Source organism: Hevea brasiliensis, chromosome 12, assembly GCF_030052815.1.
Source record: "Hevea brasiliensis isolate MT/VB/25A 57/8 chromosome 12, ASM3005281v1, whole genome shotgun sequence".
Classification (NCBI taxonomy): Eukaryota; Viridiplantae; Streptophyta; class Magnoliopsida; order Malpighiales; family Euphorbiaceae; genus Hevea; species Hevea brasiliensis.
In genome coordinates, this window is record NC_079504.1 from 83,647,396 (window position 1) to 83,791,574 (window position 144,179).

The window sequence follows — 144,179 nt, forward strand, 5'->3', positions numbered from 1 at the left end:
CTGTCCGGACAACACTGGTCACCGGAGCAGTAGAACGCACTACCGAACATAGGGGTGTTACATATTGCACCATAACTAGTCGGATTGCCTTTACCCAGAATTTCTGGGCAATTTTTGGTTCTGCCAGATTTGGTAGTCCAAATTTTGCTAGCAATTTCCATTGATATAAATTTCAGGTCAATTGGACCTTTCTACAAAGAGTTATGACCAAATGAATGAACACTGTTCATTTGGTCATTTTGCCCAGGTAGAATGTGTGTTACCCGGATTTGGTTAATTTTTAAGGCATCCTAAGTTTAGTTTCTGGACAGAGTTCCTTCATCAAAGTTCTGCCATTATGTGTCTACTTTCTTGTCCAATTGGCCTTGCACTAATTAAACCTACATAACTCAAGTTATAGCTGCCCAAAAATTCTTGACTTACATCCAGACCTGCAGGGCACTCAAGGTAGAACATCAAGTTCCATCAGGTTTGCTATGGCCCATACGCATACCTAAATGGAAATGGGATTGGGTCACCATAGATTTTGTAAGTGGTCTACCTCTCACCCAGAAGAAGCATGACGCAGTATGGGTGATAGTGGATAGATTGACGAAGTCAGCACACTTTCTGCTAGTTAGGACTGACTACTCACTGGAGAAGTTAGCAGAATTGTATATCAGTGAGATAGTTAGATTACATGGAATTCCACTTTTTATAATATCTCATCGAGACCCAAGGTTTACATCTAGATTTTGGAAGAAGTTGCATGAATCCTTGGGTACACAACTCCACTTTAGCACAGCTTTTCATCCTCAGACGGATGGGCAATCAGAAAGAGTAATCCAGGTAAACATTAAAACCAATTGAATTAATACAAATATTGAATTGAAATGATAATAATAACATGAAATATATGGTAGGTCCTTAAGGATATGCTGAGGAGTTATGTCATCAAGTTTGAGAGAAGTTGGGTCCACTGGCAGAATTTGCATACAATAATAGCTACCAAGCTAACATCCAAATGGCCCCGTATGAAGCACTGTATGGGAGGAAATGTAGAACCCCAGTGTGTTGGACTGAATTGGGCGAAGATAAACTGGTAGGGCCAAACCTGGTGAAACAGACTGAGGAGAAAGTAAAGTTAATCAAAGCTAATTTGAAGGTTGCCTCTGATAGACAGAAATCCGATGCCTATCTGAAGAGAAAAGAAATTGACTATGCAGTTGGCGGCAAAGTGTTCCTCAAGGTGTCACCGTGGAAGAAGGTACTAAGGTTTGGAAGAAAAGGTAAGTTAAGTGCTAGGTTCATTGGCCCAAATGAAGTCATTGAACGTGTGGGTCCAGTGGCCTACAAACTAGCTTTACCACCAAAGCTGGATAAGATTCACAATGTGTTTCATGTATCCATGCTAAGAACATACCACTCAGATCCTTCACATGTCATTTCCATGGAAGAAATTGAAGTACAACCGGACTTGACATGTAACATCCTCACTTTAGCTAGTCCGTACAGTCAGTTATTCCGATAACCAATGTCGGTCTGGGTAGCTAGAATGTTTGAAGTTATAAATAGACTATAGTGAGGAGTTATAATGAAACTAAATAATGCTCATAAAAATCAAGAAAAAATTTTAGAAACCAAATACACTAAGGTTAAACGAGCCGAAACTCCAGGGATGAGTAACCTGGAGGGGAAGTGACAGTGAAGGCCGTTAGCAACCCTAGACCCAAGAGAAAAATTATAAAATAATTATTGGGACTCTAGAGAGGGGTTATTGAGGTTCTTATGGCATTAGAATGCCAAAAAAATGTTTAGAAAATTTTTTAAATCGGTACAAACAATTTTGGCTCGTTAAGCCAAATGAAGAGCATTTTGGTCATTTCATCTTCAGAGATGATTTTTGGCCAACTTGTCCAGTTAAATAAATAATTTATATAACATAAAATATGAATAAATGTTGTTAAAAATTTAATTGCAATTAAATAGGCAAGAAAAGGAAAGAAAATGAAAGAAAATGGCATTATGACATCATAAAGATGTCATTAAAATTTTCCCAACCAATCCAATCTTGACACATGGCATAAACTTATATAAAAGAGACTAAATGGGCTGGAGATGAAAAAAAAATCAGAACTCTCTTCATCTTCCTTCTCTTTGCCATCACCCATTCCACCATAACCACCATTAGCAAGCTTTCAAAGCTTGATTTTCCCTAGCTTTTACCCACCAAAACTCTAACCCAGCAACACAAAAAAGTGTTCTTACACCTTGGAGAGTCTTTTCGGAGCAAAAAGAAAAGGAAAACAAGAACCCTAGCAAGTGGGAGACTTCACTCCATTAGAGGTTTGTGACCTAACCTTGGTTTATACTTCAAATTCATGTTTATGGACTATAAATGAGTGCAAATGACCAAGAAAATTGTTGAATATTATTGGTATGCTAACCTTAGATTTCGGCAGCCTTGGTTAGGGTATGCTTGTGATGAATTTTATGGAGCTAACATGCTATTATGGCTGCCCTTAATATGCATATTGTAAGTGGATTGAAGAAATGCAATGATAGTGCATGAATTGTAATGTGTGAGTTAGGGTTTGGGGTGGAAAATGAGACTTTGATCATGTAATGGTGAAAGAAAGTTTTAATGGTCAATTAGTGACCACTTGGTTATGTGTAAACAAGAAATGAAGTGGTTTGTGTAGTGGGAATTGAGGTTAGTGTGGCTGCCCTTGGTGACCTGCAGGACTAGGCATGAGTCCAGTAGGTTTGGGCAGCAATAGCTGGAATTGTAGAGGTTCAATTGGTGCAAATCTAATTGGACATGAAACTAGACACATAATGGCACAACTTTGGTGAAGAAACCATGCCCAGAAAACCAAACCAAGTTGACCTAAAGATTGCCCTAATATGATTGACCTGCATTCTTGCTGGGCAAAATGACCAAATGAACAGTGTTTAGTCATTTGGTCATAACTCAGTGTAGAAAGGTCCAATTGACCTGAAATTTTACCAGCAACAAGCTGAGATGTAGACCTTCAACTTTCATGAAGAAAACTAACCCAAATTATGGCCATAATATATTCAAAAAGTGACTTGTAATCACCACTCAGAATGCTATAGATTTGGTCAGTCCAGAAATTCTGGAAAAATTATAATCCGGCCAGTTGTGGTTTTTTGGCCATAACTTTAGCTACAAAATTCCAAATGGAGTGATCCAAAAAAGGAAATGTAACTAGACAAAATAAGGAACAACTTTCATGTTGATCATTTTGCCAAATTCCCACTGTAAGAATGACTAATGGAACAGTAAACACAAAGCTTAAAATCTGAAAATTTTAAACAATTAACATTAGGCTTAGAAATGGTATTGGCAACCAATACCAACAATTTTAGGATGCAAAATGTGGTATGTTGAGAGTATTAAAACCAATGTACCTATTGTCCATGTAAAAGTCAACATTTTGTTGACTAATGAATTGAATAGTAACACCAAAACTTGAATTTCAAGAATTGTGAAACTTAAAAGTGTAATATGCCCTAGTATACCTAGCAAGATTAGTTTGGATAGGTTGGCATGCCAATAGGGTTCTGTTAGCAGTACTACATATGGCTTCATGTCATTCTGTATTTCATGGCCTCCCATGCCATTCTGTGATAAAATAGCGTTTGGCTATGGTAATTGAGTTATTATACTTGAATTATCTCCTTGATGATTATTACAGCTTGTTAGTTGTTCTGTTGCACACCGGGAGACAAAATGTGACCGATGGTGTGATGGTCCAAGGTACTTAGTACCCAGTGCCAGTTTACCTGTTTATCCAGTCCAGTCGACTAGTATGGGTTACTCGGGCAACGATAATGAATTTTACAAAGTTTTAATCAATTTATACTACAATAAATGCCAGAAATTAAGTCTATCTAAAATGTAAACATACATTTTGCATATTTATATTATTTTAGTTATTTTATTTTATATTGTCACCACTAAGCAGAATTGCTTAGCGCGTCACTTTTGCCATGCGCAGGTACTGGAGACCTAGCTGGGGAGTCCAGCAGACCTCATACTGGGTGAGCTTTCAGATCTGCACATAGAGTTCAGAGTCACCTCACATTGCAATGCATTTGGTAGGACATTAGGCCACTTTTGATATTTTGATATTTTGTATTTTGTAAACTTCTGTAATGTATATTATAAATTCATGTAATTATGCTTTTGATGTAATTATCTATGAACTATGTTCAATAATAAGTGTGAGCATTTCTCATTGAGTTGACTGTGATATGAATTGAATTTAATTTTGAGATACTGAAGTCAATTGAGAATTTACTGAGAATATATTGGTGGTTGACTGAGAATGATGTGATGATTTTATTGGAAGTATTTTTAACAGATTTAGAAGAATCGTTTTTCCAATTTACTGCCGGCACTCTGCCGGATTTTCTATAAAATTTGTGAAAAAAATTAGATTAATAAAAAATTGTAAATAAATAAGTAAAAAGGGTAAATTGAATTGAAATATGATTTGGTGTTCCGACACACTGTGTGGCATATCTTGCTCGGCTACACTGTAGATGGGTAAGGGTGTCACATTTAGTGGTATCAGAGCATCGGTTTAGGCTTTTCAAGGCCTAGATAGAGTGCATACCATTGCATTGCATTTGTAAGTGTTGAGGTGACACTGATGCAAATCTATTTGTTTTCTTATTTTGAATAGGATATGGATCCTACTTCGCAAAGAGCACTTGATGAAGAGGTGGAGAGTCGTGCTCCACCTAGGGCTGAATCTGGGGGCAGGAGAGCATCTGCTCCACCAATAGCTGAGGCACCTGCCCAACCACAGTTTGCTCTATTTCAGCAAATGACTGAATTCTACCGGTAAATGATGGGGGCAATTCCACTACCACAACCACAGCCACAACCTCCACCAGCACCACAGAAGTCCCATCTGGAGAAACTACGAAAACATGGGGCTGTGGATTTCTTTGGGAAGAAGGAGGATGATCCCATGACAGTGGAAAACTGGTTGGATAGAATAATCAGAGTGCTGAAACAACTTAATTGTGCCCCCTAGCAGAACCTGGAGGGTGTTGTGTCCCTACTTCAAGATGATGGGACACAGTAACCAGTGAGGTGCAACTGGAATGGATTACCTGGGATTACTTCCTAACAGAGTTCAGGAAGAAATATGTCAGTAAAGTATATTTAGAAGAGAGAAGAAGAGAATTTATCAGTCTGAGACAGAGGCAAATATCAGTGGTAGAGTATGAGCGAGAATTTTTCAGACTAAGCAGATATGGGAGGGAGATAGTCCCTATAGAGGCAGAGAGGTGCAGAAGGTTTGAAGAAGGACTCAATGACAATATCAAAGTCATGATAATAGCATTGGAGATTACTGATTTTGCTAAGCTAGTAGATGCTGCATCAAAAGTGGAAAGGGTTCGAATAAATGAACAAAATAGAAGGGAAAGACAGCAGAAGAGGGGTCTGGGTCAGTCCAGTACATTTTCTGCTCCCAGTAAGAAGAGTAAGGTTCCTCCTACTCAAAGTTTAGGACCACCACAGGGTCAGGGTCAGTCTCAGGGGCCCAGACCACAGTTCACACCTAGGAGAGGCCAGTCCACACCATCAGTGGGCAGCTCTCCAGGGACGGTGTTTAGGGGACCAGCCCCAGCATCTTCTGCCTGTCAGTACTGTCAGAAGTGGCATAAGGGGGATTGTTGGCGAGTGACTGGTGCATGCTTATGGTGTGGATCTACAGAACATCAGATCAAGAATTGTCCAAAGAGGACTACTACAGTTGCTCCAACACAAGCTGATAGACTTGTTCCTGCACCACAAAGGGGTAGGAAGCCCGGTAAATTTGAGGCAGCTGGTCCATCACTGAGGCCTGCATCCAAGTCAGCTGAGAGGCCAGACACTAGAGTACCTGCCAGGGCCTATGCCATCAGAGCTCAGGAGGAGCAAGATGCCCTGGATGTCATCAGGGGTACGTTTTCCCTCTACAACACTCTTGTGCATGCATTGGTGGATCACTTATTCTGACATTTGCATCAAACTACCCATAGAGAGGGGAGTTCTAGTAGAGGAGAGTGATCAAGACATTCTGGTCACAAATCCACCAGGCCACAGTGTGGTAATAAATAAGATGTATAAAGGTTGTCCGTTGATGATTCAGGGGTGTGAATTCTTGGCAAACCTAATTGAATTGCCCTTCCACAAGTTTGACGTGATTTTGGGAATGGACAGGTTGTCACGTCATTAGGCAATAGTTGATTGCAAATTGAAGAGGATTTCTCTGAAAACTTTTGAGGGTAATGAGATTACTATTATGGGTGAAAAGACAGATTTCCTGTCCAATGTTATCTCAGCCACAGTTGCAAGAAGATTGATAAGAAAAGTTTGTCAAGCTTACCTAGCACACGTGGTTGATACTAGGCAGGCTAAGCCAAACCTGGGTGATATACCCACAGTAAGAGACTTCCTAGATGTATTTCCTGAAGAGTTGCCTGGTTTACCACCAGAAAGGGAAGTCGAGTTTGTTATTGAGGTAATGCCGGGTACAACACCCATTTCAATTGCTCTTTATAGGATGGCACCCACTGAATTGAAGGAGTTGAAAATTCAGTTGCAGGAGTTACTCGATAAGGGGTTCATACGCCCCAGTGTGTCACCATGGGGAGCTCCGATGCTATTTGTGAAGAAAAAGGATGGAACTTTGAGATTGTGTATTGATTACTGGCAATTGAACAAGGTAACTATGAAGAATAAATATACATTACCCAGAATTGATGATCTGTTTGATCAATTGAAGGGACCGGTGTATTTTCAAATATTGATCTCAGATCAGAGTATCATCAGTTGAGGGTAAAGGATGCAAATGTGTCAAAAACTGCATTCAGAACCCGGTATGGGCATTATGAATTTTTAGTGATGCCATTTGAGTTAACAAATGCACCAGCAGCATTTATGGACTTTATGAACCGTATCTTCCATCCATACTTAGATCGGTTTGTAGTGGTCTTTATTGATGATATTCTGGTGTATTCTAAGGCCAAGGAAGAACATGATGAACATTTGAGGATTGTTCTGCAAACCCTGCGGGAAAAGAAGCTATATGCTAAGCTATCCAAGTGTGACTTCTGGATGAGTGAAATCTCTTTTCTTGGACACATAGTATCAGCTGAGGGGATTAGAGTGGATCCCAAAAGGATAAAAGCAGTGATGGAATGGAAGCCTCCCAGAAATACAACTGAGGTCAGAAGTTTCTTGGGGCTAACTGGGTATTATAGAAGATTTGTGAAGGGGTTTTCTCTTATAGCTGCTCCAATGACCAAGTTGTTGCACAAGAATGTGAAATTTGGCTGGAACGACAAGTGCCAAGCCAGTTTTGAGAGGCTAAAGGCTATGTTGATAGAAGCACTAGTGTTAACACAGCCAGTGTCGGGAAAAGACTTTGTGGTCTACAGTGATGCCTCGCATAATGGGTTAGGGTGTGTATTGATACAAGAGGGGAAAGTGGTCGCCTATGCTTCCAAGCAGTTAAGGCCACATTAACAGAACTACCCTACTCATGATTTGGAGTTAGCAGCAATTATCTTCGCACTGAAGATATGGAGGCATTATTTATATGGTGAAAAATGTTACATCTATACGGACCACAAGGGTTTAAAATATTTGCCAACCCAGAAGGAGCTCAATCTTAGACAGAGGCGATGGATTGAGTTCCTAAAGGACTATGATTGTGTGACAGATTATCATCCTGGGAAGGCAAATGTAGTTGCTGATGCTTTAAGCAGGAAATCCATCACAGCTTTAAGATCACTAAATGCCTGTCTGTCCTTAGCTCAAGATGGAGCTATTTTGGCTGAGTTACAAGTGAGGCCAACCCTGCTACAACAGATACAAGATAGGCAGAGGGCAGATAAAAAATTAATGGCCATTGCGGGTAAAATTCCAGAGGGAAAGGAAACTGAATATGAGGTGAAAGCAGATGGGTGTTTGTACTACAGAGGAAGAGTGTGTGTACCAGATGATGGGGAATTGAAGACTAGTACTCTGAAAGAAGCACACACTAGTGTTTATGCTATGCACCCGGGAAGCACAAAAATGTATAATGATTTGAAGCCTCATTATTGGTGGGCTAGTATGAAGAAGGATATAGCTGACTATGTGACTAAGTGTTTGACATGTCAGCAAGTTAAAGCAGAACATCAAGTTCCATCAGCATTGCTACAGCTTATAAGCATACCTGAATGGAAATGGGACCGGGTCACTATGGATTTTGTTAGTAGTCTACCTCTCACCCAAAAGAAGCATGATGCAGTATGGGTGATAGTGGATAGATTGACGAAGTCAGCACATTTTCTGCCAGTTAGGACTGACTACTCCCTAGAGAAGCTAGCAGAATTGTATATTAGTGAGATAGCTAAACTGCATGGAATCCCACTTTCCATCATATCTGATCGAGACCCAAGGTTTACATCGAGATTCTGGAAAAAGTTGCAAGAAGCCTTGGGCACACAACTCCGTTTTAGCACGGCTTTTCATCCCCAGACGGATGGACAGTCAGAACGAGTAATCTAGGTAAACTTAAGAATTAATTGAATTTTCATAGTTAATAAATTGAAATGATAGTAACAATGTGAATTATGTGATAGATCCTGGAGGATATGCTGAGGAGTTGTGTCATTGAGTTTGAGGGGAGTTGGGATAGATACCTCCCGCTGGCAGAATTCACATATAATAGTAGCTACCAAGCTAGCATTCAAATGGCTCCATATGAAGCACTGTATGGGAGGAAATGTAGAACCCCAGTGTGTTAGACTGAATGGGGTGAAGATAAGCTGGTAGGACCGGACCTGGTGAAACAGACTGAGGAGAAAGTGAAGATAATCAAAACCAACTTGAAGGTTGCCTCAGATAGATAGAAATCTTATTCCGACTTGAAGAGAAAAGAGATAGAGTATGCAGTTGGCGATAAAGTGTTTCTCAAAGTCTCACCGTGGAAAAAAGTACTAAGGTTTGGAAGAAAGGGTAAGTTAAGCCCTAGGTTCATTGGCCCATATGAAATCATTTAATGTGTGGGACCAGTGGCCTATCGGCTAGCTTTACCACTAGAATTGGATAAAATCCATAATGCATTCCATGTTTCTATGTTAAGAAGATATCGCTCAGACCCTTCACATGTCATCTCCATGGAAGATATTGAAATCCAACCGGACTTGACATATACAGAAGAACCTATGCAAATCCTAGCTCAGGAAGTGAAGAAACTGCGAAATAAAGAAATTTCACTGGTGAAAGTGCTTTGGAGGCACCACAGTGAAGAGACAATGAGGCAATAGTTCCCTCAACTGTTTGCGTCAGGTAAATTTCGAGGATGAAATTTTTATTAGAGGGTAAGAGTTGTAACATCCTCACTTTAGCTAGTCCGTACAGTCTACTGTTTCGGTAAACAATGTCGGTTTGGGCAGCTAGAATGTTTGAAATTATAAATAGACTATAGTGAGGAGTTATAATGAAACTAAATAATGCTCATAAAAATCAAGAAAAAATTTTAGAAACCAAATACACTAAGGTTAAACGAGACGAAACCCTAGGGATGAGTAACCCGAAGGCGAAGTGACAGTGAAGGCTGTTAGCAACCCTAGACCCAGGGGAAAAATTATAAAATAATTATTGAGACTTCAGAAAAGGGTTATTGAGGTTCTTATGGCATTAGAATGCCAAGAAAATGTTTAGAAAATTTTTCAATCGGTACGGACAATTTTGGCTCGTTAAGCCAAACGAAGGGCATTTTGGTCATTTCGTCTTCAGAGATAATTTTTGGCCAACTTGTCCAGTTAAATAAATATTTTATATAATATAAAATATGATTAAATGTTGTTAAAAATTTAATTGCAATTAAATAAGCAAGAAAAGGAAAGAAAATGAAAGAAAATGGCATTATGACATCATAAGGATGTCATTAAAATCTTCCCAAACAATCCAATCTTGACACATGGCATAAACTTATATAAAAGAGACTAAATGGGCTAGAAATGAAAAAAAAAAAAATCAGAACTCTCTTCTTCTTCCTTCTCTTTGCCGTCACCCATTCCACCATAACCACCATTAGCAAGCTTTCAAAGCTTGATTTTCCCTAGCTTTTACCCACCAAAACCCTAACTCAGCAACATAAAAAAGTGTTCTTACACCTTGGAGAGTCTTTTGGGAGTAAAAAGAAAAGGAAAACAAGAACCCTAACAAGTGGGAGACTTCACTCCATTAGAGGTTTGTGACCTAACCTTGGTTTTTACTTCAAATTCATGTTTATGGACTATAAATGAGTGCAAATGACAAAGAAAATTGTTGAATACCATTGGTATGCTAACCCTAGATTTCGGCAGCCTTGGTTGGGGTATGCTTGTGATGAATTTTATGGAGATAACATGCTATTATGGCTGCCCTTAATATGCATCTTGTAAGTGGATTGAAGAAATGCAATGATAATGCATGAATTGTAATGTGTGAGTTAGGGTTTGGGGTGGAAAATGAGACTTTGATCATGTAATGGTGAAAGTAAGTTTTAATGGTCAATTAGTGACCATTTGGTTATGTGTAAACAAGTAATGAAGTGGTGTGCGTAGTGGGAATTGAGGTTAGTGTGGCTGCCCTTGGTGACCAACAGGACTGGGCATGAGTCCAGTAGGTTTGGGCAGCAATATATGGAATTGTAGAGGTTCAATTGGTGCAAAGCCAATTGGAAATGAAACTAGACACATAGTGGCACAACTTTGGTGAAGAAACCATGCCCAGAAAACCAAACCAAGTTGACCTAAAGATTGCCCTAATCCGGGTGACCTGCATTCTGCCTGGGCAAAATGACCAAATGAACAGTGTTTAGTCATTTGGTCATAACTCAGTGTAGAAAGGTCCAATTCACCTGACATTTTACCAGCAACAAGCTGAGATATAGACCTACAATTTTTGTGAAGAAACCTAACCCAAATTGTGACTACAACATATTAAAAAAGTGACTTGTAGTCACTGCTCAGAATACTATAGATTTGGTCAGTCCAGAAATTCTGGAAAAATTATAATCCGGCCAGTTGTGGCTTTTGGGCCATAACTTGAGCTACAAAACTCCAAATGGAGTGATTGAAAAATGAAATGTAACTAGACAAAATAAGGAACAACCTTCATGTTGATCATTTTGCCAAATTCCCACTGCAAGAATGACTAATGGAATAGTAAACACAAAGCTTAAAATCTGAAAATTTTGAACAATTAACATTAAGCTTAGAAATGGTATTGGCAACCAATACTAACAACTTTAGAATGCAAAATATGGTATGTTGGGAGTATTAAAACCAATGTACCTATTGTCCATGTAAAAGTCAACATTTTCTTGACTAATGAATTGAATAGTAACACTCTCACACCTTACCCCTCTGTAGGGCATAACATGATCCCGTAGAATACCTAATGAACTACCAAACTTCACCTACCAATAACTCATTAAGTACCCTACAAGGGATTTTAAAACAATTTTCTTACTTTTGTTAAGTGGTGAACATTTTCTAATAGGTGTTTAAAATATTTAATTGAAATTAAAAACTAGTTAAAACTTTTTGCCCAATTTATTTTTCTGCAAATTTTATAAAAATTTTGACAGAGTTTTGTTTATATTTTGAGAAAACAGTTCTTCAAATACCTGTAAAAAGTACTTTCCAAAATTTTCTCAACCACTACTTCAATTTCATAATCAATCTCAACAATTTCTCAAATCTCAAAATTCAACAGTCAACATTTCTCAATTTCCAAAGTTCAATCATCAGTAAAATAATATCTATCAATCTCATTCAAATTAGAATAAAACATTTCCATTCATTAAAGACAACAAACTATATATATACATCATACCAAAATCTACAGTATGAAAATTCAGACTAAATTTTAATACAACTTTATACAAAATTTGTATAAACTACTCAAGACCGATTTACATGTCCATACATTTCTGTGCAATACATACATCAAAAGAAATATTTACAAGCAGGGTATAAATTATACCCGATAACTTCAAGCTGATAAATCCTCAATCCTCAGCAGCTCAGTCTGCTGCTCCTCTAGTCTCTATATCTTCGACAGCAATAAAAGCTATCGCTGAGTACTAGGACTCAGTGGTGCACAACATACTAAAATAATCTTTATGCAGAACTTAAATCACATTTATTTGAAAATTTGACTGAATATGAAAATTAAATACAAATCATGCATTATGAGATTTTAATCCCGAACAATTTCATTTTGATGTATCAAATCACATTTCATAAAACCCACTGTTAGATCATGCCATTCGAAACAAATAGAATCTCAATAGCCAGAGGCTAAAAAGAAATCACATCACAAGGCTAGCTAGCTCAAATATATGGATATCCATTCACATCCTCTTCTATTGGCACACCTCAACACTTCTCCAGAGAAGGAATCAAAATTCGAAACTAATTAGCCCCACTAGTCGTGCTAGTGACGTGTTCAAATATATGGTCATGACATTGTGATTTCAAAACTTATCTTAACAATTTGCTAAACATTGTCATTTGAAATATACACAGTAACTTTCACAATTTAAATCAAAACATCATAAATAAGGTCACAATACTTTCAACAATTCAAAATAAAAGTAAAATGCATATTTCATTCACTTAATCAATGAATTTTAAAGCATAGTGATGTTGTGCACAAACTTCAAGAGAGTCACCTCTTGGCCTTGACTCGGCTGCTCGGGTTCTTTCTAGGTATTCTTTTCAACTGAAACACACAATTTTACAGTGTTTCAGTACCATAACTTAGCATAAATCTGAAAATAAATTTAACTTCACTTTTACCTAGCTCTAACATGCTAAACTTTATGTTCTTGAAATTTTATGTTTCGGGGTTACTATTCACTATACTATTCAAGTCAAATTGTGGACTTTCTAAGGCTTAATAGGTATGGGAATTCCAAATTCACCCACATACCACATTTTGGCCACTAAATTTGTTGGTTTTGGTTGTTAATTCAAATTCTAAGTTTTTTTAGGCAAATTTGATAATTTTCAGTTTTGGAGTCTAAGGTTGCACTATTCCATTGGTCATTTTACTGCTGGAATTTGGCAAACCTTTCTTCAATAAAATGTTTCCTATTGTCTTAAGTTTATTCTCCTTTTTGAATCACTCCAATTGGAGTTTTTTAGCTCAAGTTATAGCCATTTGAACCATGGCTGCCGGATTGGACACAAACCAGAATTCTGGGCAATTTTTGGTGCTAGCAGTTTTGGGTCACCAAATTGGGGTTGCCAAATGACTTGGTTAATGGCAAAATTTGGGTTTGTGTTCTTCATGAAAGTTTTAGGGCTATATCTCATCTAACAACTGGTAAAATTTCAGGTCATTTTGACATGTCTAGCTCAAGTTATGGCCAAATGAACAAACACTGTTCATTTGGTCAGTTTGTACAGAGGCAGACTGTGATTTTTTAACTTTGGTCAATTTGTTCACTAGGTTTTGGTCACTTTTTGGGCATGCTTCCTAAATGAAAATTGTGTCATTTAGTGTCTATTTACATTCCCAATTGGTCTCATACCAATTGGACTTTTAAATTTTCATTTTCGGTCCTTCAAAGTTGACTTGGTCATGCTGCCAGTAGCATGAGCACACTCAATCCGAATTTAGCCTTAACTCCAACCATTCCTACATACTTCATTTGGTCACAAATGACCATTTTTCACTTCACATTAGGTCAAAGATATCATTTACCACTTCCTCACATTTTTTATCTCTAAACCCTAATGTTCAAACCCTAATTCACAACTCATGCATTTAGCTACTTTCAAAGCCTTTAATCTTAACCATTCAACTAATTAAAGTTCCTATACCCATTCAAACCATTCAAATCATGCAAATCACCCTTCCCTTCATGCTGCTGAATTTCAGCTTAGTCCCTCAACAATTTGTTTCATTTCATTTTAAGTTTATTTATAAGTAATTCAAGCTAAAAACACAACAAATAAATCTCAAACTTTTAAATTGATGTGCTTACCTCACTTGAATTTGAATTCTCTAATTTCCCTCTTCGATGACCAAGCTTCTTCTCAAGTGACTAAAACAAGCTCTAATGAGGTTTTTATATAACTGATTAAGGTTTAATGAAGGATTGTAAGCTTGAGAGCAAGCTTTAATGGAGGACTTTTCATGGAGGAGTGAGGGTGATGGGAGACGGCTTGGAAGGGAAGACCAAATGATACAATTTTTTTTTTCTTTTCTTTTCTTTTAAGTATTTTTTCTTTAGGAAGACCAAAAATCTAATTAATTAAATATATTAATTTTATTTTTATGGCGTCATGCATGATGTCATGCATGATGTCATCACCTTTTTAACTTTTTCATTTTTTTTTCTATTTATTTTTCTATTAGTTCTTTAATTTAATTCTCGATTCTGAAAATTTCTTTTTTTTGATTTTGTTTGACAGTTAGGTCAAGAGTCAGCTCTCGGGGTCAATTAACCAAAATTGCCCCTCACCGGTTCATCCCGGTTTGCAAATAATTCAATATTTCTTCCGGCTCCCTGACCTAATTATTTGACTGACTTAACAGTTCTTTTTTGTGATTTTCTCTTTTTCACTGTGTTTATAATAGTCCTAAGAACCGCAGCGTCACATTTTATGGTTCGAAATTTGAGTTTAAAATGACTTCGTAGTCCTTCCCGAGAAGGTCACCCATCGCTTTGACTCTCAGCTCGTTTTACTTCTTATGTTCTGTTTTTCTTATTTATACTTAACTAATTAGCAATTACTAATTATTTGGGTTTAAGGCTTATCTAGTTTTCTTAAGTGTGGTTCTAATCTCCTTAATTGTCCGGACAGACACCGGTCACCGGAATAGTGAAATATACCAGGCTATACAAATAGGGGTGTCACAATTCTCCCCCCCTTAAAATAAATTTCGTCTCGAAATTTTACCTGGTATCAATCTTTGAATAGCTGTGGGTGCTGTCTCCTCATGTCCTCCTCTCGTTCCTAAGTAGCCTCCTGGCCCGAATGATGGTTCCACAACACTTTTACCAACGGTATTTGCTTGTTCCGTAGCTGCTTCACCTCATAAGCTAGAATCTCTATGGGTTCTTCCTCATATGTGAGGTCTGGATTCACTTCAATTTCTTCCATCGGTAGTATATGAGATGGGTCTGATCGATACCTCCTCAACATAGACACATGGAAGACATTATGTATCTTCTCTAACTCTGGAGGTAGTGCCAAATGATATGGCAAAGGACCCACTCTTTCCAGAACCTCATATGGCCCAATGAAATGAGGACTCAGTTTCCCCTTTCTATCAAATCTCATAATTCTCTTCCAAGGAGAAACCTTGAGGAAAACTTTCTCACCCACTGCATACTCAATATCTCTTCTTTTCAAATCAATGTAGGACTTCTGCCGATCTGATGCAGTCTTAAGTCGATCTCTGATCACCCTGATCTTCTCCTCAGTTTGCTGAACAATTTTGGGTCTAATCACTTTTCTTTCACCCACGTCATCCCAACACAACGGGGTTCTATATTTTTTGCCATACAAAGCTTCATATGGAGGCATCCCAATGCTTGATTGATAGTTGTTGTTGTAAGCAAACTCAATCAAAGGCAAGTGTGTGTCCCAACTGCCCTCAAACTCAATCACACAAGCCCATAGCATGTCCTCTAAGATCTGAATTACCCTCTCAGATTGGCCATCTGTCTGTGGGTGGAATGCAGTACTGAAGTTCAATCTAGTTCCTAGGGCTCTCTGAAGATTACCCCAGAATCTAGAAGTGAACCTAGGATCTCTGTCTGATACAATGGATACTGGCACTCCATGCAGTCTCACAATCTCATCAATGTACAACTTGGCCAATCTTTCTAAACTGTAGTCCATCCAGACTGGCAGAAAATGAGCCGACTTGGTCAGTCTATCAACAATGACCTAAACTGCATCATGACTCTTCTGTGTCCTTGGAAGTCCCATAACAAAATCCATCGTTATTCTCTCCCATTTCCATTCTGGTACTAGTAGTCGATGTAACAACTCGGCGGGTACTTGATGCTGTGCCTTCACTTGTTGACAAGTTAGGCATTTGGATACAAACTCTACCACATTCCTTTTCATACCCATCCACCAGTAATGCTCCTTTAGCCCTCTATATATTTTTGTGCCACCAGGGTGCATGGCAAAAGGAGACTCATGTGCTTCCTTCAAAATGATCTGCCTCAAATCAACATCATTAGGAACACACATTCTGTCCTGGTGTAGCAATAGACCATCATCTCTTATTGAGAATTCTGGTTTCTTGCCCTGTCGGACTTCTTCCATCAACTTCTGATACTTCTGATCATTCTGAGCATCCATTCTAATTTGATCAATCAACATTGGCTGTACATGCCATGCAATTGCTGTCTGCCCATCATCATTAATCTCTAAGCTGGCATGCAATGATCTTAACTCATGTACCAAAGACAAAGGAGTAACCCGTATACTCGCCATAGTCTTGCGACTTAAGGCGTCAGCCACAACATTAGCTTTCCCTGTCTGATAGTCTATCAGAAAATCATAGTCTTTTATCAACTCTAACCATCTCCTCTATCTCAAATTCTACTCCTTCTGAGTGCCCAAATACTTCAAACTCTTATGATCTACGTAGATGTAACACTTCTCCCAATACAAATAGTGTCTCCAGATCTTAAGAGCAAACACAATAGCTGCAAGCTCCAAATCATGTGTTGGATAGACAATGACATTTCGATCTTGCATCAATACACAGCCTAACCCATTGTGAGAAGCATCACTGTAAACTGTATATTCTTTACCTTAGGACTGGAGCTTCAGTCAAACATCTTTTCAATTCATCAAAACTCTGTTGGCATTTATCCGTCCACTGAAATTTTACATCTTTTCGAAGTAGCTTAGTCAATGGAGATGCCAACATGGAAAATCCCTTTACAAATCTACAGTAGTATCCAGCTAAACCCAGAAAACTGTGAATCTCTGTGATATTTCTGGGTGGCCTCCAATTAATGACAGCTTCAATCTTACTTGGATCTACCTTGATTCCCTCTTTTGATACTACATGCCCCAAGAAAGATACTTCCTTTAGCCAAAATTCACACTTCGACAATTTGGCGTATAGCTATTTCTCCCTCAAAGTCTGTAGTACAATCCGCAGATGTCTATCATGCTCTTCTGCATTCCTCGAATAGACCAATATATCATCAATGAATACCACAACAAACTAGTCGAGGTATGGTCTGAAGATAATGTTCATCAGATCCATAAAAGCAGCCGGAGCATTAGTTAACCCGAATGGCATAACCAAAGACTCATAATGGCCATAACGGGTTCTGAAGGCTTAGGAATACTCTGCTCTTATACTTTCAGTTGATAATAACCTGATCTCAGGTCAATTTTGGAGAACACAGCTGCACCCCTCAACTGATCAAACAAGTCAGCAATGGATATCTATTCTTTATTATCACCTTATTCAACTGTCGATAATTAATACACAAACGGAGAGTGCCATCTTTCTTCTTAATAAGCAACACTGGCGCTTCCTAAGGAAACACACTAGGGCAGATAAAACCCTTGTTAAGCAATTCTTACAATTGCACTTTTAACTCTTTCAATTCTGCAAGTGCCATTCTATATGGCGTTATAGAGATTGGATCCACACCAGGCATAACATCAATCTCAAATTGCACCTCTTTCTAGAGGTAATCCTGGCAATTCATCAGGAAATACATCCGGGAAATCACATACAGTAGGGATGTCCCTTAGTGCTGAACTCCCCACTTGGGTGTCTATCACATGTGCCAAGTATGCTTCACACCCCTTTCTGATCATCCTTCTGGCTAGTGTAGCCACAATGATGTTTAATGGCAGTAAATGCCTCTCCCCATGTATTACCACATCACCGAACAAAGGGAGACCAAAAGTGACTGTCTTCAATCTACAGTCAATCATGGTATGATGCCTGGCTAACCAATCCATGCCCAAGATGATATCATACTCTCTGAAGGGCATTTCAATCAAGTCTGATAGGAAAACATGTCCTTGGATCACCAAAGGACAGTCTCTATAAATTCTGTTGACCCGGACCTCTTGTCCTAACGGACTAGTTACTAGCACTTCAAAACCCATTTAGACACATGGAACAGCAAGTGAACTGACTATGCTAGCACTAACATATGAATGGGTTGAACCCAGATCAAATAATACAAATACTTATTGATCAGAGATAGAGAATGTACCAGCTACCACATCGGAAGTCTCAGCCTCTTCTCGCTGTCTCATCGTGCAAACTCTGGCTGAAGCACTTCCTTGTACTAATTGACCAATTGTGCCCTGACTGCCTGAAGCAGTGCCTCTACCTCTGCCTCTAAAGGGTCCATTGTACCCTTAAATTCTGTAGCCCCATACTTCAATAATTTATCATACTGTCTGGCTGGAGGCAGTGGTTGTGCCACAGATGTCTAGGGTGGAGCTTGAGCAGGCATATCCCCAGCCATTTGTTGAAACATCGCAGCCATCTGCTATGCGAACTGTGCAGGAAACTACAACATTTGCGGGGCTGATGCTACAGATCCACTAACATTCTGCAAAGCTGGGGCTTCCCCTTGTGCCTCAGCTTCAACAGATTGCTCAACTGAGTGATCCCCTTCTTCCATTTCAGTATGAAGTTAGGGTATCTCCTGAACAAGTAACACAAGGAGATTTCCCTCCGTTAGTTCATATTCATGATGTAATGCACTGTATGTAATAATTATGGACATTGAGCAGTTATACTTAATAAGAAAGAAACAAATTCTCAAGTTAAAACATACTTCAAAAATTTTGCTCTGATACCACAAAAACATGCTACACCTTACCCCTCCTCCGTAAGGCATAACATGATCCCGTAGAATACCTGATGAACTACCAAACTTCACCTACCGATAACTCATTAAGTATCCTACAAGGGATTTTAAAACAATTTTCTTACTTTTGTTAACTGGTAAGCATTTTCTAATAAGTGTTTAAAACATTTAATTGAAATTAAAAACTAGTTAAAACTTTTGGCCCATTTTATTTTTCCACAAATTTTATAAAAATTTTGACAGAGTTCCATTTATATTTTGAGAAAACAGTTCTTCAAATACCTGTAAAAAGCACTTCCAAAAATTTTTTCAACCACTACTTCAATTTCACAATCAATGTCAACAATTTCTCAAATCTCAAAATTCAACAGTCAACATTTCTCAATTTCCAAAGTTCAATCATCAGTAAAATAATATCTATCAATCTCATTCAAATTAGAATAAAACATTTCCATTCATTAAAGACAACAAACTATATATATACATCATACAAAAATCTATAGTATGAAAATTTAGACTAAATTTTCTTACAACTTTATACAAACTTTGTACAAACTGCTCAAGACCGATTTACATGTCCATACATTTATGTGCAATACATGCATCAAAAGAAATATTTACAAGCAGGGTATAAATTATACCCGATAACTTCAAGCTGATAAATCCTCAATCCTCAAGGCTACTTGTCGCTTCCTCTAGTCTCTATATCTGCGACAGCAATAAAAGCTATCGCTGAGTATTAGGACTTAGCGGTGCACAACATACTAAAATAATCTTTATGCAGAACTTAAATCACATTTATTTGAAAATTTAACTGAACATGAAAATTAAATACAAATCATGCATTATGAGATTTTAATCCCAAAAAATTTCATTTTGAAGTATCCAATCATATTTCATAAAACCCACAGTTAGATCAAGCCATTCGAAACAAATAGAATCTCAATAGCCAGAGGCTAAAGAGAAATCACATCACAAGGCTAGCTAGCTCTAATATATGGATATCCATTCACATCCTCTTCTACTGGCACACCTCAACACTTCTCCAGAGAAGGAATCAAAATTCGAAACTAATTACCCCCATTAGTCGTGCTAGTAAGGTGTTCAAATATATGGTCGTGACACAGTGGTTTCAAAACTTATCTTAACAAATTTGCTAAACATTGTCATTTCAAATATAGACAGTAACTTTCACAATTTAAATCAAAACATCATAAATAAGGTCACAATACTTTCAACAATTCAAAGCAAAAGTAAAATGCATATTTCATTCACTTAATCAATGAATTTTAAAGCATAGTGATGTTGGGCACAAACCTCAAGCGAGTCGCCTCTTGGCCTTGACTCGGTTCCTCGGGTTCTTTCCCGGTATTCTTTTCAACTGAAACACATAATTTTATAGTGTTTCAGTACCATAACTTAGCATAAATCCGAAAATAAATTTAACTTCACTTTTACCTAGCTCTAACGTGCTAAACTCGACGTTCTTGAAATTTTGTGTTTCGGGGTTACTATTCACTATACTATTCAAGTCAAATTGTTGACTTTCTAAGGCTTACTAGGTATGGGAATTCCAACTTCACCCACACACCACATTTTGGTCACTAAATTTGTTGGTTTTGGTTGTTTATTCAAATTCTGAAACTTTTTAGGCAAATTTGATAATTTTTAGTTTTGGAGTCTAAGGTTGCACTGTTCCATTGGTCATTTTACTGTTGGAATTTGGCAAACCTTTCTGCATTAAAAATGTTTCCTATTGTCTTAAGTTTATTCTCCTTTTTGAATCACTCCAATTGGAGTTTTTTAGCTCAAGTTATAGCCATTTGAACCATGGCTGCCGGATTGGACACAAACCAGAATTCTGGGAAATTTTTGGTGCTGGCAGTTTTGGGTCACCAAATTGGGGTGGCCAAATGACTTGGTTAATGGCATAATTTGGGTTTGTGTTCTTCATGAAAGTTTTAGGGCTATATCTCATCTAACAACTGGTAAAATTTCAGGTCATTTTGACATGTCTAGCTCAAGTTATGGCCAAATGAACAAACACTATTCATTTGGTCAGTTTGTACAGAGGCAGACTGTGATTTTTCAACTTTGGTCAATTTGTTCACTAGGTTTTGGTCACTTTTTGGACATACTTCCGAAATGAAAATTGTGTCATTTAGTGTCTATTTTCATTCCTAATTGGTCTCATACCAATTGGACTTGCAAATTTTCATTTTTGGTCCTTCAAAGTTAACTTGGTCATGCTACCAGCAGCATGACCACACTCAATCCGAATTTGGCCTTAACTCCAACCATTCCTACACACTTCATTTGGTCACAAATGACCATTTTTCACTTCACATTAGGTCAAAGACATCATTTACCACTTCCTCACATTTTCGGTCTCTAAACCCTAATGTTCAAACCCTAATTCACAACTCATGCATTTAGCTACTTTCAAAGTCTTTAATCCTAACTTTTCAACTAATTAAAGTTCCTATACCCATTCAAACCATTCAAATCATGCAAATGACCCTTCCCTTCATGCTGGCCAAATTTCAGGTTAGTCCCTCAACAATTTGTTTCATTTCATTTTAAGTTTATTTACAAGTAATTCAAGCTAAAAACACAACAAATAAATCTCAAACTTTCAAATTGATGTGCTTACCTCACTTGAATTTGAATTCTCTAATTTCCCTCTTCTTTTCTTCTTTCTTTGATGACCAAGCTTCTTCTCAAGTGACTAAAACAAGCTCTAATGAGGTTTTTATGGAAGTGATTAAGGTTTAATGAAGGATTATAAACTTGAGAGAGCAAGCTTTAATGGAGGACTTTTCATGGAGGAGTGAGGGTGATGGGAGACAGCTTGGAAGGGAAGACCAAATGATACTTTTTTTTTTCTTTTCTTTTCTTTTAAGTATTTTGTCTTTAGGAAGACCAAAAATCTAATTAATTAAATATATTAATTTTACTTTTATGGCATCATGCATGATGTCATGTATGATGTCATTACCTTTTTAACTTTTTCATTTTCTTTTTTTTTTCTATTTATTTTTCTGTTAGTTCTTTAATTTAATTCTCAATTTTGAAATTTTCTTTTTTTTTTATTTTATTTGACAGTTAGGTCAGGAGTCAGCTCTCGAGGTCAATTGACCAAATTGCCCCTCGCCTGTTCATCCCGGTTTGTAAATAATTCAATATTTCTTCCGGCTCACTGACCTAATTATTTGACTGACTTAACAATTCTTTTTCGTGATTTTCTCTTTTCCACTGTGTTTATAATAGTCCTAAGGACCGCAGCGTCACATTTTACGGTTCGAAATTTGAGTTTAAAATGACTTCGCAGTCCTTCCCGAAAAGGTCACCCATCGTTGTGACTCTCGGCTCGTTTAACTTCTTATGTTCTGTTTTTCTTATTTATACTTAACGAATTGGCAATTACTAATTATTTGGGTTTAAAGCTTATCTAGTTGTCTTAAGTGTGGTTCTAATCCTCTTAATTGTCCGGACCGACACCGATCACCGGAACAGTGAAATATACCAGGCTATACAAATAGGGGTGTTACAAACACCAAAACTTGAATTTCAAGAATTATGAAACTTAAAAGTGTAATATGCCCTGGTATACCTAGCAAGATTGGTTTGGATAGGTTGGCATGCCAATAGGGTTACATAGCGACCGCGCATATGGCTTCATGCCATTCTGTGTTTCATGGCCTCCCATGCCATTCTGTGATAAAATAGCCTTTGGCTATGGTAATTGAGTTATTATAGTTGAATTATATCCTTGATGATTATTACAGCTTATTAGCTGTTCTGTTGCACACTGGGAGACACAATGCGACCGATGGTGTCATGGTCCGAGGTACTTAGTACCCAGTGCCAGTTTACCTGTTTATCCAGTCCAGTCGACTAGTATGGGTTACTCGGGCAATGATAATGCCAAAAATTAATTTATACTGCAATAAATGCCAAAAATTAAGTCTATCTAAAATGTAAACATACATTCTGCATATTTATATTATTTTAGTTATTTTATTTTATATTATCACCACTAAGCAGAATTCTTTAACGCGTCGCTTTTGCCACGCGCAGGTACTGGAGACCTAGCTGGGGAGTCCAGCAGACCTCATACTGGGTGAGCTTTCATATTACACACAGAGTTCAGAGTCACCTCACATTGCAGTGCATTTGGTAGGACATTAGGCCACTTTTGATATTTTGATATTTTGTATTTTGTAAACTTCTGTAATGTATATTATAAATTCATGCAATTATGCTTTTGATGTAATTATCTATGAACTATGTTCAGTAATAAATGTGAGCATTTCTCATTGAGTTGACTGTAATATGAATTGAATTTAATTTTGAGATACTTAAGTCAATTGAGAAATTGCTGAGAATATATTAGTGGTTGACTGAGAATGATGTGATGATTTTATTGGAAGTGTTTTTAACAGATTCAGAAGAACTATTTTTCCAATTTACAGCCGGCACTCTGCAGGATTTTCTATAAAATTTGTGAAAAAATTTAGATTAACCAAAAATTGTAAATAAATAAGTAAAAAGGGTAAATTGAATTGAAATATGATTTGGTGCTCTGGCACACTGTGTGGCATATCTTGCTCGGCTACACTGTAAACGGGTGAGGGTGTCACATGATATATGAAGAAGAACCCATGCAGATTCTGGCTCGGGAAGTGAAGGAGTTGAGGAACAAGCAAATTCCACTAGTGAAAGTGCTTTGGAGGCACCACAACACCGAGGAAGCAACTTGGGACTGTGAAGAGATGAGGCAACAGTTCCCTTAACTATTTGCATCAGGTAAATTTTGGGGACGAAATTTAAATTATAGGGGAAGAGTTGTAACACCCTCACTGTAATAATTCCATACATTCTACTGTTCATGTGACCAGTGTCGGTCCGGACAGCTAGAACATTTGGAAAAATATTTAGACTAACTCCATTTTCCATTTTCAATCTTCTTTTCTTCACTCATTTTTAATTTAATTTTTAAGTAATATTTTATGCATATTTTATGTATTATATTTTATTTACTTAATTGAATAAGTTGATAAAAAATCATTTTTGAAGACGAAATGACTAAAATGCCCTTCGTTTGGCTTAAGAAGCCAAAACTGTTTGTACCGATCTTAAAAATTCTCCTAACATTTTCTCGGCATTCTAGTGCTACTTAGGGGGCCGTAACTCTTCTCTGGCATCCCAAAAATTATTTCACAGGGTTTCACTTAGATTTAGGGCTTTAGCGGCGAAGACCGCAACTTCCCACTAGGTTACCCATCACTAGGGCACCGGCTCATTTAACTTGGTTGTATTTTATTTCTAAAATTTTTTCTACATTTTTCTTGTTAATATTTAAGTTAATTATAGCCCCTCACTTTACTCTAAATATTTTTCTGAACGTTCTAGCTGTTCAAGACCGACACTAGTCACCTGAACAGTAGAATGTACAGAATTGTTACAATGAGGGTGTTACAACAAATGCATCATTTCCAAGCACATATAGCTAATAATACAAGTATTTAAAATTTCTTAAAATAATTACCTAAATGGAGGGGTATGATATAATTGCCATAATGATACCATTTCTAACTTAATCATTTGTTTGGAAGATTTTATAGTCGGCTTAATTACTATTATGGTCTTACTTTGCACATTATCCAATTAGTATGCATATATCATATACTTTCATACATTTATACAAATCTCATGCATACATGGATAAACAAATAATATGGCATGATCATAGACTTTCTAAGGGATTCAATTCTGAGCCACCAAGAATTGAATCAGAACACTCCTAGGTGTATTTCATTCATTCATTCATTTTACAAGAGTTGCTGAAGGAGTACATAATCAACCCTCGATCTTGATTTCCTCCCACTGGTCCCACCAATGCTCTTGACCTCCTTGTTCTCCTTACAATCTAATTACATTGTAACCCTTGGCATACCAAGGTGAATATACAAGAATATGGACTTTAAAGTCCTTAAATAAAAGAAATTACATCCTAAGTTATCATAACATTTATGATATATGCCACTAAAATAAATTAATTATTTTACATCCCAAAGAAAAATTATAATAAATAAATAAATCTAATCACATTGGTCTTTTATTGTTCATAATCATCCATCATGCATATTTAAAATTTAACAATTAAATAAAATATAAATGCTTAAAAATTAAATTAAATATCATATATTCAATAAAAATTCAAATTAGAATCTTATTCAAATAAATTTAAATTTAGAAACTTTTTCCAAATTTAATTCCATGAAAACAATTTTCATAAATTAATTTTGAGATTAAAATTCCTAATTAAACCATTTAATTATGTTTGGGCTTAATTATAGGCCTTAAATTACACAACACATGCATAATGGGCCCAAAAAATCAAGCCCAACACGCCCCTAAACGAAGAACATGGCCCGTGCAACATTTACACGGCCTGAGGCACGCAAAAACATGGCCACCTTGTGTAAACACTGTCTTCGGCCTAGGGTGACGCGTGCGAGGGACATGGCTCATGTCATTGAGCGACATGCCCCTGGGCGTGCGTCAACATGCCTGTGTATGCTAAAACACGCCCTGGGCCGTGTAAAAACCCAGAACACAGTCTAGGCTCTGTTTCTTGCAACAGTTTGGCAATTTTAGGGTTTTCTTGATCCGAACTAACTTCAAATCAACCCAAACTCAACCCAATCACACAATTAAGCCTCATAATCAATCTAAATGGCAAATATAGTGGCTCTGATACCAATTGAAGGCATGGAAGCATGGGAATTAGGGCATTTAAGCATTGAAATTTAAAACTTTAATCTTGAGTTACATGAAACATACCATATGTTTTATGTGCCTAATGAATTTCAATGCTCATAAGCATACCAAAACACATTTTAGCATGCATTAAAATCTTCATTTGCCATTTAAGATTGTGAATTAACAAATTAATTCATTAATCCCTAATTAAAAGGAGGGATTTTGAGTACTAACCTCTTGATACACAATTGACGCAATTCTCACTCTTAGGATGCTCTTAGGACCCTAAATGTTGCCCTTCTAGCTTGTCCACCACAAGAACACCAATGGTGGCCAATAATAGAATTAGTTTTAGAAAATTTTGCTAGTGAAAGACATCTCCTAGAATACGATAAATTATATAACTAATTAGTGTGCCTGTTTAGTGGAAGGCAAGAGGACCTAAAGGTGAGTTATAATAATATAGTTGTCATAGATAAGGACAAAGATATTACTACTGATAGATGTCAGTGGATACCATAATCAGAATAAGCTTAAGATATTAGTGGACTCGAGAAGGATAAAATATATGGAAGTGTGATTTATTGGGATGTATCTTAGTAACTATGCAACATTCTTGATGTTTGTGCTGTAAGCTGTAGATTACAATACTGACTTGGGATTTATTATGTATAGCTACGTACTATCCAATAGTGCACCAACATAAGAATAGTTGTGAATTGCTTCTGCTTTAGTATAGTTATGCCAGAATGAAATTCTATTACTGGAAATGAGTTTGAAAATCCTGATCCAGGATTTGAAGCTCTACAACTAGAATATCGAAGTGTCACAGTTGCAAAGTAGCGAGATTCAATGACTCAGTTACCCTAGCACGAGTTACAATACATCAGGAATTGCTATAAGACTAGAGATTTCAGTATGGTCAAAATTTAAAGATAACACCTATAGGTCTAAGTCATCCAGTCTTTGATACGTACTATCCAATAGTGCACCAATATAAGAATAGTTGCGAATTGCTTATGCTTTGGTATAGTTATGCCAGAATGAAATTCTATTATTGGAAATAAGTTTAAAAATCCTGATCCATGATTTAAAGCTCTACAATTAGAATATCAAAGTGTCACAGTTTCTAAGTAGCGAGAGTCAATGACTCAGTTACCCTAGCACGAGTTACAGTACATCAGGAATTGCTATAAGACTAGAGATTTCAGTATGGTTAAAATTTAAAGATAACACCTATAGAACTAAGTCATCCAGTCTTTGATATGGGGTTTATAGTTGTTTTGGTATTGCAATGGTTTTGCCCAAAGTTTAGTAAAAAGCAGTATTCTCTTTGTGTAGCAGCAAGACACAAGGTATGATTTTATTCCCCTAAAAGAGACAGGATGCTATGGATGATAATCATAACTTATAAATTGATTGTGAAATGATGTTCTAATTGGGATAGTAATCATGAAAAACACAAGTTTATATCATTGAATTCAAAAATTTTCACCTAGGGTCACATGCATCATGCAAAATTTATTTTTATCTATTTGATTTCAATGATAAACAACAAATTAAAACTCTTTTAATATGTTTTTGGATCTGTATTTGCCATTTAAGATTTTAGAATTAATCATATTAATTTTAGAATCCTAGATTAAATCAAGAATAAATACACTAACCTCTTGATGCACTACAGTGTATTTGTACCTTTGGGATACGTCTTTAAGACACTAGATGTTGTCCCTCTAGCTTGTCCACACCAAGATCACCTATGGCAGCCCTTGAATAGCTTCTAAAGCTTTTTCTATTAATTAGAAAATTAAGTTTTTCCTTTTAAGAGATTAAAGATGTAAACAGGACACTAGAAACAATTTCTAGTATTTTTAATTCAAGAGATTGATGGCTAATCTCTTTGAATTGATGAGAGATGAAGAAGAAGAGAAAATGGGAGCCTCAAGGGTGGCGGCACAAAGGAGGCAGCAGCTGGTTGTATTTTTTTTCTTTTCATAACAACACTTATATAGCTAGGTCACCACTTAAAACCCTTACCACATGTCACCTTCTGATTAGCTCTATGTTTAATTAACCCAATCACATTGTGCCAAATGTTAAACCTATATTTAATCTTGACTTTATTCATCTTACATGATTAAAAGACATTTGGCAAGCTTATGTGTAGTGCCATGTGTCACCATCTCATGGTGCCACATGTCACCCTGTGAAATGACCCAAATACCCCTGTGTCTTAATTTTGAGTTCTCAACCCAAAATAATTATTTCTCTTCTTCTAATCAATTTATATCAATATAAATCAATTAATTAATTTCTTATTAATTAAATTTATATTTAAATACTTTAAATATAAATTTAACTTATACTATACATCAAATAACCTAGATTTGGTTTCAAGTTATGCTAGGGACTTTGCAATCTAATTGCAAACCAAACCTATTTAATTAATCAATTAAAATCTTTAATTAATTAATTAAATCATATTTAATTTGGTGATTACTTGTGTATGTATGTGACTTACTAGGCTCATCCCTAATTGGCAATGAGATATGATATCAACTCTTAATATCATCAGAACTCTTTCTTACCATAAATGATTTCTCTAAATCATTTTATGCACCTCATAGACCATGGTTAATACCTAGCATAGCATGCCATGGCCACCCAATCAGTAATAAGGTTTATCTTAAATGAACCTATAATCATATGTTACCATGCACTAGAATCTCTTTGTTACAAAATCCCAACTCTAGCTGGAATCATGGTTTATGTCAAACCCCACTTGCTATGAATATTATGTTCTCTTTTAATTCCAGTTCTTGATTAAAAGATTTTCTCATCAGAAACTCTTTTCTGATTAAATCTTTCTATCCTAACCAGGAACTTGAAACGTTAAGAATAATTAAATGAACATAGGATTTTATCCCTATTTACTTAGAGGGACAGATTCCATCTTGATCAACACCTACCTCCATATATAACTAGTAGGAGCCAACATATGCCCATATACCCATACATAGTACAAGTATGAAAGCAGTATCAAACTCAAACCACCTATATACAAGATAAGGTCTAAAGATTATATGCACTGATATGATTTATGACAATGCATTGACAAGAGTAAACTCCATGTACTTGTCATAAGTGTCACTGGTTCGGCCTACTTATCATGTATAAGTGCCTATCATGTTTGTTATATGGTATGAGACTCACCATTCCATCTTATTTATATCTCATATAAATAACTTGGGAACAAACATGAATATAATCTTTCTGGGTAAGTCATGTCCTTATTAAGAAGTATCCTCGATTGTGAACCTATTTATGATACTTTGTACTAGAAATAGTATCACTCATATTCTTAACAACTTAAAAATAGAATTTCTAACAAAATATGAATGGGCCTTTTCTATTACACATAAATATATTATGTAAACGGAAAAGTGAAAATGCCTTTTATTAATAAAAGATGTACAAGATACATACTAAATGATATGCTCTAGGGCATACTACTAACAGTAATATGATAGGAAATAATTGGTCAGGTATTCCTTAGGAAGAGCACAATTTTATTATGCGGATCATAAGGATTAGATTATGATTAGTGTAAAACTTTTGAATAACATGAGAAAAAAAAGAGTCCTGTAGACTCCCTTCTTAAGGTTAAAGGATTGTTAATAGTTCAGTAGAAGAGGAAGTAATGATTACAAAATGGTGAAAAATAAGCTATAGGATATCGGTAGATAAAACAAAATATAGAAGTGAAAAATTGAATAGTTAGTTTAAACGTGATAAAGAGATATCACGAATATTGGAAGTATTGGCCAAAATGGTCAGAGGACCAATTCATAGTAACATTAAAGTGTAGAGGATTTATTAGAAATAATAAAGAGTACTAGCTCTTGACCTGACAGTCGAGTCAAAAAAGAGAATAATGTTGAATTGTAAGGGGAGATAAGGGACTTAATTAAGGAACAAATTAAAAAGCCCATATTCGGATAAGATTGGGAAAACAAAGTAAGCAAAAATTTTAAAATGTGTAATGATATTCCGAATTGTCTTATCAGGTAAGGGAGTGAATTAGGAAATAGTAAGTTAAATAAAAGTGAACAAGATGGTAGAAAGTGACACATAAGCCTAGGTCATAAATAAAGATGAAAGATAAAGGTTATAGACCTATGGCCAATGATGAGATAAGCATTTCTCATATGATCGATGGAATTTCTTTATAAGGAAACATGAATCGAAATATTAGATAGAACAATAGTAAGAGAAGATTTGAATTATACAAACAAATTAAAAGTTGCATTAGATTGTTAGAAGTCTTACATAAACTCAAAGAAAAGAGTTATTGGAGATAAAGTGAGTAGCAAGATGTTTTTAAAGATTTCTTCTAGAAATAGATCATAAGATTTGATAAGAAAAGGAAACTAAGTTCTTGTTTCATAGGACCGTATGAGATTCTAGGAAAAGTGGGTCCATTAGTACATAGACTTGCTCTACCTAGAGAATTGAAGTAATTCAAACTTAACTTATTATGAGGAACTCATAAGAATTTTAGAACATGGGGTGAAGCCATTAAGAAACAAACGCATACCATTGGTTAAAGTGTTATGGACCATCAGTCAGACTATGAAGCCACATGGAAATGTGAGAAAGACATGAGAAGACAACACCCACAATTATTTAGAGACTGACATTAGCCAAATTTCGAGGATGAAATTCTTTTAAGGAGGGGAGAATTGTATCACCCTCACATTGAACTGTTCAATATATTCTACTGTTCCGGCGACTAGTGTCTGTTCGGATAGTTAGGATGTTTAGAGCCATATTTAAGCCATCTAGAAAATCCATATATAAAAATTAATAGAAATTATATGAAGGTAAAATGGAAATAAGAGAAACAAAGCATAATCAGTTAAATAGAGCTGAGGTCCCGGTGATGGGTGACCAAAATGGGAAGTGACTGTGAGCTCAGTTACTATCCTAATTTTGTGTGAGACCCTGTGACACCTCAGGCCTAAGGATAATTGCAAAGCTAATGGTATTGTGAAAACCACAGAAAAGAAAAGAAAATAAGTTCAAATAATTGAATCAGCATTCAAAGAGTTACTAAACACTATTGGAAAAATGGATTGAACCGGCGAGGGGCATTTTGGTCAATCACCCCTAGAGGTGATTTTTCACCTACATGCCCACTAAAATGTGTAATATTAAAATATAGAAAAATAGATTAAAAGTGAGAAGGTATTGTGGAAGAAAGGAAAAAGAAAATAAAAAATTTAAATTTTAATGTGTTTAATGACATAAGCATGACCTAATTAATTTATATTTTTTTTTATTATGAAAAGTTGGGATAATTAAGACATAAATAAAGCTAAAATTAAAAAGACAAAAGTCATCTTCTCTCCTAACAAATTTCAGCCAGCACACTCTCTCTCTCTTTACCCAAAATTCCTCCATTATTAACCATACACAAGCTCTTAAAACCCTAATTTTCACCATAATTACCTTATAAAAATTATAGAAACCCTCTAATTATACCTTAGTAAGAAGAATTGAAGAGAGAAATTGAAGAAATTGGAAGAGAAAATTTAGGATTGAAAAGCTCTATATATGGTAAGTCTCTCTCTATATTTAAATTGAGTTATATTTATGGAAATGGAGTTGAGCAACTAGAAAATTTGCTTAAAAATTTGAAAAATAATGCACATTAGAGGGAGATGAATTTTCGGCCAGCCATGAATTTCTAGGGTTTTGAAGTGTTTCAATTTAATTGAACATGAATTTGAACTTTTTTGGACTAGTGAACATGATTGAGATGATTAGTATGCATGATTTGTGATAATTGGAAAATTAAGGTTTATGGTGATTAGAGTTTTAGGAGAAATTGGGGATTTTGAGAATTGATAACCAGTTGATGTGTATGATGCTCAATTTTGGTCATTTAGTATGTTTTGAATTGTGAATTGATGATTGGAGTTGAGCTAAATTGAGGTATGTTAAGTTATTGAATTCTGGACTAATGAGTCTAGCTAGGTTAACAAGCCATAAGTTGAATTGTGTTACTCCAATTGGTGTGAGGCCAATTGAAGATGAAATTAGGGTTATAATGCAACATTTTTTGTGATGAAACCTTGCCCAAAAATTGACCATAAGTTGATCTAAAATTAGGTTGAATCCGGATTTGGTACCCTGTTACTGGACAAAATTGACCAAATAAACAGTGCATATTCAAATGGTCATAACTTTGTGTAGAGAGGTCCAAATGACATTATTTTTAAACCATTGGAAAGCTAGGACATAGTAGAATAACTTTCATGAGGAACACAACCCAAATTCTGACCATAACCTATTCAAATGGCCAACCAAAATTAGGTTATCAAAACTGCCAGAACCAAAAAGTTGCCTAGAAAATCTAGAAATAACCAATCTGGCCAGCTTTAGTAAAAATGGTATAACTTGAGCTACAAAACTCCAAATGAAGTGATTCAAAAAGGGAATTAAAGCTAAGACATTAAGGAAAAACGTTGATGAGGAAAAGTTGGCTAAATTTCCACTGTAGATAGGTCTAATGGAACAGTAAACCCAAGTGACCAAAACTGAAATTTTGGAATTTCTCTTAGGGAGTTTTGAATTTCAATTGGCAATCAATGCTAATAAAATTGTAATCCAAAATGTGATATGTGGGTGTAATTAGAACTAGTATACCTATTAAATATGAGAAAGTCAACATTTTACCTAATTGGTCAAATAAATAGTAACCACCCTAGCCATAAACACAAAGATGAGTAAAATCAAATATGCAAAGTTTAATTATCGAATTAATTATTAGAAATGGTTTGGATGGATGGTGAAACACTTTAAAATTATGTGTTTCAGTTGGAATAAGCCATCCGAGGAAGAAGGAAAAATTGGATTACATCAAGGCAAGTAAAAGAGGTTTGTGCACAACTAGCTTATTTTTATGTTCTAAATTTATAATGGTTTTGAATGAACTTGATAATTGTATTTTCTTTTGTGTACAAGAACTTTAATTCATTGAATGACTTTTTATGATTTAATTATGTTTTCTCCTATGCATTTAAGGATTTATTGCATGGTTTTGAGAATTATAAATTGTGAATTGTACATTTGAGGTATTGTCAACCTTATGCATGAATTTACAATGATTAAATATGTTTAGTGATTTGTAAATACTTTTTTGTAAATAGAAACTATTTTTAATACGTTGTGAAACCACAGTCGGCATGGCAATGTGATTGAATTCCTCATTAGCTTGTTTAATGGGATGAATTGAATTCCCTCTCTGGCTGAAGTGTTGAGGTGTGTGCCAGTTGAGGAAGAATTGAATGAGTACTCATATTTGCTAGCTAGCCTGTGTATACCCCTTTAGCCTTTGGTTATTGGGAGAATTGGCTTTGTCGTGGTGTACAACCTGACATTGTTTTAGTGTCATGCTCTAAGCTGTGTGAATGTTTTCAACATCTTTAAATCATGCATACTTTGATAAAATGTGATTGAAACAAATATTTGTTAGTGGTTGAAAAATGATATATTGTTTCATGGTTCAAGAAAAATATAAATATTTCAATTGTTTTATTATGAATTGGATAAATTGTCATTACTTAATCAAATGCTATTCATCAAATAATTTTTGTGATTGAAATTATCGATTTTGACTTTATGAATTTTGAAGAATTAAAATATTTTGAGCCTTTTTGCTATGATTTTTCAAAGTATATTTTGTATTAAATTTTAATGTATTTGTTGTGCACCACTGAGTTCACTGCTCAACGATAACTTTGTATGCTGTCGCAGGTGAAAGAAAGGATAAAGCAGCTGAGTGAGATCACTTGAAGCTGTGACTTTAAGATGTATTGGGAATATTTTTTAGTACATTGTTGGTATACTCATATACTTTAGATTTTGATGTAATCATGTAACTATTTGTATGTAAGAACGTTCGAGCAGTTGTACAAAAATGTTTATAATATTATTTTTGAACTATAATCAAATGCAAATTATTGTAATATTATCCTGAGATTTTATTTACTTGTATATTTTTGTAAAATTAATTTTACCACTCTATTGGATGTAATATTGAAATTTCTTTTTGAGTCTTGTAGATAATGAATCATTTTCTTGATGATGAGTTGATTGCTTGAAATAAAATGAGAAATGATTTGTGAAATGTTGAGATTGAACTAGGAACATTTTTGTAAATTGCTTTTTCAGGTGATTTGAAGAATAGTTTTTTTAAATTTATAGTCGGCACTCTGCCAAAATTTTTGTAAAATTTTTAAATATTAAATTAATTTCAAATAAAGTTTATGTCATCATTGTAAAGTTTTAAAAATGCTTAATTATTCCTAAAAATTTTTATGACAAATATTGGATTTGAAAATACTTTGTTTAAATTTTTGTCACCATGCCAGATTGCTAAATGGAATTATTTTGTTTAAATTTTTGTCACCACGCCAGATTGCTAAATGGAATTATTTTGCAGAAATCCCTTGTAGTATATTTAATAGATTATCAGTAGGCAAAGTACAGTAATTTATTAGGTATACTACGGATCATGTTACATCTTATGGAGGGGTAGTGTGTGATACAATCAGAAAGGTTAGGTCTTGTCAACCTATTGTGATCAAGTATACTTGCAAGGATATTGGATGGTGGTAGTTGTTGTGTGCTCATTATTATCATAAAATAAACTGCAGAAAATAATAAGATTAATTAGTAAATGTATCAAGTAATTAACCAAAATGATTATGGTCTTTTAATCCAATTGGTCCTCCCACTAACTTGGCGAATCCTACACTTCCAAAGTAGGAAACGGAAATCCTAGTTGGATGGATTTCTAGTGGGTGATTGAATTCTTATAGTCTTATTGATCATCCTCAGGCACATCCAATATTGGAATTATAATAAACTATAAGTAAGCAACTCCTTACCCATCATATCTCATGTGAGGTTCAATCATTTATTTGGCCCCTCATGTTCAAAATCTCAGGCACATTCATTATTGATTTATCTTGCATTAGTTAAGTTGATCCCATTGAGCTAGTAGGCATGTAAATAATTTTAATGACCTTAGGCACATTCATTATTGGCCACTAACCATTTACATACTTACAACATCTTATGCTTAACAATTATTCTTAAGAAAATCTCTTAAACAAACGCATCATTTCCAAGCTCATATAGCTAATAATGCAAGTATTTAAAATTTCTTAAAATAATTGCTTCAATGGAGGGCCATGATATAATTACTATAATTATACCATTTCCAACTTAATCATTGTTTGAAAGATTTTGTGGTCGGCTTAATTACTATTATGGTCTCACTTTGCACATTATCCAGTTAGCATGCATATATCATATACTTGCATACATTCATACACATCTCATGCGTACTTGGATAAACAAATAATATGGTATGATCATGGACTTTATAAGGGATTCAATTATGAGCCACCAAGAATTGAATCAGGGCACTCCTAAGTGTATTTCATCCATTCATTTTACAAGAGTTGCTAAAGGAGTACATAATCAACCCTTGATCTTGATTTCCTCCAACTGGTCCCACCAATGCTCTTGACCTCCTTGTTCTTCTTGCAATCTAATTACATTGTAACCCTTGGCATACCAAGATGAATATACAAGAATATGGACTTTAAAGTCCTTAAATAAATGAAATTACATCCTAAGTTATCATAACATTTATGATACATGCCACTAAAATAAATTAATTATTTTACATCCTAAAGAAAAATTAAAACATATAAATAAATCCAATCATATTGGTCTTTTATGGTCCATGATCATCCATCATGTATATTTAAAATTTAACAATTAAATAAAATATACATGCTTAAAAATTAAATTGAATATCATATATTCAACAAAAATTCAAATTTGAATCTTATTTAAATAAATTTAAATTTAGAAACTTTTTCAAAATTTAATTCCATGAAAACAAGTTTCATAAACTAATTGTGTGATTAAAATTCCTAATTAAACCATTTAATTATGTTTGGGCTTAATTATGGGCCTTAAATTACGTAGCATTTGCATAATGGGCCCAAAAAATGAAGCCCAATACGCCCCTAAATGAAGAACATGGCCTGTGTAATGTTTACACGGCCTAAGGCGTGCGAAAACACGACCACCTCGCGTAAACATTGTCTTCGGCACAGGGTGATGCGTTTGTCACACCTTACCCCTCTGTAAGGCATAACATGATCCCGTAGAATACTTAATGAACTACTGAACTTCACCTACCGATAACTCATTAAGTACCCTACAAGGGATTTTAAAACAATTTTCTTACATTTTGGAAGTGGTGAGCATTTTGGTAGGAATTAAAAACCATTTATTCAAAGTTTAAATACTAGTAAAAATTTTTGTCCATTTTAATTTTGCAGCAAATTTTATAAAAATTTTGACAGAGTTCCGTTTGTATTTGGAGAAAACAGTTCTTCAAATACCTGAAAAAAAACACTTCCTATAATTTTCTCAACTCCCAACCTTCAATTAATCTCAAGTCAACTCAATTCAATTCACTTCAAAATAATTCCACAATCCAAATCAAAATTTATCATCTCAAAATATTTAATAACATCAATCACAATGCATAAAGTATGAAATTCACATGTACAAATATTAATTTACAGAAGGAAATCCAAAAATAATATTATTACAATTTATTTTACAACTGCTCAACTTTACATTGATACATAAAGCGTTAAAATATTTACATCAAAATCAACTACAAGGGTATAAAATAATAGCCGTACAAAAGATCAGTGTGGTCCAAAATTCAATAGCAGCTCACTCTGCTGCTTTTTCCTTGCTCTTATCTGTCACAGCAAAATAAGCTATCGTTGAGTATAAAAATATTCAATGGTGCACAATAAAAATTTAAAATATAATACATAAATCATTCATTGATGAAACACAATTTAAATATTTCTCAATTACATTTCACAAATTATCAAAGCTCATAATAACACAACTTAGTTAAATAATTTAATAAACACAGTGTTGCCAAAATCATACACAACTTAAGTCATGACACAAAATTTCTGATCAATGCCGTGTTGTACACCACGACAAAGTAATCTACAACCCCATTAATCGAAATCAATGAGGGAGGTGGCTAGCTAGCTAATGAGTACTCATCCGATCTCAACCTCAACTGGCAAGCCAGAGAGGGAGGAAAATAAATGATCTCAACCCCATAAATGGAAGAGGAATAATGTGATATTGTCATGCTAAGTGTGAACACAAAATCAATTCAAAACAATTTATTTAAATAATTTATGAGAAATCTGATCAATTTCCAAAGTCATATTTGCGATTATAAAATGGCAACACAGTACATAATTAATCAGAGAAGTCAAATTTTTTAGAATAAAATATTTAAACAAGAATTATTGTGCACAGACCTGACGTGAGTTGCCTCTAGGCCTTGACTCAATCTCTCAGAGCTTCCAAGCCTTTTTCAGCTGAAACACACAGTTTCACAGTGTTTCAGTACTATAACTTAGCATAAATCCAAAAATAAATTTAACTTCACTTTTACCTAGCTTTAATGTGCTAAATTCGACGTTCTCGAAGTTTTTGTGTTTCGGGTTACTATTCACTACACTATTCAAGTCAAATTGTTGACTTTTTAAGGCTTAATAGGTATGGGAACTCCAAGTTCACCCACATACTACATTCTGGTCATTAAATTTGTTGGTTTTGGTCATTTTCTCAAAGCTTAAGTCCTTTAGGCAAAATTGTCAAATTTTCAGTTTTGATGTTCCTAGTTGCACTATTCCATTGGTCATCCTAGTGTTAGAATTTGGCAAACCTTTCTTCATAGAAAATGTTCCCTATTATCTTAGGTTTATTCTCCTTTTTGAATCACTCCAATTGAAGTTTTGTAGCTCAAGTTATGGCCATTTGAACCATGGCTGCCGGATTGGACACAACCCAGATTTTCTGGGCAATTTTGGTGCTGGCAGTTTTGGGTCACCAACTTAGGGTGGCCAAATGACTTGGTTGCTGGCAGAATTTGGGTTTGTGTTCTTCATGAAAGTTTTAAATCTCATCTAACCACTGGTAAAATTTCAGGTCATTTTGACCTGCCTAGCTCGAGTTATGACCAAATGAACAAACACTGCTCATTTAGTCAGTTTGTACAGGGCAACCTGCAGTTTTTCAACTTTGGTCAATTTGTTCACTAGGTTTTGGTCACTTTTTGGGCATGCTTCCTAAATGAAAATTGTGTCATTTAATGTCTATTTTCATCCCCAATTGGTCCCATACCAATTGGACTTGTCAAATTTCATTTTTGGTCCTTCAAAGTTGACTTGGTCATGTTGCCAGCAGCATGACCACACTCCCTCCGAATTTAACTTTAATTCCAACCATTCCAACACAACTCATTTGGTCACAAATGACCATTTTTCACTTCACAATAGGTCAAAGACATCATTTACTCATTTCTCACATTTTTTATCCATAAACCCTAATGTTCAAAATCCTAATTCACCAACCTCATGCATTTAACTAATTCAAAACATTTAATCATGATCATTCAACACCAATAAGCTCACATACACCTTTAAATTCACCAAGTTCATGCATACACATCCTCAAACCCTAGTTGACTAAAATTTAGGTTTCATCCTTCAACAATTTATTTCATTTCATTTTTCCACAATTTCTTGTGTAATTCAACTACTTAATTATGAATTTAAACATAATATTAAAAGCTAACCACTAACCTCTTTTGTTGAATTTCTCCCTCTTCAAATCTTCTTTCTTTCCTCTTCTATTTGTTGTCAAGATGCTTGTCAAAGTCCAATAACAAGATTTACTTAAGAGAGTTAGGGAGTTTATAAAATAAAATCAAGCTTTTGAAAGCTTGAGATGGGTGTTAATGGTGGAAAGGAAATGAGAGAAATGAGAGAGAAAGGGGTGACGGGAATGGAGGAGAAGTAATTAATTTTTTTTTCTTTATTAGTTCTTTAATTTAATTCTCGATTCTAAAATTTTCTTTTCTTCGATTTTATTTGACAGTTAGGTCAGGAGTCAGCTCTCGGGGTCAATTGACCAAATTGCCCCTCGCCGGTTCATCCAGGTTTACAAATAATTCAATATTTCTTCCGGCTCCCTGACCTAATTATTTGACTGACTTAACAGTTCTTTTTCGTGATTTTCTCTTTTCCACTGTGTTCATAAGGGTCCTAAGGACCGCAGTGTCACATTTTACAGTTCGAAATTTGAGTTTAAAACAACTTTGTAGTCCTTCCCAAGAAGGTTACCCATCGCTGTGACTCTCGACTCGTTTAACTTCTTATATTCTGTTTTTCTTATTTATACTTAACTAATTGGCAATTACTAATTATTTGTATTTATGGCTTCTCTAGTTGTCTTAAGTGTGGTTCTAATTCCCTTAATTGTCCGGACCGACACTAGTCACCGGAACAGTAAAATATACCAGGCTATGCAAATAGGGGTGTTATAGCGTTTGAGGGACACAGCCCATGTCGTTGAGCGACACACCCTTGGGCTTGCATCAACATGCCCCGTGTATGCTGAAACACGCCCTGGGCCGTGTTTCTTGTGGCAGTTTGGCAATTTTAGGGTTTTCTTGATCCGAACCAACTTCAAAGCAGCCCAAACTCAACCCAATCACACAATTAAGCCTCATAATCAATCTAAATGGCAAATATGGTGGCTCTGATACCAATTAAAGGCATGGAAGCATGGGAATTAGGGTATTTAAGCATTGAAATTTAAAATTTTAATCTAGAGTTGCATGTAACATACCATATGTTTTATGTGCCTAATGAATTTCAATGCTTATAAGCATACCAAAACACATTTTAGCATGCATTAAAATCTTCATTTGCCATTTAAGATTGTGAATTAACAAATTAATTCATTAATCCCTAATTAAAAGGAGGGATTTTGAGTACTAACCTCTTGATGCACAATTGATGCAATTCCCACTCTTAGGATGCTCTTCGGACCCCAAATGTTGCCCCTCTATGTTGTCCACCACAAGAACACTAATGGCAGCCCCAATTTTGAAGGAATGGAAGCGTGAAAAACATAAGTTTATACCATTGAATTCAAAAATTTTCACCTAGGGTCATATGCATCATGCAAGATTTATTTTTAACTATTTGATTTCAATGATAAACAATATATTAAAACTCTTTTAATATGTTTTTTAGATCTGTATTTGCCATTTAAGATTTTAAAATTAATCAGATTAATTTTAAAACCCTAGATTAAATCAAGAATGATTACACTAACCTCTTGATGTACTGCAGCATATTTGCGCCTTTGAGATTCGTCTTCAGGACACCAAATGTTGTCCCTCTAGCTTGTCCACACCAAGAACACCTATGGCAGCCCTTGAACAGCTTCTAAAGCTTTTTCTATTAATTAGAAATTCAAGTTTTGCCTTTTAAGAGATTAGAGATGTAAACAGGACACTAGAAACAATTTCTAGTATTTTTAATTCAAGAGATTGATGGCTAATCTCTTTGAATTAGTGAGAGATGAAGAAGAAGAGATGGAGAGCCTCAAAATGGCATGACAAAGGAGGAGTGGCTGCTGGTTGTGTTTTATTTTCTCATAACAACATTTATATAGCTAGGTTAACACATTAAACCCTTGCCACATGTCACCCTTTAATTAGCTATAGGTTTAAGTGATCCAATCACATTGTGCCAAGTGACAAACCTATATTTAATCATCTAACATGATTAAAAGACATTTGGCAAGCTTATGTGTCACCATCTCATGGTGCCACGTGTCACACTGCAAAATGACCAAAATGCCCCTGTGTCTTAATTTTGAGTTCTTAACCCAAACTAATTATTTCTCTTCTTCTAATTAATTTATATCAAATATAAATTAATTAATTAATCTCTATTAATTAATTTCTCATTAATTAAATTTATATTTAAACATATTTAAACACTTTAAATATAAATTTAACTTATACTATACATCCAATAATCTAGATTTGGCTTCAAGTCATACTAGGGACTTTGCATTCTAATTGAAAACCAAACCTATTTAATTAATCAATTAAACTGTTTAATTAATTAATTAAATCATATTTAATTAGGTGATTACTTGTATATGTGTGTGACTTACTAGGCTCATCACTAATTGGCAATGAGACATGATATCAACTCTTAATATCATCAGAACTCTTTCTTACCATAAATGATTTCTCTAAATCATTTTATGCACCTCATAGACCATGGTTAACACCTAGCATAGCATGCCATGGATGTTAGTAGTATGCCCTAGAGCATATCATTTAGTATGTATCTTGTACATATTTTTATTAATAAAAGCCATTTCCACTTTTCCGTTTACATAATATATTTATGTGTAATAGAAAAGGTCCATTGATATTCTGTTAGAAATATTATTCTTAAGTTGTTAAGAATATGAGTGACAATATTTCTAGCACAAAGTATCATAAATAAGTTCACAATCGAGGATACTTCATAATAAGGACATGACTTATCCAGAAAGATTGTATTCATGTTTGTTCCCAAGTTATTTATATGAGATATAAATAAGATGGAATGGTGAGTCTCATTCCATATAACAAACATGATAGGCACTTATAAATGATAAGTAGACCGAACCAGTGACACTTATGACAAGCACATGGAGTTTACTCTTGTTAATGTTTTGTCATAAATCATATCAGTGCATATAATCTTTAGACCTGAGATAGCACAGTTATCTTCTATATAGGTAGTTTGAGTTTGATACCGCTTTCATACTTGTACTGTGTATGGGTATATGGGCATCTGTTGGCTCCTACTAGTTATATATGGAGGTAGGTGTTGATCAAGATGGAATCTGTTCCTCTAAGTAAATAGAGATAAAATCCTATGTTCATTTAATTATTCTTGATGTTTCAAGTTCCTGGCCAGGACAAATAAATTTATTCAGAAAGAGTTTCTGATGAGAAAATCTTTTTAATCAAGAACTGGAATTAAAAGAAAACATAATATTCATAGCAAATGGAGTTTGACATAAACCATGACTCCAGCTTGAGTTGGGATTTTGTAACAGAGAGATTCTAGTGCATGGTAACATATGATTATAGGTTCATTTAAGGTAAACCTTATTACTAATTGGGTGGCCATGGCATGCTATGCTAGGTGTTAACCATGGTCTATGAGGTTCATAAAATGATTTAGAGAAATCATTTATGGTAAGAAAGAGTTCTGATGATATTAAGAGTTGATATCATGTCTCATTGCCAATTAGTGATGAGCCTAGTAAGTCATACACATACATAAGTTATTTCCTATTTAAATATGATTTAATTAATTAATTAAAGAGTTTAATTGATTAATTAAATAGGTTTGGTTTGCAATTAATAGGTTTGGTTTGCAATTAAATTGCAAAGTCCCTAGCATGACTTGAAACCAAATCTAGATTATTGGATGTATAGTATAAGTTAAATTTATATTTAAAGTGTTTAAATATGAATTTAATTAATGAGAAATTAATTAATAGAGATTAATTAATTAATTTATATTTGATATAAATTGATTAGAAGAAGAAAAATAATTATTTTGGGTTAAGAACTCAAAATTAAGACACAGGGGCATTTTGGTCATTTCACAGTGTGACACGTGGCATCATGAGATGGTGACATATGGGATTACACATAAGCTTGCCAAATGTTTTTTTCTTTAATCATGTATGATGATTAAAATCAAGATTAAATATAGGTTTGACACTTGGCACAATGTGATTGGGTCACTTAAACCTAGAGCTAATCAAAGGGTGACATGTGGCAAGGGTTTAATGTGTTAACCTAGCTATTTAAGTGTTGTTATGAAAAGAAAAGCAACCAGCAGCCACTCCTCTCCTTTGTCACGCCACTTTGAGGTTTTCCATCTATTCTTCTTCATCTCTTATCAATTCAAAGAGATTAGCCATCAATCTCTTGAATTAAGAACACTAGAAATTGTTTCTAGTGTCCTGTTTACACCGCTAATCTCTTAAAAGGCAGAACTTGAATTTCTAATTAATAGAAAAAGCTTTAGAAGCTGTTCAAGGGCTGCCATAGGTGTTCTTGGTGTGGACAAGCTAGATGGACAACATCTGGTGTCCTGAAGATGAATCTCAAAGGCGCAGACACGCTGCAGTGCATCAAGAGGTTAGTGTAATCGTTCTTGATTTAATCTAGGGTTCTAAAATCAATCTGATTAATTTTAAAATCTTAAATGGCAAATACATATCCAAAAACATATTAAAAGAGTTTTAATATGTTGTTTATCATTGAAATCAAATAGATAAAAATAAATCTTGCATGATGCATGTGACCCTAGGTGAAAATTTTTGAATTCAATGGTATAAACTTGTGTTTTTCACGCTTCCGTTCCTTCAATGGACACCCTATTAGTAATAAGGTTTACCTTAAATGAACCTATAATCATATGTTACCGAACACTAGAATCTCTCTATTACAAAATCCCAACTCAAGCTGGAGTCATGGTTTATGTCAAACTCCATTTGCTATGAATATTATGTTCTCTTTTAATTCTAGTTATCGATTAAAAAGATTTTCTCATCAGAAACTCTTTTCTGATTAAATCTATCTATCCTGGCCAGGAACTTGAAACATCAAGAACAATTAAATGAACATAGGATTTTATCTCTATTTACTTAGAGGAACAGATTCCATCTTGATCAACACCTACCTCCATATATAGCTAGTAGGAGCCAACACATGCCCATATACCCATACACAGTACAAGTATGAAAGCAGTATCAAACTCAAACTACCTATATACAAGATAACTGTGCTATCTCAGGTCTAAAGATTATATGCACTGATATGATTTATGAAAAAATTTTGACAAGAGTAAACTCCATGTGCTTGTCATAAGTGTCACTGGTTCGGCCTACTTATCATTTATAAGTACCTATCATGTTTGTCAGATGGCATGAGACTCACCATTCCATCTTATTTATATCTTATATAAATAACTTGAGAACAAACATGAATATAATCTTTCTGGATAAGTCATGTCCTTATTATGAAGTATACTCGATTGTGAACCTATTTATGATATTTTGTGCTAGAAATAATGTCACTCATATTCTTAACAACTTAAGAATAATATTTCTAAGAAAATATCAATGGACCTTTTCTATTACACATAAATATATTATATAAATGGAAAAGTGGAAAAGCCTTTTATTAATAAAAATATGTACAAGATACATACTAAATGATATGTTCTAGGGCATACTACTAATAATCTCCCACTAGTACTAGAGCCATTCATTGCAATATCTTAGACCTATCTTCTCAAGATGTCGGTCTAGCTGAGTCTGTGACATAGGCTTAGTGAATAGATCAGCTGGATTTTCAGCTGATGCTATTTTCTGCATAGCTACATCGCCTCGCCCAACTATTTCTCTGATAATGTGGTAGCGCCTTTCTATGTGTTTGGATTTTTGGTGAGACCTTAGCTCCTTAGCCTGTATGACTACTCCATTGTTGTCACAGTGTAGTGGAATTGCTAACTCGATGGAAGGAACTACTGCACGTTCTGTCACGAACTTCTTTATCCAAACAGCTTCCTTTGCAGCATCTGATGCAGCAATATACTCCGCCTCTGTAGTGAAATCTGCAGTCGTGCTCTGTTTGGAACTCTTCCAACTGACTGCACCTCCATTACAAATGAACACATATCCAAAGGTAGACTTTCTATCATTGATATCTGATTGGAAATCAGAATCAGTATAACCATCCAATTGTAAGTCTCCACCTCCATAGATCAAGAATAAATCCTTAGTTCTTCTCAAGTACTTAAGGATATTCTTGACAGCTATTCAGTGTTCCAAACCTGGATTGGATTAATACCTGCTAGTCAAACTAACATCATATGCGATATCTAGCCTAGTACACAACATTGCATACATTAAACTTCCAATAGCCGAAGCATATGGAATCCTAGCTATTTTATCTCTTTCTTCAGGTGTCTTTGGAGACATCTCTTTAGAAAGATGGATACCATGCCTCACTAGTAACAATCCTCTCTTGGAATCAAGCATGTTAAACCTCTTTAACACCTTTTCCAAGTATAGACTTTCGGATAAACCAATTATTCTTTTCGCTCTATCTCTATAGATGCGAATCCCAAGAATATAGGTTGCCTCCCCTAAGTCTTTCATGGAGAATGTATTTGACAACCATATCTTTACAGTTGTCAACTTACCTGTTTCATTACCCATCAACAGTATGTCATCCACATATAAGACAAGGAAAGTGATAGCACTGTTAATAACCTTCTTATATACACATGGCTCATCCTCATTTTTGATAAAACCAAAGGATTTAATGGCTTTATCAAAACGGATGTTCCAACTCCTCGAAGCTTGTTTCAACCCATAAATGGATCGCTTTAGCTTGCATACCTTAGAACCATCTTGGGATTCAAAACCCCTAGGTTGTTCCATGAAAATGTTTTCTTCAATGTATCCATTGAGAAAAGTTGTTTTCACATCCATTTGCCAAATCTCATAATCATAGTATGCAGCTATTGCTAATAGAATCCTAATTGATTTAAGCATGGCAACAGGCGAGAAGTCTCTTCATAGTCGATTCCTTGCCTTTGGCGAAACCCTTTCGCTACTAGCCTTGCCTTATAGGTCTCTACCTTTCCATTAGAACCAATTTTCTTCTTGAAAACCCATTTGTTCCCAATAGGTACAATACCTTCAGGTGGGTCAATAAGATCCCAAACTTGATTCTTAGACATGGAATCAATTTCAGATTTCATGGCATCAATCCATTTTGAAGAGTCTATATCTGATATAGCTTCTTCATAGGTAAGTGGATCATCTCCATGATCTAATTCTTCATGAGTAGACAACTCTTGTTCTTCTTCATGAAGGAAACCATATCTCACTGGTGGGTGAGATACCCTGGTTGTTCTACGAGGAACAACTGTAGATGTTTCATCAATGGGTGTAGGTTGACTAGATGGATCTATATCCATCTGATCTGTTGGTTGGTCAGAATTTTTCAATTCCAACTCTATTTGCCTTCCTTTGCCACCTTCTTGAATAAACTATTATTCGAGAAATGTGGCATCTCTACTTATCACAACCTTTTGTGAAGTAGGCAAATAAAAATAATATCCAAAACTATCTTTTGGATATCCAACAAATCGACCTTTTTCTGATCTGGTTTTCAATTTATCAGTGTTCAGCTTTTTGACATAAGCTGGACAACCCCAAATCTTAACATGCTTAAGACTTAGTTTCTTCCATGCCATATCTCATAAGGTGTGAAAGAAACTGATTTTGATGGAATCCTATTCAGAATATACAAAGCTAATTCTAATGCAAATCCCCAAAAGGAGATTGGCATATCAGTATAGCTCATCATACTACGTACCATATCCAATTAGGTACGATTTCTCCTTTCAGATACACCATTTAGTTGTGGCATTCCTGGAGGAGTCAGCTAGGAAATAATGCCGTGCTCTCTCAAGTATTCATCAAATTCAGTACTCAAATATTCACCTCCACGATTTGATCGAAGAGCTTTAATACTCTTTCCTGTTTGATTTTCTACTTCAGATTTAAATTCTTTGAACTTTTCAAAGGATTCATGTTTGTATTTCATCAAATACAAATACCCAAACCTTGATTTATCATCAGTAAAGGTAATAAAATAATGAAAGCCCCCTCTAGCCATTTCTTTAAATGGACCACATACATCACTATGTATTAGCTCCAAAATATTTTCAGCTCTTAGCCCTTGTCCAACAAAGGGTGATCTAGTCAATTTGCCTTGAAGGCAAGATTCACAAGTTGGAGTAGGCTCAGAGCCCAATGAGGATAGAATCCCCATTTTCTCCAGTTTTGCAATCCTATCTTCTGCAACATGACATAACCTTAAGTGCCAAATATATTTTGAACTTGAGTTAATTTTCACTATGGCATTGCATTCATTAAATCAGTTGCATTCATTTTGTGTTTGTCATTATTATCCAAATAATAAAGACCATCATTCATATAACCCGAACCAACATATTTATTTCCAAATTAAATATTGCAAACATCATCTGTGAACTGAAATTCATAGCCATTTCTAGTCAAACTAGATATAGAAATGATGTTCTTAAAAGCATCAGGTACATATAAATATTATCCAAACACAAAATATGTCCAAACATGTAAAAAGATTTAGATCCTTTGGCTAAAGCTTCAACAGTTGAGCTATTGCCAATCCGGACTCTAACATCTTGAGAACACAAGCTGCTACTATTTGCTAGTTCCTGCATATCATTAGAAATGTGAGAACTGGCACCAGTATCTAAAACCCAAGCTGTAGAAGAACTATAAGTATCATCAGAATCTAAATAACAAGATATGGACATGCCTTCCAAAGGTGTATCCTTCTTGTCATTCAGAGAAGCATGATACTCTGGGCAGTTCCTTTTCCAGTGCCCATCCTTCTGGCAGTGGAAACACTTTCCTTTGCCTCCATCAGCTTTAGTCTTCCCTTTCTGTTTAGCTATTTTCTTAGAAGGACCAGGAATCTGAGGTTTCTTTTTCTTATTGCCCTTCTTCTTGTTGGACTTTCCAATAGAAGAAGATGCAATCAAAGCTACCTCTTTTCCTTTATTGCCCGGCATATTCTTTTGGGCAATAACTAGCATGTTGAGTAAACCAGCTAAGGTGCATTCCTGTTGAGTCATATGGAAATTTGTCACAAAATTCCCAAAAGACTCAGGAAGGGACTGAAGGATCAAATCCGTCTGTAGTTGGAAATCCATGTTGAAGTCAAGATGTCCCAACTGCTCAATCAGCCAAAACATCTTGTGGACATGATCCCCAACATTTTGTCCCTCACACATCCTCATGCTGAATAGCTTTCTAGATATCTCATACCTAGCATTCTTACTATGCTCACCATACAACTCTTGTAGGTAAAGGAGGATCTCACTTGCACTCTGCATGTTCTCATGCTGCTTCTGTAACTCATTACTCATGGAAGCAAGCATGTAACACTTAGCTCTCATATCACGCTCCTTCCACTTGTCCAAAGTTTCATGATCCTCTTGAGTGGCCTCTGGAGGTAAGGGACCAGGAACATTTGAATCTAGAACATATCCTATATGTTCAAGGTTCAGGACAAGTTTCAAATTTCTTAGCCAATCAGAGAGATTAGGTCCTATCAACCTATTGTGATCAAGTATGCTTGCAAGGATATTGGATGGTGGTGGTTGTTCTATGCTCATTATTATCAGAAAATTAACTACATAAAATAACCAAATTAATTAGTAAATGTATCAAGGAATTAACCAAAATGATTATGGTCTTTTAATCAAATTGGTCCTCCCACTAACTTAGCGAATCCTACACTTCCAAAGTAGAAAACGGAAATCCTAGTTGGATGGATTTCTAGTGGGCGATTGAATTCTTATAATTCTATTGATCATCCTCAGGTACATCCATTATTGGAATTACAATAAACTATAAGTGAGCAACTCCTTGCCTATCACATCTCATGTGAGGTTCAATCCTTTACCTAGCCCTTAATGCTCAAAATCTCAGGTACATCCATTATTGACTTATCTTGCATTAGTTAAGTTGATCCCATTGAGCCAGTAATTATGCAAATAATTTTAATGTCCTCAGGTACATCCAATATTGGCCACCAAACCATTTACATAGTTACAACATCTCATGCTTAACAATTATTCTTAAGAAAATCTCTTAAATTAATTGCATCTTATGCAACTATTTAAAATTTCTTAAAATAATTGTCCCAGTGGAGGGCCTATGTTATAATTACTTTAATTATAGCATTTCCAACTTAATCATTTGTTTGGAAGATTTTATGGTCATCCTAATTACTATTTAGGTCTCACTTTGCACATTATCCATTTAGCATGCATATATCATATAATTGCATACATTCCCATACATCTCATGCATTCATGGATAAGCAGTAAATATGGTATGATCATGGACTTTCTAAGGGATTCAATTCCGAGCCACCAAGAATTGAATCAGGGCATTCCTAGGTGCATTTCATTCATTCATTTTACAAGAGTTGCTGAAGGAGTACATAATCAACACTTGATCTTGAATTTCTCCCACTAGTCCCACCAATGCTCTTGACCTCCTTAAACTTCTTGCAATCCAATTACATAGTAATCCTTGGCATACCAAGTCGAATTTACAAGAACTTAAATAAATGAAATTACAACCCAAAAAATTATTACAAACTTAATAATACATGCCCAAAATAAATTAAAATAAATTAATTAATTTACAATCCCAAAGAAACATAAAAGAAATAAATCCAATCACATTGGTCTTTTATAGTCCATGATCATCCATCATGCATATCACTATTTAATAATTAAATGAAATATACATACTTAAAATAAATTGAATATCTCATATTCAAATTAAAAAATCTAGATTTGAATATGATTCAAATAAATTTAAAAATTCAGATTTGAATCTCATTCAAACAAATTTAAAAATTCAAATTTGAATCACATTTAAACAACCTTAAAAATTCAGATTTGAATCACATTCAAAAAATTTTTTAAAAATGAGATTTGAATCACATTCAAACAATTTTTAAAAATTCAGATCTGAATATTATTCAAACAACTTTAAAAAATCAGATTTAAATATGATTCAAACAACTTTTAAAATTCAAATTTGAATCACATTCAAACAATTTTTAAAATTCTGATTTGAATCACAATTTAATTGTGTAATTAAAATTCTAATTAAACAATTTAATTAGACATAGGATGAGCTTTTAAATCATACAACAATTGTAAATAAAAAAGCAAACCTTACGCTACCTTGAAGAACCTTTGTTGCCGCCACCTATGGTGGCTTCACCATGTGTGTCGCCACACATCTATTGCAACCAACAATAGATCAATCATCTCATGATCAAATCATACAATTAAATCATATAATCAACAATCTAAATGACAAATATAGTGGCTCTGATACCAATTGAGGGAACGGAAGCATGAAAAACACAAGTTTATACCATTAAAGTCAAAAATTTTCACCAAGGGTCACATGCATCATGCAAGATTTATTTTTAACTATTTTATTTCAATGATAAACAACATATTAAAACTCTTTTAATATGTTTTTGGATCTGTATTTGCCATTTAAGATTTTAAAATTAATCAGATTAATTTTAGAACCCTAGATTAAATCAAGAATGTTTACACTAACCTCTTAATGCACTACAACGTATTTGCGCCTTTGAGATTCGTCTTCAGGACACTAAATGTTGTCTCTCTAGCTTGTCCACACCAAGAACACCTATGGCAGCCCTTGAACAGCTTCTAAAGCTTTTTCTATTAATTAGAAATTCAAGTTTTTCCTTTTAAGAGATTAGAGATGTAAACAGGACACTAGAAACAATTTATAGTATTTTTAATTCAAGAGATTGATGGCTAATCTCTTTGAATTGATGAGAGATGAAGAAGAAGAGATGGAGAGCCTTAAAATGGCGTGACAAAGGAGGAGTGGCTGCTGGTTGTGTTTTATTTTCTCATAACAATACTTATATAGCTAGGTTAACACATTAAACCCTGACCACATGTCACCCTTTGATTAGCTCTAGGTTTAAGTGACCCAATTGCATTGTGCCAAGTGTCAAACCTATATTTAATCTTAATTTTAATCATCTAACATGATTTAAAGACATTTGTCAAGCTTATGTGTAATGCCACATGTCACCATCTCATGATGCCACGTGTCACACTGCGAAATGATCAAAATGCCCCTGTGTCTTAATTTTGAGTTCTTAACCTAAAACAATTATTTCTCTTCTTCTAATTAATTTATATCAAATATAAATTAATTATTTAATCTCTATTAATTAATTTCGCATTAATTAAATTCATATTTAAACATATTAAATATAAATTTAACTTATACTATACATCCAATAATCTAGATTTAGTTTCAAGTCATGCTAGGGACTTTGCAATCTAATTGAAAATCAAACCTATTTAATTAATCAATTAAACTCTTTACTTAATTAATTAAATCATATTTAATTAGGTGATTACTTGTGTATGTCTGTGACTTACTATGCTCATCACTAATTAGCAATGAGACATGATATCAACTCTTCATATCATCAGAACTCTTTCTTACCATAAATGATTTCTCTAAATCATTTTATGCACCTCATAAACCATGGTTAACACCTAGCATAGCATGCCATGGACACCCAATTAGTAATAAGGTTTACCTTAAATGAACCTATAATCATATGTTACCATACACTAGAATCTCTCTGTTACAATATCCTAACTCAAGCTGGAGTCATGGTTTATGTCAAACTCCATTTGCTATGAGTATTATGTTCTCCTTTAATTCAAGTTCTTGATTAAAAATATTTTCTCATCAGAAACTCTTTTCTGATTAAATTTATCTGTCCTGGCTAGGAACTTGAAACATCAAGAACAATTAAATGAACATAGGATTTTATCTCTATTTACTTAGAGGAACAGATTCCATCTTGATCAACACCTACCTCCATATATAACTAGTAGGAGCCAACACATGCCCATATACCCATACACAGTACAAGTATGAAAGCAGTATCAAACTCAAACTACCTATATACAAGATAACTGTGCTATCTCAGGTCTAAAGATTATATGCACTGATATGATTTATGACAAAATATTGACAAGAGTAAACTCCATGTGCTTATCATAAGTGTCAATGGTTCGGCCTACTTATCATTTATAAGTACCTATCATGTTTGTCATATGGCATGAGACTCACCATTCCATCTTATTTATATCTCATATAAATAACTTGGGAACAAATATGAATATAATCTTTCTGGATAAGTCATGTCCTTATTATGAAGTATCCTCGATTGTGAACCCATTTATGATACTTTGTACTAGAAATAATGTCACTCATATTCTTAACAACTTAAGAATAATATTTCTAGCAAAATATCAATGGACCTTTTCTATTACACATAAATATATTATGTAAACGGAAAAGTGGAAAAGCCTTTTATTAATAAAAATATGTACAAGATACATACTAAATGATATGCTCTAGGGCATACTACTAACAAATTTGACCTCCCAAACCTTGCCAACCACTTGAAATTTGGGGTTAATGCTTTAGTGAGGGTGTATGAATGTTTGGAAGACTAGAAACACTTTCTAGCAAATTTAATTCAAAGGAAATGGAAGGATTCTCTTTGAATTAATTGAGAAAGCAAGAAGAGGAGGAGGGGACTATGGCTATCGTCCACTTTGAAGAGAGGAAGAGAGTATTTTTTGTTTCTTCTTTCTTTTGCTTTTATACTAAGGTTAAAGTCTTACTAACTCCCTTGCCACATGTCACCACTTGATTTAATCTTACTTTTGTTGACTTAATCTCATCAAGCCAAGTGTCAAAGGTAGATTGAATCTTGACTTTTATCATCTTGCATGATTGGAAGACAAATGGTAAGCTTATACGGTGCCATGTGTCACCATCTCATGGTACCACATCTCACCATGTGAAATGACCAATTTACCCTTACTTTTAATTTGAGTTCTCAACTCAAAATTATAATTTCTTCTCTTTAAATTAATTTATATCAAACATAAATTAATTAATTAATTAATCTTCATTAATTAATTTCTCACAATTAAATTCATATTTAAATAATTAAATATAAATTTAATTTATGCTATACATCCAATAACCTAGATTTACTTTCAAGTCATGCTAGGGACTTTGCAATCTTATTGCAAACCAAACCTATTTGATTAATTAATTAAACTCTTTAATTAATCAATTAAATCACATTTTACTTGGTGATTAACTTGTGTAGATGTGTGACTTATTAGGCTCATTACTTATTGGCAATGATAAATGGTATTTTCCCATAATATCATTAGAACTCTTTCTTACCTTAAATGATTTCTCTAAATCATTGCAGGCATATCATAGACCATGGTTGACACCTAGTATAACATGCCATGACCACCCAATTAGTAATAAGAAATACCTTAAATGAACCTTTAATCATGTGTTACCATGCACTAGAATCTCTCCATTATAAAATTTCAATTCCAGCTGGAGTCATGGTTAATGTCAAACTCCATTCGCTATGAACATTATGTTCTCTTTTAATTCCAATTCTTGATTAATTAGATTTTCTTATTAGTAACTCTTTCCTGACTAAATCTATCTGTCCTGGCCAGGAACTTAAATTTGATCAAGAATAATTAAATGAACATAGGATTTCATCCCTATTTACTTAGGTTAACGGATTCCATCTTGATCAACACCTATCTCCATATATAACTAGTAGGAGCCAACACATGCCCATATACCCATACATAGTACAAGTATGAAAGCAGTATCAAACTCAAACCACCTATATATAAGATAACTGTGTTATCTCAGGTCTAAAGATTATATGCATTAATATGATATATGACAATGCATTGACAAGAGTAAACTCTTTGTGCTTATCATAAGTGTCACTGGTTCAGCCTACTTATCATGTATAAGTACCTATCATGTTTGTTATGTGGCATGAGACTTACCACTCTAACTTATTTATATCTCATACTAATACTTTGGGAACAAATATGATTATAATCTTTCTGGATAAGTCATGTCCTTTGTAAAGTATCCTTGATTGTGAACCAATTTATGATACTTTGTACTAGAAATACTATCACTTATATTCTTAATAACTTAAGAATAGAATTTCTAACAAAATATCAATGGACCTTCTTAATTACACATAAATGGATTATGTAAATAGAAAAGTGAAATTGCCTTTTATTAATAAAATATGTACAAGATATATATATAATATGATATGCTCTAGGGCATACTACTAACAAGGCCTTCTTAGAACAGATGACTCAGCTGCTTTGTCAGGCACCGGAGCGATTCCCTGGCCACAGCCACCTCCACCTCCACAGCCATAACCATTGCCACCATCACCTGTACAGCCACAGCCACCACCATCGCCTCCACAGCCATAGTCAGTACAGAGATCCCATTAGAGATAATACGGAAATATGGGGCAGTTGATTTGAAGGGTAAGAAGGAGGATGATCCAGCTACTGTAGAGTATTGGCTGGAGAGGATAGAGATGGTATTGCAGTAGCTACATTGCCCCCCAGAGTAGTAGTTGGAGTGTGCTCTGTGGCTACTTCAGGAGGATGCGTATCGGTGGTAAGTGATAGTATCGAGAGTGGTACAGCCTACACAGATCACCTGAGATTTCTTTTTGGTGGAGTTCAGGAAGAAATATATCAGTCATGTATACTTAGAGGCTATAAGAAGAGAATTCCTGGCACTTAGATAGAGGCAGCTGACAGTCTCTGAACATGAGCAGGAGACATGCATTGGAGATAATGCCCACAGAGGTTGATAAATGCAGGAAGTTTGAGGACGGACTGAATGACAACATCAGACTGATAGTTACATCTCACCACTTCACTGACTTCTCTTTATTAGTAGCATCAGCTCTGGATGTGGAGAGAGTCAGAGATGAGGAGCAGTCCAGGAGGGACAGGCAGCGTAAGAGGGGTTCTGGATCTAGCCAGTTCTGTCACACCCTACCCCTCTGTAAGGCATAACATGATCCCGTAGTATACCTAATGAATTACCAACTTCGCCTACTGATAACCCATTAAATACACTACAAGGGATTTTCAAAAACTTTTCTTACTTCTTTTACAGTGGTTAGCACTATTTACAGGTGTTAAAAACCTTTTTGAACTGAGGTGAATTAACTAACACATTTAGACTATTAGTAATTTCTGTAAAACAATTTTGGCAGAGTGCCCTCCGTAATTTGGATAAAACAGTTCTTCAAAAACCTGTAAAAAGCACTTCAATATTTTTCTCAATCTCAAACTCTAGCATAATTCAACACAACATATTTCTCAACTCAAATCCATAGTAATTTTTCAAAAACTGAGATACAAAAAATATAATACAATTTTTACAAGTCAAAATAACTCATAATTTATTTTACAACTTTAATGTACAATTTTATTTTACAACTGCTCAAAACCAAGAACAATATATACATACAGTGAACATACATTCTGATTACAAAATGCAAAATGTGGTATACTCAATATACCCGATGATCTCTCAATGTAGTACTAGCAGCCTAGTCTGCTGCCCTGTCAGTCTGTCTACCTGCGACAACAATGAAAAGCTATCGCTGAGTAAAATTTACTCAGTGGTGCACAATAACAATTTGAAATGCGATATATAAATCTTTTATTGACAGTTCACAAATCAAATAATTCACAATTCCATCTCACAATTTACAAAATTCACCTAACACAAATTTGATCAAGTAATTGAATAATACCGTTTTGCAAATTAATAACACAATTCGATCAAATAACTGAATAATACAATGTTGCCAATCGATAACATAATTTAGGCCATGACACAATTTTTCCACACATGCCGTGTTGTACACCACGACAAGACACACTCACCCCAATAATCGAAATCAATGAGGGAGGAAGCTAGCTGAATAATGAGTACTCATCCACACTCACCTCAGACTGGCAAGTCAAAGAGGGAGGAACATAATCACACTCACCCCAGACTGATAGGTCAAAGAGGGAGGAATATATAAATAGAGGAGGAACATAGTAACAGTGTCATGCCAAGTGTGAATCAAAACAATTTCAAATCACAATATTTCATACAAACCATAAATCACATTTTATCTCAAAATTTCCATTTGCAAAGTTGGCAACACAATAATTTCCAAATAATATTCCCAAAACCAAAACAATAAAAAATTATTCATAACTCATTTCTCCAAATAAATTTGCTAGTAAAAGCAGTGAATATAAAAGTATTGTGCACGGACACAACTTAAAACTATAATGTTGAATTAATTTTTAAGTAGAAAATGAGAAGTCAAAATTTTTGTGCACAAACACAATTTAAAACAATAAAACAATAACATATAAATAATCATAATTTATTTCAATTGAAAAGTTCAAAAGAAATACTTATTGTGCATAAACATAATTTAAAACAATAATGTACAATAGTCATAATTCATTTCAATTGAAAAATTCAAAACAAATAGCCGTTGTGCACAAACACAATTTAAAATAATAACATAGAAATAATCATAATTTATTTCAATTGAAAAATTCAAAAGAAATAATTATTGTGCACAAACCTCTGATAACTGTCTCTTGGCTCTGACTCAATGTTTCCTTCCCCTCCCCGAGTCTTTGCAAACTGAGAAACACAATTTGAAGTGTTTCAGTACTCATTTAAACTGTCTCTAATGATAATGCTTGATAATTAATTCACTGAATTCATTTATTCGCTTAGTCAACCTACTATGTCGACCCTTGGTACATTCTAGGTAATTTAGGTTTTAATGTCATTAATATGTCACATTCGATAGTCTTTTAGGGTTGGTACATGTTACCAAATTCATTTCCGTGTATACTGCATTACATGTTACCAAATTCATTTCCGTGTATACTGCATTTTCTTGCGATTTGCTGGATTCCGGGATACTAGTTTGACCTAGCCGGACGACCTAGTTCCCTCTGTTTTCGGGTTTTTGTCAAAACTAAAAACTTGTAGATCTATGTCTTATTGCACGCGGGGCAAAATTTCAGGTCATTCCGAGTTATGTAGACCAAGTTATGGTCATTTTACTATTGCTGGTCAAATTGCACCAAAATTGGTCATTTTAGGTTCGGCCAGTTTTTGGACCCGAACTTGTGCAAGCTGTTTGACTTGCTTATGATCATTTCTGGGCTTAGGTGTCTTCATGAGACTTGTAGATATGGGTCTTAATTCATGGTTAAAATTTCAGGTCAATTGGACCTGTTTTGAGTGAGTTATGGCCTAAACACTAACTGCTGCCCAAATGGTCAGTTTTCAGGCCTCAATTGCACTTAATCCGGATTTGGTCATTTTTCAAGCTACCTTGCAAGCAGAATTTTGGCAAGCTTCCTTCATGAAAGTTGGCACATTTTGTGCCTAGTTTCACCTCCAATTGGTCTCATACCAATTGGAGCCACACACTTAAAGTTGTAGGCCTAAAACACAAACTGCCTTATTGCAATTCTTGCATACATATCAAACATCACTTTTAACACTCACCAAACTTAACATTCAAACTAATTCTGGTTGTACCATGACCTAAACATAATTCACAACACATTATAGGTCATTTTGGCAGCTTATAATTACATTCAATGTGCACTAACAAGTGCAGAATTTGCCCAACTCAATTTACAACAATTTAACTCCATAACCAAGCTCATTCACATGTCCAACCTTCACACCACTATACATACATTCAAACTGCCATAACAACCAACACATTTTAGCATCATTATTCCATAAACCAAGCATGAATTCCAGCATTCTTCAAGGGTTAGCAAACTGCCACAATGGTACACTTACATTCCATTACTTTCCAAGCTTTAAATTTCATTTTACATTTACATATACTAAGTATACATCACTTAAACAATTTCCTACACAATATACATTTAATCAATCATTTAATTCACCATTTACAAGCACAAATAACCTGCCTTCAAGGTATTTCCATGGCTGCCAAAATTACACATTCCTATTCAACATCAAACCTCAAAAATTTCTTCATAATTCAAACACCCATACCATGCTTGCAAACTTTAACAAAGCAATATTCAAAAATACAAACTTACCACTTTGGAAATTCTTCAAAAGTCCTCCAAAACTTGGTCTTCTTGCTACCCATCTACTGCCCATTGTGTAAGGATCACTTTTAATGGAGAGACTTACAAGAAATTATGGCTTGAAAGTGAAGATTGGAGTTCATGCATGGAGCTTGGAAGCTTTGGCCATGGAGTTCTTCTTGGGAGCAAATCGGCTGCTGTTTGGGAAGGTTGAAGAAGATGAAAATCTGTCCAAAAATGAGGATGTAGTGGTCCACTTAGGTGAGTTAGTGGAGCACCATGGGTGATTAAATATTTATTTAATCTTAAATTCCCAATTTCTCACATTAAGCTCCCAATTTTTGCTATTTACTTTAGGTACCACTAATTTAATTTTTCATGACATTTTCCAAGTGTAATATCATGTATTTTTAATGGAAATTTAAGTCAAAAGACAACTCGGGGTGTCAAATGACGACAATGCCCCTGTTCGGGTTGCATTCCCGATTTTTCAGATATCTGGGTTTTGTCCGTTTTTCGATTTCTCACTTTTCTTTGTACTAATGATTTAATTTTTCTTTAATATTTCTTATGATATTTATACTTCAATAGGTGTCTCTTTAAGTCTTAAAAATATTTTCCAGGGTTCCCCGCGGTCTAGGGCTAGTCAACGGTCCACGCCGTGACTTCCGTCATGATCACCCATCGCTAGGGTTCTCAGCTCGCTTAACTTGGTTGCATTTCTTTACTATTATTTTTCCTTTGTTTTTCTTGTATTTTCTTTTCTTGTATTTCATTATTTAATGTCTCCTCACTCATATCGAAGTGTAGTTCTAGGCATTCTAGCTGTCCGGACAACACTGGTCACCGGAACAGTAGAACGCACTACCGAACTTAGGGGTGTTACAAGTTCGATTCAGCAACCACTGGTAGTAAGAAGCCCAAGGAGTCGCAAGGTCAGACTCAGCATCGAAGTAAGAGGCAGAGATCTCAATTTGCTCTGAGGAGAGGAGGACAGTCTGGTGCATTAGTGGATAGTTCTCTAAGTGCAGCTACATGACGATTAGCTCCGATACCAGCTTATACACATTGCGGGAGGAGCCACCAAGGAGAGTGTAGACTATTGACTGGGGGATGCTTCTATGAATCACTTCTTGAAGAATTGTCCATAGAGGAGTGCTAGTGCTCTCACTGCCCCACCCCAGACAAAGAGGTCTACCCTAGCAGCATAGAAGGTTAGAAGACCTGCGAGGCCTGATACTGCTAGCCCATCACAGAGGCCTACTATAGAGACTATTGAGAGGTAAGAGGTCAGGGTCGCACCTCGTGCTTATGCTATGAGAGCTCGAGAGGAGCCAGAGCCAGTTGATGTCATAAGGGGTACCTTCTTACTTCATGATTTATCTGTGTGTGTTTTAATTGATCCTAGTTCCACACATTCTTATGTGTGTATTGCACCACCTGTTGATAGAGGGGTACAAATAAAGGAGTTAGAGGAGGACATACTAGTTACTAACCCTTTATGCCATAGTGTCATGGTGAAGAAGGTCTATAAGGGTTGTCCTCTGAGGATACAAGGTTATGAGTTTCCAGCCAACTTTATTGAGCTAACATTCCATGAGTTCGATGTGATACTGGAGATGGATTGGCTATCATGTCATCAGGCTATGGTAGATCATTGGCTGAAGAGGATCACATTACATACAGCAAATGGGGATGAGATTACAATTGTGGGTGAAGGAACAGGTTGTCTTTCTATCATAATAACAACTACAGTAGCCAGAAGATTGATAAGAAAGGGCTGTGAAGCTTTCTTAGCACATGTGGTTGACACCAGGAAGACTAACTCGAGTGCACAGGAGATCCCCATAGTATGTGAACTCCCGGATGTATTTTCGAAAGAGTTGCGAAGTTTGCCACCTGATAGAGAGGAGGAGTTTGCTATAGAGGTTATGTCAGGTATTGCACCGATCTCTATTGCTCCATATAGGATGGAACCTGCTGAACTGAGAGAGTTAAAAGTTCAGTTACAAGAGCTACTAGATAAGAGTTTTATACGCCCGAGTGTGTCACCATGGGGAGCATTTGTAACACCCTCACTGTAGCAATTCCGCACATTCTACTGTTTCAGTGACCGGTGTCGGTCCGGACAGCTAGAACGTCTGGAAAAATAATTAGACCAGAGTGAGGAGTCATAAATAACTCAAATATTAATAAGAAAAATTTAGGAAAAATTTTAGAAATAAAATACAACCAAGTTAAATGAGCCGGTGCCCTAGCGATGGGTAACCCAGTGGGAAGTTGCGGTTCTCGCAACTAGGAGCCTTAGACCCAGGGGAAAAATTATAAAATAATTTTTGAGACTCCAGAGAAGAGTCATTGAGGGTTTTATGGCATTAGAATGCCAAGAAAATGTTTAGAAAAAGTTTTCAATCGGTATAGACAATTTTAGTCTGTTAAGCCAAACGGAGGGCATTTTGGTCATTTCGTCTTCGGAGATGATTTTTGACCAACTTGTCCAATTGAGTAAATAATTATTATGACATAAAATAGGAATAAATATTGATGAAAATTAAATTAAAAATGAGTAAAAGAAAGAAGAAAGAAAGATAAACCGACAACTCGGTAAGAGCAAAATTTGGTCAATTAAATTTGAGGGTCCAATATTGACAAAAAATGATGATTATTAATTTAATGAAGCTAAATTAATTTAATTAATTGAAATTATGAAAATTAAAAATAATTATTGAAAAGTCAAATTATAATGATTATAAACTTCAAAATAATTTCAAATTTTCCATTCTACTTATTTACCATATTGCCATTAAATATTTAATTATTATATAGGTTAATTATTGAACAAAAATTTGTATTTTTTCCCTTCTTCTTCCCGTCACTTGCCTTCTTCTTTTCTTCTCTAAATTTTTCCATTAAAACCTAAAATCCAAATCTTAAAACCCTAAGTCACAACCAAATTTTTTCTTGGAAAAATTATAGCCCACCTTAAACTAAAGCCTAATTAGTAGAAGCACTCAAGAAAACCAAAAAAAAAAGATTGAGTTTGGGGCAAGAGGAATTTCAGCCAAGGTGGACCAAGAAGGAGCTTCAAGTTTTTGATCGATTAGAAGGTTGAATTGAAGTTTAGTGAAGCTAAGGAATAAGGTTAGTGCTAGAAATTCTCTTGGAATTTAAAATTCTTGCAAGTTGATTTAAGGTTTGCTCAAATATGGAATTTTGTGTTGTGACTCGAATTTGATGATGTTGAGGTTGATTACTGACTATTAGAAGTGTTATAAATGTGAATTGAAGTTTGGAAGTTGGGTGAAATTGAAAATTGGGAGTGCTTCTCTTATGCAGGAAATTTGGACCTATGAGTCCAGGGTATTGTTTGACCTATAACTGGGGTTGTATGACTCCAATTGGTATGAGGCCAATTGGAGGTGAAACTAGACACATAATGGCACAAATTTAGTGAAGAAACCATGCCCAGAAAACTAAACCAACTTGACCAAAAGTTTGCCCTAGTCCGGGTGACCTGCAATCTGCCTGGGCAAAATGACCAAATAAACAGTATTTGGTCATTTGGCCATAACTCAATGTATCAGGATCCAATTGATCTGAAATTTTACCAGCAATAATTTGAGATATAGACCAACAACTTTCATGAAGAAACCTGACCCAAATTATGACCATAACCTAGTCAAATTGCCAACCAAACTTGAGTTACCAAATCTGGCATAAACAATTTTACCCAGTCATGGTTTTTAGGCCATAACTTGAGCTAAAAAACTCCAAATGGAGTGATTCAAAAAAGGAAATTCAACTAGACAAAATAAGGAACAACTTTAATGTTGAACATTTTTCCAAATTCCTACTGCAAAAGTGACAAATGGAACAGTAAAGACAAAGCATGAAAACTGAAAATTCTACCCAATTAACATTAAGTTTGGAAATGGTATTGGCAACCAATACCAACAAATTTTGAATGCAAAATGTGGTATCTTGGAGAACTTAGGTTCAATAAATTTATTATATATTAAAAAGTCAACAATTTGAGTGAATAGTAATGTGAATAGTAATACAAAGACACAAAGTATAATAACTAAATTGGTAGAGGAAATTAAGGTATGAAATTTGGAATCCATAAAACATTCATGGATTACTTGGAATAGAAATAGTAATTCACCTAAATGACATAATGAACATTTAAGTTATATGACTATATAGTTAAGAATTGTATTCCCATTACTAGTAGGTCTAATAAAACATGAGTGATACCACTTGAATATGAAATGAAATTAACCTAGATGGGTTGTTGAGTATAAATGGGATGAGGTTTACATTAGGATTTATGTTTTCATTACAAATAAGATAATAACACCTTGTATGAGTTATGAATCCATATAAATATTGTAATGAATAAATGAATCACATAAAAATATGAATGGAACATTAGTTTTCTTTATAAAAGAAAGGAAGAACATTTTGAGTACAATGGTATATGAACACCATTGTTATGAATTGTGATCAATATGAATGATGTAAGGAATGTATGAATATTATGATGAATGTATAAATTATGAAATTTATCATGAAATAATAAACTCATAAAACGCAATATATTAATATTTAATGATATTATGTGCCCTTTTATTGCCTAGAAATATGTGTCAGATTGGATAGTTTGACATGCCAATAGGGTATTGTTTTAGCAGTACTGCGAAAGGCTTTATGCTTGTATTCATGGCTTTATGCCCGTATTCATGGCTTTTATGCCCGTATTCATGGCTTTTATGCCCGATTATGTGATATCATGGCTTTTTAGCTATACTAACTGCATACATGGTTGACGTTCTGTGTCCCATGGTATGACGGCCTGAGGCACCGCGGTGTCCAGTGCCAACGACCCGTTATCCAGTTTAGTCAGCCTGTCATAGGTTACTTGGGCAGTGAAATTTATTGAAATAAGTTAAGAATATTAGTAATTAAAAATATTAAAAACTAAATAAATGAGTAAGATGACCTAAAATAAATTAGAATAGTTATTTATTAGAAAGAATCGAAATGAACTGGACCGATATCAAAATTTACTTATTATGAAATAATCTAAGACAACCTAGAAAGTATAGAGAAAATGCTAAAAGATTAGCAAAGAAAATTATAACACACATAAATATTGCAAATGCGACTTACATGATAATATAAGCATAAATTTATTATTTTTAGATCATTTTTCTTTGTACATTATTACTGTACATTGGCGAAATAAACACTTCCAAAGAAGACTAAATTACGATAAAACATATTAAATTTTAGAATCGCATGTGAAGTATAAATAAATCTTAATTATTTACATTATATTTTATTTATATCTTTATTTGTATATTATTTCCTTGTTATATTATTGTACCACTAAGAAGCAATGCTTGGCGCGATGGAATTGTTTCCTCGCGCAGGTACTGAAGTTAAAGCCTAGTGAATACCAAACAGAGATTTTGGAGTTCTGATCTGCAGAGCGTTCAAGGTTGTCACCTCCTCAGCAATGCATGTAGATAGGGCTCACATTAAGCATATCATGTATTTTGTGTATGTTATTTATTTCTTATATTGTAATATAAATTAGCAAATTGTCATTAATTTGTATATCATGTAAATTAAGGATTTATTTAATTATTGCAAATGATGTAAATTAATGCAAATTTGAGAATTTTGCTATAAGAATGGAGCATGAATGAATTTGTACAAATGAGTATAGATTTGAATTACATAATGATTTTTCAAATGATGATATGAGTATGGAAATGATTATGAAATTAAAATGTATGGATGAGATTTGAAATATGAGAAAATTATGAGAATGATTGATGAGATAATTATGATTAGCATGGATGAGATTTTTTTTATTTTAAATTGAAATACGCCAAACGATAATAAAATAGGGAAAACTCCACTGGTTTCTCCGTCGAAAAATAATTAATATTAAATTAAACGAGTTCAAAATTATTAAAAAAATAAAGTAAGATAAGTTAGGGTTCTTCGGCATTGATTGTAGCACACCTTGCTCGGCTACATTGTAGTCGGGTGAGGGGTGTTACATTTATTATTGTAACACCCTAGGTAAATCCCACATTGGCAAAACACGAGAGAGATGTTGGGTTTATAAGTTGGTGGTTCGTAAATCCTATTGACGAGTTTTAAAACCATGAGGGCTTCTGCCTAGAGCGGACAATATCACTAGTGGGTCGGGTCGTTACATTTGTGGTATCAGAGCCGCTCTGCGTGCAACCTTGAGCAATGGTGGGGCAAACCTCAACGAGGACGTTGAGTCCCATAAGGGGGGTGGATTGTAACACCCTAGGTAAATCCCACATCGGCAAAAAACGAGAGAGATGCTGGGTTTATAAGTTGGTGGTTCATAACCCCTATTGACGCGTTTTAAAACCCTGAGGGCTTCGGCTCAGAGCGGACAATATCACTAGTGGGTCGGGCCATTACATTATCGGTGCTATTTGTGAAGAAGAAAGATTGTACCTTACGGCTTTGTATAGACTACCGACAGCTGAATAAGGTGACTGTGAAAAATAAATATCCTTTACTACGGATAGATGATCTGTTTGATCAACTGAAGGGAGCTGGACTATTCTCCAAGATAGATCTAAGATCAAGCTACCATCAGCTCAGGGTGAAGGAGACAGATGTATCTAAAACTGCTTTTAAGACCCAGTATGGACACTACGAGTTCCTAATAATGCCATTTGGGCTAACAAATGCACCATCAGCTTTTATGGACCTAATGAACCACATCTTTCATTCTTACTTGGATCGGTTCATCATGGTCTTTAGAGATGATATTCTAGTGTATTCTAAGAATCGGGAGGAGCATGATGAACATTTGAGAGTAGTACTACAGACACTGCGGGAAAAGCAGTTGTATGCCAAGTTATCCAAGTGCGATTTCTAGTTAGAGGAGATATCTTTCCTTGGACATGTGGTATCAGCAGATGGGTTCAGGGTGGATCCAAAGAAGATTGAGGCAATAGTTGAATGGAACCCTCTTACAAATGTAACAGAAGTCAGAAGCTTCTTGGGGTTAGCTGGTTACTACAGAAGATTTATGAAGGGATTTTCCATCATAGCTACTCCATTGACTAAACTGCTGCATAAGAATTTCATGTTTGACCAGAATGACAAATGCCAAGCCAGCTTTGAAAAGCTAAAGGCCATGCTCACAGAGGCTCCAGTGTTAACACAGCCAGAGTCAACGAAAGATTATGTGATCTACAGTGATGCCTCACATAATGGGCTTGGGTGTATTCTGATGCAAGAAGGGAAAGTAGTTACTTATGCTTCCAGAGAGCTAAGGCCACATGAAAAGAACTACCCAACACATGATCTGGAATTGGCGGCAATAATATTTGCACTGAAGATATGGAGGCATTAACTGTATGGTGAGAAGTGCTACATCTACACAGATCACAAAAGTCTAAAATACTTGCCAACCCAGAAGGAACTGAAGGAGTGGAAGCGTGATTATAGGACATTAGAACGTTGAATTTCAAAAATTATTTCTAAGGTTACATGCACCATACCAAGTTTCTTATAAACCTAATCAATTTCCAATGTCCAATTGCATACCAAAACATATTTTAGCATGCATTAAAATTTCATTTGCCATTAAAGATTATGAATTAACATTTAATTCAATCAAACCCTAACTAAAAGCGGGATTTTTAGATACTAACCTGTTGATGCACAATTAATGCAATCTTAGGATGCTCTTAGGACCTCAAATGTTATCCCTCCAGCTTGTCCACCACAAGCACACCAAGAAGCAACTATGACAGCCCCAAATATTGCCTCTCAAGCTTTGCTAACCACTTGAAGATGGGGTTTAGTGTTTTATTGAAGGTTAATGTGTATTTAGGACACTAGAAACCTTTTCTAGCAATTTTAATTCATAGAAAAAAAGGGATTTTTCTTTGAATCAAGTGAGAAGGGAAGAGAGGAGAGAGAGACTTCTTGTTGCTGTCCCATATGAGAGAAAAGAGAGAGTGGGCTGATTTTTCTTTATAACCTCTCTTTATATACTTAGGTCAAACCCTAATTTCCTTGCCACATGTCACCACAAGATCGCATCTTCTCATTATTTGATTTAATCCTATGAAGCTATATATCAAGCTCCGTTTAAATCATAACATGTGGTCTTCCATCATAGGAAGACAAGTGGCAAGATCATATGGTGCCATGTGTCACCATCTCATGGTGCCACATGTCACCATGTGAAAAGACCAATTTGCCCTTACTCTTTAATTTGAATTCTCAACCCAAAATTATAATTTCTCCTATTTAAATCAATTTATATCAAATATAAATTAATTAATTAATTAATCTCCATTAATTAATTTCTCATAATTAAATTCATATTTATTCAAATTAAATATAAATTTAATTTATACTATACATCCAATAACCTAGATTTAGTTTCAAGTCATGCTAGGGACTTTGCAATCTTATTGCAAATCAAATCTCTTTGATTAATTAATTAAACTATTTAATTAATCAATTAAATCACATTTTAAATGTTGATTATTTTGTGTAGATGTGTGACTTACTAGGCTTATTACTTATTGGCAATGAGAAATGATATTAACTCTTAATATTATTCGAACTCTTTCTTACCATAAATGATTTCTCTATATCATTTTAGGCATCTCATAGACCATGGTTGACACCTGGCATAGTATGCCATGGCCACCCAATCAGTAATAAGGAATACCTTAAATGAACCTTTAATCATATGTTACCATGCACTAGAATCTCTCCGTTATAAAATCTCAATTCGAGCTGGAGTCATGGTTAATGTCAAACCCCATTTGGTATGAACCTTATGTTCTCTTTTAATTCCAGTTCTTGATTAATTAGATTTTCTTATCAGAAACTCTTTTCTGACTAAATCTGTCTGTCCTGGCCAGGAACTTAAAACATCAAGAATAATTAAATGAACATAGGATTTTATCCCTATTTAGTTAGGATAACGGATTCCATCTTGATCAATACCTATCTCCATATATCACTTATAGGAGCCATCACGTGCCCATATACCCATACACAATACAAGTATAAAAGTAGTATCAAACTCAAACCACCTATATACAAGATAACTATGTTATCTCAAGTCTAAAGATTATATGCACTGATATGATATATGATAATGTATTGACAAGAGTAAACTCCATGTGCTTGTCATGTGCATCACTGGTTCGGCCTACTTATCATGTATAAGTGCCTATCATGTTTGTTATGCGGCATGAGACTCATCATTCTACCTTATTTATATCTCATATAAATACCTTGGAAACAAACATGATTACAATCTTTCTAGATAAGTCATGTCCTTTGTGAAGTATCCTCGATTGTGAACCGGTTTATGATACTTTGTGCTAGAAATACTATCACTCATATTCTTAATAACTTAAGAATAGGATTTCTAACAAAATATTAATGGACCTTTTCTATTACACATAAATATATTATATAAATGGAAAAGTGAAATTGCCTGTTATTAATAAAATATGTACAAGATACATATGAAATGATATGCTCTAGGGAATACTATTAACAATCTCCCACTAGCACTAAAGCCATTCATTGCAATATCTTAAACCCATCTTCTCAAGATGCCAGTTTAACTGAGTTTGTGACATAGGCTTTTGTGAATGGATCAGCTGGATTTTCAGCTGATGCTATTTTCTACATGGCTATATCGCCTCACCCAACTATATCTCTGATAATGTGATAGTGCCTTTCTATGTTTTTAGATTTCTGGTGAGACCGAGGTTCCTTGGTCTGTATAACCGCTCCATTATTGTCACAGTAGAGAGGAACTGCTGACTCAATGGAAGGAACTACTTTAAGTTCTGTCATGAATGTCTTTATCCAAACAACCTCTTTTGCAGCATCTAATGCAACAATATACTCAACCTCTGTAGTGGAATCAGTAGTCAAACTCTGTTTGGAACTCTTCTAACTGACTACACCTCCATTACAAATAAACACAAACCTAGAGCTAGACTCTTTTATCATCGATATCTGATTGAAAATTAGAATCAGTATAACCATCCAATTGCAAGTCACCACCTCCATAAATCAAGAATAAATCCTTTATTCTTCTCAAGTACTTAAGGATATTCTTGAAAGCTATCCAGTGTTCCAAACCTGGATTTGATCGAAACTTGCTAGTCAAACTAACAGCATGTGCGATATCTAGCCTAGTACACATCATTGCATACATTAAACTTCTAATAGCTGAAGCATATGGAGTCCTAGCCATTTTATCTCTTTCTTTAGGTGTTTTTGGAGATAACTCTTTCGAAAGGTGGATACCGTGTCTTACTGGTAACAATCCTCTCTTGGAATTAACCATGTTAAACATCTTTAACACCTTTTCCAAGTATAGACTTTGGGACATACCAATTATTCTTTTCGCTCTATCTCTATAGATGTGAATTTTAAGAATATAGGTTGCCTCCCCTAAGTCTTTCATAGAGAATGTATATGACAACTATACCTTGACAGTTGTCAACATACCTATGTCATTACCTATCAACAGAATGTCATCCACATATAAGACAAGGAAGGTGACAGCATTATCACTAACCTTCTTATATACACATGGTTCATCCACATTTTTGATAACACCAAATGACTTAATGGCTTCATCAAAAAGGATGTTCCAACTCCTCAAAGCTTGTTTTAACCCATAAATGGATCGCTTTAGCTTGCACACCTTGGAACTATCTTGGGATTCAAAACCCCTAGGTTGTTCCACGAAAATGTTTTTATCAATGTATTCATTGAGAAAAGCTATTTTGACATCCATATGCCAAATCTCATAATCATAGTATGCAACAATTGCTAATAGAATCCTAATTGATTTAAGCATGGCAACAGTCGAGAAAGTCTCCTCATAGTCGATTCCTTGCCTTTGGCGAAACCCTTTCACTACTAGCCTTACTTTATAAGCCTCTACCTTTCCATCAGAACCAATTTTCTTCTTGAAAACCCATTTATTCCCTATAGGTATAATACCTTCAGGTGGGTCAACAAGGTCCCAAACTTGTTTCTTATGCATGGAATCAATTTTGGATTTCATAGCTTCAATCCATTTTGAAGAGTCTATATCTGATATAGGTTCTTCATAGGTAAGAGGATCATCTCCACGATCTATTTCTTCATGAGTAAATAACTCTTGTTCATCTTCATGAAGAAAACCATATCTCACTAGTGGGTGAGATATCCTAGTTGATCTATGAGGAATTACTGTAGATACTTCATCAATAGGTGTAGGTTGACTAGATGGATCTATATCCATTTGATCTATTGGTTGGTCAGAATTCTCCAATTCTAACTCTATTTGCCTTCCTTTTCCACCTTCTTGAATAAACTGTTGTTCAAGAAATATGGCATCTTTGCTTACCACAACCTTTTATGATGTAAATAAAAATAATATCCAAAACTTTTTTTTGGATATCCAACAAATCAACCTTTTTCTGATCTAGTTTCAAATATATTTTGAACTTGAGTTGATTTTCATCATGGCATTACATTCATTTAGATTGCTATACTCTGGGCAGTTCCTCTTCCAGTGCCCATCCTTTTGGCAGTGGAAACATTTTCCCTTGCCTTTGTCAGCTTTGGTCTTGCCCTTCTATTTGGCTACCTTCTTGGAAGGTCCAGGAATTTGAGGTTTCTTATTCTTATTGCCCTTCTTTCTTTTGGACTGTCTAGCAGAAGAAGAAGATGCAATCAAAGCCACTTCTTTACCTTTATTGCCCAATATATTCTTTTGGGCAATAACCAGCATGTTAAGCAACCTAGCCAAAGTGCACTCTTGCTTCGTCATATGGAAATTTGTCACAAAATTCCCAAATGACTCTGGCAGGGACTGAAGGATCAAATCCGTAAGTAGTTGGAAATCCATGTGAAAATCAAGATGTTCCAGCTACTCAATAAGCTGAATCATCTTATGGACATGATATCGTACATTCTGTCCCTTAGACATCCTCATGCAGAATAGCTGTCTAGATATCTCATACCTAGCATTCTTGCTATGCTCACCATACAACTCTTGCAGGTGAAGGAGGATCTCACTTGTATTTTGCATATTTTCATGCTGCTTCTATAAGTCATTACTCATAGAAGCAAGCATGTAACATTTGGCTCTCATATCATGCTCCTTCCACTTGTCCAAAGTATCTAGTTCCTCTTGAGTGGCCTCTAGAGGTAAGGGACCAGGAACCTCTGAGTTTAAAACATATCCAATACGTTCTAGACTCAGGACAAGTTTTAAATTTCTTAGCCAATCATAAAGATTAGGTCCCGTCAACCTATTGTGATCAAGTATGCTCACAAGGATATTGGATGGTGGTGATTATTGTGTGCTCATTATTATTAGAAAATAACTAGATTAATTAGTAAATGTATCAAGTAATTAACCAAAATGATTATGGTCTTTTAATCAAATTGGTCCTCCACACTAACTTGGCGAATCCTACACTTCTAAAGTAGGAAACGGAAATCCTAGTTGGATGGATTTCTAGTGGGTGATTGAATTCTTATATTCTCATTGATCATCCTCAGGCACATCCATTATTAGTTTTACAATAAACTACAAGTGAGCAACTCCTTGCCCATCACATTTCATGTGAGGTTCAATCATTTATTTAGCTCCTAATGCTCAAAATCTCAGGCACATTCATTATTGATTTATCTTGTATTAATTAAGTTGTTCCCATTGAGCCAGTAAAACATGTAAATAATTTTAATGTTGTAACATCCTCATTTTCGTAGTCCGTACATTCTACTGTTTCGACAACTAATGTCTGCCCAGGAAAGTCGGAATGTCTGGAACTACACTTCGGTGATAATGAACAGACATATAATGATGAAATAAATAAGAAGAAAATGCAAGAAAAATCAAAGATAAATGAAAGAGAGAAAATGAAGCTAAGTTAAGCCGACACCATGATGGGTGCAAACTTTGGGAAGGCCGAGACCGTGGGAACCCTCACAATTTAATTTTGGGATGTAAGTAAAGGTCTATTGAAATATAATTGACACTAGAATTATTAAAGAAAATTAATAAATTAGTACAAAGAAAAACGAAAATTCGAGAAACAGACAAAAATCGGTGTTACCGAAAAATCGGGAATATAGCCCGAAGTAGGGTATTTTGGTCATTTGACACCTAGAGTTGCCTTTTGACCTAAATGTCCATTAAAAATAGGTGATATAAAAATTTTGAAAATGTCATGAAAATAAGAAATATTACACATAATGTAAATTAAAGGAAAATAAGGACATTAGTGCAATTAGGGAAAACTTGGATTATTATAATGTTAATGTTAATTAGTGGAGCACTAAGTGGACACTTAGTGGACTATAAAAGCTCACTTGAGGACAAAGTGGACACCCATTTGATCACTTTCATCTTCTCCATTCTTCTTTGCCGAATTAAAAATCCTCCAAGCTTCATCCATGGCCGCCCAATATACAAGCCTTCATCCACCTATGATGAAGCCATCATTTCTTCAAGAGTCCTTCATTAAACTTGTTCTACACATCATGGGCAGCATGTAGGAAGCAAGAAAGAGGAGTTTTGGTGAAGTTTAATCAAGCCCAAGTTGAGGTTGGTGCTAGTTTTCCTTACCTCACTTAATTAAACTTTGTACTAAGGTGGAAATGAGTTGAATTATTGAAAAATTGGAAGGATTGGATGAATATTTAATGGTGATTGAATTTGGCAGCCATGGAACCTAAAGAGGTTTGAATTATCTTTACATGTAGTTGATGGGAAATGATATTGATTAAGGTAATTAGAGGTCCTAGCAAATTAACTTCATGTGTATGTTGAGATTGAGTAATTGAATTAGGAGTTTGAAAGAATTGTTGAAGACCTTGGATAATTATTGAATTGGGGCAGCCTTAAGAAGCATGAAAATGGTTAATTTATGCATATTATTGTTGATTAATGATGCTCAATTTATGTGATTATAAGTGGTAGAATTTAATTGTAAGAGTACATGTGAGGTTAACAATGTGAAAGTGGGTTTTGAACAAAATTTTGAAGACTTGGACAATTGAGCTTGAAATTGGCAGCCTATAATGTTATGAAATTGTATGTGAATTTATGTAATATAATGATGAGATGTGATGGTATTAAATTATGGGCAGCATGTGTAGTTAAAATGGAAGTGTTTGTATAACATAAGTGTTGATGTACATTGAATTTGGGTGAATGTAAATGTTGAAGTTTAATGGTGTATTGTGTGCCTTGTGCCCTTGAGTATTCTGCCCAGAATTCTTGCTGGAATTGTGTATAATATATATATAGAAGTGCCATAGATTGAATATTGAAGTATTGGGAGGAGGAGGATTGTTAAAATTGGAAGTGTGATGTTCAAATGCAGGTTATGTATGTTGGCAGCACTTAAATTAGGTCATAAGTGCAATATTGTGAACCCAATTGGTATGAGGCCAATGGGGAGTGAAACTAGACACCAAATAGGCCAACTTTCATGGAGAAATGTTGCCAAAAATTCTGCCCAGAAACTAACCTTAAAAATGACCAAATCCGGAATAGCAACCTTGCAACCCAGATTTTTGACCATATGAACAGTAGTCCTTGGGATGACCATAACTCACTCAAAACAGGCCCAATTGACCTGAAATTTTTACCATGCTTAGTTTAGACATAGATCTACAATTCATATGAAGACACCAAAGCCCATAAATGGCCAGAACTAAGTCAAATAGCTTACACAAATTCAGGTACCAAAACTGCCAGAACTAAAATTGACAAAATTTTGCACTAAAGGTGCAATCTGTCCAACTTTAGTAAATTGACCATATCTTGGCCTATACAACTCAGAATAACCTAAAATTTTGCACAGAGTGCAATAAGACATAGAGATACAATTCTTAGGAAGACACCAAAACCCAGAAATGGCCAGAACCAAGTCAAATGGCTTGCACAAGTTCGGGTACAAAAACTGCCGAACCAAAAGTGACCTAAAATTGACCAAATTTTTCACTAAAGATGCAATCTGTCCAGCATTGGTAAATTGACCATATCTTGGTCTACACAACTCAGAATGACCTGAAATTTTGCCCCGCGTGCAATAAGACATAGACCTACAAGTTTGTAGTTTGGACCAAAACCCAAAAACTGAGGGAACTAGGTCGCCCGGCTAGGTCAAAATAGTACACCGAAATCCGGTAAATTGTAATAAAATGCAATACACTTGGAAATGAAATTGGTAACATATACCAACACTAAAGGGCTATAAAATGTGACATATTGGTAACATTAGAATTGACTCACGTAGAGTGCATTAAGGGTCAACATTATAGGTTGACTAATGAAATGAATTGAAGGGAGTAGTACCAAGAGAAATAGGACTTTAAGCTAGACAAATCTAGCACACAAAAATTGAGAAATTGACCAAATTTTGCACCAAAGGTGCAATCTGTCCAGTTTTAGTAAATTGACCATAACTTGATCTATACAACTCAGAATGACCTGAAATTTTGCCCCGCGTGCAATGAGACATAGAGCTACAATTTTGCTTCTTTGACCAGAAGCTAAAAACCAAGAGAAATCGGACTTTAAGCTAGACCAATCTAGCACACAAAAATTGAGAATTTGACATTTACATACAATGATGCTTGAAGCAATTTGGCAATGAATGCCAACTTGTAAAAATGGTAAATTGCACTATATTGGCAGCATATTAAAATGAAAATTGTGACATGTTGATACTAGAGTCAACTTATCCATGATGTATAAAAAGGTCAATATTTTCATTGACCAGTGAATTGTGTAATGACCAGTAAACCCTGAAAATAAAGAAATAAATATTTAATCTTGTAATATGCCCTAGTTTGCCTAGTTGACTAGTTTGGATAGGTTGGCATGCCAATAGGATTACGATAATGCTCGTAAATGAATTTACATCATTTGTGTTTTATGGCTTATTATGCCATACTATGATTTTAATAGCCTATGGCTATACGGTTTGTGTTATTATACTCGCTTAATGCGATTGATTATATGGCTTTTTAGCCACCTTTGTTTACTGCCAGGAGATACTTTGTGACCGATGGTGTGACGAGGTACTAGCTACCCGTGCTACTATATCCGTTTATCGATCGTCGGTGTGTAGGCTATATGGCGATCATTTAAAACATTATTCAATTCAGAAGTGAGTTAAGTTAAGTATAATGAAATTTCAGTACAATTAAATTAAGTATTGAATGAATGAGTAAAAGAAATTAGCAAAAGCAACATAACAAAAATATAAATTGCAAAATCATAGAGACTTGAAATACAATACAGTTAGAATAATTTGTATACTGAGTAGTATTACTGAAAGGTTATAAACTAAGCACTTCCAAAGAGGAACAAACTAGTATATAAGATCGTTGATACTAGAAATACCATACCAAATTAAATTGATTCTCGAGTATCCGAATTATGATTTATTTCTTTCTTTATTTGTATATATTATTTCTTGTTATACTATTGCACCACTAAGCAGAAATGCTTAGCGCGATGGAATTGCTTCCTCGCAGTATCTTGAAGGTAAAACGATAGATCATCAACCGAGATTTTTGAGTCGGATCTGCGAAGTGTCAGAAGAGTTCAAGATTGTCACCTCCTCAGCAATGCATGTAGATAGGGCTCATTTTATACATGTTATGTATATTGTTCATTCCTAGCACATTGTAAATTATTTGTATATCTTGTACAAAATAAACTCATGTAATTAACTTATGAATTATGGAAGCTACTCAAAGTAAGTATTTTAATATGTGAATTGAATTTGAGTTATAATGAGATTGTACTTGTGAATATTGAGATGTTGAAAATCTGATGAGATATCTGAGAAATCTGGACACTGTATTGAGATACATTATGTTCGAAAATTTTTGAGACTATTAAGTTTGAGAAATTGAGTATATATTGAAGTTGTTTTTGGCAGGTTCAGAAGAACTGTTAGTCCAAATTACAGTCGGCATATTGCCGGATTATCGTTAAAATTTTTAAAATTTCCAAATTAGTTAGATTTTGATAAAAGTAAAAATAGCCTAAACCTTAAATAAAGTTTTTGAACAAGTAAATTAAGAACTGTAATGAAATCAGATAAGATCAGGTGCTCCGGCACGCCGTGTAGCACGCTTTGCTCGGCTACACTGTAGTCGGGTGACGGGTGTTACAAATGTCCTCAGGCACATCCATTATTGGCCACCAACTATTTACATATTTACAACATCTTATGCTTAACAATTATTCTTAAGAAAATCTCTTAAATAAATGCATCACATAGAAGTATTTAAAATTTCTTAAAATAATTGTATCATTGGAGGGCCATGATATAATTACCTTAATTTTACCATTTCCAACTTAATCATTTGTTTGGAAGATTTTGCGGTCGACTTAATTACTATTATGGTCTCACTTTGAACATTATCCAATTGGCATGCATATATTATATACTTGCATACATTCACATACATCTCATGCACACTTGGATAAATAAATAATATAGTATGATCATGGACTTTCTAAGGGATTCAATCCTGAGCTACCAAAAATTGAATCAGGGCATTCCTAGGTGTATTTCATTCATTCATTTTACAAGAGTTGCTGAAGGAGTACATAATCAACACTTGATCTTGATTTCCTCCCACTGGTCCCACCAATGCTCTTGACCTCCTTGATCTTCTTGCAATCCAATTACATTGTAATCCTTGGCATACCAAGGCAAATTTACAAGAATATGGATTTTAATGTCCTCGAATAAATGAAATTACAACCCAAATTATTACAACATTTATAATACATGCCACTAAAATAAAATTAATTATTTTACAACCCAAACAAAAATAAAAGAAATAAATCCAATCACATTGGTCTTTTATTGTCCATGATCATCTATCATACATATTAAAATTTAACAATTCAAGAAAATATACATACTAAAAATTAAATTGAATATCACATATTCAACCAAAAATTCAGATTTGAATCTTATTCAAATAATTTAAATTTAGAAACCTTTTTCCAAATTTAATTCTATGAAAACAATTTTCATAAATTAATTGTGTGATTATAATTCCTAAGTAAACAATTTAATTAGGTATGGGCCTAATTATGACCCTTAAGATATACAACTATTGCATGATTAGCCCATAACCAAGCGCATAACACAAACATTCCCTAGTGGTGTTCTTCACATTCATGCCGCCACCATGATGAGATCCAAACAGCTTTAGATCAATCCAAATTTGATCCAATCACACAATTAAATCTCATAAACAATCTTAATGGAAAATATAGTGGCTTTGATGCCAATTGAAGGAGTGGAAGCGTGATTATTGGACATTAGAACCTTGAATTTCAAAAATTATTTCTAAGGTTACATGCACCATACCAAGTTTCTTATGAACCTAATCAATTTCCAATGTCCAATTGCATACCAAAACATATTTTAGCATGCATTAAAATTTTATTTTCCATTAAAGATTATAAATTAACATTTAATTCAAACAAACCCTAACTAAAAGAGGGATTTTTAGATACTAACCTGTTGATGCACAATTGATGCAATCTCAGGATACTCTAAGGACCCCAAATATTGTCCCTTTAGCTTGTCCACCATAAGCACACCAAAAAGCAACTATCGCAGCCTCAAATATTTGTTAGTAGTATACCCTAGAGCATATCATTTAGTATGTATCTTATACATATTTTATTAATAAAAAAAAAGCAATTTCACTTTTCCATTTACATAATGTATTTATGTGTAATAAAAAATGTCCATTGATATTTGTTAGAAAATCTATTCTTAAGTTGTTAAGAATATGAGTGACAGTATTTCTAGCATAAAGTATCATAAATCGGTTCACCATCGAGGATACTTCACACAGGACATGACTTATCTAGAAAGATTGTAATCATGTTTGTTCCCAAGGTATTTATATGAGATATAAATAAGATGGAGTGGTGAGTCTCATGCCACATAACAAACATGATAGTCACTTATACATGATAAGTAGACTAAACAAGTGATATATATGACAAGCACATAGAGTTTACTCTTGTCAATGCATTGTCATATATTATATCAGTGCATATAATCTTTAGACCTGAGATAACACAATTATCTTGTATATAGGTGGTTTGAGTTTGATATTGCTTTCATACTTATACTGTGTATAGGTATATGGGCATGTATTGGCTCCTACTAGTTATATATGGAGATAGGTGTTGATCAAGATAGAATTTATTACCCTAAGTAAATAGAGATAAAATCCTATGTTCATTTAATTGTTCTTAATGTTTCAAGTTCCTGGCCAAGACAGACAGATTTAGTCAGAAAAGAGTTTCTGACAGAAAAATCTAATTAATCAAGAACTGGAATTAAAAGAGAACATAATGTTCATAGCAAATGGGGTTTGACATAAATCATGACTCTAGCTCGAATTGGGATTTTGTAACAGAGAGATTCTAGTGCATGGTAACATATGATTAAAGGTTCATTCATGGCATTCCTTGTTACTGATTGGGTGGCCATGGCACTCTATGCTAGGTGTTAACTATGGCCTATGAGATGCCTAAAATGATTTACAGAAATCATTTATGGTAAGAAAGAGTTCTGATGATATTAAGAGTTAATATCATATCTCATTGCCAATTAGTGATGAGCATAGTGAGTCACACACATACACAAGATTATCACCAAGTAAAATGTGATTTAATTGATTAATCAAATAGGTTTGGTTTGCAATAAGATTGCAAAGTCCCTAGCATGACTTGAAACCAAATATGGGTTATTGGATGTGTAGCATAAGTTAAATTTATATTTAAAGCATTTAAATATGAATTAATTGTGAGAAATTAATTAATAGAGATTAATTAATTAATTTATATTTGATATAAATTGATTTGAGGAGGAGAAATAATGATTTTGGGTTGAGAACTCAAAATTAGAATATAAGGGTAATTTGGTCATTTCACATGGTGACATGTGGCATCATAAGATGGTGACACATGGCATTATATAAGCTTGCCATTTGTCTTTCTATCATGTAAGATGATCAAAGTCAAGATTAAGTCTAGCTTTGACACTTGGCTTAATGTGATTGAGTCAATTAAAAGTAAGATGCAATGAGGTGGTGATATGTGGCATAGGGTTTAAGTGACTTAATGACCTAATTATATAAAAGGGAAAAGAAAAGAAGAAACATAACACTCTTATTCTCTTCCTCAAGGTGGCAGCACACCTCTCTCCCTCTCATTTTCATCTTGTCTCATCAATTCAAAGAGTATTGCCCAAATTTCTTTGAATTAAAATTGCTAAAAATTATTTCTAGTGTCCTATACACACATACAACCTCTCTAAAGGTAAAAACCCAAATTATAATTGATTGGCAAAGGCTTGAGAAGCTAATTTGGGGGCTGCCCATTGGTGATCTTAGTGTGGACAAGCTAGAGGGACAACACTTGGGGTCCTAGGTGCTTCCTAAAGGTGCCAATTACATCCATATTGCTTCAAAAAGGTTAGTGCTCTAACTTCTCTTTCAAACTAGGGTTTAAATGAATTAATTTGTTAATTCACAATCTTGAATGGCAAACATAGATCCTAATACATATTAAAAGTGTTTTAATATGCAATTGCGCATTGAAATTAATTAGGCATATAAGAGATGTGGTATGATGCATGTAATCCTAGATGAAATTTTTTTTTGAAATTCAATGCTCTAATGAACTAATCACCATGCTTTCGCTCCTTCAATTGGTATCAGAGCCACCATATTTGCCATTAGAATTGTTTATAAGATTTAATTGTGTGATTTGATCAATTTATGGTTGATCGAATGCTGGTTAGATGCATCAAAGAGGTGGTGGCATCTCAATGGTGTGCATGGTTTCTTGGGTTCAATATACAATTGTTGTATATCTTTAGGCCCATATCTAATTAAATTGTTTAATTAGGAATTTTAATCGCACAATTTATTTATTGAAAATTGTTTTCAAGGTATTAAATTTGGAAAGAGTTTCTAAATTTAAGTTTGTTTGAATGAGATTCAAATCTGAATTTTTAAATTTATTTGAATGAGATTCAAATCTAAATTTTTAAATTTGTTTGAAGGAGATTCAAATATGAATTTTTTAGTTGAATATGAGATATTCAATTTAATTTTAATATGTATGTTTTATTTAATTGTTAAATGGTAATATGCATGATGGATGATCATGGACAATAAAAGACCAATGTGATTGGATTTATTTCTTTTATTTTCTTTGGGTTGTAAAATAATTAATTTTTTTATTTTAGTGGCATGTATTATAAGTGTTGTAATAATTTGGGTTGTAATTTCATTTATTTGAGGACATTAAAGTCCATGATCTTGTAATTTTGTGTTGGTATGCGAAGGATTACAATGTAATTGGATTGCAAGAAGATTAAGGAGGTCAAAAGCATTGGTGGGACTAGTGGGAGGAAATCAAGATCAAGTGTTGATTATGTACTCCTTCAGCAACTCTTGTAAAATGAATAAATGAAATGCACCTAGGAATGTCCTGATTCAATTCTTGGTGGCTTAGAATTGAATCCCTTAGAATGTCCATGATCATACCATATTAATTATTATCCATGTATGCATGAGATGTATGGGAATGTATGCAAGTATATGATATATGCATGCTAATTGGATAATGTGCAAAGTGAGACCATAATAGTAATTAAGCCAACCACTAAATCTTCCAAACAAATGATTAAGTTAGAAATGGTGTAATTAAAGTAATTAAATCATGGGCCCTCCATTGAGGCAATTATTTTAAGAAATTTTAAATACTTGCATGTGATGCATTTAATTTAAGAGATTTTCTTAAGAATAATTATTAAGCATGAGATGTTGTAAATATGTAAATAAGTTGATGGCCAATAATGGATGTGCCTAAGAACATTAAATTTATTTGCATGTTTACTGGCTTAATGGGATCAACTTAACTAATGCAAGATAAATCAATAATGGATGTGCCTGAGATTTTGAGCATTAGGGGCTAGATGAGTGATTGAACTTCACATGAGATGTGATGGGCAAGGAGTTGCTCACTTATAGTTTATTGTAATTCCAATAATGGATGTGCCTGAGGATGATCAATAAGACTATAAGAATTCAATCACCCACTAGAAATCCATCCAACTAGGATTTCCGTATCCTACTTTGAAAGTATAGGATTTGCAAAGTTAGTGGGAGGACCAATTTCATTAAAAGACTATAATCATTTTGGTTAATTACTTGATACATTTACTAATTAATCTAGTTATTTTCTACAATTATTCTTCTGATAACAATGAGCACACAACAACCACCATTATCCAATATCCTTGCGAGCATACTTGATCACAATAGGTTGATGAGACCTAATCTTTCTGATTGGCTAAGAAATTTGAAACTTGTCCTGAACATAAAACATATTGGATATGTTCTAGACTCAAATGTTCCTGGTCCCTTACCTCCAGAGGCCACTCAAGAGGAACATGATAATTTGGACAAGTGGAAGGAGCATGATATGAGAGCCAAGTGTTACATGCTTGCTTCTATGAGTAATGAGTTACAAAAGTAGCATGAAAATATGCAAAGTGCTAGTGAGATCCTCCTTCACATATAAGAGTCATATGGTGAGCATAATAGGAATGCTAGGTTGCATGAGATGTATGGAATGTATGCAATTATATGATATATGCATGCTAAATGGATAATGAAACAAATGATTCAATTATTTTAAGAAATTTTAACATGAGATGTTGTAAATATGTAAGGATGTACTGAGGACATTAAAATTATTTGCATAATTCTTGACTCAATGGGATCAACTTAACTAATGCAAGATAAATCAATAATGGATGTACTGAGATTTTGAGCATTAGGGGCTAGATAAAGGATTGAACCTCACATGAGATGTGATGGGCAAGGAGTTGCTCACTTATAGTTTATTGTAATTCCAATAATGGATGTACTGAGGATGATCAATAGAATTATAAGAATTCAATCACCCACTAGAAATCCATCCAACTAGGATTTCCGTATCCTACTTTGGAAGTATAGGATTTGCTAAGTTAGTGGGAGGACCAATTTGATTAAAAGACTATAATCATTTTGGTTAATTGCATGATACATTTACCAATTAATCTAGTTATTTTCTACAATTAATTTTACGATAATAATGAGCACAAAACAACCACCATTATCCAATATCCTTGCAAGCATACTTGATCACAATAGTTGATGAGACCTAATCTTTCGATTGGCTAAGAAATTTGAAACTTGTCCTGAACATAAAACATATTGGATATGTTCTAGACTCAAATGTTCCTGGTCCCTTACCTCCAGAGGCCACTCAAGAGGAACATGATAATTTGGACAAGTGGAAGGAGCATGATATGAGAGCCAAGTGTTACATGCTTGCTTCTATGAGTAATGAGTTACAGAAGTAGCATGAAAATATGCAAAGTGCTAGTGAGATCCTCCTTCACATATAAGAGTCATATGGTGAGCATAATAGGAATGCTAGGTATGAGATATCTAGGCAGCTATTTCGAATGAGGATGTCTGAGGGACAGAATGTTGGGGATCATGTCCACAAGATGATTCGGCTGATTGAGCAGCTGGGACATCTTGACTTTAACATGGATTTCCAACTACAGACGGATTTGATCCTTCAATCCCTACTAGAGTCATTTGGGAATTTTATGGCAAATTTTCATATGACTAAGCAGGAATACACCTTGGCTGGTTTACTTAATATGCTGGTTATTGCCCAAAAGAATATGCCAGGTAATAAAGGAAAAGAGGTGGCTTTGATTGCATCTTCTTCTTATGTTGGAAAGTCCAAAAAGAAGAAGGGCAATAAGAATAAGAAACATCAAGTTCCAGAACCTTCCGAGAAGATAGCCAAATAGAGAGGGAATACCAAAGCTGATGGAGGTAAAGGAAAGTGTTTCCACTACCAGAAGGATGGACACTGGAAAAGGAACTGCCCAGAGTATCTTGCTTTTCTGAAGGATAAGAAGGATACAACTTCAGAAGGTATGTCTATATCTTGTTATTTAGATATTGATGATGCTCATAGTTCATCTACAACTTGGGTTTCAGATACTGGTGCCAATTCTCACATTTCTTATGATATGTAGGAACTAGCAAATAGTAGCAGCTTGCATGCTCGAGATGTTAGACTCCGGATTGGCGATAGCTCAACTGTTGAAGCTTTAACCATAAGATCTAAATCTTTTTACATGTGTGGACATATTTTGTATTTAAATAATATTTTGTATGTACCTGATGCTTTTAAGAACATCATTTCTATATCTAGTTTGACTAGAAATGGTTATGAATTTCAGTTCACAAATGATGTTTGCAATATTTATTTTGAAAATAAATATGTTGGCTCGGGCTATATGCATGATGGTCGTTATTATTTGGATAATAATGATAAACACAAATTGAATACAAGCAATCTAAGAGAATGTAATGCCATGATGAAAATCAACTGAAGTTCAAAATATATTTGGCACTTAAGATTAGGTCATGTTGTAGAAGATAGGATTACAAAGCTGGAGAAAATGGGGATTTTATCCTCATTGGGTTCTAAACCCACTCCAGCTTGTGAATCTTGCCTTGAAGGCAAAATGACTAGATCACCTTTTGTTGGACAAGGGTTAAGAGCTAAAAATATTTTGGAACTTATACATAGTGATGTATGTGGTCCATTTAAGGAAATGGCTAGAGGCAGTTTTCATTACTTTATTACCTTTACTGATGATAAATCAAGGTTTAGGTATTTGTATTTGATGAAATACAAACATGAATCCTTAAAAAAGTTCAAAGAATTAAATTGTGAAATAGAAAATCAAATAGGAAAAAGTATTAAAACTCTTCGATCAGATCATAGAGGTGAATACTTAAGTACTGAATTTGATGAATACTTGAAAGAGCATGGCATTGTCTCCCAACTGACTCCTCCAGGAACGCCGCAACTGAATGGTGTATCTGAAAGGAGAAATCGTACCCTATTAGATATGCTACATAGTATGAAGAGCTATACTGATATTTTAGTCTCCTTTTAGGGATTTGTATTAGAATCAGCTTTGCATATTCTAAATAGGATTCCATCAAAATTAGTCTCTTCCACACCTTATGAGATATGGCATGGAAGAAAACTGAGTCTTAAGCATGTTAAGATTTGAGGTTGTCCAGCTTATATTAAAAAGCTGAACACTGATAAATTGGAAACCAAATCTGAAAAAGGTCGATTTGTTGGATATCCAAAAGAAAGTTTTAGATATTATTTTTATTTGCTTTTATCACAAAAGGTTATAGTAAGCAGAGATGCCATATTTCTTGAACAACAGTTTATTCAAGAAGGAGGCAAAGGAAGGCAAATAGAGTTAGAATTGGAGAATTCTGACCAACCAACAGATCAAATGGATATAGATCCATCTAGTCAACCTACACCTGTTGATGAAACATCTACAATAATTCCTTGCAGATCAATAAGGATATCTCACCCACCAGTGAGATATGGTTTTCTTCATGAAGATGAACAAGAGTTGTTTACTCATGAAGAAGTAGATCATGGAGATGATCCACTTACCTATGAAGAAGCTATATCAGATATAGACTCTTCAAAATGGATTGAAGCTATAAAATGCGAAATTGATTCCATGTACAAGAATCAAGTTTGAGATCTTATTGACCCACCTGAAGGTTTGTACCTATAGGGAACAAATGGGTTTTTAAGAAGAAAATTGATTCTGATGGAAAGGTAGAGACTTATAAAGCAAGGCTAGTAGTGAAAGGGTTTTGCCAAAGGCAAGGAATCAACCATGAGGAGACTTTCTCACCTATTGCCATGCTTAAATCAATTAGGATTCTATTAGCAATAGCTGCATACTATGATTATAAGATTTGGCAAATGGATGTCAAAACAGCTTTTCTCAATGGATACTTTGAAGAAAACATTTTCATGGAACAACCTAGGGGTTTTGAATTCCAAGATGATTCCAAGGTGTGCAAGCTAAAGCGATCCATTTATGGGTTAAAACAAGCTTCGAGGAGTTGAAACATTCGTTTTGATGAAGCCATTAAGTCATTTGGTTTTATCAAAAATGTGGATGAACCATGTGTATATAAGAAGGTTAGTGATAGTGCTATCACTTTCCTTGTCTTATATGTGGATGATATTCTGTTGATAGGTAATGACATAGGTATGTTGACAGCTGTAAAGGTATGGTTGTTAAATACATTCTCCATGAAAGACTTAGAGGAGGCAACCTATATTCTTGGAATTCGCATCTATAGAGCTAGAGCGAAAAGAATAATTGGTTTATCCTAAAGTCTATACTCGGAAAAGGTGTTAAAGAGGTTTAACATGCTTGATTCCAAGAGAGGATTGTTACCAGTGAGACATGGTATCCACCTTTCTAAAGTGATATCTCCAAAGACACCTGAAGAAGGAGATAAAATGGCCAGGATTCCATATGCTTCAGCTATTGAAAGTTTGATATATGTAATGATGTGTACCAGGCTGAATATCGCACATGCTGTTAGTTTGACTAGCAGGTTTCAATCCAATCCAGGTTTGGAACACTGGACAACTGTCAAGAATATCCTTAAGTACTTGAGAAGAATTAAGGATTTATTCTTGATTTATAGAGGTAGTGACTTGCAATTGGATGGTTATACTGATTCTGATTTCCAATCAGATATCGATAATAGAAAGTCTACCTCTAGGTTTGTGTTCATTTGTAATAGAGGTGCAGTCAGTTGGAAGAGTTCCAAACAGAGTACGATTGCTAATTCCATTACAGAGGCTGAGTATATTGCTGCATCAGATGCTGCAAAAGAGGTTGTTTGGATAAAGAAGTTCATGTTAGAACTTGCAATAGTTCCTTACATTGAGTCAGCAGTTCCTTTCTACTGTGACAATAATGGAGCGGTGATACAGGCTAATAAACCCTGGTCTCACCAAAAATCCAAACACATAAAAAGGCGCTACCACATTATCAGAGAGATAGTTGGGCGAGGAGATGTAGCTATGCAGAAAATAGCATCAGCTGAAAATCCTGCTGATCCATTCACTAAGCCTATGTCATAAGCTTAGTTAGACCGACATCTTGAGAAGATGGGTCTAAGATATTGTAATGAATGGCTCTAGTGCTAGTGAAAGATTGTTAGTAGTATGCCCTAGAGTATGTCATTTAGTATGTATCTTATACATATTTTATTAATAAATGGCAATTTCACTTTTCCGTTTACATAATGTATTTATGTGTGATAGAAAAGGTCCATTGATATTTTGTTAGAAATTCTATTCTTAAGTTATGAAGAATATGAGTGACAGCATTTTTAGCACAAAGTATCATAAATCGGTTCATAATCGAGGATACTTCATACAGGACATGACTTATCCAGAAAGATTATAATTATGTTTATTCCCAAGGTATTTATATGAGATATAAATAAGGTAGAGTGGTGAGTATCATGCCACATAACAAACATGATAGGCACTTATACATGATAAGTAGGTCGAACCAGTGATGCATATGACAAGCACATAGAGTTTACTCTTGTCAATTCATTGTCATATATCATATCAGTGCATATAATCGTTAGACCTGAGATAACATAGTTATCTTGTATATAGGTGGTTTGACTTTGATACTGCTTTTATACTTGTACTGTGTATGGGTATATGGGCATATGTTGGCTCCTACTAGTTATATATAGAGATAGGTGTTGATCAAGATGGAATCCGTTACCCTGAGTAAATAGGGATAAAATCCTATGTTCATTTAATTATTCTTATTGTTTCAAGTTCCTGGCCAGGACAAATAGATTTAGTCAGAAAAGAGTTTCTAACAGGAAAATCTAATTAATCAAGAACAAGAATTAAAAGAGAACATAATGTTCATAGCAAATGGGGTTTAACATAAACCATGACTCCAGCTCGAATTGGGATTTTGTAACAAAGAGATTCTAGTGCATGGTAACATATGATTAAAAGTTCATTTAAGGCATTCCTTGTTACTGATTGGGTGGCCATGGCACGCTATGCTAGCTGTTAACTATGGTCTATGAGATGCCTAAAATGATTTAGAGAAATCATTTATGGTAAGAAAGAGTTCTGATGATATTAAGAGTTAATATCATATCGCATTGCCAATTAGTGATGAGCCTAGTGAGTCACACACATACACAAGATTATCACCAAGTAAAATGTGATTTAATTGATTAATTAAAGAGTTTAATTGATTAATTAAATAGGTTTGGTTTGCAATAAGATTGCAAAGTCCCTAGCATGACTTAAAACCAAATCTGGGTTATTGGATGTATAGCATAAGTTAAATTTATATTTAAAGTGTTTAAATATGAATTTAATTATGAGAAATTAATTAATAGAGATTAATTAATTAATTTATATTTGATATAAATTGATTTGAAGAGGTTAAATAATGATTTTGGGTTGAGAACTCAAAACTAGAACATAAGGATAATTTGGTGATTTCACATGGTGACATGTGGCACCATTAGATGGTAACACATGGCATCATATAAGCTTGCCATTTGTCTTCCTGTCATGTAAGATGATCAAAGTCAAGATTAAGTCTAGCTTTGACACTTGGCTTAATATGATTGAGTCAATTAAAAATAAGATGCAATGAGGTGGTGACATGTGGCATAGGGTTTAAGTGACTTAATGACCTAATTATATAAAAGGGAAAAGAAAAGAAGACACATAACACTCTTATTCTCTTCCTCAAGGTGGTGGCACACCTCTCTCTCTCTCCTCTTCATCTTGTCTCATTAATTCAAAGAGTATTACCAAATTCCTTTGAATTATAATTGTTAGAAATTGTTTCTAGTGTTCTATACACACTTACAACCTCTCTAAAGGCAAAAACCCAAATTATAATTTGTTGGCAAAGGCTTGAGAAGCTGATTTGGGGGCTACTCATTGGTGATCTTGGTGTGGACAAGCTAGAGGGACAACACTTGGGGTCCTAGGTGCTTTCTAAAGGTGTCAATTACATCCATAGTGCATCAAAGAGGTTAGTGCTCTAACTTCTCTTTTAAACTAGGGTTTAAATGAATTAATTTGTTAATTCACAATCTTAAATGGCAAACATAGATCCTAATACATATTAAAAGTGTTTTAATATGCAATTGAGCATTGAAATTAATTAGGCACATAAGAGATGAGGTATGATGCATGTAACCCTAGAAATTTTTTTTTTTTGAAATTCAATACTCTAATTAACTAATCAACATGCTTCCGCTCCTTCAATATTGCCTCTCAAGCTTTGCCAACCACTTGAAGATGGGGTTTAGTGCTTTAGTGAAGGTTAATGGGTATTTAGGACACTAAAAACCTTTTCTAGCAATTTTAATTCAAAGAAAACAAGGGATTTTTCTTTGAATCAAGTGAGAAAGGAAGAGAGGAGAGAGAGACTTCTTGTTGCCATCTCATATGAGAGAAAAGAAAGAGTGGGCTGATTTTTCTTTATAACCTCTCTTTATATACTTAGGTCAAACCCTAATTCCCTTATCAAATGTCACCATAAGATCCCATCTTCTTATTATTTGATTTAATCCTATGAAGCCATCTGTCAAGCTCCATTTAAATAATAACATGTGGTCTTCCATCATAGGAAGACAAGGGGCAAGATCATATGGTGTCATGTGTCACCATCTCATGGTGCCACATGTCACCATATGAAAAGACCAATTTGCCCTTACTCTTTAATTTGAGTTCTCAACCCAAAATTATAATTTCTCCTCTTTGAATCAATTTATAACAAATATTAATTAATCAATTAATTAATCTCCATTAATTAATTTCTCATAATTAAATTCATATTTAATCAAATTAAATATAAATTTAATTTATACTATACATCCAATAACCTAGATTTGGTTTCAAGTCATGCTAGGGACTTTGCAATCTTATTGCAAATCAAACCTCTTTAATTAAATAATTAAACTTTTTAATTAATCAATTAAATCACATTTAAAATGGTGATTAGCTTGTGTAGATGTGTGACTTACTAGGCTTATTACTTATTGGCAATGAGAAATGATATTATCTCTTAATATCATTAGAACTCTTTCTTACTGTAAATAATTTCTCTAAATCATTTCAGGCATCTCATAAACAATGGTTGACACCTAGCATAGTATGTCATGGCCACCCAATCAGTAATAAGGAATACCTTAAATGAACCTTTAATCATATGTTACCATGCACTAGAATCTCTCCGTTACAAAACCCCAATTCAAGCTAGAGTCATGGTTAATGTCAAACCCCATTTGCTATGAACCTTATATTCTCTTTAAATTCCAGTTCTTGATTAATTAGATTTTCTTATCAGAAACTCTTTTCTGACTAAATCTGTCTGTCCTGGCCAGGAACTTGAAACCTTAAGAATAATTAAATGAACATAGGATTTTATCTCTATTTACTTAGGGTAACAGATTCCATCTTGATCAATATATATCTCCATATATAACTAGTAGGAGCCAACACATGCCCATATACCCATACACAATACAAGTATGAAAGCAGTATCAAACTCAAACCACCTATATATAAGATAACTGTGTTATCTCAGGTTTAAAGATTATATGCATTGATATGATATATAACAATGCATTGACAAGAGTAAACTCCATGTGCTTGTCATTTGCGTTACTGGTTTGGCCTACTTATCAGGTATAAGTGCCTATCTTGTTTGTTATGTGGCATGAAACTCACCACTCCACCTTATTTATATCTCATATAAATACCTTGGAAACAAACATAATTACAATCTTTCTGGATAAGTCATGTCCTTTGTGAAGTATCCTCGATTATGAACCGATTTATGATACTTTGTGCTAGAAATACTGTCACTTATATTGTCAACAACTTAAGAATAGGATTTCTAACAAAGTATCAATGGACCTTTTTTATTACACAAATATATTATGTCAACAGAAAAGTGAAATTGCCTTTTGTTAATAAAATATGTACAAGATACATGCAAAATGATATGGTTTAGGTCATAGTACTAATAGGAACTCAATCTGAGACAGAGGAGATGGATTGAATTCCTTAAGGATTATGACTGTGTAATTGACTATCACCCTAAGAAGGCAAATATAGTGGCTGATGCACTGAGCAGGAAGTCCATAATGGCTTTGAGAGCACTGAATGCTCATTTGTCTTTGGCATAAGATGGAGCACTTTTAGTTGAGTTACATGTAAAGCCAAGCTTGCTACAGCAAATACAAGAAGCACAGCTAAGGGATGAAAAGTTGCTAATTGTTATGGGCAGAGTTAAAGAGGGGAAAGAGACTGATTATGAGCTAAAAGGAGATGGGTGCCTGTATTATAAAGGAAGAATCTGTGTACCAAGAGATGAAGAACTAAAGAAGAATATTTTGAAAGAGGCACATGGTAGCTTTCATGCTATGCACCCAGGAAGTACCAAGATGTATCATGACCTAAAGGCACATTATTGGTGGCCTAGGATGAAGAAAGATATTGGTGATTTTGTAACCAGATGTCTGACATGCCAGCAGGTTAAGGCTGAGCATTAGGTTCTATCAGGATTGTTGCAACCAATATCCATACCAAAGTGGAAATGGGATCGCATCACCATAGATTTTGTAACTGGGCTACCATTGACACAGAAGAAGCATGATACTATCTGGGTAATTATGGACAGACTAAGAAAATCAGCTCATTTCTTATCTATCAGAACCAACTACTCATTGGAAAGATTAGAAGAGATCTACATAATTGAGATAGTATGCTTGCATGGAGTGCCGACATCGATCATATCTGACCGAGATCCGAGAATGACTTCAAGGCTTTGGAAGAAGTTACAAGAGTCATTAGGCACTTAATTACACTTCAGTATGGCTTTTCATCCTCAGATAGATGGACAGTCTAAAAGGGTGATTCAGGTAACCCTTAGAACTTAGTGAATTGCTATAATTGTTAAAGGAATGATAATAATGACATGACATGAATGATATGATAGGAATTGTAGGATATGCTTCGAAGCTGCATTATTGACTTTAAAGGAAGTTGGGAGAAGTACCTTCCTTTGGTAGAGTTTGCATATAATAACAGCTACTAAGCCAACATAAAAATGGCTCCATACGAAGCATTGTATAGGAGAAGATGTAGGACTACCTTATGTTGGAAAGATATGGGTGAGGAGAAAGTAGTGGGCCTAGACTTGGTGAGGCAGACTGAAGAGAAAGTGAAACTCATCAAAGAAAATTTGAAAGCTACCTCAGACAGACAAAAGTCATATGCCAACCTGAAGAGGAAGGACATAGAGTATGAGGTTGGCGATAAGGTGTTTCTTAAGGTATCACCTTGGAAGAAAAGTGCTAAGATTTGGCAAGAAGGGTAAGTTAAGCCCTAGGTTTATTGGCCCTAACAATATCATTGAACGTGTGGATCCATTAGCCTAGAGGCTAGCCTTACCACTTGAGCTAGACAAGATTCACAACGTATTCCATGTGTCGATGCTCAGGAGATATAGATCAGATCCTTCACATGTCATTTCAACAGAAAAAATAATTGTGCAACCTGACTTGACATATGAAGAAGAGCCAATCAGAATCTTAGCACGGGAGAAAAAAGAGCTCAGAAACAAGAGAATTCCATTGGTGAAAGTCCTATAGAGACATCACAGCACAGAAGAGCCAACATGGGAGAGCGAGGAGACGATGAGGTAGCAGTTCCCTCAGCTCTTTATATCAGGTAAATTTCGAGGACAAAATTTTTATTTATAGGGGAAAAATTGTAACGCCCTCACTATAGGTAGTCCTTACATTTTACTGTTCCAACGACTAATGTCTGTTCGGACAACCAGAATGTCTGAAACTACACTTAAACTATAGTGAGGAGACATAAATTGATGGAATAAATGTTAAGAAATATGAGAAAAATTAAGAGAAAATAAAAGAAATGAAATGCAATTGGGTTAAATGAGCTGAGGTTCCCGCGATGGGTGACCGTACTGGAAAGTAACTGCGAAGTCAATTGCCGACCCTAGACTGCGAGCAACCCTAGAAAATAATTTTTGGGACTTAATTGAAGGTTTTATGAGGTATAAATGACATTAAAAATGCCAAAGAAAATTTAAAGAAATTTATTAATCGGTACAGACAAAAATAACCCGACAAGCATAATAAAAGGCATTTTGGTCATTTCAACCCCAGAGTTAAATTTTGACCTAAATGTTAATTAAAATGAGAGGGATTAAAACACATAAAATAAATTAAAATTGTGAAATTATGTATAGAAATGGGAAAAGAAAAGAAAAGAAAAGGAAAAAAAGATTATTGCATAAGCATGATGTCATAATGACATCATAAAAAATGATAGCCAATGGGAATTTAACAAATGCTTATGAAGGGATAAGGAAGACATAAAATGAGTCAAAATTAATCAAAGGCAATCATCTTCTTCTTCATTTCTTTCATGGCCGAACCACTCACCTCTATAGCCTCTTCCATTTTTCTCTTTTTAAAGCTTGATTTCTCCTCCTTTTCCACCCTAAAACCCTAAGTTCCCTTAACTAAAATTTATCCCCACACCATAAGGAAGAGTTTGGTTACCAACAAGTGAAAGAATTTCAAGGTTTCCACAAGTCTAAGAAGTGTTCATTAAAGGATAGTGCATTAAAACTTCTCTTTCAACTTCTAGGTGTAGTATGCATGACAAATTAGGTATGAATTGCAAGAAAATTTAAAGAAATGATTAAGGAATTAAGCATCCCTAATTTGGTAGCCTTGGGAACCTTATGGGGTTTGATAAATTCTTTCATATATCCTGAAGGAACGGAAGCGTGAAAAACACAAGTTTATACCATTGAATTCAAAAATTTTCACCTAGGGTCACATGCATCATGCAAGATTTATTTTTATTTATTTGATTTCAATGATAAACAACATATTAAAACTCTTTTAATATGTTTTTGGATCTGTATTTGCCATTTAATATTTTAAAATTAATCAGATTAATTTTAGAACCCTAGATTAAATCAAGAACGATTACACTAACCTCTTGATGCACTGCAGCGTGTCTGCGCCTTTGATATTCGTCTTCAGGACACCAGATGTTTTCCCTCTAGCTTGTCCACACCAAGAACACATATGGCAGCCCTTGAACAGCTTCTAAAGCCTTTTCTATTAATTAGAAATTCAAGTTTTTTCTTTTAAGAGATTAGAGATGTAAACAGGACACTAGAAACAATTTCTAGTGTTCTTAATTCAAGAGATTGATGGCTAATCTCTTTGAATTGATGAGAGATGAAGAAGAATAGATGAAAAGCCTCAAAGTGGCGTGACAAAGGAGAGGAGTGGCTGCTGGTTATTTTTCTTTTCATAACCACACTTAAATAGCTAGGTTAACACATTAAACCCTTGCCACATGTCACCCTTTGATTAGCTCTAGGTTTAAGTGACCCAATCACATTGTGCCAAGTGTCAAACCTGTATTTAATCTTGATTTTAATCATCTTACATGATTAAAAAAACATTTGGCAAGCTTATGTGTAATCCCATGTGTCACCATCTCATGATGCCACGTGTCACACTGTGAAATGACCAAAATGCCCCTGTGTCTTAATTTTGAGTTCTTAACCCAAAATAATTATTTTTCTTCTTCTAATTAATTTATATCAAATATAAATTAATTAATTAATCTCTATTAATTAATTTCTCATTAATTAAATTCATATTTAAACACTTCAAATATAAATTTAATTTATACTACACATCCAATAATCTAGATTTGGTTTCAAGTCATGCTAGGGACTTTGCAATTTAATTGCAAACCAAACCTATTTAATTAATCAATTAAACTCTTTAATTAATTAATTAAATCATATTTAAATAGGTGATAACTTGTGCATGCGTATGACTTACTAGGCTCATCACTAATTGGTAATGAGACATTATATCAACTCTTAATATCATCAGAACTCTTTCTTACCACAAATGATTTCTCTAAATCATTTTATGAACCTCATAGACCATGGTTAACACCTAGCATAGCATGCCATGGCCACCCAATTAGTAATAAGGTTTACCTTAAATGAACCTATAATCATCATGCACTAGAATCTCTCTGTTACAAAATCCCAACTCAAGCTGGAGTCATAGTTTATGTCAAACTCCATTTGCTATGAATATTATGTTCTCTTTTAATTCCAGTTCTTGATTAAAAGGATTTTTCTCATCAGAAACTCTTTTCTGTATAAATTTATTCGTCCTGGCCAGGAACTTGAAACATCAAGAACAATTAAATGAACATAGGATTTTATCTATATTTACTGAGGAACAGATTTCATCTTGATCAACACCTACCTCCATATATAACTAGTAGGAGCCAACACATGCCCATATACCCATACATAGTACAAGTATGAAAGCAGTATCAAACTCAAACTACCTATATACAAGATAACTGTGCTATCTCAGGTCTAAAGATTATATGCACTGATATGATTTATGACAAAACATTGACAAGAGTAAACTCCATGTGCTTATCATAAGTGTCACTGGTTCGGCCTACTTATTATTTATAAGTGCCTATCATGTTTGTTATATGGCATGAGACTCACCATTCTATCTTATTTATATCTCATATAAATAGCTTGGGAACAAACATGAATACAATTTTTCTGGATAAGTCATGTCCTTATTATGAAGTATCCTCGATTGTGAACCTATTTATGATACTTTGTGCTAGAAATATTATCACTCATATTCTTAACAACTTAAGAATAATATTTCTAACAAAATATCAATGGACCTTTTCTATTACACATAAATATATTATGTAAACGGAAAAGTGGAAATGCCTTTTATTAATAAAAATATGTACAAGATACATACTAAATGATATGCTTTAGGGCATACTACTAATAATCTCCCACTAGCACTAGAGCCATTCATTACAATACCTTAGACCTATCTTCTAAAGATGTCGCTCTAACTGAGTCTGTGACATAGGCTTAGTGAATGGATCAGCTGGATTTTCAGCTGATGCTATTTTCTGCATGGCTACATCGCCTCGCCCAACTATTTCTCTGATAATGTGGTAGCACCTTTCTATGTGTTTGGATTTCTGGTGAGACCTTGGTTCCTTAGCCTGTATGACTGCTCCATTATTGTCATAGTGTAGTGGAACTGCTGACTCAATGGAAGGAACTACTGTAAGTTCTGTCACGAACTTCTTTATCCAAATAGCTTCCTTTGCAGCATCTGATGCAGCAATATACTCAGCCTCTGTAGTGGAATCTGCAGTCGTGCTCTGTTTGGAACTCTTCCAACTGACTGCACCTCCATTACAAATGAACACATATCCAGAGGTAGACTTTCTATCATCGATATTTGATTGGAAATCAGAATCAGTATTACAATCCAATTGCAAGTTTCCACCTCCATAAATCAAGAATAAATCCTTAGTTCTTCTCAATTACTTAAGGATATTCTTGACAGCTATCCAGTGTTCCAAACCTGGATTGGATTGATACCTGCTAGTCAAACTAATAGCATAAACGATATCCGGCCTAGTACACAACATTGCATACATTAAACTTCCAATAGCCGAAGCATATTGAATCCTGGCCATCTTATCTCTTTCTTCAGGTGTCTTTAGAGACATCTCTTTAGAAAGGTGGATACCATGTCTCAGTGGTAACAATCCTCTCTTGGAATCAAGAATGTTAAACCTCTTTAACACCTTTTTCAAGTATAGACTTTGGGATAAACCAATTATTCTTTTCGCTCTATCTCTATAGATGCGAATACCAAGAATATAGGTTGCCTCCCCTAAGTCTTTCATGGAGAATGTATTTGACAACCATACCTTTATAGTCGTCAACATATCTGTGTCATTACCCATCAACAGTATGTCATCCACATATAAGACAAGGAAAATGATAGCACTGTCACTAACCTTTTTATATACACATGGCTCATCCTCATTTTTGATAAAACCAAAGGATTTAATGGCTTCATCAAAACGGATGTTCCAACTCCTCGAAGCTTGTTTCAACCCATAAATGGATCGCTTTAGCTTGCATACCTTGGAACCATCTTGGGATTCAAAACCTCTAGGTTGTTCCATGAAAATGTTTTCTTCAATGTATCCATTGAGAAAAACTGTTTTGACATCCATCTGCCAAATCTCATAATCATAGTATGCAGCTATTGCTAATAAAATCCTAATTGATTTAAGCATGGCAACAGGGGAGAAAGTCTCTTCATAGCCGATTCCTTGCCTTTGGCGAAGCCCTTTCGCTACTAGCCGTGCCTTATAGGTCTCTACCTTTCCATCAGAACCAATTTTCTTCTTGAAAACCCATTTGTTCCCTATCGGTACAATACCTTCAGGTGGGTTAACAAGATCCCAAACTTGATTCTTATACATGGAATCAATCTCGGATTTCATAGCATCAATCCATTTTGAAGAGTCTATATCTGATATAGCTTTTTCATAGGTAAGTGGATCATTTCCATGATCTACTTCTTCATGAGTAGACAACTCTTGTTTTTCTTCATGAAGAAAACCATATCTCATTGGTGGGTGAGATACCCTGGTTGTTCTACGAGGAACAGCTATAGATGTTTCATCAACGGGTATAGATTGACTAGATGGATCTATATCCATCTGATCTGTTGGTTGGTCAGAATTCTCCAATTCTAACTCTATTTGCCTTCCTTTGCCTCCTTCTTGAACAAACTGTTGTTCAAGAACAGTGGCATCTCTACTTATCACAACCTTTTGTGAAGTAGGCAAATAAAAATAATATCCAAAACTATCTTTTGGATATCCAACAAATCGACCTTTTTTTCTGATCTGGTCTCCAATTTATCAGTGTTCAGCTTTTTGATATAAGCTGGACAACCCCAAATCTTAACATGCTTAAGACTTGGTTTTCTTCCATGCCATATCTCATAAGGTGTGGAAGAAACTGATTTTGATGGAATCCTATTTAGAATATACAAAGCTGATTCTAATGCAAATCCCCAAAAGAAGATTGGCATATCAGTATAGCTCATCATACTACGTACCATATCCAATAGGGTACGATTTCTCCTTTCAGATATACCATTCAGTTGTGGCGTTCCTGGAGGAGTCAGCTGAGAAACAATGCCATGCTCTCTCAAGTATTCATCAAATTCAGTACTTAAATATTCACCTCCACAATTTGATCGAAGAGCTTTAATACTCTTTTCTATTTGATTTTCTACTTCAGATTTAAATTCTTTGAACTTTTCAAAAGATTCATGTTTGTATTTCATCAAATACAAATACCTAAACCTTGATTTATCATCAGTAAAGGTAATAAAATAATGAAAACCCCCTCTAGCCATTTCTTTAAATGGACCACATACATCACTATGTATTAGCTCCAAAATATTTTCAGCTCTTAGCCCTTGTCCAACAAAGGGTGATCTAGTCATTTTGCCCTGAAGGTAAGATTCACAAGTTGGAGTAGGCTCAGAGCCCAATGAGGATAGAATCCCCATTTTCTCCAGTTTTGCAATCCTATCTTCTGCAACATGACATAACCTTAAGTGCCAAATATATTTTGAACTTAAGTTAGTTTTCACCATGGCATTGCATTCTTTTAGATCACTTGCATTCAATTTGTGTTTGTTATTATTATCCAAATAATAAAGACCATCATTCATATAACCCGAACTAACATATTTATTTCCAAAATAAATATTGCAAACATCATCTGTGAACTGAAATTCATAGCCATTTCTAGTCAAACTAGATATAGAAATGATGTTCTTAAAAGCATCAGGTACATATAAAATATTATCTAAACACAAAACATGTCCAAACATGTAAAAAGATTTAGATCCTATGGCTAAAGCTTCAACAGTTGAGCCATTGCCAATCCGGACTCTAATATCTTGAGAACGTAAGCTGCTACTATTTGCTAGTTCCTGCATATCATTAGAAATGTGAGAACTGGCACCAGTATCTAAAACCCAAGCTATAGATGAACTATGAGTATCATCAGAATCTAAATAACAAGATATGGACATACCTTCCGAAGGTGTATCCTTCTTGTCCTTCAAAGAAGCAAGATACTCTGGGCAATTCGTTTTCCAGTGCCCATCCTTTTGGCAGTGGAAAACTTTCCTTTGCCTCCATCAGCTTTAGTCTTCCTTTTCTGTTTAGCTATTTTCTTGGAAGGACCAGGAATCTGAGGTTTCTTTTGCTTATTGCCCTTCTTTTTGTTGGACTTTCCAGCAGAAGAAGATGCAACCAAAGCTACTTCTTTTCCTGTATTGCCTGGCATATTCTTTTGGGCAATAACCAGCATGTTGAGTAAACCAGCTAAGGTGCATTCCTGTTTAGTTCTATGGAAATTTGTCACAAAATTCCTAAAAGACTTAGGAAGGGACTGAAGGATCAAATCCGTCTGTAGTTGGAAATCCATGTTGAAGTCAAGATGTTCCAACTACTCAATCAGCCGAATCATCTTGTGGACATGATCCCCAACATTCTGTCCCTCAGACATCCTCATACGGAATAGCTGTCTAGATATCTCATACCTAGCATTCCTGTTGTGCTCACCATACAACTCTTGTAGGTGAAGGAGGATCTCACTCGCACTCTGCATGTTCTCATGTTGCTTCTGTAACTCATTACTCATGGAAGCAAGCATGTAATACTTAGCTCTCATATCATGCTCCTTCCATTTGTCCAAAGTTTCATGTTCCTCTTGTGTGGCCTCTGGAGGTAAGGGACCAGGAACATTTGAATCTAGAACATATCCTATATGTTCAAGGTTCAGGACAAGTTTCAAATTTCTTAGCCAATCAGATAGATTAGGTCCTGTCAACCTATTGTGATCAAGTATGCTTGCAAGGATATTGGATGGTGGTGGTTGTTTTGTGCTCATTTTTATCAGAAAATTAACTGCAGAAAATAACCAGATTAATTAGTAAATGTATCATGTAATTAACCAAAATGATTATGATCTTTTAATCAAATTGGTCCTCCCACTAACTTAGCGAATCCTACACTTCCAAAGTAGAAAACGGAAATCCTAGTTGGATGGATTTCTAGTGGGTGATTGAATTCTTATAATTCTATTGATCATCCTCAGGTACATCCATTATTGGAATTACAATAAACTATAAGTGAGCAACTCCTTGCCCATCACATCTCATGTGAGGTTCAATCCTTTACCTAGCCCCTAATGCTCAAAATCTTAGGTACATCCATTATTGACTTATCTTGCATTAGTTAAGTTGATCCCATTGAGCCAGTAATTATGCAAATAATTTTAATGTCCTCAGGTACATCTAATATTGGCCACTAAACCATTTATATATTTACAACATCTCATGCTTAACAATTATTCTTAAGAAAATCTCTTAAATTAATTGCATCTTATGCAACTATTTAAAATTTCTTAAAATAATTGCCCCAATGGAGGGCCTATGTTATAATTACTTTCATTATAGCATTTCCAACTTAATCATTTGTTTGGAAGATTTTATGGTCATTCTAATTACTATTAAGGTCTCACTTTGCACATTATCCAATTAGCATGCATATATCATATAATAGCATACATTCCCATACATCTCATGCATTCATGGATAAGCAATAAATATGGTATGTGAAGGAACGGAAGCGTGAAAAACACAAGATTATACCATTGAATTCAAAAATTTTCACCTAGGGTCACATGCACCATGCAAGATTTATTTTTATCTATTTGATTTCAATGATAAACAACATATTAAAACTCTTTTAATATGTTTTTGGATCTGTATTTGCCATTTAAGATTTTAAAATTAATCAGATTAATTTTAGAACCCTAGATTAAATCAAGAACGATTACACTAACCTCTTGATGTGCTGCAGCGTGTCTGCGCCTTTGAGATTCATCTTCAGGACACGGATGTTGTCCTCTAGCTTGTCCACACCAAGAACACCTATGGCAGCCCTTGAATAGCTTCTAAAGCTTTTTCTATTAATTAGAAAATCAAGTTCTGCCTTTTAAGAGATTAAAGATGTAAACAGGACACTAGAAACAATTTCTAGTGTTCTTAATTCAAGAGATTGATGGCTAATCTCTTTGAATTGATGAGAGATGAAGAAGAAGAGAAGAAAACCCTCAAAGTGGCGTGACAAAGGAGTGTGGCTGCTGGTTGTGTTTTATTTTCTCATAACAACACTTAAATAGCTAGGTTAACACATTAAACCCTTGCCACATGTCACCCTTTGATTAGCTCTAGGTTTAAGTGACCCAATCACATTGTGCCAAGTGTCAAACCTATATTTAATCTTGATTTTAATCATCTTACATGATTAAAAAAAACATTTGACAAGCTTATGTGTTATGCCATGTGTCACCATCTCATGGTGCCACGTCTCACAATCGTGAAATGACCAAAATGCCTCGTGTCTTAATTTTGAGTTCTTAACCCAAAATAATTATTTTCTTCTTCTAATTAATTTATATCAAATATAAATTAATTAATTAATCTCTATTAATTAATTTCTCATCAATTAAATTCATATTTAAACACTTTAAATATAAATTTAATTTATACTACACATCCAATAATCTAGATTTGGTTTCAAGTCATGCTAGGGACTTTGCAATTTAATTGCAAACCAAACATATTTAATTAATCAATTAAACTCTTTAATTAATTAATTAAATCATATTTAAATAGGTGATAACTTGTGTATGTGTGTGACTTACTAGGCTCATCACTAATTGGCAATGAAACATGATATCAACTCTTAATATCATCAGAACTCTTTCTTACCATAAATGATTTCTCTAAATCATTTTATCAACCTCATAGACCATGGTTAACACCTAGCATAGCATGCCATGGCCACCCAATTAGTAATAAGATTTACCTTAAATGAACCTATAATCATATGTTACCATGCACTAGAATCTCTGCATTACAAAATCCCAACTCAAGTTTGAGTCATAGTTTATGTCAAACTCCATTTGCTATGAATATTATGTTCTCTTTTAATTCCAGTTCTTGATTAAAAGATTTTCTCATCGTAAACTCTTTTCGAATAAATCTATCTGTCTGGCCAGAACTTGAAACATCAAGAACAATTAAATGAACATAGGATTTTATCTCTATTTACTTAGAGGCAGATTCCTTCTTGATCAACACCTACCTCCATATATAACTAGTAGGAGCCAACACATGCCCATATACCCATACAGGTACAAGTATGAAAGCGAGATCAAACTCAAACTACCTATATACAAGATAACTGCTATCTCAGGTCTAAAGATTATATGCACTGATATGATTTATGACAAAACATTGACAAGAGTAAACTCCATGTGCTTGTCATAAGTGTCACTGGTTCGGCCTACTTATCATTTATAAGTGCCTATCATGTTTGTCATATGGCATGAGACTCACCATTCCATCTTATTTATATCTCATATAAATAACTTGGGAACAAACATGAATACAATCTTTCTGGATAAGTCATGTCCTTATTATGAAGTATCCTCGATTGTGAACCTATTTATGATACTTTGTGCTAGAAATATTGTCACTCATATTCTTAACAACTTAAGAATAATATTTCTAACAAAATATCAATGGACCTTTTCTATTACACATAAATATATTATGTAAACGGAAAAGTGAAAATGCCATTTATTAATAAAAATATATACAAGATACATACTAAATGATATGCTCTAGGGCATACTACTAACAATCTCCCACTAACACTAGAGCCATTCATTACAATATCTTAGACCTATCTTCTCAAGATGTCGGTCTAACTGAGTCTGTGACATAGGCTTAGTGAATGGATCAGCTGGATTTTCAGCTGATGCTATTTTCTGCATGGCTACATCGCCTCGCCCAACTATTTCTCTGATAATGTGGTAGCGCCTTTCTATGTGTTTGGATTTCTAGTGAGACCTTGGTTCCTTAGCCTGTATGACTGCTCCATTGTTGTCACAGTGTAATGGAACTGCTAACTCAATGGAAGGAACTACTGTAAGTTCTGTCACGAACTTCTTTATCCAAACAGCTTCTTTTGCAGCATCTGATGCAAAGAATATACTCGACCTCGATGAGTGGAATCTGCAATGTGCTCTGTTTGGAACTCTTCCAACTAATCGCACCTCCATTACAAATGAACACATATCCGAGCTAGACTTTCTATCATCGATATCCGATTGGAAATCGAATCGGTATAACCATCCAATTGCAAGTCTCCACCTCCATAAATCAAGAATAAATCCTTAGTTCTTCTCAAGTACTTAAGGATATTCTTGACACTATCGATGTTCCAAACACGGATTGGATTGATACCGCTAGTCAAACTAACGACATATGCGATATCCGGCCTAGTACACAACATTGCATACATTAAACTTCCAATAGCCGAAGCATATGGAATCCTAGCCATCTTATCTCTTTCTTCAGGTGTCTTTGGAGACATCTCTTTAGAAAGATGGATACCATGTCTCACTGGTAACAATCCTCTCTTGGAATCAAGCATGTTAAACCTCTTTAACACCTTTTCCAAGTATAGACTTTGGGATAAACCAATTATTCTTTTCGCTCTATCTCTATAGATGCGAATCCCAAGAATATAGGTTGCCTCCCCTAAATCTTTCATGGAGAATGTATTTGACAACCATACCTTTATAGTCGTCAACATACCTGTGTCATTACCCATCAACAGTATGTCATCCACATATAAGATAAGGAAAGTGATAGCACTGTCACTAACCTTCTTATATACACATGGCTCATCCTCATTTTTGATAAAACCAAAGGATTTAATGGCTTCATCAAAATGGATGTTCCAACTCCTCGAAGCTTGTTTCATCCCATAAATGGATCGCTTTAGCTTGCATACCTTGGAACCATTTTGGGATTCAAAACCCTTAGGTTGTTCCATGAAAATGTTTCTTCAATGTATCCATTGAGAAAAGCTGTTTTGACATCCATCTGCCAAATCTCATAATCATAGTACGCAGCTATTGCTAATAAAATCCTAATTGATTTAAGCATGGCAACAGGCGAGAAAGTCTCCTCATAGTCGATTCCTTGCCTTTGGCGAAACCCTTTCGCTACTAGCCTTGCTTTATAGGTCTCTACCTTTCCATCAGAACCAATTTTCTTCTTGAAAACCCATTTGTTCCCTATAGGTACAATACCTTCAGGTGGGTCAACAAGATCCCAAACTTGATTCTTATACATGGAATCAATCTCGGATTTCATAGCATCAATCCATTTTGAAGAGTCTATATCTGATATAGCTTCTTCATAGGTAAGTGGATCATCTCCATGATCTACTTCTTCATGAGTAGACAACTCTTGTTCTTCTTCATGAAGAAAACCATATCTCACTAGTGGGTGAGATACCCTGGTTGTTCTACGAGGAACAGCTGTAGATGTTTCATCAACGGGTATAGGTTGACTAGATGGATCTATATCTATCTGATCTGTTGGTTGGTCAGAATTCTCCAATTCTAACTCTATTTGCCTTCCTTTGCCTCCTTCTTGGACAAATTGTTGTTCAAGAAATGTGGCATCTCTACTTATCACAACTTTTCTGAAGTAGGCAAATAAAATAATATCCAAAACTATCTTTTGGATATCCAACAAATCGACCTTTTTCTGATCTGGTCTCCAATTTATTAGTGTTCAGCTTTTTGATATAAGCTGTACAACCCCAAATCTTAACATGCTTAAGACTTGGTTTTCTTCCATGCCATATCTCATAAGGTGTGGAAGAAACTAATTTTGTTGGAATCCTATTCAGAATATACAAAGCTGATTCTAATGCAAATCCCCAAAAGGAGATTGGCATATCAGTATAGCTCATCATACTACGTATCATATCCAATAGGGTACGATTTCTCCTTTCAGATACACCATTCAGCTGTGGCGTTCCTGGAGGAGTCAGCTGAGAAACAATGCCATGCTCTCTCAAGTATTCATCAAATTCAGTACTCAAATATTCACGTCCACGATCTGATCGAAGAGCTTTAATATTCTTTCCTGTTTGATTTTCCACTTCAGATTTAAATTCTTTGAACTTTTCAAAAGATTCATGTTTGTATTTCATCAAATACAAATACCCAAACCTTGATTTATCATCAGTAAAGGTAATAAAATAATGAAAGCCCCCTCTTGCCATTTCTTTAAATGGACCACATACATCACTATGTATTAGCTCCAAAATATTTTCAGCTCTTAGCTCTTGTCCAACAAAGGGTGATCTAGTCATTTTGCCTTGAAGGCAAGATTCACAAGTTGGAGTAGGCTCAGAGCCCAATGAGGATAGAATCCCCATTTTCTCCAATTTTGCAATCCTATCTTCTGCAACATGACATAACCTTAAGTGCCAAATATATTTTGAACTTGAGTTGGTTTTCACCATGGCATTGCATTCATTTAGATTGCTATACTCTGGCCAATGGAAACACTTTCCTATTGGCAATGGAAACACTTTCCTGTTGGCAGTGGAAACACTTTCCTTTGCCTTCATCAGCTTTAGTCTTCCTTTTCTGTTTAGCATTTTCTTAGAAGGACCAGGAATCTAAGGTTTCTTTTTCTTATTGCCCTTCTTCTTGTTGGACTTTCCAGCAGAAGAAGATGCAACCAAAGCTACCTCTTTTCCTTTATTGCCTGGCATATTCTTTTGGGCAATAACCAGCATGTTGAGTAAACCAGCTAAGGTGCATTCCTGTTTAGTCATATGAAAATTTGTCACAAAATTCCCAAAAGACTCAGGAAGGGACTGAAGGATCAAATCCGTCTGTAGTTGGAAATCCATGTTGAAGTCAAGATGTTCCAACTGCTCAATCAGCCGAATCATCTTGTGGACATGATCCCCAACATTACATCCCTCGGACATCCTCATACTGAATAGGCGTCTAGATATCTCATACCTAGCATTCTCTTTGTGCTCACCATACAACTCTTGTAGGTGAAGGAGGATCTCACTCGCACTCTGCATGTTCTCATGTTGCTTCTGTAACTCATTACTCATAGAAGCAAGCATGTAACACTTAGCTCTCATATCATGCTCCTTCCACTTGTCCAAAGTTTCATGTTCCTCTTGTGTGGCCTCTGGAGGTAAGGGACCAGAACATTTGAATCTAGAACATATCCTATATGTTCAAGGTTGAGACAAGTTTCAAATTTCTTAGCCAATCAGACAGTTAGGTCTGTCAACTGTTGTGATCAAGTATGCTTGCAAGGATATTGGATGGTGGTGGTTGTTTTGTGCTCATTTCTATCAGAAAATTAACTGCAGAAAATAACCAGATTAATTAGTAAATGTATCATGTAATTAACCAAAATGATTATGGTCTTTTAATCAAATTGGTCCTCCCACTAACTTAGCGAATCCTACACTTCCAAAGTAGAAAACGGAAATCCTAGTTGGATGTATTTCTAGTGGGTGATTGAATTCTTATAATTCTATTGATCATCCTCAGGTACATCCGTTATTGGAATTACAATAAACTATAAGTGAGCAACTCCTTGCCCATCACATCTCATGTGAGGTTCAATCCTTTACCTAGCCCCTAATGCTCAAAATCTCAGGTACATCCATTATTGACTTATCTTGCATTAGTTAAGTTGATCCCATTGAGCGATAATTATGCAAATAATTTTAATGTCCTCAGGTACATCCAATATTGGCCACCAAACCATTTACATATTTACAACATCTCATGCTTAACAATTATTCTTAAGAAAATCTCTTAAATTAATTGCATCTTATGCAATTATTTAAAATTTCTTAAAATAATTGCCCCAATGGAGGGCTTATGTTATAATTACTTTAATTATAGCATTTCCAACTTAATCATTTGTTTGGAAGATTTTATAGCCATCCTAATTACTATTAAGGTCTCACTTTGCACATTATCCATTTAGCATGCATATACCATATAATTGCATACATTCCCATACATCTCATGCATTCATGGATAAACAGTAAATATGGTATGATCATGGACTTTCTAAGGGATTCAATTCTGAGCCACCAAGAATTGAATCAGGGCATTCCTAGGTGCATTTCATTCATTCATTTTACAAGAGTTGCTGAAGGAGTACATAATCAACACTTGATATTGAATTCCTCCCACTGGTCCCACCAATGCTCTTGACCTCCTTGAACTTCTTGCAATCCAATATTACATAGTAATCCTTGGCATACCAAGGCGAATTTACAAGAACTTAAATAAATGAAATTACAACCCAAAAATATTACAAACTTAATAATACATGCCCAAAATAAATTAAAATTAATTAATTAATTTACAATCCCAAAGAAACATAAAAGAAATAAATCTAATCACATTGGTCTTTTATAGTCCATGATCATCCATCATGCATATCACTATTTAACAATTAAATAAAACATACATACTTAAATTAAATTGAATATCTCATATTCAACTTAAAAATCCAGATTTGAATATGATTCAAATAAATTTAAAAATTCAGATTTGAATCTCATTCAAACAAATTTAAAAATTCAGATTTGAATCACATTCAAACAACTTCAAAAATTCAGATTTGAATCATATTCAAACATTTTTTAAAAAATCAGATTTGAATCACATTCAAATATTTTTTAAAAAATCAGATCTGAATTTTATTGAATCAATTTTAAAAAATCAGATTTAAATATGATTCAAACAACTTTAAAAATTCAGATTTGAATCACATTCAAACAACTTCAAAAATTCATATTTGAATCACATTCAAACAATTTTTTAAAATTCTGATTTGAATCATAATTTAATTGTGTGATTAAAACAACTAATTAAACACTTTAATTAGTCAAAGAATAGGCCTTAGATCATACAACAATTGCAGAATTAAAAGCCAAACCTTGATCCACCCATGGAACCATTGTTGCCACCAATGGTGGCTTCACCATGTGTGCCGCCACACCTCATGATCCAACCAGCAATGAATCTCTTGATCTCATGATCAAACACACAATTAAATTATATAATCAACAATCTAAATGGCAAATATAGTGGCTCTGATACCAATTGAAGGAGCAGGCGTGAAAAACACAAGATTATACCATTGAATTCAAAAATTTTCACCTAGGGTCACATGCACCATGCAAGATTTATTTTTATCTATTTGATTTCAATGATAAACAACATATTAAAACTCTTTTAATATGTTTTTGGATCTATATTTGCCATTTAAGATTTTAAAATTAATCAGATTAATTTTAGAACCCTAGATTAAATCAAGAACGATTACACTAACCTCTTGATGTCTGCCGCGTCTGCGCCTTTGAGATTCATCTTCGTGACACGGATGTTGTCCCTCTAGCTTGTCCACACCAAGAACACCTATGGCAGCCCTTGAATAGCTTCTAAAGCTTTTTCTATTAATTAGAAAATCAAGTTCTGCCTTTTAAGAGATTAAAGATGTAAACAGGACACTAGAAACAATTTCTAGTGTTCTTAATTCAAGAGATTGATTGCTAATCTCTTTGAATTGATGAGAGATGAAGAAGAAGAGAAGAAAACCCTCAAAGTGGCGTGACAAAGGAGTGTGGCTGCTGGTTGTGTTTTATTTTCTCATAACAACACTTAAATAGCTAGGTTAACACATTAAACCCTTGCCACATGTCACCCTTTGATTAGCTCTAGGTTTAAGTGACCCAATCACATTGTGCCAAGTGTCAAACCTATATTTAATCTTGATTTTAATCATCTTACATGATTAAAAAAACATTTGGCAAGCTTATGTGTTATGCCATGTGTCACCATCTCATGGTGCGACATGTCACACTGTGAAAATGACCAAAATGCCCTGGGTCTTAATTTTGAGTTCTTAACCCAAAATAATTATTTTCTTCTTCTAATTAATTTATATCAAATATAAATTAATTAATTAATCTCTATTAATTAATTTCTCATCAATTAAATTCATATTTAAACACTTTAAATATAAATTTAATTTATACTACACATCCAATAATCTAGATTTGGTTTCAAGTCATGCTAGGGACTTTGCAATTTAATTGCAAACCAAACCTATTTAATTAATCAATTAAACTCTTTAATTAATTAATTAAATCATATTTAAATAGGTGATAACTTGTGTATGTGTGTGACTTACTAGGCTCATCACTAATTGGCAATGAAACATGATATCAACTCTTAATATCATCAGAACTCTTTCTTACCATAAATGATTTCTCTAAATCATTTTATCAACCTCATAGACCATGGTTAACACCTAGCATAGCATGCCATGGCCACCCAATTAGTAATAAGATTTACCTTAAATGAACCTATAATCATATGTTACCATGCACTAGAATCTCTCTGTTACAAAATCCCAACTCAAGCTGGAGTCATAGTTTATGTCAAACTCCATTTGCTATGAATATTATGTTCTCTTTTAATTCCAGTTCTTGATTAAAAGATTTTTCTCATCAGAAACTCTTTTCTGAATAAATCTATCTGTCCTGGCCAGGAACTTGAAACATCAAGAACAATTAAATGAACATAGGATTTTATCTCTATTTACTTAGAGGAACAGATTCCTTCTTGATCAACACCTACCTCCATATATAACTAGTAGGAGCCAACACATGCCCATATACCCATACACAGTACAAGTATGAAAGCAGTATCAAACTCAAACTACCTATATACAAGATAACTGTATATCTCAGTCTAAAGATTATATGCACTGATATGATTTATGACAAAACATTGACAAGAGTAAACTCCATGTGCTTGTCATAAGTGTCACTGGTTCGGCCTACTTATCATTTATAAGTGCCTATCATGTTTGTCATATGGCATGAGACTCACCATTCCATCTTATTTATATCTCATATAAATAACTTGGGAACAAACATGAATACAATCTTTCTGGATAAGTCATGTCCTTATTATGAAGTATCCTCGATTGTGAACCTATTTATGATACTTTGTGCTAGAAATATTGTCACTCATATTCTTAACAACTTAAGAATAATATTTCTAACAAAATATCAATGGACCTTTTCTATTACACATAAATATATTATGTAAACGGAAAAGTGAAAATGCCATTTATTAATAAAAATATATACAAGATACATACTAAATGATATGCTCTAGGGCATACTACTAACAGTATGATCATGGACTTTCTAAGGGATTCAATTCTGAGCCACCAAGAATTGATTCAGGGCATTCCTAGGTGCATTTCATTCATTCATTCATTTTACAAGAGTTGCTGAAGGAGTACATAATCAACACTTGATCTTGAATTCCTCCCACTGGTCCCACCAATGCTCTTGACCTCCTTGAACTTCTTGCAATCCAATATTACATGGTAATCCTTGGCATACCAAGGCGAATTTACAAGAACTTAAATAAATGAAATTACAACCCAAAAATTATTACAAACTTAATAATACATGCCAAAATAAATTGAAATAAATTAATTAATTTACAATCCCAAAGAAACATAAAAGAAATAAATCCAATCACATTGGTCTTTTATAGTCCATGATCATCCATCATGCATATCACTATTTAACAATTAAATAAAACATACATACTTAAATTAAATTGAATATCTCATATTCAACTTAAAAAACCAGATTTGAATATGATTCAAATAAATTTAAAAATTCAGATTTGAATCTCATTCAAACAACTTTAAAAATTCAGATTTGAATCACATTCAAACATTTTTTAAAAAATCATATCTGAATTTTATTCAATCAATTTTAAAAAATCAGATTTAAATATGATTCAAACAACTTTAAAAATTCAGATTTGAATCACATTCAAACAACTTTTAAAATTCAGATTTGAATCGCATTTAAATAATTTTTAAAATTCTGATTTGAATCATAATTTAATTGTGTGATAAAAATTCTAATTAAACAATTTAATTAGACATAAAATGGATCTTAGATCAAACAACAATTGCACATTCACCATCCATTTATCTTTGCACACCATTGTGATGCATCAACCATGCGCACCATGGTGTTCATCATTTGTGCCGCCACCTTGGCTTTGCAACCAGCAATGAACTTTTGATCTTATGATGAAACACACAATTAAATCATATAATCAATAATCTAAATGGCAAATATAGTGGCTATGATACCAATTGAAGGAACGGAAGCGTGAAATACACAAGTTTATACCATTGAATTCAAAAATTTTCACTTAGGGTCACATGCATCATGCAAGATTTATTTTTATCTATTTGATTTCAATGATAAACAACATATTAAAACTCTTTTAATATGTTTTTGGATTTGTATTTGCCATTTAATATTTTAAAATTAATCAGATTAATTTTAGAACCCTAGATTAAATCAAGAACGATTACACTAATCTCTTGATGCACTGCAGCGGGTCTGCGCCTTTGAGATTCATCTTCAGGACACCAGATGTTTTCCCTCTAGCTTGTCCACACCAAGAACACCTATGGAAGCCCTTGAACAACTTCGAAAGCCTTTTCTATTAATTAGAAATTCAAGTTCTGCCTTTTAAGAGATTAGAGATGTAAACAGGACACTAGAAACAATTTCTAGTGTTCTTAATTCAAGAGATTGATGGCTAATCTCTTTGAATTGATGAGAGATGAAGAAGAATAGATGAAAAGCCTCAAAGTGGCGTGACAAAGGAGAGGAGTTGCTGCTGGTTATTTTTTTCTTTTCATAACCACACTTAAATAGCTAGGTTAACACATTAAACCCTTGCCACATGTCACCCTTTAATTAGTTCTAGGTTTAAGTGACCCAATCACATTGTGCCAAGTGTCAAACCTATATTTAATCTTGATTTTAATCATCTTACATGATTAAAAAAACATTTAGCAAGCTTATGTGAAATCTCATGTGTCACAATCTCATGGTGCCACGTGTCACACTGTGAAATGATCAAAATGCCCCTGTGTCTTAATTTTGAGTTCTTAACCCAAAATAATTATTTTTCTTCTTCTAATTAATTTATATCAAATATAAATTAATTAATTAATCTCTATTAATTAATTTCTCATTAATTAAATTCATATTTAAACACTTTAAATATAAATTTAATTTATACTACACATCCAATAATCTAGATTTGGTTTCAAGTCATGTTAGGAACTTTGCAATTTAATTGCAAACCAAACCTATTTAATTAATCAATTAAACTCTTTAATTAATTAATTAAATCATATGTAAATAGGTGATAACTTGTGTATGTGTGTGACTTACTAGGCTCATCACTAATTGGCAATGAGACATGATATCAACTCTTAATATCATCAGAACTCTTTCTTACCATAAATGATTCCTCTAAATCATTTTATGAACCTCATAGACCATGGTTAACACCTAGCATAGCATGCCATGACCACCCAATTAGTAATAAGGTTTACCTTAAATGAACCTATAATCATATGTTACCATGCACTAGAATTTCTCTGTTACAAAATCCCAACTCAAGCTGGAGTCATGGTTTATGTCAAACTCCATTTGCTATGAACATTATGTTCTCTTTTAATTCCAGTTCTTGATTAAAAGGATTTTTCTCATCGTAAAACTCTTTCTCAGATAAATCTATCTGTCCTGGCCAGGAACTTGAAACATCAAGAACAATTAAATGAACATAGGATTTTATCTCTATTTACTTAGAGGAACATATTCTATCTTGATCAACACCTACCTCCATATATAACTAGTAGGAGCCAACACATGCTCATATACCCATACATAGTACAAGTATGAAAGCAGTATCGAACTCAAACTACCTATATACAAGATAATTGTGCCATCTCAGGTCTAAAGATTATATGCACTGATATGATTTATGACAAAACATTGACAAGAGTAAACTCCATGTGCTTGTCATAAGTGTCACTGGTTCAGCCTACTTATCATTTATAAGTGCCTATCATGTTTGTTATATGGCATGAGACTCACCATTCCATTTTATTTATATCTCATATAAATAACTTGGGAACAAACATGAATACAATCTTTCTGGATAAGTCATGTCCTTATTATGAAGTATCCTCGATTGTGAACCTATTTATGATACTTTGTGCTAGAAATATTGTCACTCATATTCTTAACAATTTAAGAATAATATTTCTAACAAAATATCAATGGACCTTTTCTATTACACATAAATATATTATGTAAACGGAAAAGTGGAAATGCATTTTATTAATAAAAATATGTACAAGATACATACTAAATGATATGCTCTAGGGCATACTACTAACATATACATTATTAGTGATGATGATTGATGAGGTTATATGCATGAGAAGTGATAGGAATTGAATTGATTGATTTTTGAAATTTGAAATTAGGGTTTGTGATCATGAATTGGGGATTTTGTGCTATGCTTGAAATTGAACTAATTGAGATGAATTTTTGCTTATTAGAAGTGCCGTGTATGCCATAGTTTGGGATTTGGAGGAAATGAAATTGGGAGTGCCTTTGTTATGCAGGTTGTGGGACTCTTTGAGTCCAGTTTGAATTTTGACCTATAACTAAATCTATGTTGCTCCAATTGGTATGAGGCTAATTGGAGGTTAAACTAGGGCCAAAATACTTCATTTTTCATGAAGAAACTATGCTCAAATTCTATCCATAACTTAACCTAATTACTATTCCAATCCGGCTGACCATACACTAAACCCAGAAAATGACCAAATGAATAGTACACATTTATTTGGTCATAACTCCCTCTATACAGGTCCAAATGACCTGATTTTTATACTATTAGAAGCTTAGACATAGGAATATAACTTTCATGAAGAACACAGAGCCTAGAAACCAAATTGCTGACCTAAATTAGGTTACAAAACTATCCACAATTTGCTGGACATAGGCCTACTCGACCAGTTTTGGAAAAATGACCATAACTTGGACTATAAAAATCTAAATGTAATGAAACCAGTGGAAAACTTTCTATAAGACATATATCTACAACATTGGTTTTTATACAAAAATCCAAAAATCAAGGGAACTATGTCAATTGGCTAAGTCAATTTAGTATGCAAATTTTGGGAATTGCCTAAGTGACCACTTGACCCCAGAACAATCTTTTAGTCATATCTCCCACTAGGAAATCCAATTGGGATGAGCCATACTGTTCTGGAAACCTAAGAAATAGGGATTCAACTTTGTTTTAGACACTGTCCTCAAATTATGAATGTAAGAACCCTAAAATTTGAGTCAATTCCACTGATCTGAACTGGAATCCTATTGGTACAAGGTACATGAGTCCAGGCAAGTGAATTGGCTATAATTAATTCTACAAAACTTGAAAAATTGCAATTCAAAATTCTGAGTGACCATAAGACATAGGGCAACAATTTCTGTGAAGAATACTAGGCCTAAATGTGGCTAAAACATGTTCAATTAATTAGGTAAATTCTAAGTCCAAAAGCAGCCTAATTATGGAACCAGAATTTAGAAATGAACCAGTTGTGGTTATTTAATCATAACTTGAGTTCTAAAACTCTAAATGACATGATTCAAAAGGGAAAACAAAGAAAAGACATAGAGGAACAACTTCTGTAACACCCCTAAGTTCTAGAGTGCTTCTCATTGCTTCCGGTGACTGTGTTGTCCTGGACAGCTAGGATGCCTAGAACTACACTTCAATATGAGTGGGGAGACATAAAATAATGAAATACAAGAAAAGAAAATACAAGAAAAACAAAGGAAAATAATAGCAAAGAAATGTAGCCAAGTTAAACGAAATGAAACCTAGCGATGGTGATCAGACCGGGAAGTCACGGCGTGGACCGTTGACTAGCTCTCGATCGCGGAACCCCGGAAAACATTTTTAGGACTTAAATAGACCCTTATTGAAGAATAAATATCATTAGAAAGATCAAAGAAAAATTAAATAATTAGTACAAAGAAAAGTGAGAAATCGAAAAACGGACAAAACCCGGTGATACCGAAAAATCGAGAATGCAACCCGAACAGGGGCATTATGGTCATTTGACTTCCCGAATTGTCTTTTGACCTAAATGTCCATTAAAAATAAATAATATTACACTTAGAAAATAAAATGAAAAATTAATTTGGTGGTACTTAAAGAAAATAGCAAAAACTATGGGTTTAATGTGGAATAAATGAAAATTAAACATATAAAATCAATTTCTTATGTGAGTGGACCACTAAGGGATTATAATATTCACTAATGGGCAGATTTAAACCCACCAAATACTTCCTCATCTTCATTTCTTCTCCCATGCCGAAGTGAACTCCATTAAAGACTCCATAGCCAAAATTTGAGAAAGCTCCATTAACTCCTTTATTTCACCTCTAATCACTTAGGTTTCTTCATTAAGTTTTATCCTCACATCACAAGGAAGAGTTTGATACCAATTTTAAGAAGTTTAAGCAAGGTTTAACAAGCTCCAACCATAAGGTAAGTTAGCATTTTTGAAGATTTCTTTGATAAACTTTGTATACATGTTATGGGTGTTGGTTTTGTGAAGGAAATTTTTAAGTTTGAAGATTATTGAGATATCCATTTTTGGGCAGTCATGTAATCATGTATTGATGAAGTAATTGTACATATATTTGATGAGAATTATGTTAGTTATGATGATTTAATAAACCTAGTGAATTACTTCATATTTATATGGTGATTTTTGGCACTTGGATGGGAATTTATGAATTGTAGGACAATTTGGTGTTGAAGAAGATTTTCGGCAGCTTGGGGACACTTGAATAAATGTATGTATTCATGGAAGTGTTGGCAGAATATTGACATAGAAGGATTGATGGATATATATATGAACTTGTTGTGTAAAGTATATGCAAAAATTTGTAATGGTTAGGTGTGTATGTGATTGTACTTAGAACTTGTAAATTGAGTGTTAATTGGTGTATTGAGGATAATTGTAATCTGCCCAAAATGATGTTAATGTAAAGGGGAATGTGTTTTTGGTAATGTACCAAAACAGATTTGGTAGGGAAGTAAACATATTGCAAGGTAAATGTGTGTAATTGATGTGTGTTAAGCAAAGTAACCAAGGGCAGTGTACATTTTAGCCAATAAGTTTAAATGTGTAACCTCAATTGATATGAGGCCAATTGGAGGTAAAAATAGACTCAATATAGACCAACTTTCATGAAGAGAGCTTGTCCAAATTCTGCTTAGAAGTGACCTAAAAGAATGACCAAATCCGGAATAGGTAAGTGCAGGCCTGAAAATTTACCATTTGGGCAGCAGTTAGCGTTTAGGCCATAACTCACTCAAAACAGGTCCAATTGACCTAAAATTTTAACCATGAATATTTAAGACCCATATCTACAAGTCTTATGAAGACACCAAAGCCCAGAAATGACCATAAGCAAGTCAAACAGCTTGCACAAGTTCGGGTCCAAAAACTGGCCGAACCTAAAATGACTTAACGTGACCTAAAGTGACCAATTTTGATGCAATTTGACCAGCAATAGTAAAATGACCATAACTTGGTCTACATAACTCAGAATGACCTAAAATTTTACCCCGCGTTCCATAAGACATAGATCTACAAGTTTGTAGTTTTGACCGAAACTCGAAAACCCACGGAACTAGGTCGTCTGGCTAGGTCAAACTAGTATCCCGAAAGACAGCAAATTGCAAGAAAATGCAGTATACACGGAACTGAAATTGGTAACATGTACTAACCCTAAAAGACTATCGAATGTGACATGTTACTAACATTAAAACCTAATTTACCTAGAATGCATCGAGGGTCGATATATTAGGTTGATTAAGCAAATAATAGCATTCAGTGAATTACTTATCAAGCATTATAGTTAGAGACAGTTTAATTTAGTACTGAAACACTTCAAATTGTGTTTCTCAGTTAGCAAAGACTCAGGAAAGAGGAAGGAAACACTGAGTCAGAGCCAAGAGACAGTTATCAGAGGTTTGTGCACAACTAGTTTTTAACTGATTTTGTCCTGAATATTTCATATGATTAAATGACATATTTTTCTTATGTATTGTATTTAACAAACATTGGATTTAATTCAATGATTATTGAAATTATTATAGTATGTATGAATTTAGCTTTGTGAAATGGTATTTCCATAAGCATTAAGCATTGTTACGGATTGAATAAATTATGTTCAGGAAAATTGTGATAGAACATGTTTTGAATTGTGATGGTAATTTTCATGAAAAAATGCAAATTTATGATTTGAATTGTGATGAGCATAAAAAAATTATTGGATATTGGAATTAACTTTGAATCAAATTATATTGTGATTTATGCTCACTAAAAGGATTGCGATATTGTTTTATATCTCACTATAGATGCTTGACTAGGTTATTACCTGTCACACCCTACCCCTCTGTAAGGCATAACATGATCCCGTAGTATACCTAATGAATTACCAACTCCGTCTACTGATAACCCATTAAATACACTACAAGGGATTTTAAAAACTTTTCTTACTTCTTTTACAGTGGTGAGCACTATTTACAGGTATTAAAAACTTTTGTGAACTGAAGTGAAACAACTAACTCATTTGGTTTATTTGGAATTCTTGTAAAAATTTTGGCAAAGTGCCATCTGTATTTTGGACAAAACAGTTCTTCAGAAAACCTGTAAAAAGCACTTCAATAATTTTCCAAATCTCAACTCCAATACATTTCTCAACACAACAATTTATCAACTCAATTCCATAGAAATTTTTCAAAGTCTGAGATAAAAATATAATACAATTTTTACAAGTCAAATAACTCATAATTAATTTACAACTTCAAGGTACAATTTGAATTTACAACTGCTCAAAACCAAAAACAAAATGTACATACAGTGTCATACATTACAGTACAAAATGCAAAATATTGGTATACTCATTATACCAGGTAATCCCTCACTGGATGTATTAGCAGCCTAGTCTGCTGCCCTGTCTGTCTCTCTACCTGTGACAGCAATAAAAAGCTATCGCTGAGACAATGTCTCAGTGGTGCACAACATTAACCAAATACAAATTTTAAATCACAATTCATAAATCATATCAATAGTGGATACTTAAAACCATAGTTAAATTCAAGACAATGAATGTCATAAGGAATTTAAACTCCAATTCACAAATTATCAAAATTCATAATAACACAATTTAGTCAAATAGTTTAAGAATACCGTATTGCCAATTCATGCACAATTTGATCAAAATACTTAATAACACAGTGTTGCCGACCAATATCACAATTTGATCAAATAACTGAATAATACAATGTTGCCAATCAATAACACAATTTAGGCTATGACACAATTTTTTCCATATATGCCGTGTTGTACACCACGACAAGACATACTCACCCCAATAATCGAAATCAATGAGGGAGGAAGCTAGCTATATAATGAGAACTCATCCACACTCACCTCAGACTGGGAAGTCAAAGAGGGAGGAACATAATCATACTCACCCCAGACTGATAAGTCAAAGAGGGAGGAATAATCACACTCACCCCATTAATGGAGGAGGAACATAGTATCAGTGTCATGCCAATTGTGAGTCAAAACAATTCCAAACATTTTATTCAAATGATCCGTAAGAATCCAATAAATTTCCAAAGTTATAATTTCATTCACAAAATGGCAACACAATTCGTAATTCACTTCAATTTCCACAAAAACCATTTCTGATTGCTTTTCAATCAATAAGTATCCATCAATATCATTCAAACAATTTTTCACAGTTTCAAACCATTCACCATGTTTTTCAATCAATAAGTGTTCATCAAACACATTTCCACAATTTAAAACAATAATATACAAATAGTCAATATTTATTTCAATTGAAAAATTCAAGAGAAATAGTTGTTGTGCACAAACACAATTTAAAACAATAATATACAAATAGTCATAATTCATTTCAATTGAAAATTTCAAAAGAAATAGCCGTTGTGCACAAACCTCTGATATTTGTCTCCTGGTCCTGACTCAGTATTTCTTTCCCTTTTGCTGAGTCCTTGTTAACTGAGAAACACAATTTGAAGTGTTTCAGTACCAAATTAAACTGTCTCTATCGATGGTGTTTGGTAAATAATGCACTGAACTCAATTATTCACTTAATCACCTAATATACCGACCCTCGTTGCGTTTTAGGTAAATTAGGTTTTAGTGTCGTTAATATGTCACATTCGATAGGGTTTTAGGTTTGGTACGTTTTACCAAAGTCATTTCCTTGTTTAGTGCACTTTAATGCAAATTGCTGGATTCCGTGATACTGGTTTGACCTAGCCGGACGGCCTAGTTCCCTCGGTTTTCGGGTTTCGGTCAAAACTACAAACTTGTAGATCTAGGTCTTATTGCACGCGGGGCAAACTTTCAGGTCAATCCGAGTTAAGTAGACCAAGTTATGGTCATTATACTACTGCTGGTCAAATGGTACCATTTTAGGTCAATTTTAGGTCAATTTGGTCAACTCTGGTTTGGCCAGTTTCTGGACCCCAACTTGTGCAAGTTGTTTGACTTGCTTATGGTCATTTATGGGCTTTGGTGTCTTCATAAGACTTGTAGGTATGGGGTTTGAGTGAGTTATGGCCTAAACACTCACTGCTGCCCAATTGGTCATTTTTCAGGTCCTAATTGCACCTAATCCGAATTGGTCATTTTTTTAGGTCACCTTGCAAGCAGAATTTTGGTATGTTTTCTGAATGAAAGTTGGCACATTTTGTGCCTAGTTTCACCTCCAATTGGTCTCATACCAATTGAGGTTACACATTTAAGGTTATAGGCTAAAATGTACACTGCCCTCACTATGCCTTTCACACCCCACTTCAAACACATATTTACCTTGCAAAGTTTACTTCCATACCCTACCAATCTGTTTTGGTACATTACCAAAAGCGTTTTCTACTTTACATTAACATTATTTTGGGCAGATTACCATTACCCTCAACACACCAAGTATAATTCACATTTACAATTTCTAAGTACCATTACATACACACCTAACCATTACAAATCTTACATACACTTTTCAATATCAATCTACATACATATCATCAATCCTTCTAGGTCAATATTCTGCCCACACTTCCTTCAATACATACAATTACTCAAGTGTTCCCAAGCTGCCGCAAATCTTCTTCAACATCAAAGTGCCGTCCAAGTTACCAATTCCCATCCAAGTGCATAAATCACCATATAAACATGAAATAATTCACTAGGTTACTAAATCACCATGATCAACATTATTTCTCATCAATTATATGCACAAATATCTCATAAAAAACGTGACTCATGGCTGTCCAAAATGAAAACAACAATAACTCTTCAAACTCAAAATTTTCCTTCACCAAACCAACACCCATAACATGCACACAAAACTTAACAAAGGAATTCTCAAAAAATGTAAACTTACCTTTGATTGTAACTTGCTAAACCTTCACCAAACTTCTCAAAATTGGTATCAATATCTTCCTTGTGATGTGTAGACAAAGTTTAATGAAGAAACCTAAGAGGTTGGAGTTGAAAATGGAGAGTTAAGAAAGCTTGCATGAAAAATGGCTATGGAGTTTCCTCTCACCTTCATTCACGGCAATGTTGAATTCATGTGGAGAAGATGGAGTTTCAGCTGCATATTAAGTGTACACATGTCCCACTATGTGTTTAATTAATTCCCTTAGTGGTCCACTAAAAATTAAATCATATTTTAAGCTAAACTTTCACTTAATCCCACATTAAACCCTTGATTTTAGCTATTTATTTTAGGTACCACCAAATTAATTTTTCATTTCATTTTCTAAGTGTAATATTATTTATTTTTAATGGACATTTAGGTCAAAAGACAATTTGGGATGTCAAATGACCATAATGCCCTGTTCAAGTTATGTTCCCGATTTTTCGGTATTACCGGGTTTTGTCTGTTTTTCGATTTCTCACTTTTCTTTGTACTATTTATTTAATTTTTCTTTGATATTTCTAATGATATTTATTCTTCAACAAGGGTCTATTTATGTCCCAAAAATGTTTTCCGTGGTTCCGCGATCGAGAGCGATCCAACGGTCCACGCCGTGACTTCCCAGTGCGGTCGCCCGTCGTTAGGTTTCCCGGCTCGTTTAACTTGATCACATTTCTTTGCTATCATTTTTCCTTCATTTTTCTTGTACTTTCTTTTCTTGTATTTCATTATTTATGTCTCCTCATTCATATTGAAGTGTAGTTCTAGGCTTCCTAGCCGTCCGGACAGCACTAGTCACCGGAGCAGTAGAACGCACTACCGAACTTAGGGGTGTTACATTACCCGTCTCTCTCATTTGTTGAGAAGACAATGGAGTTAGTTGTGTTTTGATTACCATGGTACGTGCACAGGCTTAGATTTTCCTCTGATTTGAGGTTAGATCTATTTTTTTTTTTTTATCGTTATGGCCCTTGCGGAAGATTCATTATTGTGATGGTACTGTGCACGATGATTCGACCTCCCCGACCATAGGAAGTTAGAATCTGATTCGACCTCCCCGACCATAGGGAGTTAGAATCACATCGAATATGGCCCTTTCGGATTAGTCTTGCATAGTTAGTGAGATAAAGAATGATTTTTGAGATAAAGAATGATTTTTGAGATACAAAATGATTTTTGAGATACAGAATGGCTTTTGAATGGTAAAGAATTGTGATTTCAATTATGATTTATGTATAATTGATTTTGTTGGAATTACCTAAATGGTTAGTCATGATTTGATAAATTGAATTTCATGATCGAAGTCATTTTATACAAATGATTTACATTATTGGCAATGAATATTTTGAGTTTTAGAATTTGATGAGTATTCAGATTTCCAAATTATTTACTGTAAATTTTGTCAATGTATATTGTACTATGTTTTAAATTATAGTTGTGCACCACTGAGTTCACCACTCAACAATAGCTTTGTATGCTGTCGCAGGTAAGAAGAGCATAGTGCAGTAAGTTTCTTTGAAGACACTTTCAGTTTAGCTCCAGGTATATTATAGGTATACCCATGTACATAGGTTTTGATGTATGCATGTAATAATATGTATGTAAATTATTTGAGCAGTTGTATAAAAACTCTTGTAAAACATTTTGGTATGTAATTAAATGTAAATTATTGTAAATATAAATTTGAGATTTCATTTACTTGAATAGTTTTGTATTATAAATTTTGAGTCTTGTAATCAATGAAATGTTTCTTTATGATGAGATTAGTTTGAAAATGAATTGATTGTTTATTGAGAATTGAATTGTGAATTGAAATGAAGTTATTGAAGTTGTATTTGAGAAAACATATTGGGAGCATTTTCTTTTGCAGGATTGAAGAATTGTTTTCTTAAAATACAGCCGGCACTTTGCCAAAATTTTGAAAAAAATTTTATAACACCAGATTTGAATCGATGATTTAAATTTCACGAAAATTGTTTTAAAATCCCTTGTAGTATATCTAATGGGTTATCGGTAGGCGAAGTTCGGTAATTCATTAGGTGTACTACGGGATCATGTTACATCTTACAGGGGAGTAGGGTGTGACATGTTTTGTGGTATCAGGGCAATGGTTTTAAAGTAAATTTTGAACTGTGAATTTGAAATCTTTTTGTCGGTAACTACAACTGCTCAAATGTTTGATACATATAGTACATTTACATCATATGAACTGATGGAGAGGAATCTCCTTATGTTGGTTGTACAGGAATAGAAAATCCTATGAAAAGATATGGAAGAGAAGAATGAGACAATAGAACAGTCCGTGATGGCAGAAGTACAAGTTGAGGCCCCAGCTCCACAAAGTGTCGAAGGCCCGACTGTACCAGTTTTACCGATACCAATTACTGCACAAATGGCCCAGCAAATGGCCACTTTCTTCCAACAAATGGCTGAAAATCTGTCAGCCCAAGCCCAAGTACAAACCTAACCCCCACAAGGGCAGTGTGAAATAGAGAAGAGGGAGAAATCTACGGGTCAGAGCTCGAGCAGTAATTTGGGGAAGAGAAAAGAATTTGAGGAACCCCGAGCTCAAAGATACGATAGAGGCGGATTATCAGGGCAGAGAACACCAAGATCTAGTCGTCGAACAACCAGAAGTTCCTATTCTACCCGTTTCTGCCATATTTGTGGTAAACTACATAGAGGTATTTGTCGAAGGGCCTCTAGAGGCTGCTACAATTGTGGAAAACTTGGACACTTTGCTAAAGATTGTACTAGAGCACCTCGATCTGCTTTCTGGAGTTCACAGACCGTCAGTCAGAGTCGAGATAAAAATAGAGTTGGTACTCCTCACCACTATAACAAAGTGAATCAACCCGAATATAGTAGCTCACCAATCAGAGCGTCTACTATGTGCTAAGGAGAAAGAGCAGAAACTTCAGATGTAGCAGCTGGTAAGTTCTTAATTTTTGAAGGAAACAATGAGTTATTATTTGATCCCAGTACTACTTATTTATATGTTAGTGTTAGAATTCTATGTTTCGTTGCTATTCCTTTATAGGGAAATAAATTTTGATGTATTAGTGACTAGTCCTTTAGGATAATAACTACAATAACAAGTATGATTGACATTAATTTTGGAAGAATTGTTAGCTAAAAGTATTTTCTAACATACCATAAATTATAAAGGTAATTGGCAAGCCTACTTAATGTAAGGCAAGAGGACCTAAAAGTAAGTTACAGTAATAGAATTGCTCTAGATGAGGGCAAAGATGTTACTGTTAGTAATTATTAATGAATATTGTAATTAGAATCGGTTTGGGATATTAGTGGATTCGAGAAAGATAAGATGTTAGAAAACCTAGTCCATGAGGTTATAACGTAGTGACTATATAATGTTCTCGATGTTTGTATTGTAAGCTGCAGATTATAGTACTGACAAGGGATTATTGTGTAGAGCTACGTGCTTCCTCGTGGTATAATAAATTAAGAATATTTGTAAGTAATCTATAAATTGATACAGTTACACCGGAATAGAGTACTATTACTGGAAATAAATGTGAAAATTATAGTCAGAAATTTAAAACTTCAGAACCAGCCTATCAAAAGACTACACTTGTAAGGTAGCTAGAGTCAGTGACTCAGTTACATTAATGTGAATTACCTGTACCATAGTAATTGCTATAAGCTTAGAGATATCAGTATGACTTATCATCCTCAGACGGATGGACAGTCGAAACAAGTGATTCAGGTAAATTTTGAAACTCATTGAGTTTCTATAAATAATGAAATGAAATGATAATAATAACCTGTAAAATGTAATAAACTCTCGAGAATATACTGAGAACTTGTGTCCTTGAATCCAAGGGGAGATGGGACAGATACCTCCCACTAACAGAATTTGTATACATTAATAATTGTCAAGCTAGCATACAAGTGGCACCCTATGAAACATTGTAAGGGAACAGATAACTATGGATTTTGTGATGAGATTTTCGAGGACACAGAATAGTCATGATGTAGTATAGGTTATAGTTGATAGACTAACCAAGTCTGCTCACTTTTTGCCAGTTCGAATGGACTATAGCCTGGAAAGATTGGCCAGATTGTACATATATGAAATTGTAAAATTGCATGGAGTGCCAGTATCGATTGTATCTGACAGAGATCCTAGGTTCACTTCTAGATTCTAGGGTAGTCTTCAGAGAGCCCTAAGAACTAGATTGAACTTCAGCACAGCATTCCACCCACAGATAGATGGCCAACCTGAAAGGGTTATTCAGATATTGGAGTAAATGCTACGGGCTTGTGTGATTGAGTTTGAAGGTAGTTGGGATACACACTTGCCTTTGATTGGTTTTGCTTATAACAACAGCTACCAATCAAGCATTGGGATGCCTCCATATGAACTTTGTATGGCAGAAAGTGCAGAACTCCCTTATGTTGGGATGAAGTTGGTGAAAGAAAGATGATTGGGCCAGAAATTGTTCAGCAGACATAGGAAAAGATCAAATTGATCAGAGATAGACTCAAGGCTATGTCAGACCGTCAGAAGTCTTATGTTGATCTGAAGAGAAGAGATATTGAATATGCAGTGGGTGATAAAGTATTCCTCAAAGTTTCTCCTTGGAAGAGGATTATGAGATTTGGCAGAAAGGGGAAACTGAGTCCTCGTTTCATCAGACCATATGAGGTTCTGGAAAGAGTGGGTCCTTTGGCATATCGGTTGGCATTACCTCCAGAGTTAGCAAGGATACACAGTGTCTTCCATGTGTCCACGTTAAGGAGGTACAAATCAGACCCATCTCATGTACTATCAGTTGAATAGATTGAGGTAAAATCCAGACCTCTCATATGAGGAAGAACCCATAGAAAATCTTGCTTATGAGGTGAAACAGCTGAGGAATAAACAGATACACCTGGTTAAAGTGCTGTGGAACCATCGTTCAGGCCAGGAAGCTACTTGGGAACGTGAAGAGGCTATGAGGAGACAACACTCACAACTATTCAGAGACTAATGTCAGGTAAAATTTCGAGACGAAATTTATTTTAAGGAGGGGAGAATTGTAACACCCCTATGTTTGGTAGTGCGTTCTACTGTTCCGGTAACCAGTGTTGTCCGGACAGCCAGGATGCCTAGAACTACACTTCGATATGAGTGAGGAGACATAAAATAATCAAATACAATAGAAGAAAACACAAGAAAAACAAAGGAAAAATAATAGCAAAGAAATGTAACCAAGTTAAGCGAGCCGAGAACCCTAGCGATGGGTGACCGCACTGGGAAGTCACGGCGTGGACCGTTGACTAGCCCTGGACCGCGGGGAACCCTGGAAAATATTTTTAGGACTTAAATAAACACCTATTGAAATACAAATATCATTAGAAATATCAAAGAAAAATTAAATAATTAGTACAAAGAAAAGTGAGAAATCGAAAAACGGACAAAACCCGGTGTTACCAAAAAATCAGGAATATAACTCGAAGTGGGGCATTTTGGTCATTTGACACCTAGAGTTGACTTTTGACCTAAATTTCCATGAAAATAAAGTAGTGTTAAAGTTTAGAAATTACATGAAAAATTAAAGTTGGAATGAAATATAATGAACGAGAATTATGGGGTATAATGTGAATAATTAAAAGTTTAACATTACCTTATTATTTAATTGAGTTAGTGGACCATTATGCACCATATAAAAGCCAAAAGTGGACAGAATTTTCCACTATCTTCATTCATCTTCTTCACCTCTCAAGTTGCAGAATTTAAATTCCTCTCAAATCTCCATTGAAACACCTTCATTCAAGCTTTAATCTCACTCAATCTCACCATGATTTCCAATAATCCTTTCACAAGAAATTGTCCACACATCATGGGAAAGCTATAGCCAGCAAGAAAAGGAGCTTTGGTGAAGGTTGAGAAGTGATCAACTAAAGGTAAATGCTTATTTCTTTAACTTACTTTATTAAAGTTTGTGTTGAGGTTATGGGGAGTATTTTGGGTGAAGAAATTTGAAGAATTATTGAGTTATTGGACTGCCCAATTTTAGGCAGCCATGAGAGCCTATATTACTTGAATATTCTGCCCAATTTACTTTGCTAGAATTGTGTTGAATAAATATAGAAGTGCCAAGAATGAATATTGAAGTATTGGGAGGAGGAAGATTGCTAAATTGGAAGTGTAAATTCTCTTATGCAGGTTGTGATTGTTGGCAGTGTATAAATTAGGTTATAGGTGTAAAGTTGTGGCTCCAACTGGTATGAGGCCAATTGGAGGTAAAACTAGACTCAATATAGACCAACTTTCATGAAGAGAGCTTGTCCAAATTCTTCCTATAAGTGACCTAAAAGAATGACCAAATCCGGAATAGGTAAGTGCAGGCCTGAAAATTTACCATTTGGGTAGCAGTTAGTGTTTAGGCCATAAGTCACTCAAAACAGGTCCAATTGACCTGAAATTTTAACCATGAATAGTTAGACCCATATATACAAGTCTTATGAAGACACCAAAGCCCAGAAATGACCATAAGCAAGTCAAACAGCTTGCACAAGTTCGGGTCCAAAAACTGACCGAACCTAAAATGACTTAAAGTGACCTAAAGTGACCAATTTTGATGCAATTTGACCAGCAATAGTAAAATGACCATAACTTGGTCTACATAACTCAGAATGACCTGAAATTTTTCCCCACGTTCCATAAGACATTGATCTACAAGTTTGTAGTTTTGACCGAAACCCGAAAACCCACGGAACTAGGTCGTCCGGCTAGGTCAAACTAGTATCCGAAAATCCAGCAAATTGCAAGAAAATGCAGTATACACGGAACTAAAATTGGTAACATGTACCAACCATAAAAGACTATCGAATGTGATATGTTAGTAACATTAAAACCTAATTTACTTAGAATGCATCGAGGGTCGATATATTAGGTTGATTAAGCAAATAATAGCATTCAGTGAATTACTTATCAAGCATTATCGTTAGAGACAGTTTAATTTAGTACTGAAACACTTCAAATTGTGTTTCTCAGTTCGCAAAGACTCAGGGAAGGGGAAAGAAACACTGAGTCAGAGCCAAGAGACAGTTATCAGAGGTTTTTGCACAACTAGTTTTTAACTGATTTTGTCCTGAATATTTCATATGATTAAATGACATATTTTTCTTATGTATTATTTTTAACAAACATTGGATTTAATTCAATGATTATTGAAATTGTTATAGTATGTATGAATTTAGCTTTGTGAAATGATATTTCCATAAGTATTAAGCATTGTTATGGATTGAATAAATTATGTTCTGGAAAATTGTGATAGAACATGTTTTGAATTGTGATGGTAATTTTCATGGAAAAATGTAAATTTATGATTTGAATTGTGATGAGCATAAAAAAATTATTGGGTATTGGAATTAACTTTGAATCAAATTATATTGTGATTTATGCTCACTAAAAGGATTGCGATATTGTTTTATATCTCACTATAGATGCTTGACTAGGTTATTACCTGTCTCTCTCGTTTGTTGAGAAGATAATGGAGTTAGTTGTGTTTTGATTACCATGGTACGTGCACAGGCTTAGATTTTCCTCTGATTTGAGGTTAGATCTTTTTTTTTTTTTATCGTTATGGCTCTTGCGGAAGATTCATTATTGTGATGGTACTGTGCGCGATGATTCGACCTCCACAACCATAGGGAGTTAGAATCTGATTCGACCATAGGGAGTTAGAATCACATCAAATATGGCCCTTTCGGATTAGTCTTTCATAGTTAGTGAGATAAAGAATGATTTTTGAGATAAAGAATGATTTTGGAGATACATAATGATTTTTGAGATACAGAATGGCTTTTGAATGGTAAAGAATTGTGATTTCAATTATGATTTATGTATAATTGATTTTGTTAGAATTACCTAAATGGTTAGTTATGATTTGATAAATTGAATTTCATGATCTAAGTCATTTTATACAAATGATTTACATTATTGGCAATGAATATTTTGAGTTTTAGAATTTGATGAGTATTCAGATTTCCAAATTATTTACTGTAAATTTTGTCAATGTATATTGTACTATGTTTTAAATTATAGTTGTGCACCACTGAGTTCACCACTCAGCGATAGCTTTGTATGCTGTCGCAGGTAAGAAGAGCATAGAGCAGTGAGTAAGTTTCTTTGAAGACACTTTCAGTTCAGCTCCAGGTATATTATAGGTATACCCATGTACATAGGTTTTGATGTATGCATGTAATAATATGCATGTAAATTATTTGAGCAGTTGTATAAAAACTCTTGTAAAACATTTTGGTATGTAATTAAATGTAAATTATTGTAAATATAAATTTAAGATTTCATTTACTTGAATAGTTTTGTATTGTAAATTTTGAGTCTTGTAATCAATGAAATGTTTCTTTATGATGAGATTAGTTTGAAAATGAATTGATTGTTTATTGAGAATTGAATTGTGAATTGAAATGAAGTTATTGAAGTTGTATTTGAGAAAACATATTGGGAGCATTTTCTTTTGCAGGATTGAAGAATTGTTTTCTCAAAATACAGCCGGCACTTTGCCGAAATTTTGAAAAAAATTTTATAACACCAGATTTTAATCGATGATTTAAATTTCACGAAACTTGTTTTAAAATCCCTTGTAGTATATCTAATGGGTTATCGGTAGGCGAAGTACAGTTATTCATTAGGTGTACTACGAGATCATGTTACATCTTACAGGGGAGTAGGGTGTGACAAGCCTTGCCTTATAGGTCTCTACCTTTCCATCAGAACCAATTTTCTTCTTGAAAACCCTTTTATTCCCTATAGATACAACACCTTCAGGTGGGTCAACAAGATCTCAAACTTGATTCTTATACATGGAATCAATCTCGAATTTTATAGCATCAATCCATTTTGAAGAGTCTATATCTGATATAGCTTCTTCATAGGTAACTAGATCATCTCCATGATCTACTTCTTCATGAGTAGACAACTCTTGTTCTTCTTCATGAAGGAAACCAATCTCACTGGTGGGTGAGATATCCTGGTTGTTCTACGGGGAATATCTGTAGATGTTTCATCAATAGGTGTAGGTTGACTAGATGGATCTACATCCATTTGATCTGTTGGTTGATCAGAATTCTCCAATTCCAACTCTATTTGTCTTCCTTTGCCTCCTTCTTGAACAAACTGTTGTTCAAGAAATGTAGCATCTTTACTCACCACAACTTTTTGTGATGTAGGCAAATAAAAATAATATTCAAAACTATCTTTTGGATATCCAATAAATTGACCTTTTTCTGATCTGGTCTCTAATTTATCAGTGTTCAGCTTTTTGATATAAGCTGGACAACCCCAAATCTTAACATGCTTAAGACTTGGTTTTCTTCCATGCCATATCTCATAAGGTGTGGAAGATGCTGATTTTGATGAAATCCTATTCAGAATATAAAAAGCTGATTCTAATGCAAATCCCCAAAAGGAGATTGGCACATCAATATAGCTCATCATAATACGTACCGTATCCAATAGGATACGATTTCTCCTTTCTGATACACCATTTAGCTATGGTGTTCCTAGAGGAGTCAGCTGGGAAATAATGCTATGCTCTCTCAAGTATTCATCAAATTCAGTACTCAAGTATTTACCTCCACGATTTGATCGAAGAGCTTTTATACTCTTTCCTGTTTGATTTTCTACTTTAGATTTAAATTCTTTGAACTTTTCAAAGGATTCATGTTTGTATTTCATCAAATATAAATACCCAAACCTTGATTTATCATCAGTAAAGGTAATAAAGTTATGAAAACTGCCTTTAGCCATTTCTTTAAGCGAACCACATACATCACTATGTATTAACTCTAAAATATTTTTAGCTCTTAGCCCTTGTCCTACAAAGGGTGTTCTAGTTATTTTGCCCTGAAGACAAGATTCAAAAGTTGGAGTTAGCTCATAGCCCAATGAGGATAGAATCCCCATTTTCTCCAGTTTTGCAATCTTATCTTCTACAATATGACATAACTTTAAGTGCTAAATATATTTTGAACTTGAGTTGATTTTCATCATGGCATTGCATTCTTTTAGATTGCTTGCATTAGATTTGTATTTAACATTATTATCTAGATAATAAAGTACATCATGCATATAACCTGAACCAACATATTTATTTTCAAAATAAATATTGCAAACATCATTTATGAACTGAAATTCATAACCATCTCTAGTCAAACTAGATATAGAAATAATGTTCTTAAAAGGTATCAAGTATATACAAAACCTTGTTTAAATACAAAACATGTTTATACATGTATAAAGATTTAGATCCTATAGCTAAAGCTTCAACAGTTGAGCTTTTGCCAACCCAGAGTCTAATATCTCGTTAGTGCAAGCTTCTATTATTGGCTATACTCTAGGTAGTGGAAACACTTTCCTGCTGGCAGTGGAAACACTTTCTTTTTCCTTTATCAGCTTTGATCTTTGTTTTTCTATTTTGCTATCTTCTTGGAAGATCCTGGAACTTGAGGTTTCTTTTTTCTAATTGCCCTTTTTCTTATTGGACTTTCCAGCAGAAAAAGATGCAATCAAAGCTACCTCTTTTCCTTTATTTCCCAGCATATTCTTTTGGGCAATAACCAACATGTTGAGTAGACTAGCTAAGGTGCATTCCTGTTAAGTTATATGGAAATTTGTCACAAAATTCTCAAAAGACTCCAGAAGGGACTGAAGGATCAAATTCGTTTACAGTTGGAAATCCATGTTAAAGTCAAGATGTTCCAGCTGCTCAATCAGCCGAATCATCTTGTGGACATTATCCCCAACATTCTGTCCCTCAGACATCCTCATGTAGAATAGCTGTCTAGATATCTCATACCTAGCATTCTTGCTATGCTCACCATACAACTCTTGTAGGTGAAGGAGGATCTCACTCGCATTCTGCATCTTCTCATGCTACTTCTATAACTCATTACTCATAGAAGAAAGCATGTAACACTTGGCTCTCATATCATGCTCCTTCCACTTGCCCAAAGTTTCATGTTCCTCTTGAGTGGCCTCTGGAGGTAAGGGACTAGGTACATTTGAGTCTAGAACATATCTTATATGTTCAAGGTTCAAGACAAGTTTCAAATTTCTTAGCCAATCAGACAGATTAGGTCCTATCAACCTATTGCGATCAAGTATGCTTGCAAGAATATTAGATGGTGGTGGTTGCTCTGTGCTCATTATTATCAGAAAATTAACTACAAAAAATAACCAGATTAATTAGTAAATGTATCAAGTAATTAACCAAAATGATTATGGTCTTTTAATCAAATTAGTCCTCCCACTAACTTAGCGAATCCTACACTTCCAAAGTAGAAAATGAAAATCCTAGTTGGATGGATTTCTAGTGGGTAATTGTATTCTTATAATTCCATTGATCATCCTCACGTACATCCATTATTGGAATTACAATAAACTATAAGTGAGCAACTCCTTGCCAATCACATCTCATGTGAGGTTCAATCCTTTACTTAGCCCCTAATGCTCAAAATCTCAGGTACATCCATTATTGACTTATCTTGCATTAGTTAAGTTGATCCCATTGAGCCAGTAATTATGTAAATAATTTTAATGTCCTCAGGTACATCCAATATTGGCCACCAAACCATTTACATATTTACAACATCTCATGCTTAACAATTATTCTTAAGAAAATCTCTTAAATTAATTGCATCTTATGCAAGTATTTAAAATTTCTTAAAATAATTGCCTCAATGGAGGACCCATGTTATAATTACTTTAATTATAATATTTCCAACTTAATCATTTGTTTGGAAGATTTTATGGTCATCCTAATTACTATTAAGGTCTCACTTTGCACAATATCCATTTAGTATGCATATATCATATAGTCGCATACATTCTCATACATCTCATACATTCATGGATAAACAGTAAATATGGTATGATCATGGACTTTCTAAGGGATTCAATTCTGAGCCATCAAGAATTGAATCAGGGCATTCCTTGTAACATCCCTATTTGCATAGTCTGGTAAATTATACTGTTTCGGTGACCGGAGTCAGTCCGGACAATTAAGGGGATTAGAACCACACTTAAGACAACTAGATAAGCTATAAACACAAATAATTAGTAATTGCTAATTAGTTAAGTATAAATAAGAAGAACAAAACATAAGAAGTTAAACGAGCCCGGAGTCACAGTGATGGGTAACCTTCTCGGGAACGACTGCGAAGTCAATTTAAACTTAAATTTCGAACTGTAAAATGTGACGCCGCGGTCCTTAGGACCATTACGAACATAGTGGAAAAGAGAAAATCACAAAAAAGAATTGTTAGGCCAGTGAAATAATTAGGTCAGGGAGCCGGAACAAATATTGAATTTTTTGTAAATCGGGTTGAACCGGTGAGGGACAATTTGTCAATTGACCCCGAGAGCTGACTCCTAACCAAGCTGTCAAATAAAATCAGAAAAAAGAAAATTTTGGAGTCGGGAATTAAATTAAAGAATTAATGAAAAAATAAATACCAAAGAAAAAGAAAATTGAAAAAGTTTATTTACATCACTTGGATGAAATCATCATGATGTCAAAATATAATTTTAATTTCCCTACATAATTGACCAAGTCAAAAGGAATTTTTAATGACATAAAATACTTAAAAAAAGGAAAGAAAAATCATTTTTCTTCTTCTTCCTTCATATGTCCTGCCCACTTTCTCTTCCCTTTCTCATCTCTTCCATTTTTTCCACCATGAAAGCTTGTTTTAAAGCTTTCTAAACCAAAATTCAACCATAGATTTTGAGGTTTCCTTGGTTAAAACTTATCCTTGGGTCTTGATTTGAAGATTGAAAGTGAAAAAGAAAGGAAAATTGGGGAGTTTGAGAAGATAGAAAAAGCTCCATATGAGGTAAATCTCTCTCCTAACTTAAATTGATTTATGCTTGTAGAATTAACATTGAACAAGTGAAAATAACTTAGAAATTGTGTAAAATCAAATAGAAAACAATTGTTGGAGGACTAGAGGAAATTTTGGTCAACTAGGGTTTTGATATATGTATGCATGAATTTGGTGGATTTGAAAGTGTATGTGAGCTTAATTGTGTTGAATAATTATGATTAAATGCATTGAATGGGTTAAATGCAACAATTTAGTGAGTTAGGGTTTTGGACACCTAGGGTTTAGAGGCAAAAATGTGGACAAATGGTGAAATGATGTGGTTGACTTAGTTTGAGGTGAGAAATGGTCATTTTTGACCAAATGAAGTGTGTTGGAATGGTTGGAGTTAAGGCCAAATTCGGATTGAGTATCAGCATGACCAAGATACCTTTGAGAGACCAAAAATGAAATTTTACAAGTCCAATTGGTATGAGACCAATTGGGAATGAAAATAGACACTAAATGACATGATTTTCATTTAGGAAGCATGCCCAAAAAGTGACTAAAACCTAGTGAATAAATTGACTCAATTCGGAAAATCTCATTCTATCCCTGTACAAACTGACCAAATGAACAGTGTTTGTTCTTTTGGTCATAACTTGAGCTAGGCAGGTCAAAATGACCTGAAATTTTACCAGTGGTTAGATGAGATATAGAACTAAAACTTTCATGAAAAACACAAACTCAAATTATGTCATTAACCAAGTCGTTTGGCCACCCAAATTTGGTGACCTAAAACTGCTAGAACCAAAATTTGCCCAGAAAACTGGGTTGAGTCCAATCCAGCAACCATGGTTCAAATGGCTATAACTTGAGCTACAAAACTCCAATTGGAGTGAGTAAAAAAAGAGAATAAACTTACGATAATAGGAAAATTTCCTATCAAGAAAGTTTTGCCAAATTCTAATAGTAAAGTGACCAATTGAACAGTGCAACTTAGGACACAAAAACTAAAAAATTACAAATTTGCCTAAAAGACTTAAAATTTGAGAAAATGACCAAAACCAACAAGTTTGGCAACCAAAATGTGGTATGTGGGTGAAGCTGAAGTTCCCATACCTATTAAGCCTTAGAAAGTCAATAAATTGACTTGAATAGTACCATGAATAGTAACTCCAAAATGAAAATTTCCAAGAATGTTAGTTTAAGCATATTTGGGCTAGAATTAAGTATTTATGAATTAATTATTAGATTTACTGTGAAATAAGATACTGACACACTATAAATGTTGTGTTTCAGCTAAAAAAGACTAGGAAGGTATAAGGGACTGAGTCAAGGCCTAGAGGCGACTCACGTCAGGTTTGTGCACAAAATTTTTAAATTATAGTTTTTATAATGGAAATTGATTTGTTATACATTGTGAATGTTTTTATTCATTGTGAATTTCGAGAATGCTGTGTCGCCTATTTTACAATGGAAATTTGGAATGAAAATTAATTATTGATTTGTATGAAATATTTGAACAATATGGTTTTGAATTTAGTTATGGCTTTGAAAATCTTATTTGAAAAATAGTGTGTTGCCTACTTTGTAAATGAAAAGTTTGGAATGAAATATGATTTGTGAATTGTATGAAATGTTTGAATAACTTGATTTAAATTGTTTTTATGCACACTTAGCATGGCAATACTAATATTTTCCTCCTCCACTTGTGGGGTGAGTATGATATTTGATCAGTTTCCTCCCTCTCTGGCTTCCCAGTCTGAGGGGTGAGTGTGGATGAGTACTCATTAGCTAGCTAGCCACCTCCCTCATTGATTTCGATTAGTGGGGGTGTTTGCCTTGTCGTGATGTACAAACGGCATGTTCGGAAATTTTGTGTCATGGCCTAAGTTATGTTATTGTTTGGCAACGCTATGTTTATTAAATTGCTTGATCAAAGTTGTGCTATATTAAGTTTTGAAAATTATGATTTGTTATAAATGTGATTTGAGAAAAAAATTATGAAATGCGATTATGAGATTTTTGAATGATGATTTGTTCATAAATGTTTTATATTTTGTATTTTATGCTTTATTGTGCATCACTGAGTATTTATATACTCAGCGATAGCTTTAACTTGCTGTCGCAGATAGAGAAAAGGACATAGCAGCAGAGCGAGTTGCTACAATTAGAGAGAAGTACAATTGAAGAATTTTTGTACGGGTATTTGTCTATACCCTGGTAGTTTAGTTTGATGTAAATATGATAGTATGCATACGTATCTCTGTAATTTGAGCTGTTGTACAGATAAAATTGTAATAATATTATTTTTGAGATTTTGCATCTGTAAATTAGTTTATGATTGTAAATTAATGATTTAAAATGCAAAATGAATGAGTTATGAAATGTTTTGAGATATTAATTCTTGATTTGAAATTTGCATTTTGAGTTGAAGTGTTGCCATTGTTGTTGATTTAAAGTTTGGTGGTTGCAAATGAAGTTGTGATTGAGAAATATATTGGGAGTATTTTTATTTTCAGATTTTGAAGAACTGTTTTCTCAAAATATAGACGGTACTCTGCAGAAATTTTTGTAAAAATTGCAGAGATTTTAAATATCCAAAAATTTGATTTATGTTTGGACTCTAAATGAAGGTTTGAAAATTTAAAAAAAAAATTTACCCACCAATTTTAAAATGAACGAAAATTGTTTTAAAATCTCTTGTAGTATATTTAATGGGTTACCGGTAGGTGAAGTACGGTAATTCATTAGGTGTACTACGGGAACATGTTACATCTTACGAGGAGTAGGGTGTGACATGTTTAGTGGTATCAGAGCAAGGTTTTAAAATAAAATTTGAACTATGAATTTGAAATATTTTGTCGGTAAATACAACTGCTCAAATGTTTGATATATATATGACATATTTACATCATGAATATGCACTAATGGAGGTCAACCTCCTTGTGTTTGTCATCAGAGAGTAAAAAATTTATGGAAAACGGAATGGAAGAGGGAGATCGTTCCATAGAGCAATCTGTCGAGGCTGAGGCCTGAGGAGAAGCCCCAGAACTCCAGAATGTGAGTGGGTCAGCCACTCCAGCTCCTCCTCAAGCACCGCAGTTCCCTACTCAGTTTGCACAGTAGATGGCTGCGTTTATTCAACAAATGACGGGAAATGTGCCACCTCAAGCACAGACACAAGCACTTGCAGCATAACCATAGCCTTCGGCTCGGTAATATGAGAAATTAATGACATTTGGGGCTACAGAATTCAAAGGAATAGTGGATCCACTAGAAGCAGAACAGTGGTTAGAGAGGATGGAATGGGTTTTCAGAAAACTACAGTATGTTGAAGAGTTGAAGTTCGAATATTCAGTATCACTTCTGCAAGGGGATGCATATGAGTGGTGGAAGACTATCCCCTATGGTCTGGTAGAGCCACCAATCCTCACATGGGCAGACTTTTTAAGGGAATTTCTACAAAAGTGGGTCCCTGATACTTATGTAAACATGAAGCTGCAAGAGTTTTTAAGTTTGAAGCAAGGGGATAGAACTATAGCAGAGTATGAGTGGGACTTTTCAAGACTAAGCCATTATGCTGGAAGCTTAGTCTCCACCCCTAGAGATCGGTGTAAAAGGTTTGAGGCTGGGTTGAGGCCTAGCTTGAGAATGCAAGTGTTAGGGTTCCGACACCAGAATTTTTCTGAATTGATTTAACAAGCCCTGGAACTGGAAAGGATAGAATCAGAATGGGCAATAAAAAAGAGTACACAAGAGAAAGAGAAAACTGAAAAGGTTACTGGTCAAGCTACTGAGAATGACTCTGGGAAAAGAAATCATTTTCAAGGATCTAACTCACGCGAATAGGATAGAGGTATATTTTTTAGACAGAAACCATCCCAATCCGATCAGCAAACTCAACAAAGATGCAGAAATACGCTATTGGATCGACTTTGTGAGACTTGTGGTAAACCACATAGTGGAGTATGTTATAGAGCTATAGGAGCATGTTTCAATTGTGGAGGGACTAGTCATTTTGCTAAGGATTGTGTACGTCCACGCCATTATGGATCATTCACCACGTCAGTGAAGGAACGGAAGCGTGAAAAACACAAGATTATACCATTGAATTCAAAAATTTTCACCTAGGGTCACATGCACCATGCAAGATTTATTTTTATCTATTTAATTTCAATGATAAACAACATATTAAAACTCTTTTAATATGTTTTTGGATCTGTATTTGCCATTTAAGATTTTAAAATTAATCAGATTAATTTTAGAACCCTAGATTAAATCAAGAACGATTACACTAACCTCTTGATGTGTGTTGCGCCTTTGAGATTCATCTTCAGGACACCAGATGTTGTCCCTCTAGCTTGTCCACACCAAGAACACCTACGGCAGCCCTTGAATAGCTTCTAAAGCTTTTTCTATTAATTAGAAATTCAAGTTCTGCCTTTTAAGAGATTAGAGATGTAAACAGGACACTAGAAACAATTTCTAGTGTTCTTAATTCAAGAGATTGATGGCTAATCTCTTTGAATTGATGAGAGATGAAGAGAAATAGCTGGAGAGGCTCAAAGTGGCGTGACATATGAGAGGAGAGGCTGCTGGTTGTGTTTTCTTTTCATAACCACACTTAAATAGCTAGGTTAACACATTAAACCCTAGCTACATGTCACCTTTTGATTAGCTCTAGGTTTAAGTGACCCAATCACATTGTGCCAAGTGTCAAACCTATATTTAATCTTGATTTTAATCATCTTACATGATTAAAAAACATTTGGCAAGCTTATGTGTAATCCCATGTGTCACCATCTCATGGTGCCATGTGTCACCGCAAAATGACCAAAATGCCCTGTGTCTTAATTTTGAGTTCTTAACCCAAAATAATTATTTTCTTCTTCTAATTAATTTATATCAAATATAAATTAATTAATTAATCTCTATTAATTAATTTCTCATTAATTAAATTCATATTTAAACACTTTAAATATAAATTTAACTTATATTATACATCCAATAATCTAGATTTGGTTTCAAGTCATGCTAGGGACTTTGCAATCTAATTGCAAACCAAACCTATTTAATTAATCAATTAAACTCTTTAATTAATTAATTAAATCATATTTAAATAGGTGATAACTTGTGTATGTGTGTGACTTACTAGGCTCATCACTAATTGACAATGAGACATGATATCAACTCTTAATATCATCAGAACTCTTTCTTACCATAAATGATTTCTCTAAATCATTTTATGAACCTCATAGACCATGGTTAACACCTAGCATAGCATGCCATGGCCACCCAATTAGTAATAAGGTTTACCTTAAATGAACCTATAATCATATGTTACCATGCACTAGAATCTCTTACAAAATCCCAACTCAAGTCATGGTTTATGTCAAACGCCATTTGCTATGAATATTATGTTCTCTTTTAATTCCAGTTCTTAATTAAAAGATTTTTCTCATCAGAAACTCTTTTCTGAATAAATCTATCTGTCCTGGCCAGGAACTTGAAACATCAAGAACAATTAAATGAACATAGGATTTTATCTCTATTTACTTAGAGGAACAGATTCCATCTTGATCAACACCTACCTCCATATATAACTAGTAGGAGCCAACACATGCCCATATACCCATACAGTACAAGTATGAAAGTATCAAACTCAAACTATCTATATACAAGATAACTGTGCTATCTCAGTCTAAAGATTATATGGATATGATTTATGACAAAACATTGACAAGAGTAAACTCCATGTGCTTGTCATAAGTGTCACTACTTATCATTTATAAGTGCCTATCATGTTTGTTATATGGCATGAGACTCACCATTCCATCTTATTTATATCTCATATAAATAACTTGGGAACAAACATGAATACAATCTTTCTGGATAAGTCATGTCCTTATTATGAAGTATCCTTGATTGTGAACCTATTTATGATACTTTGTGCTAGAAATATTGTCACTCATATTCTTAACAACTTAAGAATAATATTTCTAACAAAATATCAATGGACCTTTTCTATTACACATAAATATATTATGTAAACGGAAAAGTGGAAATGCCTTTTATTAATAAAATATATACAAGATACATACTAAATGATATGCTCTAGGGCATACTACTAACAATCTCCCACTAGCACTAGAGCCATTCATGACAATACCTTAGACCCATCTTCTCAAGATGTCGAAGCGAGCTTGTGACAAAGGCTTAGTGAATGAATCACCTGGATTTTCACCGATGCTATTTTCTGCATGGCTATATTGCCTTGCCCAACTATATCTCGATAATGTGGTAGCGCCTTTCTATGTGTTTGGATTGGTGAGACCTTAGTTCCTTAGCTGTATGATTGCTCCATTGTTGTCACGGTGTAATGGGACTCAATGGAAGGAACTCCGTAAGTTTCTCACATGAACTTCTTTATCCAAACGACTTCTTTTCGATGCAATATACTCACCTCGAGTGGAATCTGCGATCGTGCTCTGTTTGGAACTCTTCCAACCGATCGCACCTCCATTACAAATGAACACATATCGGTAGACTTTCTATCATCGATATCCGATTGGAAATCGTAATCGATAACCATCCAATTGCAAGTCTCCACCTCCATAAATCAAGAATAAATCCTTAGTTCTTCTCAAGTACTTAAGGATATTCTTGTGACTATCCATGTTCCAAACTGGATTGGATTGATACCGCTAGTCAAACTAACGACATATGCGATATCCGGCCTAGTACACAACATTGCATACATTAAACTTCCAATAGCCGAAGCATATGGAATCTGGCCATCTTATCTCTTTCTTGTGTCTTTGGAGACATCTCTTTAGAAAGGTGGATACCATGTCTCACTGGTAACAATCCTCTCTTGGAATCAAGCATGTTAAACCTCTTTAACACCTTTTCCAAGTATAGACTTTGGGATAAATCAATTATTCTTTCGCTCTATCTCTATAGATGCGAATCCCAAGAATATAGGTTGCCTCCCTAAGTCTTTCATGGAGAATGTATTTGACAACCATACCTTTATAGCAACATACTTGTATCATTACCTATCAACGATGTCATCCACATATAAGACAAGGAAAGTGATAGCAATCACTAACCTTCTTATATACACATGGCTCATCCTCATTTTTGATAAAACCAAAGGATTTAATGGCTTCATCAAAGCGGATGTTCCAACTCCTAAGCTTGTTTCAACCCATAAATGGATCGCTTTAGCTTGCATACCTTGGAACCATCTTGGGATTCAAATCCCTTAGGTTGTTCCATGAAAATGTTTTCTTCAATGTATCCATTGAGAAAAGTTTTGACATTCATCCGCCAAATCTCATAATCATAGTATGCACTATTGCTAATAAAATCCTAATTATTTTAAGCATGGCAACAAAGTAGAAAAATCTCCTCATAGTCTATTCCTTGCCTTTGGCGAAACCCTTCGCTACTAGCCTTGCCTTATAGGTCTCTACCTTTCCATTAGAACCAATTTTCTTCTTGAAAACCCATTTGTTCCCTATAGGTACAATACCTGTGGGTCAACAAGATCCCAAACTTGATTCTTATACATGGAATCAATCTCGATTTCATAGCTTCAATCCATTTTGAAGAGTCTATATCCGATATAGCTTCTTCATAGGTAAGTGGATCATCTCCATGATCTACTTCTTCATGAGTAGACAACTCTTGTTCTTCTTCATGAAGAAAACCATATCTCGGGTGAGATATCTTCGGTTGTTCTACGAGGTAGATGTTTCATCAACGGTATAGGTTGACTAGATGGATCTATATCCATTGGTTGGTCGAATTCTCCAATTCTAACTCTATTTGCCTTCCTTTGCCTCCTTCTTGGACAAATTGTTGTTCAAGAAATGTGGCATCTCTACTTATCACAACCTTTTGTGAAGTAGGCAAATAAAAATAATATCCAAAACTATCTTTTGGATATCCAACAAATCGACCTTTGTCTCCAATTTATCGTTGTTCACTTTTTGATATAAGTGGACAACCCCAAATCTTAACATGCTTAAGACTTGGTTTTCTTCCATGCCATATCTCATAAGGTGTGGAAGAAACGATTTTGATGGAATCCTATTTAGAATATATAAAGTGATTCTAATGCAAATCCCCAAAAGGAGATTGGCATATCAAGATAGCTCATCATACTACGTACCATATCTAATAGGTACGATTTCTCCTTCGATACACCATTCATTGTGGCGTTCTGGAGGAGTCACCGAGAAACAATGCCATGCTCTCTCAAGTATTCATCAAATTACTCAAATATTCACCTCCACGATCCGATCGAAGAGCTTTAATATTCTTTCTGTTTGATTTTCTACTTGATTTAAATTCTTTGAACTTTTCAAAGGATTCATGTTTGTATTTCATCAAATACAAATACCCAAACCTTGATTTATCATCGAAAGGTAATAAAATAATGAAAACCCTCTAGCCATTTTTTTAAATGGACCACATACATCACTATGTATTAGCTCCAAAATATTTTCACTCTTAGCCCTTGTCCAACAAAGGGTGATCTAGTCATTTGCCTTGAAGGCAAGATTCACAAGTTGGAGTAGGCTCGAACCCAATGAGGATAAAATCCCCATTTTCTCTAATTTTGCAATCCTATCTTACGCAACATGACATAACCTTAAGTGCCAAATATATTTTGAACTTGAGTTGGTTTTCACCATGGCATTGCATTCATTTAGATTGCTATACTGAAACACTTTCTTCGACAATGGAAACACTTTCTGGTAATGGAAACACTTTTGGAGACACTTTCCTTTGCCTTTATCACTTTAGTCTTCCTTTTTAGCTATTTTCTTGGAAGGACCAGAATCTGAGGTTTCTTTTCTTGTTGCCCTTCTTCTTGTTGGACTTTCCAGAGAAGAAGATGTAACCAAAGCTACCTCTTTTCCTTTATTGCACAGCATATTCTTTTGGGCAATAACCAGCATGTAGAGTAATTCAGCTAAGGTTCATTCCTGATTAGTCATATGGAAATTTGTCACAAAATTACAAAAAAACTCAGTAAGCGACTGAAGGATCAAATCAGTGTGTAGTTGGAAATCCATGTTGAAGTCAAGATGTTCCAACTGCTCAATCAATCATCTTGTGGACATGATCCCCAACATTCTCCCTCGGACATCCTCATACGGAATAGCTGTGCTTAGATATCTCATACCTAGCATTCGTGCTCACCATACAACTCTTGTAGGTGAAGGAGGATCTCACTAGCACTCTGCATGTTCTCATGTTGCTTCTGTAACTCATTACTCATGGAAGCAAGCATGTAACACTTAGCTCTCATATCATGCTCCTTCCACTTGTCCAAAGTATCATGTTCCTCTTGAGTGGCCTCTTGAGGTAAGGGACCAAGAACATTTGAATATAGAACATATCCTATATGTTCAAGGTTTAGCACAAGTTTCAAATATCTAAGCCAATCAGATTAGGTCCTGTTGTGATCTAGTCTGCTTGCACGGATATTGGATGGTGGTGGTTGTGTTGTGCTCATTTTTATCATAAAATTAACTGTAGAAAATAACCAGATTAATTAGTAAATGTATCATGTAATTAACCAAAATGATTATGGTCTTTTAATCAAATTGGTCCTCCCACTAACTTAGCGAATCCTACACTTCCAAAGTAGAAAACGGAAATCCTAGTTGGATGGATTTCTAGTGGGTGATTGAATTCTTATAATTCTATTGATCATCCTCGTACATCCATTATTGGAATTACAATAAACTATAAGTGAGCAACTCCTTGCCCATCACATCTCATATGAGGTTCAATCCTTTACTAGCCCCTAATGCTCAAAATCTCAGGTACATCCAATATTGACTTATCTTGCATTAGTTAAGTTGATCCCATTGAGCCAGTAATTATGCAAATAATTTTAATGTCCTCAGGTACATCCAATATTGGCCACCAAACCATTTACATATTTACAACATCTCATGCTTAACAATTATTCTTAAGAAAATCTCTTAAATTAATTGCATCTCATGCAACTATTTAAAATTTCTTAAAATAATTGCCCCAATGGAGGGCTTATGTTATAATTACTTTAATTATAGCATTTCCAACTTAATCATTTGTTTGGAAGATTTTATAGCCATCCTAATTACTATTAAGGTCTCACTTTGCACATTATCCATTTAGCATGCATATATCATATAATTGCATACATTCCCATACATCTCATGCATTCATGGATATAAATATGGTATGATCATGGACTTTCTAAGGGATTCAATGAGCCACCAAGAATTGAATCAGGCATTCCTAGGTGCATTTCATTCATTCATTTTACAAGAGTTGCTGAAGGAGTACATAATCAACACTTGATATTGAATTCCTCGGTCCCACCAATGCTCTTGACCTCCTTGAACTTCTTGCAATCCAATATTACATAGTAATCCTTGGCATACCAAGGCAAATTTACAAGAACTTAAATAAATGAAATTACAACCCAAAAATATTACAAACTTAATAATACATGCCCAAAATAAATTAAAATAAATTAATTAATTTACAATCCCAAAGAAACATAAAAGAAATAAATCCAATCACATTGGTCTTTTATAGTCCATGATCATCCATCATGCATATCACTATTTAACAATTAAATAAAACATACATTCTTAAATTAAATTGAATATCTCATATTCAACTTAAAATTCCAGATTTGAATATGATTCAAATAAATTTAAATATTCAGATTTGAATCTCATTCAAACAAATTTAAAAATTCAGATTTGAATCACATTCAAACAACTTCAAAAATTCAGATTTGAATCACATTCAAACATTTTTTAAAAAATCAGATTTGAATCACATTCAAATATTTTTAAAAAATCAGATCTGAATTTTATTGAATCAATTTTAAAAAATCAGATTTAAATATGATTCAAACAACTTTAAAAATTCATATTTGAATCTCATTCAAACAACTTTTAAAATTCAGATTTGAATCACATTCAAACATTTATTAATATTATGATTTGAATCATAATTTAATTGTGTGATTAAAACAACGAATGAAACCCTTTAATTAGTCATAGTATAGGCCTTAGATCATACAACAATTGCAGAATTAAAAGCCAAACCTTGAATCACCCATGGAACCATTGTTGCCACCAATGGTGGCTTCTCCATGTGTGACGCCACACCTCTTAATCCAACCAGCAATGAATCAATCATCTTATGATCAAATCACACAATTAAATCATATAATCAACAATCTAAATGGCAAATATAGTGGCTCGATACCAATTGAAGGAACGAAGCGTGAAAAACACAAGATTATACCATTGAATTCAAAAATTTTCACCTAGGGTCACATGCACCATGCAAGATTTATTTTTATCTATTTAATTTCAATGATAAACAACATATTAAAACTCTTTTAATATGTTTTTGGATCTGTATTTGCCATTTAAGATTTTAAAATTAATCAGATTAATTTTAGAACCCTAGATTAAATCAAGAACGATTACACTAACCTCTTGATGCTTTGAGATTCATCTTCAGGACACGGATGTTGTCCTCTAGCTTGTCCACACCAAGAACACCTATGGCAGCCCTTGAATAGCTTCTAAAGCTTTTTCTATTAATTAGAAATTCAAGTTCTGCCTTTTAAGAGATTAGAGATGTAAACAGGACACTAGAAACAATTTCTAGTGTTCTTAATTCAAGAGATTGATGGCTAATCTCTTTGAATTGATGAGAGATGAAGAGAAATAGCTGGAGAGGCTCAAAGTGGCGTGACATATGAGAGGAGAGGCTGCTGGTTGTGTTTTCTTTTCATAACCACACTTAAATAGCTAGGTTAACACATTAAACCCTAGCTACATGTCACCTTTTGATTAGCTCTAGGTTTAAGTGACCCAATCACATTGTGCCAAGTGTCAAACCTATATTTAATCTTGATTTTAATCATCTTACATGATTAAAAAACATTTGGCAAGCTTATGTGTAATCCCATGTGTCACCATCTCATGGTGCCATGTGTCACACTGCAAAATGACCAAAATGCCCCTGTGTCTTAATTTTGAGTTCTTAACCCAAAATAATTATTTTCTTCTTCTAATTAATTTATATCAAATATAAATTAATTAATTAATCTCTATTAATTAATTTCTCATTAATTAAATTCATATTTAAACACTTTAAATATAAATTTAACTTATATTATACATCCAATACTCTAGATTTGGTTTCAAGTCATGCTAGGGACTTTGCAATCTAAGTGCAAACCAAACCTATTTAATTAATCAATTAAACTCTTTAATTAATTAATTAAATCATATTTAAATAGGTGATAACTTGTGTATGTGTGTGACTTACTAGGCTCATCACTAATTGGCAATGAGACATGATATCAACTCTTAATATCATCGTAACTCTTTCTTACCATAAATGATTTCTCTAAATCATTTTATGAACCTCATAGACCATGGTTAACACCTAGCATAGCATGCCATGGCCACCCAATTAGTAATAAGGTTTACCTTAAATGAACCTATAATCATATGTTACCATGCACTAGAATCTCTTACAAAATCCCAACTCAGAGTCATGGTTTATGTCAAACGCCATTTGCTATGAATATTATGTTCTCTTTTAATTCCAGTTCTTGATTAAAAGATTTTTCTCATCGAAACTCTTTAATAAATCTATCTGTCTGGCCAGAACTTGAAACATCAAGAACAATTAAATGAACATAGGATTTTATCTCTATTTACTTAGAGGAACAGATTCCATCTTGATCAACACCTACCTCCATATATAACTAGTAGGAGCCAACACATGCCCATATACCCATACAGTACAAGTATGAAAGCGAGATCAAACTCAAACTATCTATATACAAGATAATGCTATCTTCTAAAGATTATATGCCTTGATATGATTTATGACAAAACATTGACAAGAGTAAACTCCATGTGCTTGTCATAAGTGTCACCTACTTATCATTTATAAGTGCCTATCATGTTTGTTATATGGCATGAGACTCACCATTCCATCTTATTTATATCTCATATAAATAACTTGGGAACAAACATGAATACAATCTTTCTGGATAAGTCATGTCCTTATTATGAAGTATCCTTGATTGTGAACCTATTTATGATACTTTGTGCTAGAAATATTGTCACTCATATTCTTAACAACTTAAGAATAATATTTCTAACAAAATATCAATGGACCTTTTCTATTACACATAAATATATTATGTAAACGGAAAAGTGGAAATGCCTTTTATTAATAAAATATATACAAGATACATACTAAATG